We start from the raw sequence: 144,179 nt of genomic DNA, 5'->3' as shown, positions 1-144,179 counted from the left end.
GTGTAATAAGAATATTGAATCAAATCATATTGTTATTTATATGGTAATAGTAACATATATGGTATATGATATAAATTTCTAATGACATTATATGATTTGAATAAGATTCGGTAATATTTCATTTTATTTGGTAATGATGTATTATTTTATATGTTAATAGTAAAATATTAGTAAATAATATGGATTTAGATGTAATAATGTGAAATAAATTTAATGATTTAAACATATTTTTTTGTAAATATATTTTAATAATTTTTATCATTTTTTGAACTTTTCAATTATCAAATTTTAAGTTGTGGTGACATAAAAACTGATATACCTCAAAACCCTTTGACTTATTGATCAAGACCACAACTTTAAAATAATTTGTCACGCCTTAAAAATGTCCCCCACCATCCCAACCCCGCCCCGTTTATTAAAAATAATTTTCATCCTCGTCCTGTTTAAAAAATTAAACGAGGTGGGGCGGGGCGGGCGTTTAGATTTTTTTTTTTTTTTTTTTTTAAATTACTTTTATTTTTTTTAATTACATTAAAATAAATATATTTTATAAATAATAAAATTATTATATTTTTTATAACTTATTTTATTAAATTTTTTATTATTATCTATATATTAAAAATAGTAAAATTAAATTTTAAATTAAATTAAATTTTAAATTTTAAATTTTAAATTTAATTTAATTTTATATGTAAACGGGGCGGGGCAGGGCAGGATGGGGCAATACCCGAACCCACCCCGGGTTTAAAAAAAAAAAATCTCATACCCATTTAAAACTCGTTTATTAAATTTAAACCCCGTCTCATTAAGGGCAGGGCAGGGCGGGGCGGGTACCCGAAAAAACCCACCCCGTTGCCATCCCTACCCCACCACATCTCTCTGGGGACATTGAATGTATTTCCATCATTTATAATTATTTAAAAATTAAAAAATGATGGAATTATTTTAAATTTGAATGAAATCTAAATCTAAAAATTATTTATATTTATAAAATCAAATTAATTGAAAAAAACACTCAATTTTTTAAAAAAAAAAACTTACAAACAAGTTTTTTTTTTTTTTTTACTTATTTCAGTAACTCAATCCAACATATTTAAAAAAAAATAGAAAATTGTTTTTTTTTTGGAATTCAACATCCAAAAGCAATTTTATTTCTGAAAACAGTAAAGACTATTTTTAAAAAATATTCTTGAAAAATTATTTTTTCTTAGAGTTAAGCAAAAAAAAATAATATATTTTTCTATAAAGAATTTACATACCTTTTAATTTGTATGGGTTTTAACATTTGAGCCGGTTCAACCGGAGAGTCCGGTTTAAGATTTGAACCGCTTCCATGGGGGAGGTCGGTTCGTTGCTGCCGAAAATACAGTAAATGACTAAAATGCCCTTAGGATTAGGGTTTTGAGAATCTGGAGCCCTAGCCCTATAAATACCAAAGAAGGGGCGTCTGGTAGCTACATTCAGAAATAGGCCTGCTGAGTCAAAGAGCGAGTCACCATGAGAGCTAAGGTAAACAACCTCTCCTTTTTTCTTTTGTGGTTTTTTCAGTAACTGTATTTCTTCGCTCTCAAATAGCGAAAAGCTTTCTGTGCTTATTGTAATCCTTGTATTATCTTCTTTAAAATGAATCATTTGGGTTAGATCTGGAGGCTCATATTAGGTTTCGTAACAATGGCTGTGGGCGTTTCAGTTGTTGCTTGAAATTTTCTAGCCTTTAGACCTGCTTGGATACTGAGAAAATTAAGCGGAAAAGGGGTTTTTGGATATTGTTAATTTTTAATGAAAATATGCTGAAATCTTTTTTCTTTCGCGTTATTTTCTCTGTAACCAAACAGAGTATTAAGGTCTTGTATTTTTGGAGCAACCAAATGCCGATGGCTTTGCTGCCAGCTCCGGTGCTCGAATTGGCTCGGATGCTGGAACTTTGAGCTCCAACTATTTGAACTATTTGGTTTAGATCTGAAGCCCATTTTTAGGTTTTCTGCTTGTGATTTTATTTTTTAGTATTATAGGATCCTAGGATTACTGAAGAAAAAGTAGAAGTTGGGAATGTCAATTGTTTGGGTTTTTCCAGCCTTTGGACCCAGTTTAGGTTCTAAGGAAACCGAAAACAAATTGATTTTTGGGCGTTATCTTTTATCTTTTAGTTTTTTCAGTCACCTAGGTGGTCGGAGCTATTTGTATGGTGAAAATTTGATATTATATTCGCCCTCCTTGGACTGGAGGTCTATTTTAGGTTTTTAAATGGTAATTGTTTTTAGTATTATGTTAGTCTGGGATTTCTCAAGAAGAAGCTGGTATCTTGGTTTCTCTTGGCTTGAGATGTCCCAGATTCTGGAGCACTGTTTGGTTGCTGGGAAAATTGAAAGAACAAAACGTTTTGTATGTAGTCTTTTGTCTTTTACTTTTGTGAGGCTCACTTGTGTAGTGGGGTATTATTTATTTCAAAATGTAATCTAAGATTGAAAATGTTGGATTCCTTTTTTCCTCCTTCCTTTCCCAGTACCCAAGCAGAGAATTAAGATTTATATTGAATGATATTAGAAAACCAAGAAAAAATCATATTGATTTTTTTTCAATGGTTTTATTTTTGAAGATTGTGTTATGTATAATATTGATCAGATAATCAATATCCTTTTTAAAGGATTTGCGCCTTTGTTGTGATTTTGGTTAAACTTTGTATGGGTATCATTGATCAAATCAAGAGCATTGTTTCTTCAATTTCCTAATTCTTTCTTTCAGTACTTCCTATTGAAAAGATGATTGAATTGGGTTGCTTCTAGACACCTTACTGAAGTGATTTCTCAATGCCTACTAAAAGTCCATTTTGGCAGTGATTCTAGGAAACTCTTCTAACATTTCTAGCACTTGAAATTTTTATCCTTTCAAGCCTTAGAAAAGGCTAGAAACATTTTCTAGAATCATTGCAAAACAGGCTCTAACTTCACAATCCTGATTTTGCATTATGAATTAAGTGATTACTGACTTTGCACTCATGTCTAGGAGATAACATGCAAAAGAAGTAAAAGGGGATTAGCATTTCATCTTAAGAGTTTAATGTTTTGTTTGGCTCCTGGTGAATAGTGTTGAATGGGAATCCATTCTTGTGTCCTTTGAACTTAATTTGGTTGTTCAGAAACTTGTTCAGGAATTCAGAATCTCGGAAAATGAGATCAAGTAAGATGGGAAAAAAATTATGTAAGCAAAAGCATCTTTTGGAAGCTGCTTAATTTATGGTAAAATTTGTAAGAGATGAAATTCCAACTTCTCCATGACCCACTGTAGCATAAAAGATTGAGGAAGTCATAGGTTGTCATTTCTAGCAGGAAAATGGATATCAAATAAGTGGTTCTGCACCTTCCTCTGATATCCACACTTCCTTCTACTTTTCCTGTTGATCAACCAAGCTTTGGGGAAATCTGAGTGTTGGATTTTCTGAATTTGGTTGATCAATTAGTTGGGTCCTATTCAAATGAAACGCATAGAACTGCCATTGGTATTTGCAAGGATTTTACTGAAATGTTTCATGCTAAACTCTTCCCTGACCATCATGTGTCCCCTCTTTGTTGCTGAATTTGTTCTTGTTAGATTGAATCCTTTCTTCAGCACTCAACTGAGTCACCAATGACACCATTGATGTTGTTATTGTAAAACTATTTCAGCCGTTTGTGAAAGCTTTAAATAAGAAGTTGCTCTAGGGAATCTTTATATATTTATTTTCTAAAAATGCACTGTTATTTTTTGCCTGAAGTTTTTCGATTAATGTTAACTTGGAAGTAATGTTTATCTGTTTGCCTATCTTCATTCAAAGAATTCCTTGGTGAGCAATGTACTTGAATTTATTGATTTTATTAGATGAAAACTAAGGCAATTGCATATTTGCTTGCCATTACAGTGGAAGAAGAAGCGCATGAGGAGGCTGAAGAGGAAGCGCCGAAAGATGAGGCAGAGATCAAAGTAGAGGTTTACAAGGACAAGAAGATAGACCTTCCCTGATATGCCTTTTTGTCTTCATAACCTGCATTTGTGACCATGCGGGCTTGTGAGGATCGGAAGACTGATGGAGATGGATTGTTCTTTTTCTATCTTATTGGAACCTTGTTCTATGAGATGCCAATGGAGTTTTGGCTTTTAGGCTTTAGAGTATTATTGATGCTTCGGATGATAACGTTGAGACAGTCATTTAGTTTTGTTTATTCTAATATGCTTTCAAAAGGTTTATGAAACTTGAAGAAGATTGAACTCTTGGATGGATCATTAAAAATGAATCTCTGATCTGAACATCTTAGAAATATCTTTTATGTGCTGCAAATGGTGCAAGGATTTTTCATTAAATCTTAACAAGCGGGTGGATGATTGATGCTTGTGAGCTTTCGGGAAAATGATTTGACTGTTAATAAGGTGCAGTGCTGATTTCTGCTTAAAGTGGAGATAAGTTTTTTATTAGAAGGCATTTTGCATTATTAATTTACTTCAATCAAGATCCATAGATGTGTTGGATTCTCCCTCTTGTTTTCAAAAGCAAAATTATATCCAGTTCTGAAGAGAATTTGATATGAAGGGGAACATTCATCCATGTGGGAAATGTTCAGAGTTTGGGTTGATAAATGTTAAGAGACTATACAAAATTTGGCCCCATGCCCTGGAATAGGTGTCACACGCAAGTCTGGGTCTCAAGTTTTGGCGCCGCACACGGTTTGAGGGGCTGACAGTAGGCCTCTCAAAGGTATACATGGGAACAGGTTCTATCTTGGAGTGTACTTCTAAAGCTAATTTGATTAGCAACTGGCCGAGTCATCCGTACCCAAATTAGCAGGGAAGCACCACCCTGCAAATTCAAATTTGAGCTCATTTACCAAGGGCATTTGGCCATATACAAGCTAAGGTCACCCTTTAAAGGATATAGAAAGTAGAAACTGAAAAGGTGTATTTGCTTGAAGTTGAGGTTTGCAGAAGTTTAAAAGAGCAGTTTTAATGATAGAAAAAATGCATTGTATACACATCTAATTATATCATATACATTTTTTCTACCTAATTCATTGAAAGAGGTTACAAACACATGGGATTGACATACAAATCTCAATTATATATCAAAATGATAGATCTTGCTTGCTTGCATACACGAGGTTAGCTTATTTATGATGTACCATCGGGTATCATGCCCATATCTCCTTCGGATATTATAAAACCAAAAATAAAATTGTCATTGTTTCAATCTTTCTTTCTTTACCTAAAATTACCACACAGGGTCGTAAAGATATAAAGTCTGTTTGACTATTGTTTTTTAAAACAGTTTTATATACTCTAAAACAAAATAATAAAAAAAACCCATATGCAAACCTAAAAACAGAAAACATTTTTTTATTATGAAAAATAGAAAATATGATGTTTTGACTTGTTTTCTAAGGATATTTTGTTTAAATAACTACATAAATATGGAGAATGATTAAACATAAAATACTATATATATAAGTTATTTGTTAAACATATTTAAAAACATAAAAAACAGGCTTAAAAAATTTTAAATTTTTAAATAGATTTTTGTTGTATAAAACAAGGCTTCTCAAGGATATTGAAGTTTACAGGTCACTAATCCCATCTATAAGTACAGGCAAACTGTACCCGAAGATCTTTAAACTAATTCGTGATCATAGATAGAATTGGTCACTACCAAATACCTGAAGAAAGTTTATATAGACCCAATAAGCCAATATCTCTACTCCAAATCCTTAAAAGCTTAAACAGTAGTTCAATCAATATAGATAATCAAACAAGATAATGTAGAGTTAAGCAACAATAGTTATGGAAAGTTTCTTGCTTCAGCCAAAAAAATGATAAGGTGCCATCTTCTCTGATTATCCATCCTTCTGCTAGCTTAGAAGGTGAGCAGATTGTACATGCAAAAACTCTGAAGGTTCCACCCAGAAAGCCGACTCAAACAAGCAATTGGAATGAATAAGAACCTTTCTAAGTTTCCAAATAGACTTTTGTTCTAGAAAATATTAGAAAATTATTTTTGAAAATGTTCCCAAATAAACCCTAAAGCTTTCTCTTGAACTCAAACCATTTAGTCCGAAATAACAATAATTAAAATGAATCAAATAAGTATGAGAAATCCTTGAAATGATTACCAAAAGGTTACAAAAGAAGCAAGCAATATCACTGCTATAATACCCGAAAACCCCATGACATGAGTTAAGAGGCTACAACTCAATGCGGCATAAAATTCTCCACCAAGGACTCGTAACTTCGAGGTACCCACTTAGCCAATTGATTTGAACAACCCAATCCTCTAACAATATCAATAACTTTGAGCAACCAAACATCGAACTTCCATGGAGGTCTTCCTCTGTTGACACCCAGAATATAACAAGTGGCTAAATCTCCTTCCATCAGGAGATTGTTCTACCCAATGATCTCCAGGATCAGATCTCTTGCTCTAGGAGCATTCCCGCTCAAGCAGGTTCAGATAAGGCTCTTAACATATTATATCATACTGTAGTATGAAAGAGCTAAAGTAAGACATTTTATTAAGTAATATTAACTAATTTAGGGTTCTAAGTACGAATTTTGTTGGTCGTGTTTCCAGTTCTTATATTGTCTTCATATATTTAAAGCATAGCCCAAAATAATATAGCGCACTAAGAAGTGTATTTGAGAAGAGAAAATTTACCTTTCAAACCATAGAATATACAATACTCACCTAAGTATTTGCCATTTCATATTATGACAAGACCAATTAATGGACAATGTGGGCAACAAGCAGTTAATACAATAGGAAGAGGTAGGTAAAAGGGAACTGATTCTTACAAAAATGATGTTTGAGGAAGGACTCGACCGATCAAAAGTCGCTAAATCCCCCATTAGATTAAATGAAAGATTGACAGATACAACTCCTTTACACGATTAGAAGTTCCAATTGAAAATCACAGATAGAAGCTGGAAAAAAGAAAAGAAAAAGATACTGCATACCGATCAATTTCATGGTTGAACTTGCCGCTTTCCAACTTGCTAAAACTTCAAATACCGTATCAAATGTTTCATCTGTCAATATACATATCAAAGATTCATTACTGCTCCTGATCCCACAATCTGTTGAACCTAATTTGCATCAGACACCAATCTATGGTCTTGTTTGGTCCTCTCTGTATTCAGGGATTTTTTTTTTTTTTTTGAACTTCTTAAATTGGTAATCCCTCAAGGTCATATTGCATAACAAGCCTTTCTAAGGTACTTCTGCCCACAGCTTGTCTTAGATACAACTCTTTTAGAACAGCTGCTGCCAGCTCCATTTCTTCTTGGTGGGCAATCCCTTCCACGATGATGGTATAAGTTGTTTCATTAGGCATATAGCCCTTCTTGACCATCATCTCAAAAACCATCAATGACAAATCTGTTTTTCGACATTTGCATAACCCAAGTATTAGCGCATTAAAATTGTCAACATCAGGCCTGCAGTAATTTTCTTCCATTATACTGAATATCTCCATGGCTTCATCCAGCATTCCTTCTGAACATAAACCTCTGATCAGAGATGAATAAGTGTAGGAGTCTGGAACAAATCCATACTTTGTCATTTCATACAAAAGCTGAAATGCTGGGTATGTGTTCCCTTTGCGACACAAGCTTGAGATAACACCTTTGTAGAAGTCATGCGTGGAGGAATTTTGTTTATTACCTAAGCTCTGAATTATAGAAAATGCCTCTTGCACCTTTCCCTCCTCACAAAGCACAGCAATTGCATTGTATGTACCCTCATTAGGATTACAGCGTCGATACATCATTTGGTCAAGACACTTAACCACAAGATCCACCTTCCCCTCTTTGCAAAGACGAGCAATTATTGGGTTGTAGCTTGCAGCAGTGGCCTTGAACCGTGCCCTCGACATATCATCTAAAACCTCAAGAGCCTGATCAGTTTGTCCATGAAGGGCAAACGAACCAATCAATATGTTGAATGTAACTATGGAAGGGGAACGTTCCCCGCCATCCATCTCAGCCAGAAGCTCCTTTGCCTTTTCCCATCGCCCCTCATAGCACAAACTCCTTAACAAAATATTATAGCTCACAACATTCGGACTGAACCCCTTAGATGGCAAATCCCTAAAGAACTGCATTGCCTCTTCTGTTCTGCCTTCCTTGCACAATCCAGTTAACAAAACATTGTAGCTAACCAGATTAGGCTTCCCACCCTTAGCAACTATCTCATCCAAGAGCCTTATGGCTTCATCAGCCCCTCTCTCCTTATACGCAGCTTCAAGCAAGAATGAGTATGTGAAGACGTTTGGAACCAACCCCTTCTTCATAAATTTATCCAAAATTTGCAAGCTCTGACTCAAGTTTCCATGCATACAAAGCCCCCTAACAAGAGAATTATAGGTAACAGTATTGGTTGGATATCCATATTCCTCCATTTTTTCAACTAATTGCATTGCATACCCAACATTCCCTCTTTTACACAGATTATTCACCAAGAAGGTACAAGAAGCAGGATCTGGAGTGGTACCTGAACTGATCATCAATTCCATCACCTTAGTAGCTTTCCTCATCTTATTTGATTTGCAGAGCTCATACATGAGCTGAGTAGCTTGTCCTCCATCGGGCTTGTGTCCCTTCCCTATCATATACTCCAAATACAAAAAAGCATCATTGAGCCTGAGGTCTCTAGTTCTTGGGTCGTTCTTTCCAGACCTCCAATTGGGGAGTGTGAAAACATTGTCCTTAGGAGAAATGGTGATCTGGGTAGATGCCAAAACCCTAGAAAAACCCTTGTTCAGTGAAAGGGTATGGAGATTAGGAACCTGGGAAAAGAATCCACAAACCTTTCTTGCATTTTCTGGAGATGGGCTTGTAATTGGAGACATTGCATTCACCAGGATTGCCATGGCTGGAGACAACTGTACAGTTATTGAAGCCACGAACTATACAAACGGTTCTACTTTTTTTCCCTTTAAAATCAAATCGAATGAAGGAAAAACAAATAAATGAAGAACACCAAGAAGGCTTGAGTTGTTACTTGTGAAAATAAATTGTTGTGAAGAAGAGGGGTTGGAGTTGGTGCTGAATTTCCCACATCCTGCAAGCAGTGGTGGAGTGTTTGGTTGGCAGGGAAGTTATTGTGGCTCCTCACCACCAATCCCGTCTGGAGCACTCCCTCCCTTTGTTATCCAAGTGTTTGAGGATAGTATCATATCACTCGCTGCTGAGGCGCGTGTTCATCCCTCTATATAATGATGATGGTCACCCACTGCCGAATCCTATATGGTCTAAGGTTGCAATTCATGGAACCCAAACCCATATTAAGAAACATTCAATTTTAGTTCAACCCAATCCCACCTCAAATTTGAGGTACTAAGTTCAAGTTAACCTAATTTTTCTGAACTTCAATTGAATTTGGATTGATCTTGTTACACTTGGGTTGGTCAGGTTACATAATCTAAAATCCATCTACAATACTCTTTTTTAAAAAATTGTATAGATTTAGATCAAAATTTCAAAATAGCAACAAAAAGTATAAATAAATTTATATATCCTTTTAGAAAATGAAAAATATAAAATATTATATCTTGCATTTACATAATCAATTGTGATTTTGATTTTTTTGAATAAGATTAACTCATGTCACTTGTTCCATGAAGGTAATACAATATATGTTTAATCTCATTTTGATGTCTTCTAATTATGACAGAATTGAATTTTATTAGTAAATTGACAAAAAAGACTATGTTTGGTCTAGTAAAACTTGCAAAATACATCAATGCACTAATTATACTAAGATATGATTCTTTTGAACCAAATAATTTTTCAGTTTCTTCTTTAGAACAAAACAAGTTTTTGTTCACTTCAAGGGAACGGACAATCATAGGAGAATTGAGTGAATGTGATTTATCCATATAAAGTGACTTAATACTTTCTCTATATATGCCAATTGATGGACTAAAAGATCATTTGAACAATGCTCAATCCACAAGCTGAGACAATATTTTGTTTTTTCAAATTCCATTTTTAAATAATTGATTGTTTTGTTAAGCTCTTCAGAAGTTCCTATAAGATTCAAATCATCCACATATACTACAATTATTATAATCTTGATTGTCGATTTCTTAATGAAAATGCATGGACATATAGGATTATTCACATACCCTTTTTTTTAGAACATTTTCACTAAGGGAATGTGCCACATATGTTCAAATTGTTTCAATCCATATAAGGATCGTTGTAACTTGATCGAGTACATGTCATAAGGTTTTAAATAATTTGCTTTAAACATTTTAAATTCTTCAATAATTTCACACATCTGATATTCTAATTTATTTCCTTCAGGCATTCAAAATCCTTCATGGATTTTCATGTATATATCCCTTGATCTATGTAAATAATTTGTAACTACACTTAGAAAGTGTGTATTAAGTCCTTTTGGGACTACTACTACATAATTGAGTCATTACGAGAGCTAATACATGATTTCTTCTGAAAACTTCATGTTATAAGCAAGGATGAAAATATTGGGATATATAAGAGAAGGTGGATACGATATATAGGTAAGATATATCATCTGATGGAAATATCGATAAATATCGGTAATATATCGGCGATATATCGGTAATCACAGATATATCAGTGGTAAAAGTAAAATATTGGCTCTAAATGGGAAAAAATCGCTTAAATTTCGAAGATATATCGGTGAAAAATCAATAAAAAATTAAATTATCGTAAATAAGTTAATTTTAATTATTTTATAATTTATTTTGTATACTAATTAAATATAAAACAAATGTAAAATCATAAATAAAATTATCAATATTTTTAAATAAAAATATTTTGTATCAAAATGTACCAATATTTTTAAATAAAAATCATAAATATATTTAAATAACATAATTAGTACATTTGCAATAATTTAGTTTTAAATTAATAATTTTATTTTATTTTGATATTCAAGTTTAATAATAGTATATTGAGAATAAATTAACTTATTACATTTTTAAATTAGTATAACATTGAATTTAAATTAATACATTTTTATAGTTAATTAATATATTTTCAATAGAGGTAAGTAAATTAACTTAACATAATAATATATTTAAGTCACATAATTAGTATATCTGTAATAATTTAACTTCATAATGAGTCTACACTTACAAAATTCACACTTCTTATCCGCCGACACTATATAATTAAATTTAATATCACAAATCATATCATACATATATTAATTTCTTCAACAAAATAACTTTAAAATGTCTATTATACTTGTAATTTCATTTTTAAGAGTTTTTTCTTACATTTTCATAAGTTTTGATGAATTTTTTATCTATTGATATTTTGTATCAAAATATCCTCTAATTTATCTCCGATATATCCATAAAATCCAAGTACCGATATATCCATAACTACCGACATTTTCATCTTTGGTTATAAGTAATGTTTAATGTCTAATGATCTCATTTTTCATAATACTCTAATATAAATGCTCATTTTATCCAATAGGATTTAGGCTTTAGTTCTCTTATTTTTACTTTTGTATTGGACTTCAAGTCATGATATTTCTCGTTTTGTTAATTAGTTTAGATCTATTTAGATTACTTCTTTCCACTTTAACTAATGGTTTTGTACCTTTTTTTTTGCAATTGGGATCCTCATTATTTTTTAATGATGTTGAGTCACTTTGGAAAGAAGACATTATTTTTATCCCATTTTATTTGACCTATGGAGATCTCACAATTTTTAGGTACCTATGCCTCTTTAGGAGTTATTGCCTTTTTAGGAATTATCTTCCTCTTCAAGGGATGTTGTAAACTATTTTTATAAAAACAACTTGCCAAATATCCTTATTTTTATAAAACATTAAAAAAAAAAAAGGTTCTTTAACTTAAAAACAATTTCTAAAAACAAGTCAAACAAGAAATTTAAAATTTTAATAAAAATGAATATTAAAATTATTTTTATCTTTTAGTAATTTTTGTTTCACTAGAATAAAAAAATTAATAAAAAAAATTTCATAATTAAAAGAAATAATTATCTTTAACTCATACATAATTGTAGATTTAATTTTTATTTTTTAATAAGACTTAACTTGAATTTGATTTCATACTATTATAAATTAAATTTATAAAATAAAAGTAAGACATTGTTTTTAAAAACAATACAAATTCTTCTATCCAAACAAATTTTTTGTTTTTTATTTTAAAAAACCATTTTTTAAAACATCTTGCCAAACACTCTTTTTTTTTTTAATAATAATAAAAAAAAAAAAAAACTGTTTTTTGTTCTCTATTTTGAAGACAATTATTAAAAACAAATTTTAAAAAACACCACCAAACAAGCCCTAAACTTTTACAAGACAACAATTTAGATTTTAAAATTTCTCTTGGAAAGTTCTACAAAGAATGAACCTATCTTATTCTTAGTTTTCAGAGTTTTTAATCCTCAATTAAGTTTCTCTCACTTTGACAATATAAACATACAAAATTAGTTAATTTATAAACATATATAGTCTAAACATTTGCTCCTCTTACTTTTTGATTTAAATTGCCATGACATTTGATTCTTCTCTTACTTTATAATTAAACTTGATTACAGGTCACGTTAGGTTAAATGAAGGGTTGTTTGCTTTACTTTGCTATAAATAGAAAAAAGTTATATCCTTTTTAAGATCCTTGGAGGTTCCTTGAGAGGTTTTTGGAGAGTTTGGAGGATTCCCCTTTGCTCTATATACTTTTAGTTTTTATCTCCTATTAAGACATTGAGTCTTATTTATGTTTGTTGGCAATTTTGTTCCTATTCATCCCGATTTAGGAAACTTTTTAGATAGTGATTCACTCTCCACCGAAGATTCAAGGTTGTTGTTGGTTCAATCCGAAAGTCATAAGTAAATCTAAAAAGATTTGTTTAGTGACAAGTTAGTGATTGAAGGGTTAAAGTGGATTGATATTTTTTTTCTATGAACTAAAATGCTTAAATTGATGTTTTAGAATAACAAGGGATGCTTGAACGATGGAACCAACACTCACGCATTGGAACCGGTCAAGCACTTATCCAACTCTCAAGTACTTGAGGCACTCGAGCAGTTGTTAAGTGTGCTTGAGCGATCGTCCAGAATATGACAAAATTCGTTTTTTTTTTTTTTAAATTCATGGGTATTCTTTTTGGTAAATTCTAGATACTGATTTCTTAGGTCTGTCAACCTATATAAACTCTCTCTTAACCCATTTTAGGGGTGGACACTTTGAGAGAATCAACCAATTTACCCTATCATTCCCAATCTCTCAAGAAAGAATTCATAGGATTGAAATCTGGGTTGTTGGAAGGACTTGCATCCCTTTAGAACCTAAGTGGAATCCATTGGAGCATTGGAGGTGTTGCATCACATACATGGATCAAGGTATAAATATTGGACAGTAAGTCTTTAGGGTAAAATAGCTATTTAAATTTGTGTGCTTTGAACTCAGTGGATTCTAGATTAGAGGTCTTAGACTCCGTGGTTTCTTATCTCCATAGTTAGTGTGGGGGTATTCCATGTAAAAAATTATTATATCCCTTGCTTAATCTTTGATTACTTTGATAATTCCTAATATCTTTAGGTATTAATTTGAGTAAATTTATTCAACTCTTATATTGTAATCTTTAAACACACCCATTCACCCACTCTCACCCAAGATGTTACCCTACCAGATAAAAGGTTTTTCAATTGGTATTAAAGTGGATCTTTAAAATCATATTTTTATCGATCATGCAAGTCCAATATGGAACAACTGAGATCTAAAGTTCCTCTAAATAGTCCACCTTATTTTGATGAGAGTAACTATCCCATCTAGAAGGCCCAAATGGATTTTTTTTCTTCTTCTGAAAATGTAAGGAGAAAGGATTTGGAATATAGTGGAAAAAGGATGGGGAGCCCCATTGAAACTAGATGTGACTGGGAGATCTACTAGTGAATTAAAACCCAAACAAAAATGAGATAAATTAGATAAAATTGAGACTAATACTCAAACTCTTTTTAGCATATTCAATGGGGTGAATCCTGACGAGTTTAATAGGATAGCCACTTGTAAACATGCTAAGAAAGCCTGGAACATTCTCCAAAGTAACTCATGAAGGCACTTCAACAGTGAAGTTGTCTAACTTACAAATGTTGACCTCTAGGTTTGAAAGCGTTGGGATGCAAGAGAATCAAACTTCCTCTACATTCTATGTTGAATCAATTGACATTGTGAACTCTTCCTTTAACCTAGGAGAACTAATCCCTAACTCAAAAATAATTATAAAAATCTTGAGATCCCTTCCTAAAAGATTTAGGCCTAAGGTCACTACTAGAGGAAAGTAAGGACATTGACTCTATGAGGGTTGATGAACTTGGTGTTTCTCTTTAGACCTATGAAATGACTATGGACACATTTTTCACATGCAATCCCACTCAATGGCAAGACTCACTTTTTAATGAATACTGATTTTTATAAAAATTAAAGTTGCTACTTATTTTATTTTATTTTTAAGGGAAAACAAAATAAGAAATAAAATCCTAAGAGTGACTCCTTTTGGAAGGAAAAGTATGTCTTTGAAAAATGAGTCCAAGTCTAGGGGTCAGGTTACCTATCGGGAAGGTACCATAAGGTAACATCACTTTAAGCCCTAAATAAAGGTTTCTACTAATCAAGTTAAGATAATTATGATAATTAATCGGTAAATCATGGATACCAAAGAGCAAAAATAGGGTAAAGGTGATAATAACAAAAATTTTAGCAAAATACCACTCACACAAAACATGATATCAAATGAAATCAAACATATAAGAAAATGAAAGGAACGTATCTCAATTGCAATCCAAAGTACTTTCGTAAAATAATAGGGTTAGTTCAACAAGTATAACATAACAAATGTCCTATAGTACACACGATATGCATTCCACTAAAATCAATAATCAAAGTAGTGATCAAGGCATAACAAGATGTAACAAAGCATGAGAATATATAAAAACAAGACATATTTTCATGGAATTAAGTAAATAAGTGATAGAAGAAACATACCTTGATAGCATATAAAGAGTTTTCATAAGACCAAATGGATTGGCTTAATGAATGAAATAACGGATGCAATATCATAGGCAAGAACTCATATTATATACAATCAAATCCAAAATAAAGAGCAAATAAGTGAAATAAGGTAAAATAATACACAACAATCAGGTTGAAGAATTCAACATATATTGAATCATAAAATAATTTCAAATAACATGTCAAGAGAGGGATATGAATATGAAAGAGAACTCATATAGTATATACAATACATCTACAATTTATAACCAACTCGACTGCCAAATACTCCACCCCTCCTTGACAAAAACCTCCTCCAGCCAAACCTATTCCCCCTTTTTCTATCTTGTCCCTCAAGCCATTACCAGCTCTCCTATTCATCCCTCAGCAAGCATGGTGCCTTCAACCACCAGCATGGGCGGGCAGCTGATGGATCACCACGCGTCCTGTGCTGCTCGTGTCTCCAGAAAGAGGTTCCCCCCTATTTCAAAAAATGAAGGAAGAATTCCACTCTCTCGGGTGTTCCCCCCAAACAAAAGAAAGGTCCCCCCCTGTTTTTTAAAAGGGGTCTACAATAAGTCAATTTAGTGCTCTTATGATTGTACCCTCTTTAACAAGACTAACTGTAGTCTCTTCATTAGTAACCAATATCCAATATTGTGTTTTTCTTTATGTCAGTCTCTTCTAGAGGAATATATATATATCATGTTTCAAACTTTGAATATAGATCTATCATGTTTTAAGATTTTGAATATACAGATCTATCATGCTTTAGGCATATCTTAGATTCATTTGCCACTATAGTGGTCGATTGTCGTACTAGGACATCAATTTATCACACTATAGTGAGTTTTTTTATTTATTTGTTGTAGTATTAGTTAATTATCCTTTAGGGACATTAACTCATACTCAAAATTTCATATCATTCTTTTGAAATCAGCTTATCTCCACCCTAATGATAGGAAAATTGCCTCGTTAAATTAGAAATTTCCATAACATATAATTATACCCTTCAAGGGCTCAAATATATCAATCACTAGTTAAAGAAACTTTTGGTTCTTTAATGGATGTCCAAATGACATTTTAAAGAATTGATGCATCATTGTTTACCGGACCAAGTTGGTCATCTTTGATTCTTCTAGATTTGATAGAATGCAAAGTGTCATTAATATGGATTCGTGTGCCACTAATGACATAGTATGAACTCATTTGAAGCTTTCAACCAAGTTTTCATAACTTGATATATATGGTAATGACATCAATTATTGCCCATGTCATTATACAAGAGAAACATCTTATTATATATTTATTAAGCAATTGATATTATGTATAAATAAAATATTGACATGCATTAGCAAATATGATATGTAATATACTAAATAAAAATACACAACATAAGAAAACAAATATCCTAGGTGAGAATTTAATAATAAATATTTTTCATCACTAATCAATCAATCAATTTTACTATTAGGATTTTCAAAGAATGTTATAATAATTTAGGTTAAATATGTTGACCTTCCATCTACTAATCTTTTTATTCTAATTCTGGTAATATAGAATGAAATGTTTGATTGTACAATTAGTACACATAAAATATTGTTACATGTTTAACCCTTATCAATCGTTTTCTTATCACATATGGTAGGTTTATTCTTCAAACTTGTTTTATTTTTTATTTTATTTTATTTTTTATTATTATTTTTACCATGTTACCACTTTTCGTGGTAAGGTGTGAACTTCGTTTTAGAAAATAATGACCATCATAAGTTAAAAAGTTATTAAATAGATTTAGATCACATCCTAGTCTATGATCATATAATAAGTCAAACAAATATTATATTTTGATTATATTAAAATTATATACAATAACAAGCTAAACAAAGAATTAAAAATATTTAAGTAAATGTATAAATGTGAAACACTTGTAACTACACATTTTCATGAAACATGAACACTATTTTAAAAAATAAATATTATTTACCTAGTGTTGTTATTGCTTCATTTTCAAAAGTGATTTAATTTCTTCAAAGCATAAAATTTATAGTTCTAAATATTTCAATCTTTATATCCAATAGAAAGAATATTAATGATACAAATAATCCAAATCAAAGAAAATAAATCAATAATTCAATTCTTAAAAAAAAAAATCATATTTCATAATTTCAAGCTATGAAAATATATAGACTATGTTTGGTAACTGTTTTTAAAAACAGTTTTTGAGAACAATTTTCTCAGATGTTTTGTAGAACAAAAGTCTATTTATAAACTTGAAAATTTTTTAACATATTTTTAATATTTTAAAATAATTCTTAATCATTTTTAATCATTCTACATGTTTGTATAATTATTTTTTAAAATAACCCTTAAAAAACAAGTGAAAACAACTTAAAACGTGTAAAAGATATTATCTAAAAACACCTTATTTTATGTTTTTAAGAACATAAAATAGAAAACAATTTCCTAATTATCAAATGTGTTTTCCTATTTTTTTATTTTAAAAAATAGAAAATTGTTCAAAAACAATTACCAATATAAACCCATAAAATTCTTGTAACTATAGGTATAAGTGAAACAATAATTTTATATCATAATATTTACAAAAAAATTTGTTACACATAATATATATATATATATATATATATATATATATATGGCTTTATGTCATAAATTTTCTATATGGCTTCTAGCCATGGTTCTTAGCTCTGAGAAATTATATTATATATATAAAATAATAAACTTTATAGTTTCCATTTATAGGAAATATATATTTGCTTTCATAAAGCTTCAAACTATGAAAATATTTTACATTTCTTTTTCAAGATAGAAGAATATATAAAAAAAATTCCACATACTTTTAGGCTATAAGAATATGTAAATAAATTATTTTATAGATTTAGATTATAATAATATACAAATTATTTTTCATATTGCTTGAAACAACTAAAATAATTGTTATATAACTTTTAATGATAAGAATATATAAAAACATATACTTACCTTCTCTACATAACTAAAAGTGATGTAGTATAATAAAATAACTTTATATTTTTTTTCTACATAAGTTGATCATGAGCAACAATATTTTCATATTATCATAAAGTAAAATATTTACTATAAACTCAAGAAACTAACATAATAATTAGGTAACATTAAAATAAATAAATAAAAAGAAGTGAAAGAATAAATTTGTCATAACTTCTAGATATGGATAATTTGTTACGATAAAATGAAAATTTTGCATATCATTAAGTTATGAAATATTCTCTATATAGTTTCTAGTTATAAAATTTTATAAAATTGTTGATTGACAATTTAGTTTTATATAACTTTTATACCATAGTTAGAAATTCTCTATATAACTTTGGGATATAAAATTTTTTATTAACAATTTTACTTTATATAACTTCTATTTAAGCAAAAAAAAAAAAAAATAGAAATTGTTTACATTGGTTCTACTATGAAATAATTACCAATATAAATTTTTTTTTTTAGTTTTTTTTTTAGTTTCTAATAGCAGGAAATCCTCCACTGATGATAGGAAGATATCTTCTACTGGAATCAATAATAATTCCTCCATTGAAATCAGCAAGAAATCCTCCACCAAAATCTCCATTTGACATTCAAATGTATATTCCACCTATGCATTTATCTCTCCTTATATTCTGCATTGATCCTTGTCAATATTCTCTCCATTTTGTTCCATTTTTGTAGACTTAACAAAGGCTGCTCTCTTGTATATATTCATTGTCAATGAAATATAATATGCAGATTCTTTGAAATATCAAAACCATTTTTAGTTTAAGAAAATTTCCATATAGCTTCTAGCGGTACCAAATTAAAATATTAACATTTTCAAATTTCTAGTTCAAGCATAGAAAATATGCCTTACATAGCTTTTGGCTATGCAAAAAAAATTTATATAGTTTTTAGCTATACATTATGTTTTATATATTTTAATATAACAAAAATATACAAATATATATATAACTTCATGTTATGAAATATTCATCATAAATGTTTTAGTTATATAATTTTGTTTTGTATAACTTTCAATTATATGATATAATTAAAAGGAATTAGGAATTATATGCATAACTTCTGTTGATGTCTTTGTAACTTTGTAATTTCCCAAATAATTTTTGGAAATGGGGATTTTAGATATTTTTCATAATTTTTTACTATAAATATTTTCTACATTATATTTGCACATATTTTTGTATTTAAATAAGATAAATGAATATAAAATAAAAATAAAAGTAAAATTTTATCATGTACCTTTTAAACGACAAAAAATAGATTTTTTAATTATAGGTTTATCCTTTCATTGTTTCAATCTTCTACAAATACTATTTCAATGTTTCAATCTTCCACCAAGGAGGCAAATGTCGGGATACATCGGTGATATATCGCCGATATATCGTGTATTGGGAGGGGTCAACATGATATTTTGTAGAGAAAAATCGGAGGGGAAAAATTTCTACAAAAATCATCAAAAAATCTCCTATATATCGGCTCTAGGTGATAAATCGTTGATATAATGGGAAAATGGCAAAAAAAAAAAATGAAAATCACCGATATTTCTGCAAAAAATATATTTTGGCGATTTTTCGATCAGTCAATGCGAGTCAACGCGCTACAATGCACCACTACAACCACCAAGGCAAGCTTGCCCTTTGTTAAATAGACTGCGCTTAAAATATATATTCAAAGTCATCATGTAAAAAAAATTTTAAAAGAATATTTTAGAAAGCAAATTAAATATAATTATTTTATAATTAAATACAAAAATTTCTTTTAATTGATTACCAAAAATATAAAAACTATCATAATAATTTTCTTCATAGTGTTTTCAATATCATTAATGAATTAATTAAATATTAAAAAAAGTGTACATATGTCATAATTTATTTTATATTATTTAATACAATTGAATTAAATGGATCCTAATTTTAATATTAATATATATTTTTAAGTTAGACATATTATAATCAAATATCATAATATTATTATGAAATAATATTTGATATAATTTAATAATAAATGTATACTTATAAAATTTATATTTTTATCGATGCATACGATATTATTATCAAATATGATAAATCATAATATACATATATTAAATTCTTTAATAAAACAACTTTAAAATATCTATTATATTTCTAATTACATTTTTATGAAGGTTTTCTTATATTTTTATAAATTTTAATCAATTTTAGGCTTATCGATATTTTTTTTCCAAAATATCCGTCGATATATCTCCAATATATCCATAAAATCGAAGTACCGATATATCCATAATTATCGATATTTTCATCCTTGTCTTCCACAAACACTTTTCTACAAAAGTTTATAGAAGTTTTCTTTTATAGAGATTTTCATGCTGGTAATCTGTTAGAAATAAAAGGAGTAATGAAGAAAAGAAATAGAGAAGAAATAAAGTTATATAAAAACTCTAAGATCTAATTTTCATTGATCCATATGTCCTAGGAGTTAGAATCAAATATAATATTTAATTCTTTACTAGAAATAACAAAAGTTTTTATGGGTAACTGTGTGGTCATTCACAATTATTAGTGTATAATTATAATATATATTAAAATTTAAATAGTAAATAAGACAATATTTTAAGATAATAATAAAAAAAAGTAAAAATAAATTTATATATCTTTTAAAAAAATAAAAAAGTATATAATAATATAATTTGATTATTTTTATTAAATATCTAAAAAAATGAATATAATTATATAACATAATATACATTATAAAAACATTAATTCAAGCTTAGATTAGACTCAAGTAGTTCGAACCTTGGTCTCATCCCAATTAAAATTAAGTTCGGGTTGAAAAATTTTAACCCAAGTTCAACTTAAGTATTGAAAATATTTGTCTAAGGCTACTCAAATGTTGTGTTGGGTCTATTAGAATTAAAATACTCTAATTCTATTTTACAAAAATGACAGTAAATGAATGTGAAAAATTGAAGTGCAAGAACATATGAGATTTATAGTGGTTTACTTTTGATATGAGAGTTACGTCCACTTGCAGCTATTGCAGATTTTCACTATGATGAAATGGAGATTACTTGAGAATCATAAAACACCTCTCACCCTCTAGATTACTGGAAATTTGCTTTTTATATAATTTTTTTATCTCTCTCAATATACTAATCTAACCAAGACAATTACCCTAAACATAATATAATTAAGGTAACCAAATTACATATGTAAAATCCCCAAAATACCTGAACAATTGTCTAGTATGCACCCTTCAACCCCCAAGAAGGGAGAGGGGGGCCTTCCAACCCCCACGTCAACCTTACTGTGAAGGTCGATCCTCGTGTTGTCTCTGTGTAGGGTTAATCTACATTAGGATGATCATTGTCAGGATAATAATTAGGCTCCAAACACCTTAAGACGGTTAACCAATCCAAATTACACCTTAACAATAGAGATGAGAAATTGTTTTCTTATTTTCAACTTTTTGAAAATATTTCTTTCAAAAACAAATAATTTTAAAAATATTTGTAAAAATACACTGCTTTGTGCTATAGAAGCCATTGAAAGTGACTTGACAAGGAGAATTGAATGGGTGAAATAATGTATTTAAAATATTTTGTATTTATAAATAATATATTTAAAGAAAATGATAAGTGCTTTTATATATATATATATATATGATTTATTGATTGAAATTAATTAATTTTTTGTAACATATGTGTTTATAATGATTTTCTTATATTTTAAAAATAATATTATCTTCTTCACCTTATGGATTTGATTTATTTGCAAACTTCTTACAATAATTTAATTTTTTCATTATTATGGTTTTATGACATCACAAAATTGTTCGATGCATGTAGAACATGCAATTGCATTTAGAAATGGATTGTATGAATTTGTTTTAAAATTTTGTTTTTTAGGTTTTGTTAGCCCAAGGTGTCCCTACTTGAGTTTTAAGGATAATAAAATAAGATCAATGATATTAATGGTTCAATCAAGTTAATTGTTTAAGGTTTTCAAGAAATTAAGGCCAATTCAAATCAAATCAATAGATAACCTTATTTAATAAAGATTTGATCACGTTGAAGACCTTTGATAGAGACAATTGTAATATTGATTTTGTTGGTGTACTTGATTCAATTAAAGTCTTTTTAATGCACTTAACGATTTCAAAATCATCCTTTATGCATTTTAAAATGATGATTTGATGTTTTTTTTAATAAACTATGGCTCAAATTCTTTCAAAAATATATTTAAAAGGTTTATGTGGTTTGAAAATGATGATTTGATGTTTTTTAATAAACTATGACTCAAATTCTTTTAAAAATATATTTAAAAGGTTTATGTGGTTTGAAAGTCGTCCAACAAGTTATCGACCTCAATTCGGTCTCAAACTTGCAAAAACAGTAGGATCAACCGGTTAGATAAACTGTCCTTATGAATATTTTAAACACCAAACAAAGGAAGTTCAAGAAAAGAAATGGAAATAGCAAGCCAAGGGCAAGCATATTTGTTTTGGCAAGCTAAACCACAAAAGGATTGCTCGGAAGTGATTCCTTTATGGTAAATAAGATCACTAGAAAAGGAGCGTACAAACTACGAACCAAAAGAAAATTACATTTCATGTTCTATTTCTTTCCATTTATCATCTATTTTTTCTTTTCTTGGCATTTTTAGGAAGAGACATAGCCTAAAGGAAAAAAAATGACATCTAAACTTGTTAATGGTATGCAATTTGATGGATTCATTGTCCACATCTCCAAAAAGCTTCGAAAGATAAAAGTGCTTACTTTTTCACTTATGTCATCGTAGTAATAAATGATGATTTACTAATCCATTGTTTCAAAATATACACTTCTCTTCAAATTTTACGAGGGTTACTAGTAGATGGAATAAAGAAATTTCGAAGGGGATGGAATGAGAGGTGAGTGTAAAAGGAACTTCTCATATCTTGCAAATCATCCCCAAGTTTGAAAATAATTTTCTTTTCCTGAATTTTTTCTTCACGGTACTTCTTTGGTAGACTTGATTCCATGCAGTGTGGTTTCTTTTCTTCCTAGGTTTATAAAATTAGAGTAAGTCATATCATTAGTTTGGTTAAGGATGGAAGTTGAAAAACTCACATCCCTTGTATGAATTTCCCTTTCATTTTAATATTATAATGAAGCTTTACTTGAAGTTAGATATGGTGGTAAATAATTTTATGGTTTTTGGTGTAAGAAATAATAAATATTATTTATATTTGAAAAATATCTTTGTATCCCCTAAGGGTCGTTATCTTTCACATATCATCTTGACAAGGAAATTTTGTAGATTATTTTTGTCACAAATAAATTTTTTAAAAAAAAATCAAAAGTCAAATGATAGATTTTGACATGACGCTTAACTAATTTTGTTGTTGGACTAAAAATTTCATTTCCAAAAAATATCAAAATTAGTTTAAATATATAAGTTGGATCAAAATAAGTCAAACATCCCATTAATTTCAATTCCACATCATGTTAGGGTTTTACATATAGAGCCCAAGTACCCATCAATTTCTATCTCGATTCTATTTACCCAATTACCCCTCGTTACAAGTTTTATCTCACTCACTCAATGAAGATTTTTGAATAAAGATGAAAATGTCGGTGGTTTTGACATATACATCGATAACTTAATTTTATGGATATGGATATATCATAATATATTAAAAAACATCCATAAATATTTTAATATAAAATATCAATAAAACGAAAATTGATTAAAATTTATAAAAATATTAAAAAACTGCTTACAAATGATATAAGAAGTAATGATACATGTATTATATGTTATAATTGATATATGAAAAAAATTAATATATAAATTATATAATTTGTAACATTTTACAATAGGTGGTATTTGAAAATTGATTTAATATGGAATTTGAAAATAAATTTAATATTAAAAGGATTAATTTATCTACTTTATATATATATATATATATATATATATAATTATTATATTAGTATTTAATTCATGATTTTTATGCTTTTAATAATAAATAAATAAAATTTGAAAAATAATAATTAAAATCAATATATTTATTAAAAATTTATTTTTTAAAATATACACAAAATGTAAGTGTAAACATAAATACATGTGTAAATGTAAAATACTTATGATATATAAAATTTAGGTCAAAACATAAAGTATATAGAATGTAGGCCACAATGATAAACAAGGGCATGGTTGGCCCATTGGTGTACGGATTGCTTTTTGAAGCATGGATAGCCAAGTTCAAAGATAAAAAAAATTGATGATATATGACAAAAAGTTTTGAAATACCGGGTATCGGATATATTTACACATATTTTGTATTAAAACCTAACCCGCCGATATTCAAAAAATTGAAGGTATATCGATGATACATCATAAAATTTTAGACCATGTTTATAACTTGATGACACTCTCTCAATTAAGATTTATTGTCATGCAACTTAACTATTCCGAAACCTATGCATATCTTAGATATTATTTTCAAGCTGTTATTTTCCCGATAATGATATATTGCATAATTTACAAATCAAAATAATTTAGCATTTCACATTTGATATTTGAGTTAAAAATTGTTTAAATAGTTTCATTTTGGGCATCGTAGGTGATATTATGATGAGGTTGAGAAATGTTAATTGGATCGACCATGCTCTATTGATCATAACTTAATTGAGAATTGTCGACACCGACATAATATATTAGAATTTAATTAAAATCATATTTAAAAATCAATTTAATCCCCATAATGTATTTGACATTTGGAATGTAGGTTTAATGCTACAAATACGTGGAATATGGACAGACAGATGATATAAAAAAACCAGAACCACTTTAATTATAAACATTGATTAAACAAAATGGAAGTTGAGTGCATTGCAAGCTTGTTAAGGGTAAAGCAGAGATGGTAGATGCTCATTCTCTTTTTGAATGAAAAAACATGTTGGCGTTCATGTCATCTCATCTCACCCATGTGGGACTGCCAGGTTGGCATGCAACTCTACACCAAGTCACCAACTAACCCCGTACCAGGACCAGGAGAAGGTCGTCCAATTTAATAACATCCGTGGTGGGTCCCGAACATTCATCATTACCATGCCAACTTCCTCCTACTATCACTAACCCACACAAAAGGAGCAAATAAAATATACCCATTTTATGCCGTGTTATCAGAACTTTTAGCAACTTGCTTTTGGTGAACTTCTGTTGCTTTTCCACAAGCATCGTCTTGGAATGCTTGGGAGAGGCCTAAGTCCGTGACAATTAGCTGAAAAAGTAAGCTAGGGTTTGTTTCTTCAGATTTGGCTGAGGTGTGTTCTGTGTGGAATCCATTAAAGCCAAACTTTCTTTTCTGCTCCTTTGTCGGTGTTCTGGTCTAGGGTTTTTTTGACCTAAATCCTTGTTGGGATTCAAAGAAATGGACACTGGAAAAAGGCGGTGAGCTGAGACTTACTTGTGAAGCAATGTCCTGTTTTTTTTAGGTTTTTGCAAACGACGTCGTTTTTCTCTGGTTTGATCTTTTTTTTCTCTCTGCTGAGTGGTGTGAACATGGAAGCTTCTGGATTGCAGGCGCTCTGATTTCTCCATGCGTTTCCTGAAACGGTGTCGTTTTGTTGTCTCGATCCTTCTTCGAATGACGCCTGTGGCAGTGTGAAAATGGCGGCTTCTGCTTCCGAAGCGCAGAACCCACTGCTAGCTCTGGCGGTGTGAAAATGGAAGCTTCAGGACTCTGGAACCTCTGAACGGACTCAATTACTGGTTTGAAGTTTGAATCAGTGTATTTTTCAATGCAATTTTGGGGGTTTTGATGATATGGAAGATATAGGGTTGTTCAAACAATGGTGGAAATGGGTTCAGTCGAAGAGCAACAATTACTCTGCTGTGAAAACAGCTGCAGGCGGTTTTCGGGACAAAATTGGGAAATTTATGGAGCGGCATTGGCCGATGGTGTGCAGCGGGTGCACGAAATTCTGGCGATTAGTGTTATTGGTATTGCGGAAGTGGAAAGATAGCACTGTTCGGGGTTTCCGATCTATTATAGAACTGGGTTCGGCAGCTTTGCTTATTATAATGTGGAGTTGCTTTCTTAGTTTAACTTCAATGACTTGTCTAGTTTATGTACTGCTTAGTATGGTATGCTACATCTTCCCTTTTTTGTTGCATATTTAGCCTTTAATGTCTAGTTTTTATTGTCAGCTGCATGTGGAAAGTAGTAATTGAGTTCTATTAAGTGTAGTGTTTGCTTTCATTTGCAATAATATCCGTTGCTTGAATTTGTTGTGGCATATTCATTTTCTTTAATGACATTAATGGGTAGATGGATATCATCTGCTGGTTAGATACCATTGGCCATGTAATAAATTGGGGAGGAATTGGGAGGGTTTGGTTCGGGCTTTTAAATGAAGTTCCAAGCTGTTTTTTATGCAAGTTTTGATTTTAGGGCATAAATCTGTTGGGGCCTCATGATTAATTGTGGGGTCTCACCACCAACTTAACCTCCATCTTGAGGAGAGAAGACGAACAGGGCTCAGTGGGTCAGGTTCTGCTCTGATTTCTCCAGTTTTTAAAAAATTCACTGTGCTCTTATTTTGAGGATGCACATTCTCTTCCTTAAATAGAGATCAAGACCTGTGTAGTATTCTCTTTTGTCTAGTTTCCATTCACATTAGAGTAGTTCCTTATGCTTAAATATAGGCTGTGACCTTTGTAGTTCTGTTTTCTCTTTAGTGGAGTTCAATTTCACATTAGAGTTCTGTGTCTCATTAGTTATTTATTTATTGGATGAGAAACTCCTTGCTTTCCCACAATGGATAAAAAGATGGTTAGCAAATTCTTCTTACATTTGCTCAGACAAGAACACTTTGCAAGAGGTTGTCCTTTTCTTCTTTTGAATTGATCCAAAAGTCAAAATTTGACAATATATGCGATCTATTTATGTACATTAAGGCATGAGCTGGATAGGGAGCGTCAAATGAAAATATGTGGTCTGATGGTTTTTGGATTCTATAATTGAATAAGCAGTGGGCATAGTAAACCACTTTTGAGCACCTCCTAGACTTGGGAATGTGAAGCTCTTATCAAGAAGCAATGGACATAAGATTTGGGTTCTATATGAATAATGCATACATAAAAGGTCCTTATCAGCTCTCTCTTTCTCTCTTTTTTTTTTTTGGTTTGTTTTACACCCCAATAGCTCATATTCAGCCATGCTTGGTCATAATAGGAGGACAACAACAAATGTTATTAGCATAGCAAAATTGTATATCCCATCATTAGTATGTTTGCTTGTGGTAATTATGGTCTTTTAGGAGAATTCATGACTGCATCTTTGATGCATTGCTTGGACTAGTATATCTGAGTATGCTTAATTGGCTAGCTGTAGATAGCCTCAGGACTATAGAACGAAGGAAAGTATTGATGGTGATTCTAGCATATTGCAGTACAAAAGTGTGAGACAATGGGATAGAATTCAATTAAACAAAGACGATCTTTTTCCTAAGTCCTCGAATTTTATGATTGGGGAATTTCATAGATTTGAAAATTGGATTCAAACCCATGTCCAAACCCATGTAGCATATGATTACCATGAAAGACATTTCAAAATTTCATTTAAATTTTATTTTAGTAGCTTCTTGAAAATGTGGAGTCATTTCCAAGTGAATTTGATAGTCTTCATTATCAAATTATCATTAGTTACCTTAGGCACACAAATATGGTTGTAACACACCATTTAGAGAGGCTTATTGTTGCCCTCAGGAAGCCAACATCATATCTTTCCTTTGTCATTTACTTTACATACGAAGTTGCTTGGACATCTAATTTATGTCTGAAGTTGTTCTGGGATCCAATGTCAAATGTTGGAATTAATCTCTTCCCAACTCTGTCAGTTCCACTTTTGGATCTGGATAGTACCAATTTTGTGAGATATTTCAATGTCTCAGAAGTCAGAAATGTTATAATTTTAGTTTCATTGAGATACTCTATCCCAGTTTAAATTTCTTAATCCTTTCATGATTTTTGAACTTGGGTCCTTCTCTGTAGTGAATGTTCTCTTGCTAATTTTCCTTCATCTCACTCTAGTTTGATATTCCCAAGTGACAAGGATGTTGTAAACATACCGTTGATGCCTGTAAAAAAAAGATTAAAATTAAGAAAAAGAACAATTACTTAGGGTTCATCATGCGGGAAATGGGCCTGCCTTGTATTCACATGAGAGATATCAAAACAAATAGATTATGATTGGGTGATTTGTTTTTAAGTCGTAAAAAAATAAGTGTGATGTTTAAAATGTTTGTCAAATAAAATGTAACTATATTATAAGACATTAGTAGTTTAATAAGCTAAATAGGTCAAATAAATATCAATAACTGAATTCTGTGCCTTAGTGAGTTAAAGATGTAGAAAGTCACACTCTTGACTGAGCCATAGGCAACTTTCTTTTTTTTTTTTTAATTTTTAATTTTTTGGTTGTTATTATTTTGATAAGTAGAAAGAAGGATGACAAATGCTTCTGACAAGTACACAATCTGTTCCGTTAAGTCTGATCAAAGAAGGAAAATAGATGTATAATTCATACAAAAATGCAAATCTATCTGCACAGCACAAAAATAAAAAATAAAAAAAATTGAAAAACAAATCATAGAAGTAAACAATCTTCTAAAAGGAAACCAATTTTTTGCTCCAGATCTGATATGTCTTGTAAGGAAAATTACTTTGTTATTTCTAAAGGTGCAAGGCATTTTTTAACGGCCTTTTATTGGTACCCTTACTTTGTTCTAAGATCAGTAACTCAATAACTGTGAGGGCTTTGTTGAAGAACATTAGAGAACAATGTAGAGTGTCCTTTGGCTTTGCAACTGAAGTAAGTTGCGCTAGGCCTCACTATTAGAGATATTTATATATATTTACTGTTATTTTATGTTTCTAGTTTCTTGGCATTATCTCTTTCATGTCTTATGTCTTTTTAGTTCATTGTTTGCATTTATTTCTGTTTGCTACTACTATGGATAAACAAACTTTGGTATGGAAGCAAAATGGTGGACATTTGGTAACTTAAAGATGTGATTTATTGGTATACTGCCTTTTTGGGATGAAGGTCAAATGAATGGGTGGAGGATATAACATATAGATATAGCACCTATAAAAAAATTATAACATATAGATATAGCATCTCACTTGCACTAGTATCTTGAGTGATGTGGTTGATCGAACAAAATTAAATAACAAAGGTCAGTGCTTGCAAGTCATGTTATCTATCTTTCTGGATACTGTTGAACTTGGCTTAATGTTCTGATTATTTCTACATAGGCTTGCTAAAAGTTTCTCCTTGATTTGCTAAAGGGATATTTCATTGTTGACTATTTTCTACATGAGGTGCTAAAATAAAGAGTTGGATAGTATTAATTTGATTGGATTTCTTAAATTTTTTCTTAAATGAATTTAAGAATAGCCTCTAAGAGTTGGATCCATATTATTTCAGGGAGCTGCTGGAACTGCTATTCAGTACTTGGGCTATACTCCTGGGCTTTTTATTGTAGGGCTGTTTGCTATACTGATTTTATGGATGTATGCCAACTTTTGGATAACTGGGACATTGTTTGTGGTTGGAGGTATGAAATGGCTTTCTCCCAAGTAGTTTGAATTTAAATGTAAGAGACATGACATATTATGAGTACATCCATTTCATCATCTTTCTTTTTTCTTTTTTGGTTAAATATATTGTTTTCATGAGAGGATAAAACTCTAAGAATCTGGTAGATCATGGGCTTCTCTATATGATGCATAAAACACATTCAAGGGTTATGCCACTCCAAAGTTGTTGAATAGTGTAAATCTCAATAAGGCTTTTCTTTGTAAATGGAATTTGCGTTTCACAAATGAGAGAGAAGCCCTATGGAATCAAGTGATCAGAGGGAAGTATGGGGAAGAAAGAGGGGGATGGTGTTCTCGGGAAGTGAGAGAGGCGCATAGTGTTGGGCTATGGAAAGGGATAAGGATGGACTGGGACTTTGTGGGTTCTAGGATTTCCTTCCTTGTAGGTAATGGGTGGAGGGTGAGATTTTGGAGGGATAGATGGTGCAGGGATTCTCCTTTGTGTGTGTCCTTCCCTTCCTTGTTTGCTTTAACCGATGATAAGGAAGCGTGGGTGGCGGATATTTGGGACTCCTTGGTTGAGGGGAGTGGGGGTGGGGGGTTTCTCAAGAGCCTTCAATGATTGGGAGGTGGAGGAGGCGGAAAGCTTATTGGAGCGGTTGCATGGGAAGAGAGTGTGTGGAGATGTGGAAGACATGGTGTTTTGGACCGAAACAAAGAGTGGAAAGTTCTCGGTTAAATCCCTCTACCTTGCTCTAGAGGCGGGCAACCCTTCTTTTTTTTCCTTCAAGTTGCATTTGGAACGTGTGGGTGCAACCTAGGATTAGCTTCTTTGCTTGGGAGGCTATGTGGGGCAAAGCTTTAACCTTGGATTTAATTCAGAAAAGAGGATGGGCCTTGGCAAATAGATGTTTTTTGTGCCATGAGAAGGAAGAGACTATAGACCATCTTCTTCTTCATTGTACAAAAACAAGGGTCTTATGGGATTTGCTCTTTACTTTGTTTGGGGTGTCATGGGTGCTGCCTTCCTCAGTTAAAGAGACTTTCCTTAGTTGACATGGTTCTATTGTGGGAAAAAAGCGCAAGAAGGTGTGGAGAGCAACTCCTCTTTACATATTTTGGATGGTTTGGAAGATGAGAAATAGATTGACCTTCAATGCTGGTGTACTGTCAATCCAGAGACTCAATTACTTTTTTGTTTTTTCTCTTTGGTTAGAGGCCAAGTTGTTTATGGTTGATCATCCTCTAACTTTAGTTAGTTTTATTAATTGGTTGGGCTCTAGTTAAGGTTGTTTTTTGGCCCAGTTGGGTGCTTGTTTATTTGTTCTTTTTTGGTTGGTTTGGTAGTGGGTGTACATGTATTGTATACCTTGAGTCGCTCGTTTGGTGCCTCTTTTTTATAGATCTTTTATTACCTATCAAAAAAAAAAAAAAAAAGTTGCCGAATAGTGTAATAAAAGGTGATCTATTGATTCCCACTGCTTTGTACACAGAGTGCAACAATTTGGACTAAGGGTTTTGAATTGTTTTTTCACTTAAAGCAAGTCATTGATGTTAACCTTCTTGTTGATTACTAACTAAGCAAATGCCTTAACCTTTGATAGGACGTTTGATTCCATATGAAATTAGCAAGAGAGAAGAAAATCAAAGTTGATTGATTTAGATCTAGGAAGAAAGATTTGACTGAAAATAAGTTGGAAGATGAGAATGACCAAGCTCTCACATCTAGGGATGATGGTGATAGATTAATACTATTGAGAATGAATATGAGTCTTTCAAGATCCTCTGTCTCTGAATCGGTGAGTTTTTGCTTGAAGTTAAAGTTCTAAGTAAGACAAGAAGAGGGTCTCAAGATAGATGAAATAAGAGAATTTGGAATTGATGAAACTTTGTTAAGACTTGGAAGTTGTGTAGCCAAAGGTTGATTTCCCCACCACATGTCTTCCTAGAAGTAGATTTTTTCCCATTTCCCACTAAAAACTGGGTATGACTAGAGAAATCATGGAAATCTTGAAAAAATGACCTTCCAAGTGCATTAGCGTCCTAACCTTCGATGCATTTGATAGATGCTTAAAATAACCTCGTGCCATAGAGTACAGTACACTCCTTAAGAAACCTCTATAGCCACTTCCTTAAGAGGACCCTATTTCTTAAAAAATTGCTCCCGAACCCTAACCCTCCTTCCTCCTTAGGCTTGCACACTTGGAACTAGCTAATAGGATGATCTCTCTTTCCCTTCCTAAACCTTGACCGGAGAAAATTCCTTTGCATTTTCTCAATCTTTCTTGTCACTAAGGATGAAATCTTGTATAATAAAAGGAAATAGTTTGGAATATGAGATAAACAAGATTGAATTAGAGTTGCTCTTCAGCCTAAAGATGAAAAGGGTTTTTTCCATCCAATCTCCTTGAAATTTTATCTATGATCGGGTCTCAAGAGACTTTAGCCTTGGGATTCCCCCATAATGGAAGACCCAAATAGGTTAAAGGCCTAATCTAATCGCTTTTACCAAATCATATTGATTCTTGATAGAGTGCTTTTGTCTAGATTGATCTTAAAGTCTTGAAATGCGGCCAAAAATCAATAAAATGATCTTAAGATTTTGCAACTCTTTCTCGATTTAGGAAGGTGGAAGATGGAGCTGTTTGGGTGTTCACGGGAGTGTATGGCCCGTTCACCAAAAATGAAAGGGAATGTCTGTGGGATGAGATTGGAGCGATTAGAGGATTATGGGAAGAACCCTGGTGTGTAGGGGGCGATTTCAACATTATCCTTTCTCAAAGAGAAAGGAATAGGCAAGGGAGAATAACTGCAGCGATGAGGAGATTTGCTTAGGTTATAGATGAGTTAGGCCTGGTTGATCTTCCTTTGCAAGGGGGAGGGTATACTTGGAGTGGGGGGCCTAATAATCAGTCATGGGCTAGGTTGGACAGATTTTTGGTTACTTCCAGTTGGTTAGATCAATTCAGTAGTGTGATTCAAAAAAGGCTGTCTAGGCCTGTTTCTGACCACTTTCCTGTGTTGCTAGAGGGTGGAGCTATAAGGAGAGGTCCCTCCCCTTTCAGATTCGAAAACATGTGGCTTAAAGTTGAAGGGTTTAAAGAGCTAATTCATAGCTGGTGGCAGGGAATAGAGGTTAGAGGCAATGCTAGCTATAGGTTGGCTACAAAAATGAAAGAGATCAAACAAAAGCTTAAAGTGTGGAATAGGGAAGTGTTTGGGAGATTGGAAGACAATAAAGCTGCTGCTCTCCAATTAGTGGACCACTGGGACTTGGTGGAAAGTGAGAGAAGATTATCAGAGGAGGAAACAATTTCAAAAAAGGAAGCTAAGGAAAGTTATGCTAAGTGGGCTTCTTTGGAAGAAACTCATTGGAGGCAGTATTCAAGGGAATTATGGTTAAGGGAAGGGGACAGAAATACAGGCTATTTTCATCGAATGGCGGCTGCCCATCGTAGAATCAATCATATGGACAGAATTAAGATAAACGGGGTGTGGCTGACTGAGGAAAAGGATGTGAGAGAAGGGGTAGTTAATGCTTTTCAATACTTACTCACAGAAAATTCAGATTGGAAGGCGGATATAGAAAGGCTGCAGTTGGAGCAAATTAGTCAGCAAGAGGCGAATAATTTGGAGCACCCTTTCTCTGAGGATGAAATTCATAGTGCCCTGATGGAGATGAATGGGGACAAAGCCCCAGGACCGGACGGATTTACTATGGCATTTTGGCAAAGCTGCTGGGCTCTAGTTAAAGAGGAGGTCTTGGATTTGTTTAAGGAGTTCTATGAGCAAAGTGCCTTCATCAAGAGCATCAACAATACGTTTCTGATATTGTTACCCAAGAAGAGAGAGAGGAGGGGGGGGGGGGGGGGGGGGGGGAGGATCTTGGGGATTTTAGGTCAATCAGTCTTTTGGGGGGGTTGTACAAACTATTGGCCAAGGTGTTGGCCAATAGACTCAAGAAAGTGATAGGGAAAGTGGTCTCCATAGATCAGAATGCATTTGTAATGGACAGGCAGATCCTTAATGCCTCTTTAATTGCAAATGAGGTGATTGATGCTTGGCAAAAAAAGGAAGAGAAAGGTTTCATCTGTAAGCTGGATATAGAGAAAGCCTACGATAGTTTAAATTGGCAGTTTTTGATGAAAGTCATGAGAAAAATGGGGTTTGGATCAAAGTGGTTGGGTTGGATGTGGAGTTGCATATCCACAGCCAAATTTTCGGTGTTGGTGAATGGAGTGCCAGCTGGTTTCTTCCCAAGTTCTAAGGGGTTGCGGCAAGGAGATCCTCTTTCTCCTTACCTCTTTGTAATGGGAATGGAAGTTTTGAGCACTCTCATTAGGAGGCCTGTTGAAGGGGGATTTCTGTCATGGTGTAGGATCCGAGGAGGAGGAAGACAGCCGGTGCATATATCCCAACTGTTATTTGCTGATGATACAATAGTTTTCTGTGAGGCTAGGAAAGAGCATCTAACTCATCTGAGTTGGATCTTGTTTTGGTTTGAAGCCGCGTCAGGGTTAAGGATCAATTTGGATAAAAGTGAAATAATCCCAGTTGGCGAGGTGGAAGAGATGGAGGAGATGGCAGCGGAATTGGGCTGCAAGGTGGGTTCTATGCCTTCTGTGTATTTGGGGTTGCCCTTGGGGGCTCCTAATAAGACTACCTCCATGTGGGATGGGGTGGAAGAGAAGGTGAGGAGAAGACTTGCGCTTTGGAGACGCCAATATATCTCCAAAGGCGGGAGACTCATTCTCATAAAGAGCACGATGGCTAGTATACCATTGTATCAAATGTCCCTTTTCCGTATGCCCAAGTCTGTTGCGTAGAGGTTAGAAAAATTGCAAAGGGACTTTCTTTGGGGAGGAGGAAATTTGGAAAGGAAAGTGCACTTAGTTAATTGGGAGGTTGTTTGTACGGAGAAGGAAAAGGGGGGGTTGGGCTTAAGGAAGCTAGGCCCGTTGAACAAAGCCTTGGTGGGTAAATGGATATGGAAGTTTGCTTGTGAAAAGGAAAATCTGTGGAAGCAAGTGCTTTTGGCGAAATATGGGCAAGAGGGTTTTGGTTGGAAGACCAAAAAGGTTAATGGGACGTTTGGAAGGAGATTTTGAAGGAAAAAGATTGGTGCTGGGAAAATATGGCTTTTAGTATTGGAAATGGTACCAAAATCAGATTTTGGACTGATCTTTGGTGCGGTTGTACAGTGCTGTCCCAAAGGTTTCCTCACCTTTATGGCATGGCTGCTCATAGAAACGGCACGGTAGAAGAAATGTGGGATCAGAATGTCGGCCAAGGAGGTTGGGATTTAAGGTTTGTGAGAGATTTCAATGATTGGGAGTTGGATATGGTAGGTAATTTGCTTCATGTTTTGAGGGGCTATAAACCTACCTCAGAAGAAGATGCAGTTTATTGAAAAGGGGGAAGAAACGGACAGTTTAAAGTCAAGGAAGCTTACAACTTGGTGGTTAATACCGTGGCTAACAACTTTCCGAAAAGTAACATTTGGGTGGATAAAGTTCCAACTAAAATTTTGTTTTTTGCTTGGGAGGCCACTTGGGGGAAGGTGCTTACGTTAGATAGGCTTCAGAAAAGAGGGTGACAACTCCCGAACCGTTGTTTCTTGTGTGGCTGCGAAGAGGAATCTGTAAATCACATTCTCATACACTGTATAGTGGCAAAAGTCCTGTGGGATATGATCTTTACTTTGTTTGGTGTTTAGTGGGTCTTTCCAGAAACTATAAAGGAGGTCTTATTGAGCTAGAGGGGCCCTTTTGTAGGGGAAAAAAGGAGAAAGATATGGAGGTCTATCCCGTTGTACATTTTTTGGACTCTTTGGAAGGAAATAAATAGACTAGCTTTTAGGGGGGGAGTGATAGCAATTCACAAATTAAAAAATTCTTTTGTCTGTAATTTGTGGTGTTGGGTGAGATTGTATAGTGGAGAGAGTTCGCTGTCTCTTATAGGCTTCTTGGAGTGGATAGCCTCCAGATAAGGGTTGGTAGGTTTTTTTTGCTTTCCTTTTGGTTGTGAGGCTTAGCTAGTTTGTATACTCCCTGTATACTTCGTGGTTTTTTGGCCTCTTTTCAATATATTCAGCGCTTATCTATCAAAAAAAAGATTTTGCAACTCTTTCGCTTTGAAATTAGAAAAAAATTAGTGTCATCTGCAAATTTCAAATAATACACCCTAGTTTTGCTTCTCCCCACTAGGAAGCTTTGTTATCAACATCCTACATAAAACAATTGCTACAATGGTGAAAAGGAAAGGAGAAAAAGGGTCTCCTTGCTTTAAGCCTCTGGTTGCTTTAAACCATCCTTGTAAAACCACAAAAGTAGTGAGGACAAACATCCCCTGATCCATGATCTCCATCTAGTACTAAACTCCCTGTCAAGTGCATGGTCTAAAACCCCCCCATCCGCATGGTCATAGGCCTTTTAGAATTAATTTTGAAAACTGTTCCTTCCTCCCTCGATCTTCTTTTCTCATCCACCATTTCATTGGTTATCAATACTACATCTAGGATTTGTCTCCCCTTTACAAAAGTTCCTTGGAAAATGTGGATAGTTTCATGAAGTACTCATCAGATGCAATTTAAAAGAACTTTAGTTATAATCTTATACAAGCTTGTGACCAAGCTGATAAGCCTAAAATATGATATTTTGATTGTTGGACTCATTTTTCAGCATTAGAGCAATAAAGATGGCATTGGTGCTCTAGTTAATTACCCCTACTAATATGAAACTAAACACATTTCATTTTTTTATTTTTTATTAATGGATTCTCCTTTATCACATCCCAATACTATTGAAAACATTACTATAGAGAAACCATCAGGCCCCAGGTTCTTTTCCTTGTCTAATTGAAACATAGCTTTATGAACTTCCCCTTTTGTAAAGGGTCAGTCCAGCAAATTTTAGGAATCACTTCCCTACATCATAATTATAATAACCCTAAGATATAATTATTATTATTATTACCCCGAGATCTTGAATTCTTACCTCGAGCTTTTCTTTTAATAAATAAATCTCTGATATGTTTTGAAACAAAATCACATGACTTGATTGTCTTGGCCCACATTTTTTTCCTTTGATAACATGGAAACCCACTAGCCTTGCTTCGCAGGAATGGATGGATACATGATCCCTCCTCTTGGATGGTATATTTGGTAAGACTAGGACTTGAAACTAGGACCTAACATTTCGAAGGAGGACCTCCCCGTTTGAGCTGCCCATGGGGAGTATTGTTGCGGCTTACATATGGGAACCCTTTGCAAAATTTCAGCATAAAATTCTAGTGTATTTGGTTTGATGTGTAGGTTAGCATAGATCTGTGTCTTCTAATAAAGTTCTTCTATCTTAACTCTAACATCTGAACAATAACTTGGTATCTCGTCAAACATGATATAGCAATGTGGATTAGAGAAACAGTTTCTGTTTACTTTTGTATTTTGGTCATCTTTACCTATTTGACATGAGTACCTCCTATCGATGATAAGCACTATAAAATGGCTATGTTTAAGATCTTTACTCCACTGCTGCATTTCTTTAGATCTAAAATACTCTAATTCTCTACCGTGAAAATGCAGGTTATTTGTTCTCCCGAAATCATGCCCGGGTTGTGGTGCTGGTGGCAACTCTATATGCTATCTATTGTGTCAAAGTTCGAGTTGGATGGTTTGGAGTATTGCTCTCGATAAACCTTTCATTCATCTCAAATGATATATTCAATTACTTGCTCCCCTTGTGTGACAATGTGAGTGAAAGCCAACACTTTGAAGAGCAAAAAGAATCGGAATCAGAATCAATTACAGAAGATGATATATCTGGAAAATGTGACTTCTCTGTTCCTACCGAGGAAGCTGAAAAACTGCAGTCATGTAAATCAAGCAGCAAAGCAGCTGCTACTACGACTGTTATTAGTAAGCTGAAAGAGTCTTCCACTAGCCAGATTGTTAAGGAAGATGCAAGTTCAGTGGATGAGATGAACAGGATATTATGTAGTGTAGATCATTATGATGCGTTGGGATTTCAACGCCACAAGAAAATTGATGCTGCTAGTTTAAAGAAGGAATACCGGAAGAAGGTCTATGCTTTTTTCCTTTTCCTTTTTTGGGTTTTATGCTTGCACATTCTTTCTTCTACAATTTCTCTTTCACCAAATGTAAGCTGGATTAGGCTAACGTAAGTGTCAGTTCACTGATAATGTTGATGTAAGCTTCTGAAGGGGACTTAGCTGCTTACTCAGGTGGAGGGTGGGGTTTGAAGTTTCTGATGCATAATCTCAGTTTCCTTGTGTGCTTGGCTTCTTCTTTGTGTAGATCGTTTTTCAATATTCCAACGTACATGTGTGTGCACACGTGTGTGTGTGTGCATATTTCATTTTAGTGTCTGGAAACAAGGAAGAGGAGGAGAGGTGCTCAATGTAGGACTATAAAATGGAAGTAGCATCTGATATGCTGCATCATTGTTGCATTGCACCTTGTGAGGTGATTGTAAGTTTATGCAAGTGGTGTGGTATGCTTACTGTTTCCTTTATATGTGTGGGTGTAGGCCATGCTTGTGCATCCTGATAAAAATATGGGAAGTCTACAGGCAAGCGATTCATTTAAAAAACTTCAATGTGCATATGAGGTAATTATCTTTTGCTGAAATTACTTCTATTTATTTTATTTGTTCTTTTGTGCTACTTAAAATATATGTAAGAAATGGAAATGGAAATGGAAATTGCACTTTTAATACATTCTCTTATTTATCAAACACACATATATGTGTGTGTGTGTGTGTGTGTGTGTCAAAAGGAAGTTGTGGTTTGGCTCTTTATTTTTATTTTTATTTCTGGAAAATTACAGAGGTATAGAACTTTCAGGCTATTTTTGCTAATCATAGTGGCATAAGTCTTTTTCAGGTTCTTTCTGATTCTACAAAGAAGCGAGATTATGATGAGCAGCTGAGAAAGGAAGAATCCAAAAGTGTATGTCAGAAGTCGCATGGAAGTTCACATCAGGTATCAGTTGTGATGTTGACATGGTTGTGGATGTTATTATCAATTAGTGTGGAGATCTTACTTAGTTAAAGTTTTATCTCTTTGAACCAAATTTTAACTAACATGGAGTTGTCACTATCTCGAAGAGAGTGAGTTAACAGTTTACTGTTGAACTATAACCTCATTTGTAGGATTGAACTTAATAATAGCTTTATCATAAGCAGGGTAATCCAGATTATTGCTCTGAAGAATCAAGGCGTATACAATGCACGAAGTGTGGCAATTCACATATATGGGTGTGCACCAATAGGACGAAGGCCAAGGCAAGATGGTGTCAGGTCTGGCCTTTTCGAATTTGTTTGTGAATTTCTCTTACTCATTCAATCACTTACTCATCTCTGCATCATGACTGGTCTTTGGCATCAGGATTGCTGTCAATATCATCCAGCCAGGGATGGAGACGGATGGGTTGAATATAGAGGCTCATTAGTCTTTGATAGGCCTCAAAAGGTAATTTTCTTCCAAGTAGAGGACCAACTTGTTAAAATTTTTTGGGTGTGGAAACTGACCTAAAATTGTGTGTGGTTTTTGACTTCTGATAAGTTGGTAACTGTTATTTAATCTTAGTTGGTCTATTTTCTGATTTCTGAATGATATCTATATGGATTCAGATCTGACAACCACTTAAATTGGGAGTGTTTGGCAGAAAGTTCTATTTTCCAAAAAACAGTATTATTCTCAATACTGTTAAAGGAACAGTCTGATTACCATCATGTTTACTAATGTAGAGAAGTGTTTATAAAAGCTCTCTGTTGGTGGGCAAAGCCTATGAAAGGCTATATTTTGGGGGTTTTAAAGATGGAAGACTGTTAGGTTTCAAAAGTAGTGTCATTGAAATTCTTGAAAGCATGTTGTTGAAACTTTTGGATGTCAAAATATTGTGTGAATGACCGAATACCTTGGCCTTGAGTTTTGTATATTATATATAGACTTTACAAGGATGCTTTACATGGAAAGCAAATAAAATCAAATAATTCCAGCATGATTCTAGCCCTATACATGTAAACTATAATCTGTCAAATAATATATGCTAACTGTACAGAATAATAAATGGAGAAATAAGGAAACAATTGTGGGCTAAAATAAGGAAAGAAGTGTGGACAGCAAGTGTGGGCTAAATAAGGAAGGAAGTGTGGACAGCAAAGCTGTCCTTTGACAGCCCCCCTCAAATTGATGCAGGTTGATCAACAAGCATCAATTTGCTACTTAGCAAGCAATGTTGATGACGAGGGAGAGCCTTGGTGAAGATATCAGCAATTTGTAAGTCGGTGGAAATATGTGGAAGAGTGATAACACGAGCTTCAAATGCTTTACGGATAGAGTGACAGTCCACTTCAATATGCTTTGTGCGCTCATGATAGACAGGATTGGCCGTGATCTGAATAGCGCTTGTATTATCGGCATATAAAGGTGTAGGATCGGTCTCAGAAAAATCTAACTCCGCAAGCAAACCTCGAAGCCAAATGATTTCAAAACAAGCAAGAGACATCGCCCGGTACTCAGATTCCGTAGATGACTTAGAGACTCTGTCTTGCTTCTTACTTTTCCAAGATATCAATGCATCACCTAATAACACACACCAACCAGTGATGGAGCGACGGGTATCCGCACAAGCAGCCCAATCAGCATCACTATAAGCAGCAAGGCGAGTAGAATTGCCTGTAGGGAAGAACAAACCACGAGTAGAAGTGCCTTGAACATAGCGTATGATCCTACGAACAGCAGCCAAATGAAGATGACGAGGAGTCTGAAGGAACTGGCTGACTTGCTGTACAACAAAAGAAATGTCCGGTCTAGTAATGGTGAGATAAACAAGGCTACCCACCAACTTCCTGTATAAACTGGGATCAGCAAGTAAGTTGCCCTCCTCTTTGCGAAGCTTGACATTTAATTCCATGGGAGTATCAACAGAAGTAGCCCCTTGTAGACCAACTGTAGCCACCAAGTCACTCGCATACTTATGTTGATTGAGGGAAATACCAGAGGGACTATGATGCACCTCAAGACCAAGAAAATATGTGAGAGACCCAAGATCTTTCATATGAAAGGACTCGGAGAAATGAGTTTTGAGCTGACCAAGTAAAGTAGAATCGGAACCAGTGATCACAATGTCATCAACATAAACCAAAAGAACAACAATACCCATGTCTGATTTCCGAAGAAACAAGGAAGTGTCATACTTGCTCTGCCTGAATGAAAATTGTAATAAAGTGGTGCGGAATTTATCAAACCAGGCCCTTGGAGCCTGTTTGAGACCATAAAGAGAGCGACGAAGCTTACACACATGTGAAGTAGGAGAGGGAAACAATCCCGGGGGTGGCTTCATATAAATACACTCTTTAAGATCCCCATGAAGAAAAACATTTTTACATCCATCTGATGTAGTGGCCAATCACTGGAAGCAGCAAGAGCTAGAATCGTACGAACAGTAGTCATTTTAGCCACAGGAGCAAAGGTCTCTTCATAATTGACACCATATTCCTGATTATTCCCAAGTGCAACAAGCCGAGCTTTGTAACGATCCAAACTTCCATCAGATCGGACCTTGACTGAGTAAACCCATTTGCAACCCAGAGGAACAATAGTGGGAGGACAGGGCTCAATGTCCCAAGTGTGATTGGCCTCTAGAGCGGCAATTTCTTCCTGCATAGCTTGTCTCCAACAATCATGCTTAGCAACATGTGAGTAGCATGTGGGAATATCAAATTTGGACAATGCAGCAGTAAGGGCTGAAATAGAATTGCCAGAACTGGAAGAGGGAAATCCATACCTATTCGGAGGTACAGACACTCGAGAAGAGCGACGTACTGAAGGTGCTGCAACTGACTGCATCTGGAGCGTGGTAGGATCAGATATCGGGTGAGCCACTGAAAGAGACTGTGGGCGGGAGCGTCTTGTATACACAATACCTGGTTGAAAGCGAGAACTGATTGGATGAAGATCTGAGAATTGTTGCTCAAAGGATGGATGAAGATCTGAGAACTATTGCTCAAAGGATGGATGAAGATCTGAGAATTGTTGCTCAAAGGAGGGAAGGACCACAGTAGAAGAGGATGACACAGTAGAAGAGGATACAGGAAAGAAATGTTGATTTTCAAAGAAAATAACATTCCTAGAAATACGTGTACGATGTAATGTAGGATCATAACAAACAAATCCCTTTTGACACATATTATATCCCAAGAAAGCACATCGAATAGATTGAGCAGATAATTTATGTCGCTCATGAGGAGGTAAATGAACAAAGCATACACAACCAAAAATACGAAGGTGATCATAACTAGGTTGCTTAGCAAATAACCGGAAATAGGGAGACTCCATATGTAGGACTTGAGAAGGTAAACGATTAATCAAGTGAGTAGCAGTTTTTAGAGCCTCTACCCAAAACATGGATGGAACAGAAGATTCTAACAAGAGAGTACGTACCACATCTAAAAGATGACGATTTTTGCGTTCGGCAACTCCATTTTGTTGAGGAGTAGAGGGACATGAACGTTGATGAATAATACCTTAGAAGCCAAGAATGCTTGAAACTCAGTAGACAAATACTCACCACCGGAATCTGTGCGTAATGTCTTAATAGAAGTAGAAAATTGATTGTCAACATACGTTAAAACTCAGTGAAAGTACGAAAGACCTCAGATTTAGAGCGAAGAAAGTAGACCCAAGTAAATCTGCTATGATCATCAATGAAAGTCACATAATATTTAAATTTCTCATGTGAACTAACCGGGGAAGGTCCCCAAACATCACTATGGATAAGATCAAAGCAGTGAGATGCTCTACTTGCATGCAAAGGGAAGGGAAGAGTTTTACTTTTACCAAGTTTGCAAGAATCACACTCAAGAGATAAAGAATAATGATCCTTATTACCAGGTAAACCAGAGTTCAATACATGAGATAAGATCTGAGTATTGGGATGGCCTAAACGACGATGCCACACCATACTAAGATCTGAAACATTATTACAAGCAAAAGACTTAATAGAAGAACGTAGAGAAAAATCTGGAACAGGTAAAAATAGTGGAAACAAGCGCCCCACTTTAGGTCCCTTCGCGATCGGCTTCCCCGTTACTTGGTCCTGCACAACACAACCATTACCAGAAAAATTAACAGCACAATTGTTATCAACTAAATGGCCAATAGAAATAAGATTCGTGGAAAGCTGAGGAGCAAGAAACACATCAGTGAACTTAGAAGAGGCATCGCCGATAGCAGCTATGGGCAAAGAGCTGCCATTGGCAGTCTGAATGGAAGATTGACCAACGTAGGGCCGAACATGACACAAAGCGGTGGGATTATTAGTCATGTGATTAGAGGCCCCCGAGTCCATGTACCAGAGTTTAGTAGAATTGTTACCTTGAAACCCCATTGCTGATAATGTTGAAATTAACATCCGTTGTACCATTTCTGAGGTGCAGTAATCTGGTGTAGGAGGTGCAGGAACAGAGCATGCAGCTGAAGGAGAGTCGTGTGTGGCTACAGGAGGGACAATAACTGAAGTTTGAAATGCTTGGGCCTGACGATTCTGGGGGCGAATATGACATTCTTTGATAATGTGACCCTTCTTCTTGCAATAAGAACAAAACTTCTTAGGGCAAGTGGCAGCAATATGCCCATATTCCTTGCAGCAAAAACACTGCAAGTTTTTAGAATGCATAGGTGGTCTGCGTCCTTGGGCAGCATAAGCTACAGTTGTCGTCCTGGAACTGCCATGAGATTGCTCCAAAATAGCTTGAGTACTAAGGCGTTGCTCTTCGCGAAGTAACTCACCAAAACAAATATCAAGAGAGGGAACAGGAGATCTATTCAGTAAAGAGGAGCGGACAGATTCATATTCCGGACGTAGTTTCATAAGAAACTGATCACGCCGGGTAGTCGCGTGAATAGTTTGAATAGTTAAGAGAGCGGCAATAGGAACATCTGCTGTAACCAAATCAGCATATTCATGCCAAAGAGTTAGAAATGCCGAGTAGTAGTCCTGGATGGAAAGACTACCATGTTGAAACATGGCAATCGCATGTTCTAATTGAAAGCGACGAGCATCGTTATCCTGATGATAAACTTTCTTCAAATAAGCCCACATAGATTGAGCGGAGCGATGGGGCTGCAAGTGGGTGACAATATGAGGCTCCACTGAACCAGAAGCCAAGACATGATGCGTGCATCAAGCACACCCATGAAGGAGAAGACCCAACATCCTGAGATTTGTCAAAAGTGGATGGTGTTTCAACATCCGTGCCATCAATATGACTCCAAAGGTCTTTTCCCTTAAGAAAAAGTTCAAACTGAAATGCCCAGGTAGAATAATTTGTGCCTGTAAACTTAACACACAAAGGTGCGGAATTCATAGAAAATAAATAGAACTCGAGACAAAAGGATGGACCAAAAAAAATCCTAGAAGAAAACTGACCCACGACAGCCACAGAAATACTGAGAAAAATAGTTGTGGTTGGGTGCAGCACGGATCAACACAGACTTGACCGAAAGACACGAGAGACACCTCCGAAACCGAAAAGACAAAAGAATTTGAGGGAAGAAAAATTAGCAACCTTGCTCTGATACCATGTCAAAATATTGTGTGATTTGATCGAATACCTTGGCCTTGAGTTTTGTATATTATATATAGACTTTACAAGGATGCTTTACATGGAAAGCAAATAAAATCAAATAATTCCAGCATGATTCTAGCTCTATACATGTAAACTATAATCTGTCAAATAATATATGCTAACTGTACAGAATAATAAATGGAGAATAAGGAAACAATTGTGGGCTAAAATAAGGAAAGAAGGGTGGGCTAATTTAAGGAAAGAAGTGTGGACAACAAGTGTGGGCTAAATAAGGAAGGAAGTGTGGACAGCAAAGCTGTCCTTTGACATTGGATAGCAGACAATCCATGGTTTTGGGCAGATAGTCTGAAGGTAGAAAGAAATTGAGGGTTAAAAAATAGGACCTAGGTTAGAGAAAATAGAAAAAAAAATGACAGGTCTGATGGGGCTAGAAAATATAGCAATGGCCCCTCATCAACTACAACTTTCATATTTTTTTTTTGATCGATAATCACAAATATATTAAAGGGCAAAGGCCACAAAGCATACAGGGAGTATACAAATTAGCCTAAAACAAGAACACAAAAAATAAGCACCCTCACCCACCCTTAAGTGGCCGCTAGCCACTCCAAAAAGCCTAAGAGCGAAGAGGGCTCCTCTCCAATATACACCCTAGCCCAACTCCACAAGGTACATACAAAAGAATTTTTGAGTTTCTGTATATCTAAAACACCTCCCCTAAAAGCTAATCTATTCATCTCCTTCCATACCGTCCAAAAAATACACAACGGGATGGAATTCCAAATCTTTTTCCTTTTTTTCCCCACAAAAGAGCCCCTCCAACTGAATAATGCCTCTTTAACTAACTCTGGGAACACCCACTGAACCCCAACAAGGGCAAGGACGATCTCCCATAGGGCCCTTACCACTATACAATGTAAAAGATCAACTATAACTTTCATATTTTCATCAATCAAATTCAAATTTCATTTTACACCGAATGACTATCTATACTCTAGAAACCTTACTAGGCTAGTGAATATTGTCTAAACAAAGCTTTCTAATACAGGGACCAAATAGGATTTAATATATAAAATATGAAATTTTGAACATCGAATTCCTGGTTTGAGATCCCTGTGAAAGAAGGCAGAAAGATGGGTAATTGTGCCTCAACATCCACTTAAACTTTATACCGCCATTTCTACTCTCAAGAGCTTTCTAGAACCAAAGCTTTGATATTTTCATAAATCAAACTCTAAATTTCATTTGACACCAAATGATCATATTAATTATTGAACTTCATTTCACACCAAATGGGTAATCCTACTCTTGAGAACTTTCTAGGCTAGTGAAAATCTTCTAAAAACAAGACTTGCCAATATGTTAACCCAATAGAATTCATTATCTGAAGAGATTTCTGAACACATTATGGCTAGTTGTGATCCAATAGAAGACTGAAGCAAATAGGAACTTTTAGAACATAAAAAAATTTAATGAAAATTGAAACTTAGGACTTCCTGCTAGAACTTTTGAATCAACAATACCCAAGCAAGAAATATACCCATAACCAAGCTACTGGTAAGCCTGTACCAGAAAACTGTAACTAATAAAATTTCAAAAATGCCCTTGGCAAAACTAAAACTCACTATAATGTTTATAATGATAAACAAAGAAACTATTGAATCAAACATCTATAACTGGCACATGCCTATGCACAAAAATGTTTCTGAACTTATGTGCATCCCAAAACTTTGAGATTAAACTTCCAAAGAGGATACATCTTCTCCAACAAAGCAACCAATAGCATGATATGATCTGGGTAAGGTAACTGTATTTGATTAATTTTATCGCTTATTATTTAGTTGAATGGATAGCAGTTATATGGTTCAGTTAATTGTTACTCTTAAAAGGTAAAATATCTTGGCTTAGTATGGGTTTCTTATGAGTTGAATAGCTTGAATGTAGAGGGGTACTTAGCAAGACAGTTTGTCTTCACTGTCCTCTTCCACTTGGAGCTAAAACCTAAAAATGATACAGCCAAAAGCACGTGGAGGATTTACTTAAAATGAGTGCTGCTAGTGTGCAAGGGTTCAAATACCAGAATCTATTCCTTTTTATATCCCCATACCTGTCATTTTGTTTCTCATTGCTATATCAGTAGGGAAACATTTTCTTTGTTAAGCTGCATCTTTATCGAATACTACTGTCTATTTCTTTCTCATTTACTGTGCTTTGACAGAAATTATTTATTTTTTGTAATGGTTTGATTGGTTTTTCCCCCCATTTCCAGGTAGAAATACCTCGTGCTTTTGTTTGTGCTGAGAGCAAGATCTTTGATGTGTCAGAATGGGCTATTTGTCAGGTTAGTAGTTTGTTTTTTATGTGTATTTATTCAAACAATTTATCATGTATTTGAAGTTAAAAAGAAATTCATCAAAAAAAAAAAAAAAATGTATTTTAAGATAAAAAGAATGTGGAAAGCCTTATGGGTCAATATCAAATTAGCTGCCAAGAATGGAGAGAACAGAACAACCTAAGGGGAGAGGCAGGGCAAGAGCTTATATGTTTCCTGCATCAGTTCATGCCAACGAAGAAGATAACATGTGTGAAAACATCATGATTCATGTTAGATTAATTGAGTCTCCCTTCTACTGTGCTACCCATGATGAGTCATGCACATGGCCTATTGATGCAATGACATCCATGGGCCATCCCAAATGATTGTGATAATTCAGGAATTCCAGTCACCCTGTTTGATGTTATGCAGTGAATTGATGTCTTATAAGTAAACCATGCTCCTCTTCCCCTATGCCCACAATGGAAAAAAAAGGACAGGAGATAAGATTTAGTTTGTTTGATGTGTTACTACAAATTGGATGGTTTAGATGTTATTGAATATCATTTTGCATGAAGCACCATCCTTTGGATCCATCAACATCTATGCAGAAGATGGGAAACAGGTATGATGAGGCTTTTTGAATGCGTGGACAGCTCCTTCATCCTTTGGCTGTGTTCTAGTGTTGGTTTTTGTAGCTTTAATTTGTACTCCGCTGACTACTCGATTCCCTTCTTAGTATTTTATGGTTTGAAATTGCTCCATACAGGGAATGGCATGCAGACCCAACACCCATCGTCCGAGCTTCCATGTCAACATGGTTGGTTTGGAGAAGACACAGAGATCCAAGTCAAGTAGATTCCCATGGGACTTGGGTGCTGAAATGATGGATGAAGATGATGAATTCGAGCTGTGGTTTCAGCAGGCTCTGGCGTCAGGGCTCTTCTGTGAGCCCTCCAAACGTAGAAAGAGCTGGAGTCCATTCAAGATGCATCAGAAGAAAGGGAAACAGCAATGGCGAAGATGGTCCTGAATGACCCAAGTAAAGGTGGTCACAAGAAAACTTACTGTCCACCTGAAATGGAAGATGAAAAGGTTGCCCATACCATTATCATCAATGCCCGATTGATGAAGCAAGAAGAGGCTGGATTTGATCATAAAGGAGAGGGACAACTACCAACCGTTCTCACCTGCTCCTTGTGCCTGTAAATAGATTCAGGTATTTTAAGGGAGCCCTTTCATCTTGAAAGTATCATTTTTGTTGTGGTACCTTCTGGAGAATGTTGGTGTTGGAATTATTAGAGAAAAACCATAAAGATCCCAACCAAACCGGGTGAATGCCTCCTCTTTGTACATTGTTGATACAGCTGAAACTCCTGTCTTACATTACTATGCAGTTGTAATAAGACCAAAAAAAAGAAGAAAAAAATCTGGGCAACATGTTAGCGATTCTTATAATTTACCCCATTTTCTAGCCAATTTCTTCTGATTTTCCTGGAGCTTTGAAGAGTCGAAGGATGTCAACAATTTATTAAAAAAAAAATAGCTGAAATAAAAAATCTATATCTTTTCAAAAGCTATAAATTTTCAATTATTATTATTTTTATAAAACTGCTTTTAAAAATAATTTTAAGACAAATTATATTTTCAGAAAAAAGAATATATTAGGGTCCATTTAACAACTGGTTTTAAGAACAGTTTTTTGTTCTTCACAACAGAATAAGAAAATAAGAAAATATGTTTGGTAATTAGAAACTGTTCTTAAAAAGAGAAACTGAGATGTTTTCGGGAATGATTTTTAGTTGTTTTATTTTATTTTACTTGTTTTTTAAGGATTGTTTTAGAAAATAATTATATAAGAATGCAGAATGATTAAAATTAAAGCATTTGGATGTAAGAGTTATCTTTAAAGCATATTAAAAAATAGGTTGAAAATATTTTAACTTCCCAAACGGGGTTTTACTTTCTAAAATATCATAAAATTCTCAAAAAAATATTTTTTAAAATTATTTTCGAAAATTACAAAATAAGGTTTTAATTTTTCTATCGTTGTTATTCTTCGATGGTATGGTGTACATTGAATATTTTTTATTTATAGAAAAAATACAATTCCTATAGAAATTATTATATAAATAGTGAAGACCAATGATTTGAATATTGGAAATATTGATGGTTGGGTTTTATAAAAATATCGAAAAATATAAAAAATTATGGGGCAGTAAAAAAAAACAATAAAAATATTAGAAAAAACTTCAAATAATGATAAAACAAATAATAGTACATATTGAAGTTAAAATTCAAAAATATATTTTATGCTAAAATAATAAATTATATGAAAAAATTTGATATAAGTATAATTGTTTTTTATTTAAAAATTATTTGTAATTATATTTTAAAATCAATATTTATTTATTTTATTTTTTTATTTTTCATAATAATTTAAATGAAATTTGAAAATTATAGCAGGAGATTATACCATATAATTACAAGCTATTTAAAATAATAATAATCATCATGATTTGAAATTTAAAGCATTTATAATTGTTTTTATTTAAAATTATTTGCAATTATATATATATATATATATATATATATATATATTTATTTATTTTATTTTTTTTTCATAATAATTTAAATGACATTTGAAAATTATAGCAGGAGATTATAACATTTAATCACAAGCTATTTAAAATAATAATAATCATGATTTGAAATTTAAAACATTTATAATTGTTTTTTATTTAAAATTATTTGCTATTATATTTAAAAATATATATTTATTTTTATTTTATTATTATTTTTATTTTTCATAATAATTTAAATGAAATTTGAAAATTATAGATAGAGACTATTTATATCATATAATTGCAAGCTATTTAAAAAATAATAATTATTATTTGAAATTTAAAAAAATTTAAGATAGTTTTAAAAATGTAGGATAAAGTGATTTTTTTTTTGTATGACACTTATTTTTTATATAGATATAAAAAGTTATTATTATTTATTATTAAACAATTTCTTATTTTTTTTTATTTATTAAAAAAGGACAAAGGGTGTTTTATTGGATCGGGGTCAACCCGACGATGCCCCATTTAAAATGGGCCAAGATTGAGCCCGGCCCATTGCATTCACCTGACTGCCACTTCTCTGTTTTCCCGCCATTTCGCTTCTGCTCAGAAGTCTCAGACAACCAACGGTCTAATGAAATTACCATACAACCCTTCCACCATTAGAAGTGAGACAGTTAAAAGGAGAGGAAAGAAAAAACTAAAAAAGAATCGTTATTTTTCTGTCTTCTGTTTGGTACCCGAGAAAATGCAAGAAAACTAAAGAAGACGAAGATTGTTAATACAAGTGAAGAACTCAACTGAAGTAAGCCAAATAGGGGTGATGGTGGTTGATGGCGGGATTTTCTTTTCTGAGATTTTCTCAGCAACCAAACAGAGTGTTAACAGGAAGTGTTATTCCATGATTTGCTCTATTGCAGATAAAACTGAATTGAACATGGAAATAGCGAGACTTCAGGATCGGATCGATTAGCTTGTGACGGAGATGCTTGTTGAGACGAGTTTTTCCATCTCTTTTTTTCATCCTTCTTGGAAGTTTTGGTTTATTTTCATTAGATTTAGGTTTGAATTTTGTTTCTTGGATGTTGTTCAAATAATGAAAATAGATAAAATTTTACGTAATTTTGAGCATTTTCTCTGTTGTGTAAGTGATTTATTGCCCACTTTCAAGGTTTTGTTTGGATATTGGGAAGAGCAATGGGAAAGGAAAGGAGAACGTTGAAAAATAGCTTGAGAAAAGAATCAATTTTGGAGTAATTTTCATAATTTTTTATTTCTTCTTCCCAAAATCCAAACGAAGCCTTAGTGTATTTGTTAATTATTTCAGTTTGAGTTTGTCACTTATGGCAATTGGGAGATTGATTATCTTTCTTTGCTTAAATTTTGAAGGGTCATCCCGCTTCCATCCCTATAGACATTGTTTGTTCTCACTCAAACATTCAAACATACTTTCACAACTTTAAAATGTGTTTACAAGATTATAAAAAACTCATATATATATATATATATATATATATATATATATATAGCGTTAAAAACTTTTTTCCCTATTCGATATGGGATATCACAATGAGATTGTGAGATTAAACATACAAACATCCTTTGCATATATATATATATATATATATATATATATATATAGTCTTATGAACTTTTTCTCTTATCCCATGTGGATCTCTTGGGCCTAGAGTGGACAATAGTTATATGGTTGAGAGTAGGTTATTACAAATGGTATCAGAGCCGATCCTCGCCCTTGATGTGAGAGTTTGTTTGACCTTACAACATGTGAGACATGATGAAGATGTTATATCTATGTAGGGGCTGATTGTGATATTCCACATTGGATAGAGAAAAAAGTTCCTAACACTATAAATGTATGAGTTTCTCTTAACCTTGTAATTACGTTTAGCTATGAGGGCATATTGGACACAGAGAGGAAATATCTACATGATTGGGAGTGGGTCGTTGCGGTTATAATATATCATTTAAGAATGAAAGAGGTTTTTTTCCATGCCTTTCTTGATTGTTTATTTCTGGTTTTTGATATTATTCCTTAAAGGGACCTTTGCAGGACCAATTCCTAGCAAATCAAGAATTGCAAGCAGCAGGTAGTCCTCGGTTACTTGGGATAAAGATCCACTAATACTGCACTGAAATGGAGAATTACTTGATAGGGTTTGCCAACTATCTGTATTTCCCAATCTGATGTCTTTTTTATATCTAAGTTTTAAGTATTTGTTTCATGATTTAGTGTATTAAACTTTTGTCGTCTAATATGTGCAGGATACAACCTAATGTTGATTATGCAAAAGTGTCAGGTTGTGCTGCCAGCCTACAATTATGTAGTTTTGAGTAAGTTAGCCATCTCTTTCTTCAAATTGATAAATTGTAGTTTTTTCAATTCATTCTTTCATTTGTTCATGTACAGAGTATATATAGAGGGTAATCACCATTCTAAGAATGAGAAAGAATGATACAAGGAAATAATGATATAAAGAAATAACAACTAATATCCTAATATCTCAACTTTCCTAATATCTCAATATTCCTAATATCTCAACTTTCCTAATATCTAAACATTCCTAATATCTCAACACTAAATGATATAAGGAAAAAAGGATATAAGAAAAACATTCCTAATATCTCAACACTCCCCCTCAAGTTAGTGCATAGATATCACACATGCCCAACTTGTCTAAAAATTTTGAGAACACTTCACTTGAGACAGCTTTGGTGAGAATATCGGCCAATTGATCTTCTGATCGAATCTTAGGCAATTCCACAATCTTAGCATCCAACTTTTCCTTAATGAAGAATCTATCTACCTTGACATGCTTTGTACGATCATGTTGTACTGGATTATGAGCAATGTCACATGCGGCTTTATTGTCACAAAACAATCGGATTGGTTGCCTAGATAGGTAACCTAAATCCTATAAGAGGAGTCTTAGCCATAATGCCTCACAAAGTCCTAGAGCCATACCTCTAAATTCCACTTTTGCACTTGAACGAGCGATGACATTCTGCTTCTTACTTTTCCATGTCACAAGATTACCACCTACAAAGGTAAAGTAACCAGATATAGATCATCTATCATCCACTGCACCGGCCCAATCAACATCAGTATATACTTCTATGCTCTGATGATCAACATTTTTAGCGAACAAAATTCTCTTCCCAAGAGCATTCTTCAAATACCTCAAAATACGCATGACTACATTCATATGTTGCTCTCTAGGATTATGCATGTATTGATTCACTACACTCAATGCATAAGCAAGATCTGGTCTTGTATGAGCTAAGTACATTAATCTCCCCACAAGTCTTTGGTATCTTCCCTTATCGGTTGATACATGATTAGGCTCAACACACAATTTCAGACCTTCTTCTATTGGTATATTAACAGGTTGACATCCCGACATTCTAGTTCTTGTAAAAGATCTAAAACATACTTTCTTTAAGACAGAAAAATTCCTTCACTTGATCGAGAAACTTCAATCCTAAGAAAGTATTTCAGAGGAACTAGATCTTTCATTTCAAATTCTCTAGATAAATAATTTTGCAGAGCTTTTATTTCTTCAGGATCATTTCCTATAACTACCATGTCATCCACATATACGATGAGTGCCGTAATCTTACCATGTTGCTTTTATGAAAATTTTGAAACAACAAGTTCACTTCATCTTTGGTCTTCATCAAGCATAACCATGTCATTCTGGTACAATCATCAATAAAAGTAACAAATCAACGTGAGCCACTCAAAGTTGGGACTTTGGATGGGTCCCAAACATCATAATGTATAACCATAAAAGGAAACAGACTTTTATTCAAAATTAATGGAAACAAAGCATGATGACTTTTAGCCAATTCACAAATATCACAACGGAAACCAGAAATATCACTCTTTGCAAACAAACTAGGAAATAATTTTTTTAAATAACCAAAGGAAGCATGTCCCAGATGTCGATGCCACAACCAAGTTTCAGACTTTTTCTTCTCCCCCTTAGATCCATCTGCCATCAAGGCTTGTTGCAACTTATTTGAATCCTTTGACTGCAAGTCCAAGTAATAGAGTTTTCCCCGCTTAATACCACAACCAATCGTCTGTCTTATTTGGATGTCCTTAATCACACAAAATTCAGGCCAAAAAATGACAATACAAGATAAGACTGTAGTGATTTGAGAAACTAACAAAAGATTGTAATCTAAAAATGGGACAACTAAAATAGAATCCAAATCCAAAGTATCAGTAAGAGTTAAGGATCCTTCCCCAATGGCTGGGGTTGTGTTACCATTGGCTGTGGAAACAATTTTTTGTGAGGAAGGTCTAAGGGGTGAAACCTGTCTAGAATCAAAAGTCATATGATCTGTAGCACCATAATCAATTATCCATGCACTATTAATAACAGGTGTAAAATTATTTAAAAACTTACCACCATGATCTGTAGCAGCTACCAATGCAGAGGCTTTCTCAGCAACATTAGCCTCTATTTTTATTTTGGCAACAATTGCAGTCGAGGTTTTCTTGGAATCTTTCTTCCGTTGATCACGATTATTATCATTAATAACAAAGTGTTGATAGCCTAAACATGATCTAAAGGTCCATGGTTCAAACCCTTGGTTCCTCATTGTTTTCTTGGTCATACCAAGAGTCGTTGCTTTGAAATTGTGGGATATCCAGATTGGTGGGATCAGTTTTATTGTAGTGAGTGCATTTGAAGGTTGACTTATCAATATTAGGGCTTGTCTTAGGATGGTTGATCGTTGTCGGACTACCATAAAGACAAAATATCCAGGATTTCAGTTCCATGGCTCTGATACCATCTTCAAATTGATAAATTGTAGTTTTTTTCATTCATTCTTTCATTCGTTCATGTATAGAGTATATATAGAGGGTAATCACCATTCTAAGAATAGGAAAGAATGATACAAGGAAAGAATGATATAAGAAAATAACAACTAATATCCTAATATCTCAATATTCCTAATATCTTAACTTTCCTAATATCTAAACATTCCTAATATCTCAACACTAAATGATATAAGGAAAGAATGATATAAGGAAAGCATTCCTAATATCTCAACACTCTTTGCTAATGCATTAGAGGGCTTGATATATATTTTAAATGGTCAGCAAAAGCTAGTGCTTTACTTGAAGTTTGCCTGCTACACTTATACATGCCTTACATGTAGTGCACCAAAAGAAGGATTGTAAGTGATACTTTTCACAATCCTTTTGCTGGTTCAAGCTTTTCGATTATTTATTTATTATTTATTTTTTGATTTGCATTTCTTCTCTTCATATTTTCTTTTTTTGATCATCTTCAACCACTTGAAAGGTTCTTTTATTAAAAGAACTGGCTTTTTTAAAAAAAGGGTCTTATACAAACAGATAGAAAACCATCTTAGTGAACAATTTTATTGAAAGGACTCATCAGTTTTTCTGTGACCTACCTTTTATCAATTATTTCAGGGACATATTAATCTTTCTTGATATAGAGAGTGGATTCCCTCTTGAGAATGTGTTCCCAAAGTTCCAGTGTAGATTTCCAAAATACCAAGATTTTGATCCAATATGACCTACCAAAGAAACAAAGATGGATGTATTGGACACATTTTCTAAGATTCAACCTAATTGAAGATTCAAATAAATCATGCTATCACATAGTTCTCTTGGTTTATTTATTTCACCATTGTTGCCTGTTGATTTAGGTGTTTTTTTTTTTTTTTTTGCTGTTATATCATATTAGATGTGAAATTTTGGAGCTCTATTTTGTGTAGTTTGAAATAAAAGTTTGCATTCTTGTTTTGTTTGTTGGTGCAGTGTTGGAGATCAATCCATAGAACATGCTTGCCCTCTCTTAATGCAAGCCTGGTCACATAGATCTAAGGAACAGTAAGAAAGACATTGCCACATGCATTAGTTTTCTACTACTGATGGTTGAAATTTGTAGATCTAAGGAAGTAATTCAAGTCATAAGTGAACTTCAGAGTGGTTTGTTCTATTGCTGTCATTTCTTTTTCTCTCTTCTATTATTGACAAAACCTAAAACCATGTACATTTCATCTCCACCATCTTGGTACCAGAGCCAATTGCTACATTCAGTTGTAAGGTTGTTGATGATGGCTGATGATGTCAGATGAACTAGTTTCTTTCCCTTCTGATACAAAAAGGAGCTATTAAATTAACATAGAAAAAAAGTATAAAAAGTAGGGTAAGATATGTTTCATTAATGGAAGTACCAAAATCAAAGTCCATGTGCAAACAAAGGAGAAGGCTGTGGAGCCAAAATTAGCCCACCCACTCCTTGAAATGGTTGGACGGGCGACATTCCCAGTAACTCAAACTGACACACTCCCTGCTAATGGAAACCTTAAGGGAGGTCAAAAAAGGTATATATGATCTCCATCTATCCTGTAAACTTCTAGTGTTACCCTCAATCCAAATCACTATAGTGTAGCAAGTAATGCAAAATACCCAAAAACATGTGTTATAGGTAAATTTAGCATGTAAAAAGTGCAATAAAGTTAGCAAACCTACTTCAGAAGAGTATGCAAGAAATGTCCAGACCTATTAAGTATGGTTATTGGTAAAAGACTAAAAGCTTACAAATTATGTTTATATGGGAGAGTAGGAAAATTCACTAAAATTAAGTATGGGTTTTCAAAATTTATAGAGGGTACTCAACCTAATCCAAGTTTATAAATTTCTAAATTCATGTCATTAATGCATTTGCATTTGAGTGCAATACTTGGGTGCTTGATTTTCAAAATTAGTTATAAAACACTCTTAAGTTATTTGCAAAAACTTCTTTTACAATTTTGATTACAATAAAATAGGTATAAATTTACCTTAATACTTAAATTAAAGAGCAAATAAACGATATTTATTATTAATATAAAAAAAATTCAAAACTTATAGCAGAACTTTTAAACTATCATAAATGACTCATTTAAATGAAAAAACATTTATCTCATAGAGTTTTACGTAGATTTAGTTAACTTTTCTTTTTCTTTTTTTAATAAAAGAAAGTACTTCAAAAGCATTTTTTGATGTTTATATGCATAACAAAATTGTTCTTTTTGGAAAAAAAAGTTCCGTTACTCATTAATCTAAAAGTCACTAGATAATTTTTTGAATTTTTTTAAACTTTGTCAAATATCCCATTTTTATAAGAAGTATATTTTTAATATTGTAAAATACTTTTAATCTTCTAATAAAAATTTTATTTGAAACTTTGAGAGTATTCTTTTCAAAGAAGTACCATTTAAAAACTAATAAAAAGATTAAAAAAAATGAATAATAGTCCATGGCCTATAATTATGTATATAATGTTTTTGGGTGACCCGAGATTGGTCTCGATGAACTAGTTTTATTATCCACAATTACGTGATGATAACATTAAAAACAAAAACAAATGAAAGGAAAAAAAGTATATTGTAAAAATAAATCTTAATTTTATCGAAAAGTTTGGAAAAAATATCTTATTTAACAATATAGTTCTTTTCCATTTTTTTCATGACCAATCAAATAAAAAATTACAATTTTATTTTATATTATTTATGTCCTTATATTTTTCTCTCTCTACTTTCTTTGCCAAGCAAACACATCCGAAAGTAGGTTTCACTCCATGACTAAAATAGCTTGATTTGCAAATAAAAGCACCCAAAATATGAAAATTAAGATAAAATGTTATACACCAATCCATAAAAGATAAAATGGCAAAGCGCCAATGAGCCATGACATCTATTTTTACAAAAACCTTACCCCAAATAGAGACTGATAGAAAACTTTCAATCCAAACAGAACCATATGAATGAAATCTAGAAAAGAAAAGTTCTCCTTCCTAAGGAGTCCCCTTAGACTAAGAATCTTAAATCCAACAGCTCCCCCCTTCAAAGAATTTCTTCTAACTTTCCTTCCAAGTGCACCAAAACAAGCTCAGTGTTGTAGCTTTCTGAACTTTCCTTCTCATTTTCTGGTGCATATTATTCTACCTTTGTGGTGTGATGATCAAACAACACAAATCATGTGCCATGGGATGTTAACGGGGATTAGCCACTCTAGGAGTATTCAAGAAAAAGAGGAAAAGGGGAAAAAGGGGGAGGATTTTAGAATTTGGGAAGGTTTAGAATTTTCTATTCTTTAATCTCTCTCTCTCTCATATGTATGTATGTATATATTAAATTTTAAGTTTCCATTACAGTTGTTTTTACAATTTGAAAATTTTCATTGTGACAAACTCTTATTATAAGAAGTTTCCATAGAGTTAAAGTTTCTAATTCTAAACACTTTCTTTCAATGGTAGTTTTGAGGAAAGGAACAAGAGTCCTAATAAACTATTACTTTGGTCAAGTTTCTATTTTCCTGATTTTATTCAATTTTTTAGGCTTTGGAAAGACTAAATTAGGCTAATTGATGAAAGTTGGATTAGTGATTGATGATGAATAATATTAGGTTTTTATTTATTTATTTTTATTTATTTTCTATTTTTTTTTTTTTTACTTCTATTTGCTGCCAAAATTTTTATTTCACGTTCCTCTCCTTAAATCTTATAAGATTGAAGCTTTGTCTAGCTTACTTGATTGTGTACAACTATCCTAGAGTTGCCCTACATCAATTTGGGTATCGGAGTGAAAATTCTTGTCTTGAAGGTGTATGCAACTAAGGAGTGGAGCAATTTACCCAATCATGAGTTCCGAGAGTGCTGCCAATTTCAAGATGTTGCTTCAATATAGTAAGAGTAAATTTAACAGTCTAAACAAGAGGCCATTATGGAACTAACAATAGGCTAAATGAGATAGTGCAATTATTAGAAAGAAATCAAGAAAAGTAATCTATTGAAAAAGATGGTGGGAGCTAGCACACTTGGACCAAAATCCCAATAGAGTATGTGAGACAAACTTTGACAAAAATCATGATGTGACATAAAAGGTATGCATTGAAGTTGCTGAGTTTTTGGGAAAATTGAATTCTACGGATTTTCTTGATTGGCTTTTGTTTATGGTAGATTACCTGGATTGGTATGCTATGCCCGAGAATATCAAGGTTCATTTGGTGAAGGCAAATTATGTTTGTAGTTGGAGAGAACTTTGGATAAACTCTAGCTAATTATCAAATTATTTTATTAGAGGACTTTTTTTTTTTTTTTTTCAAATAAAGATATGTAACCCCTTAGTTTTTAGCTTTCTGTTTCTTAGGTTCTTAGAATATTTTATTTTTGGTAATTATCTTCCTAAATAGATTGCCTATATATTTAAGGCTTGCAATCTCAATCAAATATGACAAAGAGTTGCATTTTTCCTCTCTGATTTCATGGTATCAGAGTCGCAGCACATCTGGGCCTAATTCAATGTCATGGCAAAGACTTCCATGGCTAGAGGACGTTGTGGAAATGAGTCTTCAATGACTACTTTAGGTCCTATACAACAGATGTTTCAAACTACGTCTGCTTCCTTGTTATACAAAGGAGACAATACCTTTCTACAATTTCCTAGATGGAAATTGAATGGAAAAAATTGGTTGTAATGGTTGATTAAAGGAAGAGGAAAATTAGGGCACTTGACAGGAGCCACAAAGAAACCTCCTGAAGATGATCCAACCTTTTAAAATTGGGACTTAGAAGATTTCATTGTTATTGCATGATTGATTAATTCAATGGAGCTTAAGATTGGTCAAATGTACCTACTTTTGCCTTCAACAAAGGAAGTGTGGGATGTAATAAAGAGGACTTATTCATATATCAGAAACTTAGCCCAAGTTTTTGAAATTAGGTGCAAATTGAAGGAAATCAAACAAGGTAATCATTGTGTAACTCAATATTACACTGATCTTCAAGCTTTATGGCAAGAGTTAGATTTATTTATAGAGGCTAATTGTTGCCTTGAGTGTACTGAAAAACAGAGAAGGTCAATAGAGAAGGAAAGAATGTTTCATTTTTTGGCTGGTCCTGATGAAGACCTAGATGAGGTGGATGAAGGATTCTTGGAAAGGAACCGATGCCGCCTCTTGATGAAGTGTTTGCTGAAGTCAGAAGGGAAGAGAGTCGAAGAAAGGTGAAGTTGGGAGAAGAGAATGATTCAAAAATACCCCGATGGAAGGCTCTGCCCTGGCTTTAAAAACGGGTGAGAATGGATACCATGGAAAACAGAGAACTAGAAAAAGAGTGCATTGTGATCATTATAGCAGACTCGGCCACACCAAAGACAAATGTTGGTTGTTGCACGGAAAACCTGCGAATGAGAGGCTTAGATAGAGTGTTGGAAGGGGCTTTCAAGTTGCAGCAGATGCAAGAACAACCTTTAAAAGGGAAGAATCTGCAACCACTCAAATATCACTTAGCAAAGAACAAATGGACTTGCTGTATAGACTTCTGAATCAATCACAACAACCCAACACCAATTTCGGATCTTGAAATCTTTGTCAAACCGGTAATTTCTCAACAGTTGTTAGTGTCACAAAAAATTCAAAAGCACCTTGGATCATAGATTCTAGTGCTTTGAACCATATGACAAGTAATTTCAATTGTTTTTCTGATAATCTAAGGGTTGAGATAACTGATGGGTCCTTGACAATTGTTTCAAGAAAAGGCTCAATTAAAATCACTGAAAATATTACTCTAACTTCAGTCCTTTATGTTCCAAATTAATCATGTAACCTACTATCTATAAGTAAGCTTACCAAAGATTTCAATTGCATAGCTAAATTTTCCTCATCTTGTGAATTTAAGGAGTTATACTCAAGGAAGAAGATTGGCAGTGCTAAGGGTTGTATTTCTTTGGGGATGAGGACTCTAGGACTAGACAAGCTCTTGTTTTTGGATTTGAATCTATTTCTATTTTATTTATTTAATTTTTTATGATAAAATAATGTTGTGGCATCATAGATTAGGCCACCCTAGTTTTCCTAACCTAAAAAACTTGTTTTTGGATTTGAATTTATTTATGGTTTTTTATGATAAAATAATGTTGTGGCATCATAGATTAGGCCACCCTAGTTTTCCTTACCTAAAAAACTTGTTTCCATATTTATTTAAAAATAAAGACCCTTGTTCCTTTCAATGTGAAAATTTTCAAATTGCCAAACATACTTGAGTTCCTTTTTTCCATCATCCATAGTGATATTTGGTGACTGTCTAGGGTAACTAATATTTTAGGCACTAAATGGTTCATAACTTTTATTGATGACCACACAAGGTTGTATTGGGTATACCTTCTAAAAGAAAAATCTGAAACTTGCAAAATATTTCAAACCTTTCATTCAATGATTAAAACCCAATTTCAAGTACAAATCCAAGTCTTTAGGACTAACAATGGTCAAGAATATTTCTATTTTATTTTGGGAGGTTACCTAGTGTAATTTTGGGAAGAAAAGTAATTGTTCTTCTTAAATTTCATACAGTATGAGTACATAGATATATAACAGAAACTACTTACTAGCCCTATAACCAATTCAACTATAAAATAGGAAAATGTAACTACTGCATAAAAATAGAAACCCCTTAACTACAATCTAAATTACTGATTTCAGATTTTATTTAACAAATATATATATATATATATATAATATATATATATATATATATATATATATATATATATATATATATATATATATCCTAACTACTTTCTAAAACTTCGATAACCCTCCTTCTCTCTCTCTCTCTCTCTCTTTCTCCCCTCTCCCCCACCCCCCTCTCTTCTCCTCCTCAAGTTGGCGCATAGATATCAATCATGCTTAACTTGCCGACAAGAAGTTTGAAGTTAGGGTTGAACAATCCTTTGGTTAGGATATCAACTATTTGTTACATTGTTGGAACAAATGGCATACAAATAGCTTCATTGTCGATTTTCTCTTTTATGAAGTGTCTATCAATTTCAACATGCTTTGTGTGATCATGTTGCACTAGGTTCTGTGCAATACTGATGGCGGCATTGTTTTTAAAGTACAACTTAATTGGTATGTTAATTTGCATATTCAACTCTTCTAATACCCTTTTTAGCCATAACATCTCATAGGCTCCATGAGCCATAGCTCGATATTCTGCTTCGACATTGCTTCTTGCAACCACGTTTTGTTTATTACTTTGCCATGTGACCAAGTTACCCCAAATATATGTGTAATATTATGATGTAGATCTCATATCAATAATTGAACTTGTAGTAGACTTTACCCCAAACATTTTGATGTGTAGTCTTTTGGAAGTGTAGTAGACCTTTGCCTGGTGTACTTTTTAAATACCTCGAGATTCGATATACTGCCTCAAGGTGTTTCTCATTGGGCAAGTGCATGAATTGACTTACCATTCTCATGGAAAATGCAATATCTGGTCATGTATGTGATAAGTAAATCAACTTCCCTACTAGTCCTTGATATCGAGATGTATCCACTAGATTGCCTTCTTTGTAATCTCCAAGTTTTTTGTTAGGGTTAATTGGAATGTCTACTAGCCTGCAACCACTCATTCCAGTTTCTTTAAGGAGATCAAGAACATCATTTCGTTGTGAGACAACTATTCCTTTCTTTGACCGAGCAACCTCCATTCCAAGAAAATATCTCAAGGATCCCAAATCCTTTATCTCAAATTCTGATGAGAGAGACTGCTTCAACTGGTTCTTCTCAAGCGAGTCATTCCTGATGAGAATTATGTCATCTACATACACAATTAACACAACTATCTTCCCATCTTGTGAGTGTCTTACAAACATAGTATGATCAACTTGTCCCTAAGTGTACGCTTGACTTTTAACAAAATGAGTGAACTTCTTGAACCAAGCCCTTGGTGACTGTTTCAACATCTATAAAGATTTATTCAATTTACATACCTTTGAACCAAACCTTTCATCAAAGCTCGGGGGTGCATCCATATATACCTCTTCCTCCAAGTCTCCATTAAGGAAAGCATTTTTTCACATCTAATTGTTGTAGAGGCCAATTGAGATTTGCTGTAAGTGATAAGAGAACTCTCATAGTATTTGACTTTGCTACAGGTGTAAAGGTCTCTAGGTAGTTAATGTCGTATGTTTGAGTGAATCCTTTAGTGACCAACCTAGCTTTATACCTTTCAAGCGATCCATCTGACCCATATTTAATTGTAAATACCCATTTACACCCCACAGTTGTCTCTAGGAAAATCCATCATCTCCCATGTCTTGTTTTTTTCAAGAGCTTTCATCTTCTAAAAAAAAGCCCTTTTCCACTTGGGAATCTTTAGAGCATCCTGCACACTTTTTGGAATCTCCATACAAGACACTTGTGAAGTAAAAACACGAAAATTGGGTGAGAGATTTTTGTATGACACATAGTTAGACAATGGGTGTTTGGTACCTGACCTTACACCTTTGCGGACAACAATGAGAATATCAGAATTGGTAGACTCACTAGACTCAAACCTAGGACTCGTGAACTTGGGATTAAGACCTAAAGTAGATTGAATAGGTCATGTAGGCTCAAGAAAAGTGTTACTTAGAGGATCTATGGACTCATGGCAGTGCAAGAGATCAACCGACTCTTTCTTTTGAGTTGTATTCCTTTGTGAGTAAACAATGTCAGGTATTAACCCTATGTTCTTGGTACCTTTTTTTTTTCCATTCGTTATGTTGGAGTCGTGATCTTTATGAGACAACACCAAGGATGGATATGCATTTTCATTATTTAAAGAACTTGATTCGCTCAAATATGGTACAATAATATTTGGACTCTCAAATTGAACTAAGGGTGTGGGAGAATAAACAACTGGTGAGTCCTCAAGTTGAAAATATTCTAATTGATCTGAATCTTCATTTTTTCTTCTTTCCTGAAGATCAATAGTGAAAAATGGTGTTAATTCGAAAAATGTGACATCCATGGTGACAAACATTTTTTTAGAAATCGGGTCAAAACATTTGTATCCTTTTTTATTAGAGGCATAACCAACAAACACACCTTTTTGAGCTTGGGGTTCAAGTTTTCCTCGATTGTGATCATTAATGTGAACAAAAGCGGTACACCCAAATATTTTTAAAGGCAAAGTTGATGAAATAAAACTTATGAAAAATATTTAAAGGAGTCTCAAAGTTTAAAACCTTACTAGGCATTCGATTTAAAAGATATGTTGCAGTAAGGATGGCTTCGCCTTAAAGATATTTAGGTACCTTAGTTGTAAAAAGTAACACCCGAGCTACTTCTAATAGGTGTTTGTTTTTTCTTTTAGCTAACCCATTTTTTTGAGGAGTATCATTGCAAAAGCTTTGATGAACAATACCTTTTTCCAAGAAAAAACTTTCCAAAATTTTGTTAAAATACTCTTTGCCATTATCACTCCTAAAAATTTGAATTTTCTCGTGAAACTCTGTGTTTGCACCATGGTGTAAAAAAATTTGAAAATTTTTTCCACCTCATATTTTTCTTTCTTCAAATAAACCCAAGTTAACCGAGTATGATCATCAATAAATGTAACAAACCATATTTTTTCAAAACTTGTAGAAACCCGACAAGGTCCTCAAACATCACTATGAATCATAGTGAATGGTTTAGAGGCCTTGTAAGGTTGTGGAGAAAAAGATGCACGATGATGTTTAGCTAATTGACAAATCTCGCATTAAAAGAAAGATGGACTTTTATTTTGAAAAAAATTTGGAAACAAGTACTTCAAATACTGAAAACTTGGATGACCTAGCCTATAATGCCATACCATTATTTCACTATCCTAAAAAATTGAAATAGAAATAGAATTGAAACGGGTACGTTGGTTTTGTCTACTTGAGTTGGTTCCATATTAAAAAAAAGTAGAGTTTGACACACTCTCTAGCACTGCCAATCATCCTCTCCGAACTCAATTCTTGAAACTCACAATATGAAGGATAAAAATTAGCATGAAACCTATGATCAAGAGTTATTTTACTGATGGATAGTAAATTGCAAGATAGGTTAGGAAAATGAAGCACATTATGAAGAATTAAGAGAGAAGAGAGTTGGATTGATTTAGTTTCGGCTATGACAGAAAGGGAACCGTCTACAATTTTGACATTTTTATTGCCTACACAAGGATTGTAAGAGGAAAATAGTTTTGAGTAACCTATCATGTGATCAGTCACTCCAAAATTGATGATCTAAGGATTTACTGAATTTAGGATGACACTAAGAGAGGTAATTGTGAAATAATTACCTTTTTGAGCCAACGAATAAAACGTGTTTACATACAATTTTGGAGATGAAAAAGTTTGTGTAAGTGCTTTAATTGCTCCTTCATGAAATAAACTATTTCTGAATTAATTTGGTGCTCTAGAGACTCCTCGATTGTGGCTTGAAAAGCACGTCCATCTCCACCAAATTTTCTCTTCCAATTTGGTGGTTTACCATGAAGTTTCTAGCAAGTCTCCTTTATATGCCATGGTTTTTTACAGTGCTCATACCATGGCTTCTTCCGCTTATCTGCCTTAGAGTTAAACCCTTGATTTTGCAGCATAATTCTCCTCCGAGGCTCCTCACGCCTAACTTTAGAGAAAACTTCATGAATGGATGGCAGTGGTTTTTAGCCCAAAATTTGTCCCCTAACTTCATCTAGATTTCGATTAAGATTAGCGAGGAACATGTAGATTGGATCATTCTCTTCACTCTTCTTATGGCAAGCACAACCATTGGAATTTTCCCAAACATCATCATAACACTAGTCTAGTTCTTGCAATAAAGTCACCATCTCATTGTAATAGGTAGTAACGTCACATTTGCCCTGTTTGGATTGCCAAAGTTTGGTCTTCAAATCAAAGATTTGAGACAAATTTCTCTAAATCAGAATAACAGTTTCGCACAGCCTCCCAAACATCCTTGGATGTTGGTAAAAAAAAAGACGAGGCTTCCTAATCCTCGGCTCTATAGAATTGATGAGCCACACAATGACAAGGGAATTTTCATAATGCCATTTTTTCAAGGATGAATCATTTGCTACAGGTTGTGTCACTTAACCTGTCGGATGCCCTAATTTTCCTCTTCCATCAATCGCCAATTTCTTTAATTGTGCCCATTTGAGATAGTTCTTCCCATTGAGCCTGTGAACCGTGAGTTGCAGGTCGAAATTTTGGGAGAAAGAGTCGTCATTCGATGTCGAAGCAGCAGATTGGATGCTCTAAGATGAATTTGTAGAAATTGTAGAGTTTCTTGTTGCACCGGTCATCACCGTTTTTTTCATGAGAAAAAATGGATCAAGAGTACGAGGCTCTGATACCATGTAATTTTTTAGAAGAAAAGTAATTATTCTTCTTAAATTTCATAAAGTATGAATACATAGATATATAGTAGAAAGTGCTCATTAGCCCTATAACCAATTCAATTATAAAATAGGAAAATGTGACTACTGCATAAAAATAGAAACCCCCTAACTACAATCTAAATTACTGATTTCAGATTTTGTTTAGTAGAAAAATAAAATATCCTAACTACTTCCTAAAACTTTGACACACTTAGAACAAAATGACGTAATTCATTAGAGTTCTTGTGTCAATATACCTTAGCAAAATGACCTTGTTGAGAGAAAAAACCGTCACCTCTTAGAAGTTGCTCGAGCCCTTATACTTACCATGGGTGTATGCAAATACCCGTGAGCATAAGTTGTCATCACTTCTCGAATCGTGTCCTTTAATATCGTACACCTATGTTTATCCTCATTGAGTCTTATCTTAGGTTTTGATCACTCAATTCCTTATCCTTGAAAATGTTTGGTTGTTTGTCCTTTGTCCATGTCCATTACCAAAACAAAAGCAAACTTGATCCATGAGCCATCAAGTGTGTGTTCTTAAGATACTCTCTAGCCCAAAATGGGTACAAGTGTTTTTCTCCAACCATAAAGAAATCGTATCCCAAGATTTTTTTATTTTTTTAGTCTTGACCATACTTTCCTGTGAACACTCTTCTGAGTGAGAATCTTAAGAGTGAAGAATGTTTCTAGGAAACAAACACACAGTCTGTCAGTGTCCTATCTACCCCTGAGCAACCTGACTCTAGAAATCTGCTTGAATCCAAATCCATAGACCTAATCTCAATCCAATTGAGCCTACTACGTTACCAACTTAACATATTTTGGAAACATGGGAGATCTAGAGAGACAAGAACTCCATTTCTATAGTAGAAGAATTAAACCTCAAAGGAAGCTGCCTATTGTGGAATTACACTGTCAAGATCCTAAACCAAATGTGGTAGCTTTGCAAAACAATCTAGGTATTTTAGATTATGCCTAGAAAAATCCAAGTCAAGTTGTCTTTGAAAATCTAGATTTGCCTATAGCCCTTAGGAAAGGTTTAAGATCTTGCACCATGCGCCCCATATCCCACTTTGTGTTGTATAAAGGTTTATCTTCTTCTTTTTTAACCTTTACTACTAACATTTCTTGTGTTGAGATTTTGAGGTCTATACAAGAGGCTCTAACTATCCCTGAGTGGAAAAATGTGGTATTGGAGGAAATGAAAGCACTGAAAAAAAAATACCTAGTAACTTGTTCAATTGCCAAATGAGAAAAATACAGTGGGTTGTAAATGGGTGTTCACTGTCAAATACAAATCAGATGGGACAGTTGAGAGGTATAAAACGCATTTAGTTTCTAAAAGGTTCACTCAAATGTATGGGATAGATTACCAAGAGACATTTGCACCTGTTGCTAAATTAAGCACCATACAAGTCCTCTTGTTATTGGTAGCCAACTTAGATTGGCCTCGTCAATAGTTGGATGTCAAGAACGCATTCCTAAACGGAGAACTAGATGAGGAAGTTTATATGAACTTGCTATCGGGATTTGAAGACAATGGAAGAAATAATCTTCTTTGTAAGTTGAAACAGTCCCTTTATAGTTTGAAACAATTCCCTAGGGCATGGTTCGAAAGATTCACTAGAACAGTAAAAGGTCACGACTTTACACAAGGGCAAACTGATCATACCCTATTCTTCAAGCACTCGTCAAATGGTAAGATCACCATCCTTATAGTGTATGTTGATGATATAATTCTCATAGGGAATGACCTTGAAGAAATGGAAAGGCTCAAAGGCGTTATAGCTAGAGAATTTGAAATTAAGGATCTCAGACCCTAAGGTACTTTCTTGGAATGGAAGTGACAAGGATTAAAAAGAGTATTGTGGTCTCTTAAAGAAAGTATACTCTTGATTTATTGAAGGAAACATATATGCTTGATTGCAAACCTGTTGATTCACCAATGGATCGTGCCCACTGAGCTGCCCATGGGGAGTATTGTCATGGCTTACATATGGGAATCATTTGCAAAATTTCAGCAAAAAATGCTAGCGTATTTGGTTTGATGTGTAGGTTAGCATGCATTTGTGTCTTCTAATAAAGTTCAGCTATTTAACTTTGACATTTAAATAATATCTAGGTATCTTGTCAAACATGATATATTTGGAAAATGTGACTTTTCTGTTCCTACTAGTGAGGCTTAAAAAACCAGAGTCATGTAAATCAAGCAACAACTATTTTCTAATCGCAATGGCTTTTGGCACAAAGTTTTCTTTGCTAAGCTGCATTTGTATCAAATAATACTCTCTATTTCTTTCTTATTTACAAGTGTTTTGATAGAAATTATTTAGTTTTCATAATGGTTTGGTTGGTTTCTCCCCTCATTTCTAGGTAGAAATACCTCATGCTTTTGTTTGTGCTGAGAGCAAGATCTCTAATGTGTTAGAATGAACTATTTGTCAAGTTAGTAGTTTATTTTTACGTGTATTTATTCAAGCCATTTATCATGTATTTTAAGATAAAAAGAATGTGGAAATCCTTATCGATCAATATCAAATTAGCCACCAAGAATAGAGAAAAAAACAAAAGGGTTCTAAAAGCTCATTGTTATGTTTGGTTTCTAAAAGTACTATGGAAATGAAAAATGATTTTCTTATGTTTGATTTTACCATGAAAAATATAAAAGAAAATTAAATATAATTAAAACTAATTAAAAATTTATATATTTTCAAATTTTTTAATCTTTATATTGAAGAGTTAAAATAAGTAAAATAAATTTGAAGTAGCATAAACAAATAATTTATTAACTTTAAGTCTATTTTTTATTTTCCTTCACTTTTCCTCTATTTCTGTTTTTCCTTTCTATTTTTTTCCCTTACATTTTACCTCAAATTTTACGAGAATCAAACATAGCCTATATGTTTCTTACATCAACCCATGCCAACAAAATGGATAATGTATGTGAAAACACCATGATTCATGTTAGATTAATTGAGTCTCCTTTCTCTTGTGCTACCCATGATGAGTCATGCGTATGGCCTATTAGTGTAATGACATCCATAGGCCATCCCAAGTGATTGTGATAATTTAGGAATTCTAGCCATTATGTTTGATGTTATGTAGTTAATTGATGTCTTATGAGTAAACCATTCTCTTCTTCCCCTATGCCCACATGCAACATCTGTACCCTTAATTTAAGAATATTTATGTATTTTAAAAGGACCTACCTTGAACTTGAATTTAGGGATATTTATGTTTTTTTTTTAAATAACTGAGATATTTTTATACCTTTAATCACCCACTATCTTTTTCTTGTTATGGTTTCTCCATAATATCAAAAAATGAAAAAGACAAAATAGGGAGAGAAAAAAACGTCTCTAGAGAACTTTGATTTGAAGAGTTAAAAAGAAGAAAGTTTTAATATTACTTCGTTCTTCAATTTAAATGTGTGGATTACTTCTTTTAAGAATTTATGTGACTTTTTGGGGTGAAGATTAATAGTATAGTAAGTAATTTTATAATTTTTTATAATATTTTTATTTGTTTTCATCCACTTGCAAATGATCAAAATATTTCAATTCCTGAAAGTGGGTCAATTAATATTTTATAAAATATTTCTATTTTATCTCTTAATTTATAAAATAAATTGGGAATATCATATGATTTGTTCGATTGTTATGCAAGTGAATTTTATCGTTTCAATTAATTAAAATAATTTTGGAAACTCTAGTTTTCAATTACCCTAGTTAACAAGGGATAAGTTGTTGACCTTCATTACCCTTGGTGAGACAGTGATTTAGTGTAACCCTAGCCAATAAGAGTGTTATTGACATTTGTTATACTATTGACACTTTGTGGGCATAGAGTTATTGTGAATGGATCATAGTGAAATATTTGCTTATAAATTTCTTTTAAATATGATCTGATTATGCATAGTATGTTATGTTATGTTATTTTTAAATTGAAAGTGTTAAAATTTTCAAATAAAATAAATTAAATTATTGAATTAAATAAACTTATTTGTTAATTGACTTATATATATATATATATATATATATATAAATGATATCTCCTAGGATTGAATTTTTTGTACTACACTTAATTTTTCTTATTGAACTATTTTTTCCTTATTGAGTTGTCAAGTTCACTTTTTTATATTATTTCCATTTTTCTAATACAAAGTGACACCTATGAGGAAAGATCGGGATAGGAAGGGTGCTTCTATTAGAAATTATTTTAAATATGATTATTTAGGATTCCTGACTTAAGACTCAATTTCAATTATAATTTCTAGATTTTTTTCTATCTAAGTGTTAGGGATTTTATTTAGCTTTAGTTTCGATATGTGAAATGATTGTGGTGCTGAGTCTAGGGTGTCACGGAATTCAGTGACATTAAATAAAATTGCAACGATACAAAGAAGATTAGCGTGAACCTTACGCAAGGATAATATGCACAAATCGAAACATGATCCAAATTTTTTATGATGTCATTTTGTAATGACTTGCTCTAAATCATGTAGATATTTTTAGTTCTAAACCTAAAGGGCTCTCACGGCTATAAAACACATCTTCAAAGTTAAAAAAGTTGATATATATATATATATATATATATATATATATATATATATATATATATATATATCTAACTCTAAAAACTTTTTCCCTTATCAAATGTGAGATATCTATGGACCCCGCATTTCCGCTCATGCGCTTCCACTCGATGGCGAACTCGCTTTTTATTTGAAAATGATTCATTTTTTTTTTAGAAAATGACTTGGAGTCGCCACTTATTATTTTTTTTTAAAGGGTAAACAAAATAAGAAAGAAAACCCTAAGTGTGACTCCTTATTTGGAAAATGTGGTTTGTGAAAAAAACCAAATATAGGCTTGGGGTCAGATTATTTATCGAGAAGGTATGATAAAGACCGTAGCACCCATCTAAGTCCCTAAAAACGGGTTTCTACTGATGAGATGAAACAAGTATGGAATTTGATTGATCAAATATGGATACTGAATGAATATCAATCAAAACAAAATAATCGAATGAACAAGAGAAACAAAGAGTGTACCTGAGTGATAAGTTGATTTGCTTCATGACAACAAAGGTTAGTAAACAAACACAAAATAATCGCATGCGTGTCATAGAATGGAATAAGCCAATCATGTATAGCAATCAATCAATCAATCAATCATACATTCTATTTACTTTTTGCATTAATCACATATTTTGGGCCCCCACCAAAACTCAATTTATTTTGCATGAATCAATTCTATAAATTCCATCATTTGGAATTACAGAATTGAATTTATGCTTATTTTAAAACATTTTAAAAATCAAGGAAAATGTGAAAATTGCTTGCCGAAGAAAATAGTAGAAAATTTTATTAAAAAAAGGATTTTTGAGACCTAATAAGAAAATTTAAGGATGAAAATTTGAAAAGTTAGGATTATTTAAAAAACTAAAATCCAAAAATTTATTTGAAGAAAAGGATTTGGAAAACTATTTTCAAAAATAAAAAAAAAATGATGAAGAAATGGAAGAAATAACAAGAGATGACACATGGTCACCAAGATTGCATGCCAAATGTGGCCATGCATAACCATGCAGGAGTGGGCTCGGGATGGAGTGATGTTGGCAGGTATGTGGGCTTATACTCTTGAGTCTAGTCTTTCCTCTTATCTCATCTGCCTTTGTCACAACTACAGTCACCAAACCATGGGCCTTTTGGTCAAGGGGTGACCCCACTACTGATGAAAATTTGGAAGACAACTTGATGGGTCTTTAAAGAAATATCCTCATGAGTAGCTTTCTCAGTTTTCGGTCCTGATTATTCCTTCAATTTCCCATTCTCGATGTCCAGAATGAAAGAGAATCAATCACAATGGTAGTCATTAGGGGTTTGAGCCGATTAGGAAGCTCTCCAACTAAGGCTTGCAAGTCCCGTACCCTTGCCACGAACCTACCATTCCTTTAGACCTGGATTGGAAACAAGTTGAGGGAACTTACAAGAGGCATCAACCAGTTCAACAGGCTCTCCACACCTCCATAAAATCTCAGCAATCGCGGCCTCATTTTTTACTGGATTCAATGAGCAAGTGGAGTAAACCATTCTACCACCAACTTTAAGCAAAAATATATCTCAATGGTTATTTGAACTTATAGACGGTAGGTCCCTTTGCCCATTCTTACATTCCATTTCCTTTCACTTTCCACTGAGTCACTCCCAAGAATCATATTCCCTCTCCCCAAATCATGACAATAATTGGGCCAAAAATGATGTACTCAACCGACCCATTGAAACATGGCTTTGGCAACAAGTCCTCATGGTGTTTCTAAGTAAAACCACATTCCACTCTCAAAAGCTTCAATCCTTTCAAAGAGAAACCCTTTCTCTCAAATCTGCCAATTATCTCCACACTACTCTTCTCATACTTGTGAACCAAGACTTTGAACTTTTGTGTTATTGTTGATTGAATTTAGGCTTCTTGCGCATAGACTCTTACCGAACTAAGAAGATCGGTTCTTCACCGAGAACAAGGATGTTGGAATATCCAAAATCTGATAGATGAATTAGAGTTAAAATCACAAATAGCCAAACAGAATTCATCTAACTAATGTCAATTAAATTAGTTATATTAGTTGTCAATACTTAACAACTTTATTAATCCATTTCAAGTGTATAAATAGACCTCATCTGTACCTTTTTAGATCATTTGAATGTAAGGAGAATTTCAGTTTCAGTGCTCCTCTGTTTCTCCTCTGTTTTCTCCTCTGTTTCACTTGTAATTCTGCATATCTTCACATGGTATCAGAGCTTCATATTTCCTGCTGTTCTTGATCTTTCTTGATCTTTCTTGATTCTTCTTCATCTTTCTTGGTTGATTGTTACTTCACAATGATTGAGGAAGAACATGCTTCTATGGCTAACTCTCATTCATCAAATGGACCTGTACAGAATCTTTCAGACGATTCATCCAGCTGCTATTACTTACATCCATCTGATAATCCTGGTGCACTTCTGGTTTCCGAGATATTCATTGGTGAGAATTATATTGCATGGAGTCGATCTATGTCAATTGCTCTAACAGTGAAAAATAAAATTGCATTTGTTGATGGTTCTTTGGTTCAACCAATCACTAATGATCCTCATCTTCGTGTTGCTTGGCTAAGAGCAAATAATCTTGTCTTGTCTTGGCTAATGAATTCAATTGCCAAAGAAATCCGTGGTAGTCTTCTCTATTTCACAAATGCTTTTGATATCTGGGAGGAACTGAAAATCAGATATCTCAGAAGTGATGGACCAAGGGTTTTCTCCCTGGAAAAATCCTTAAGTTCCATTTCTCAAAATTCCAAATCTATCATTGAATATTTTAGTGAATTCAAGGCTTTATGGGATGAATACATTAGCTACCGTCCTATTCCCAGTTGCAGATGTGGGAACCTTAATCGTTGTTCTTGCAATATTTTGAAGGACTTGACTGATAGACAACAATCAGACTATGTAATGAAATTTCTTGTGGGCTTCACGATTCTTATTCAGCAATTAGAAGTCAATTGCTACTGCAATCTCCTTTACCATCTATGAGCAGAGTTTTCTCCTTACTTTTACAAGAAGAGAGTCAAAGATCATTAACTAATGCAGTTGGCATTTCCATTGATTCACAAGCAATGGCTGTTGAACAATCATCAAGAATCATTTCAACAAGCAATACTCAATTCACAAAGCAGAAAGGAAAGTCTGATGCAATCTGCTCTCATTGTGGTTATTCGGGTCACTTAGTTGATAAATGTTTTCAGCTAATTGGATATCCTCCTGGATGGAAAGGACCAAGAGGAAAAAGATTCAACTCTACACCAACTGTAGCCAAAAATTTTCAAAGATTGCCCACTGCAAATAATACTAATGTTTTGGAGCAAAATTCAAGTAATTCCAACATGATTTTTTCTCAAGAACAAATCCAAAATCTGCTCACTCTAGCAAACAGCCTTTCCAGCTCAAACACAAATTCTAATGCAACTGCCAATGTTGCATCCATCTCAGGTAATCCCTTTTTCTGCAATACCGTTTCCTCATCAAAGAATCAGTTTACTTGGATTCTTGATACAGGAGCAACAGATCATATGATATGTTCTCCCCTTCTATTTGACTCGATTGTTTTACCTAAAACATCTTCCAAAGTTCATTTACCAAATGGACAAACAGTTCCAATTATCTTCACTGGATCTGTAAAATTCTCACCTGATATTACTTTACACAATGCTCTTTATGTTCCATCTTTCAATATCAATCTTGTTTCTGCATCAAGATTAACTAAAGATAATTCAATTGGATTATTTTTTCTTCAATCCAAATGTATCTTGCAGGATCTCAGCAAATGGAGGATGATTGGGCTTGCTGAAGTTCAATCTGGTTTATACCATCTTCAACAATTATCTGCTCAAACAAATAAAGAAATGCTTTCTAGTTCAATTGGTTTACCTTCTAGTTCTTTAGTTGAGTCTTGTACTGTTAATTCTGATCTATGGCATTTTCGTTTAGGCCATATTCCAAATGCAAAAATACAACTCATAAATAGTTCTGATTCTTCTGTAAAGGCTATTCATAACAAAGTTTGTGAGATCTGTCCATTAGCTAAGCAGAAAAAGCTACCATTTCCTATATCAAATAGTCAATCAAATAAAGCTTTTCAATTGGTTCACACTGACATTTGGGGGCCTTTTTCCATTCCTTCATATTCTAGTTATAGATTCTTTCTAACTATTGTTGATGATTTCACAAGATTCACTTGGTTATTCTTAATGAAAACCAAAACAGAAACTCGAGCTATACTTACCAACTTCCTAGCTTATGTTCACACTCATTTCAACACTAATATTCAAACTCTTAGATCAGATAATGGTCAAGAATTTAATATGCCTACTTTCTATCAAGAACATGGCATTATTCATCAATTATCATGTGTTGAAACACCTGAACAAAATGGAAGGGTTGAAAGAAAACATCAACACCTATTGAATGTAGCTAGATCTCTCATGTTTCAGTCAAAATTATCCTTGTCCTATTGGACAGATTGTGTATTAATAGCCACACATCTGATAAATCGTACTCCATCATACATTCTAAATAATCAAACACCATATCAGTTATTGTTTCAAAAGCCACCTAACTACAATTACTTCAAAGTCTTCGGTTGTTTATGCTTTGCTAGTACAATCACAAACAATCGAGGCAAATTCCAGCCAAGAGCAACAAAATGTATTTTTCTTGGTTATCCACCAAACATTAAAGGATACAAAGTTCTTGACTTAACAACTCTCAAAACTTTTGTTTCTCGGAATGTACTCTTTCATGAATCTACATTTCCCTCTATTCCGGACACAATTCACAAACCTTTTGTTTTTCCAGATTTTCCCCAAATATATGAATCCAAATCCTACAAACCAAACAACTCAGTTTCTATAACTTCTGGTTCTACAAATTCTACTGATCCAACCTCTGTTATTGAATCTTCAATTCCTGAAAATACAATTCATGCAAACAATGATGCTAATAGTCTTAGAAGGTCTGAAAGAACTAAGCTTTTACCTAAATACTTGCAGAATTACTATTGTGGTAATATGACTAAGATTGATTCAGCAACTCAAGCACCTTCAAGCTGCTCCTCATCTGGTAAGCCCTACTGCATATTCTCCTTTTTATCTGATTCCAGATTATCTTCCAAACACAAAGCCTTCATTTCTGTTATTTCATCCACTTTTAAACCAAAAACTTACAAACAGGCTGTCTCAATTCCTCATTGGCAAACTGCCATGACTGATGAAATAAAAGCTCTTGAGCATAATAAAACTTGGGATCTTGCAATTTTACCTCCAAACAAAACTGCTATAGGTTGTAAGTGGGTATATCGAGTGAAATTTAAGGCGGATGGAAGTGTAGAAAGGTACAAAGCCAGGCTTGTAGCCAAGGGCTACACTCAACAAGAGGGGCTTGATTTTTTTGACACATACTCTCCTGTTGCAAAGATGACAACAGTTAGAGTGCTTCTTGCTATTGCAGCAGCTAAACAATGGTATTTGCATCAACTTGATGTAAATAATGCCTTCTTACATGGAGACTTAAATGAGGAGGTCTACATGCAATTGCCACCAGGTTTTTCAACACCAAATGACCCTCGGGTTTGTAAACTCAAAAAGAGTTTATATGGTTTGAGACAAGCTTCAAGGCAGTGGTACTCAAAGTTGTCTTCATCTTTACTCAAGTTTGGTTTCAGTCAAGCAAAGACAGATTCAAGCCTTTTTGTCAGACAAACATCAACTAGTTTCATTGCTCTATTAATCTATGTTGATGATGTTATAATAGCTTCAAATGATCTCAAGGAAATAGATGGTGTGAAAAAGTTTCTCCATGAATCTTTTACTATAAAAGATTTAGGTGAACTGAAATATTTTTTAGGCATTGAAGTAGCCAGATCAGCAAAAGGTATTGTGTTGTCTCAACGAAAGTATGCTTTGGATATATTGAAAGATAGTGGTTTCTCTGGCTCTAAACCAGTTGGTTTTCCTATGGAATCAAGTTTAAAACTTACTGCCAATGATTCAAGTCCTTTATTGTCTGATCCTGCATCATATAGAAGACTCATTGGTAGACTTCTTTACTTAATAATCACTAGACCCGACTTGGCATATGCAGTACAAGCTCTCAGCCAGTTTATGTCTAATCCTCATTCAACACATTTACAAGCTGCAGAAAGAGTTCTTCGATACATTAAGGCAACACCAGGTCAAGGTTTATTCCTAAAGGCTTCATCTGATCTACATTTAAAGGCATATTCTGATAGTGATTGGGGTGGCTGCATTGACACTAGGCGAAGTGTTACTGGTTTCACAGTTTTCATGGGAGACTCTCTCATATCTTGGAAATCAAAGAAGCAACCTACTGTAAGTAGGTCCTCGGCAGAAGCTGAATACAGGGCTTTAGCCACTACAACTTGTGAGCTTCAATGGTTGGTTTATTTGTTGGCTAATTTGAATGTTAAGCATCCTCAACCAGCACTGCTATATACTGACAGCAAACCTGCTTCAGAAATAGCTTCCAACCCAGTACACCACGAACGAACAAAACATATACAGCTCGATTGCCATCTAGTTAGAGAGAAATTGCAAGAGGGTTTGATCAAAATAATCCACATTCCTTCCAAGCATTAACTGGCGGATATATTGACCAAACCTCTCGGATGTCTCAATTTTCATCATCTTATCAGCAAGATGGGAATGATAAACATTCATTCTCATCTTGAGGGGGGGTGTTGGAATATCCAAAATCTGATAGATGAATTAGAGTTAAAATCACAAATAGCCAAACAGAATTCATCTAACTAATGTCAGTTAAATTAGTTATATTAGTTATCAATACTTAACAGCTTTATTAATCCATTTCAAGTGTATAAATAGACCTCATCTGTACCTTTTTAGATCATCTGAATGTAAGGAGAATTTCAGTTTCAGTGCTCCTCTGTTTCTCCTCTGTTTTCTCCTCTGTTTCACTTGCAATTCTGCATATCTTCACAAAGGATTCAACGAAGATATGATAGGCACCAAGCAAAAAAAGTCGGAGATGGAGCTGCTCGACAACGATGACAAATCTAAGGGGAACGGAGATCTTGGAAGCTTCACAGAGTTATAGGTGAGACCAAGAGCCTTGATCTACGCGACGCTCCGTGGACTTGAGAGTGAGCTAATGTTTGACAGAGTAGTGAGTGAAGCCACCATTGATGGAGATGTGAATGGAGTGGAGTTATCGATTCCTAATCAGTTGCAATAAGTTGTGCCGAACCTGCTATTTTGGCTCCACGTTGTTATAGAAATCTAAGGGGTATGATATAAGATGAGAAAAAAAATGATGGATATGGGAGGAATAGGTTTGGTGGGTTAGTAAAGGTGGAATGGGTAATGAAGGGTGATGAGGATGTGGGAAAATGAGAATGGCCATGTGCATAGGGTAGATTAGAGTGAGGTCAGCTATTAGTGGTGGGTAAGATGGGTATGAGGATGTGGGCATGGTGATGGGTATAATGGGATATGAGGGATGGAATAGAATGGTAGAAACGTTTGCAAAGGTTTGTGTGGCTATGCATGGCCATGCAAAAGTGGGGGGAATGGGTTTAATGGGTATGAAGGGCATACGGTGTAGAAAGAAGGGCATGGTGGGTATGATGCTTAAAAATGGAGCGAGATGAAGGCGTCCATGTGCATGGGACTAGGAGAACGGGTTTGAATGGATGAGATGGTGAAACGAGCTGCTGCAATGGGTATGATTAATGGAGAAAATTGGTATGATGAGTAGGAGGTGTGAGAGAAATGAGGATGGCCATGCATAGGGGGATTGGTGTTAAGTAGAGCCACGGGTAGTGAGAGAAAGTGAGGAAAATAGGCTAGTGATCTTGTTCATGGGTGGAATGGATGATGAGGGGTAGTGTGAGAAATGGGTTTGGTGGGTATTGGAAGATTGAGGATTTGAATGAGGATGGGTGTGTTGGGGTATGAAGAATGGGTTAGGCTAATGAAAGTGAATATGTATGAGGTTGAAGGTGCGAATGTGGTGATAGCTTTGATAGATGAGTCCTATGGGTATGTAGGATGGAAAAGTAAAGGTGGCCATGCACATGGAACTTCCTATAACTTGGATAAGCGAGATTGGATAGAGCCAACAAATTGACCTTATTGCTCCATTGTATCTGTAATAGCATCTTCATCACTGGCAGACATTGTTTCCTTTTCAGTAGATAGAGTATATGTTATTGCATCAAATAGGAGCATGTTAGATGTAGAAACAGTCCCCATAAAAATTATTGGATATATGTCCCTCATAAGTAGGAGATCTTTCTCTCTTCTCCCAGTTAGTAATAAGCGAACGGGTTCTTCCTCCTTTTTGAACTTCAATAGAGCATGCATCTATGTCTACTCTATGCACCCATGTGTCATAATTTTCATGCTGGCAATTAGGAGGTGGCTCCATCATTGAATTAATTTCTTGTCTGCCAAATCTAGTACACCTATCATCTTTCACATTTCTTTCAGCTGCAGAAATTCCTAGAGTTGAGCACTTAACTGCGGGAAAAACATTCCTATCTGTAATTGCACTAAGATCAACAGCTTTGGAACCTACATTTTCAGATTGGATGGAAACAATTAATATTTCTAATTCATGCACAAATGAAGTATGCTTTACAGGCACCTCCAATGCAGTTGTAGTTTCACAGACGATTTGCTGCATTGTCATCCCAGTGAGATTCCCTAAAGGCGACAACTTACTGGCCTGCATTGAGAACATTTTTTATTCCAGTTGATGACAAATGCTGTGATACTGTCATAATATCAACACCCAATTTTGCAGGTAATACAACTGGAACAGAAGCCTTGCATAATCAAGCTCTCATCATTCTTTACATTTCTGAAAACTGAAGAGTGAAAAGAATGCAAAAAGCCCCCATCCTTCATCTGCCATTCTCAGGGAACATAGTATCCATTTATGTAGTCACTAAGACTTCTAGGAAAAGAGAAGATGTCTCAAATCCTCATTCTCATTTTCACTACCAACATGTATCTTATCAGACCCAGATGGCAAAGCAAACCCGAACACAAAACTCTAATGCAATTCCATGGCCACCATTTTGAACCAATAGATTGAAGCACAGATACAATCACTGAACTCCTTCGTTGAGTTCATTTCACCTCATGACCACACTCATTGAATCCCAATAACTTGGTTATTGAAGACATCACTCTACCCTCAACAAGAAACCGAGCAATAACCAGGGAAGAATGAAAACGTAATAAAAACAGAGTATGAGTTTAGCTTTATGCCCTGGACCGTCAAAGAGCTCTGAACAGGTGGAATTAAGAGGAAATAAGAGCATGGTCTTGATACATCAAGTTATGGGAAGGAACAAAGCATAAGATATTTTCAAGAGAAGTCAAAAACATCCAAAATAAATCTAAAACAAAGCATGCATACCCAAAGTCCCACAAAAAAAAAAAAAAAAAAAAAAAAAGGAGTGCCTTATAATATCCACACCAATCAACAAACCAAATACTCAGAAAAAATACTGAAAATGAGAGTTAATCAAGGTGGAAATGAAAAATAAGGAGCTCACGAATAATCATACCTGGAATGCTCCTTTCAAGCAAAGAGTGGGCTAGCTTCTAGCTACGCTTTTGCTCCTCTTGCAACTCTCTATTTTTCTGGTCCTCTCTCCATCTCGCTTCCCCTCAAGCTTTCTTTCCCAAGTTTTCTCCTCTCAAACCTTCCTCTCCCTTAAATGGTCTTCTCCCCCATTGTCTTCTCTCCTAAGCTACCCAAAAATCTCTCTGTCTGTCACCCAAAATATCTCCTCCCTATCAACAATAGAATACACTCCTCCAAATCCTCCCAAAACCAACCAAGAATATTCTATAACACGTGTCGCCCTCCCATTGCTTCTAACCACTAACATGATTCTTCCACAGTCTCTCTTGAGGCAACACATGGCTCCTTGAGAGCCCTTCCCCTGGTAAGAATGAGCTGCACAAAATGCAAGAAAAAAATGAGCCCCAAAATTGGGGTCTACAATATCACATATCACAATTGTGTCCCATGGGGTTGGGGATTAATTTTAATACCATTTTATATTGACTTAGTTTAAAATTATTTATAATTATTTATAAATTTATTTTTATTTTCATTTAATTAAGTTTATAATTTTCATAATAATTCAAATTAAATTTGAAAATTATAAATAGAGGTCATATCATATATTTACAAGCTATTTAAAAATAATGATAATTTTAAAAACTTATTATAAAATTTCTTAATTTAAAATTTTGTTTTTTTTAATTAAAAAGGAAAAAAGGGAGTTTAAATTGGATCGGGCTCAACCCGACCATGCCCCATTAAAAATGGGCCAAGATTTGAGCCCGGCCCATTACTTCCACAAGACTTCTCACTTCTCTGTTTTCCCGCCATCTCGCTTCTGATCAGACAATCAACCGTCTAATGAAATTACCATACAACCCTTCCACCATTAGAAGATTTAATAACTGCAAGTTAAAAGAAAGGAAAGAAAAACTAAAAAGAATCGTTATTTTTCTGTCTATTGTTTGGTGTCCGAGAAAATCCAAGAAAACTGAAAAAGAAGAAGATTGTTGATACTAGTGAAGAGCTCAACTGAAGTAAGCTAAATATGGGTGATGTCAGTTGATGGCGGGATTTTCTTTTCTGAGATTTTCCCAGCAACCAAACAGAGTGTTAACAGGAAGTGTTATTCCATGATTTTCTCTATTGCAGATAAAACTGAATTGAACATGGACATAGCGAGACGTCAGGCTCGGATCAATCAGCTTGTGAGGGAGATGCTTGTTGAGGCGAGTGATTCCATTTCTTTTTTTCATCCTTCTTGGAAGTTTTGGTTTATTTTCATCAGATTTGGGTTTGAACTTTGTTTCTTGGATGTTGTTGAAATAATGTAAATAGATAAAATTTTACGTAATTTTGGGCAGTTTCTCTGTTTCGTAAGTGATTGATTGCTCACTTTTTAAGGTGTAAGCGATTTATTGCCCACTTTTAAAGGTTTTGTTTGGATATTGGACAAAGCAATGAGAAAGGAAAGGAAAATTTGAAAATAGCTTGAGAAAATAATCAATTTGTGAGTAATTTTCATCCTTTTTTTTATTCCTTCTACTCCTTCCCATAATCCAAACGAAGGCTTAATGTATTTGTTAATTATTCCAGATTGAGTTTGTTACTTATAGAAATTAGGAGATTTATCATCTTTCTTTGCTTGAATTTTGAAGGGTTATAATATATCACTTAAGAATGAATGATGTTTTCTTCAACTACTTTCTTGATTGTTTATTTCTTATTTTTAATATTATTCCCTGCAGGGACTTTTGAATGATCATTTCCAACTAGTTCAAGCAATACGAGTGGCCGGTGATTTTCAGTTTGTTGCAAAAATGATCCTCCTTTACTGCACTCAAATTAGGACGAACATCAGAGCTATTGCCAACTATCTGTACTTCCCAATCTGATGTATTTTTATACCTAAGTTTTAAGTAGTTGTTTCATGATTTAGGTATTAAATTTCTGAGTTTAATTTGTACAGGACAGAACCTAACATTGACTATGCAGGAGCGGCTGTTTGTGCTGGCCACCTTGGAATATGTAGTTGTGGGTAATTTAGCCATCTCTTTGCCAATGCATTAGAGGGCCTGATAAATTTTTTATATGGTCATTAAAAGCAAGTTCTTCACTTGAAGCTTGAGTGCTAGACTTATACATGCCTTACATGTAGTGTACTAAAAGAAGGATTGTAAGTGATACTTTTAACAATCCTAAGCTTTTTGAATTTTTATTTTTATTTTATTTTTTATTAGTTTTTATTTTTTTGCATTTTCTTCTCTTCATCTTTCTTTTACATTGATTGGATTAGATATGGCAATTGTTTTGCAGGCTTTATTTTCTTTTTTAGTCTATGGCATGTGTGTTACGAGAGTTTCTGTCATCATGATTGCATACGTGAGGAATCATGCCTGGCAATCATATAAAGCTGATAGAGTTTGGATTACATTTCATTAAGGAAACCTTTTGATACATATTTATCTCTTGGGGCCTTGGTTGAGCCGTTGTGGAGAAAAAACTGATGTAGCTGATAGAGTTCCAATGTGGATTTCCAAAATATCAAGATTTTGGTCCAATATGACCTCACACTTTACTAGACCAAAGAAGCCAAGATTGATGCATTGGACTGCCTGCTCTCACACAATTAAGAATGACACCATTAGTTGACAGTGTCAATGTGTTATTATGATGGTCCATTTCTATGATTTCAATTACATCTACACAAAATTTGAAGATTCAAATAAATCATGCTATCACATAGTTCTCTTGGTATATTTATTGCACCATAATACCATTTTTGTCTATTAATTTAGGTTTCTTGCATAGCACTTGACTTTCTTAATTGTAAGTTTCTTTCCTCTAAAAGAGAGATTGTGGACAATATTATTTGAAGTTCAAATGCTTTTCCACATCATTAGCAGTGACAGGTGTTTTTTGCTTTAATCTCATATTAGCTTTGAAATCTTGGAGCTCTATTCTTTGCAGTTTGAAATAAAAGTTCACATTCTTGTTATGTTTGTTGGTGCAGTATTGGAGCCCAATCCATACAACATGCTTGTCGTCTCTTTATGCAGGCCTGTGCACATAGATCTAGGGATCAGTAAGAAACGCATTGCAACATGCATTAGTTTTCTGCTACTAATGGTTGTAACTTGTAGAAGTTCCAGTAATCTTTTATTCCCTTTGTGCATCACATAAATTGAGATCAGTTTTTAATATTACTAACTTCTAGTGTTTGTTTCTTGCATAAATTATTTGCTCTTGACATCTTATGTTCATAGGTGATGGTTATTTGCTTTTATGCATAACATGTGTTTCAATTGAATTAGTAGTGGGTTAACATTTTCTCCATAAATAATGCCAATTTTTATTGCTATGTTATTCAAAATTGTGTAAAAGCTTGTGGAATGAGAGCTTTTCTCCCCCATCTACATGCACTGAAACAAAAGGAGACATATATGAATAATACTTACCTTGATAAAATTGAGAAGTTTATTTGAGGAAGTAATTCGGGTCATGAGTGAACCTCAGAGTGGTTTGTGTCAGGAATATTTGGATATCTTAATTCCCCTCCTTGGACCATTAGGGTGCATGCTAAATCTCCCTAGGGCCCTCTAGATCTATGCACAATTGAAGCAATAGGCATTAAAAACTTTATAGATCTCGATATATGTGCTTTACCTCAAATCTGGATGTTCCCAAATTGATTCCTATTGGTAAAGATGTGCTGAAATGGAGATGCTAAGTCTTCATTTTCTCAATTAAGTCTCTTTGCTTCTCTTTATCATGCGGTAAAATGGAGATGTTCCCTTATAGTATAATTTGGAATCTTTGGATACCATCAATAATGGACTTTTTCGCTTGGGAAGCTACATAGGGTAGGATAATGAATTGGATTAGCTTAAAAGGAGAGGATGGATGATATACCGAATAGATCTATCTATGAAAAAGAGAAAAAAAAAAAAAAATAGTTGATCATATTCTCCTTCATTGCTTGAAAGTAACTAGTTTGTGGTAGTTCATTTTCTTTCTTTTTTTTTTTTTTTGGAATGAAGTAGGTGATGCACTCCTTAGTAAGAAAACCATTTTCAGCTAGCATGCAACTTTTTTTAGAAATAGGATGAAAAAGGCTTAAAGAGTTGCTTCTAGTTAAGAATTAGGAGATTCTGGAGCTTTGAAAGACTTTGCAATTATCAGTATATTAAACTTTACTTGAGTGGTTTTACAGAATATATAGAACTTATGATAACAGATAAGAATAAAGGGGAGAGGCTATCATAACTAACAGATAAGGATGAGAAATGGGCTTCTCAGAGAGAGAAAGAGCTCGGATTGAGTCTGAGTCCTGTGGGAATCTGTAACTAATTCTGATAAGATAGGTTATTTTCTACGTATGAATAACTCTTCAACATGCTCCCTCAAGCGAGGCAGTGGGGATTGAACAACAACAAGCTTGCCTTTGAGAAAGTGGAATTGAGAGATGGATAACAGCTTTGTCAAGATATCAACAATTGATCTTGAGTTCTTTGGTAATAACCCTATTAAAAGCGAGACTCTGGGCACATGTTTTATCTCCAGTTTTTTGGTAATAACCTTATCTCTAATAAAATGAACATCAATCTCAATGTGTTTTGTTCTTGAGTGGAAGACTGGGTTAGAAGCAAGTTGTTTAGCTCCTATATTGTCACACCAGAGTGTAGGGCAATCATTTATCTCAATTCCAAATTTGAGAGAATAGAGATTGTAACCAAACAAGTTCTGTTACATCTTGAGCATGGGCACAATATTCTGATTCAGTGCTTGAGTGAGATATTACCTTTTGTTTTGTGGAGTTCCATACAACTAAGTTTCCACCAAGATAAATACAATAACCTGTAGTGGATTTTCTATCATCCAAGGAACTAGCCCAATCTGCATCAACATGCCCTTCTAGTGTCATTTCTGTTGTTGGTGAGAAAAGAAGCCCATAGTCAAGAGTGCCATTTAAGTATCTTAGTATACGTTTGCAAGCTTTCTAGTGATTAATTGTTGTTGCCTGCAAATATTGATTCAATTTGTTTACAAAAAATGATATGTCTCACCTGGTTAGAGTTAGGTATTACAAAGCTCCAATGATGGTCCGATATAGGGTTGGTTGTTCAAATAAATCACTATCAGCAAGGTGAATTTTTATTCCTTAGCACATAGGCGTTGGGTTGCTTTTATCATTCAACATGTTAGCCTTGGATAATAGATCAGTCATATATTTCTTCTGAATTAGATAGATTCCAGACTTTGTTCGATGAGCTTCAAAACCTAGGAAATAGCTCTGTGATATTAAATTCTTCAAGGTGAACTGTGCATTCAAGCTTTCAATAATCTTTTTCATCTTCACTGGATCATTCCCAGTTATTAGGATATCATCAATGTATACCAACAATATAAGAATTGTTTTTCCAGACCTGAACACAAATAAAGAGCTACTGATTTGGAGTTCACAAAATCAAGACTAATTAATACTACCTTAAGCTTGTCAAACCAGGCTCGAGGTGCCTGTTTTAATCCATAGAGAGCCTTTGTGAGTTTACAAAAAATTCTGCTTTTAATGGATTGATATAGCCTGTCGGTTGGTGCACATACAGTTCCTCTTATAGTTCTCCATTCAGAAAAGCGTTATTTACATCAAGTTGTTGTATATCCCAGTTATTTGTTACTACCAAAGTCAAAACGACCCTGATTGTTGAAGCCTTCACTACTGGAATGAATGTTTCAAAGTAGTCAACTCCTGGTGTTTGCTAAAAACCCATGGCAACTAGTTGGGCTTTATATCTTTGAATTGTACCATCTGAATTTCTCTTCACCCTAAATACCCACTTATTGTCAACAATGTTCATGGCAACCTTATATGGTAGCAAAACCCAAGTGTTATTTTTCATGAAGGCCTCATATTCCTAATCCATAGCTTGCTTCCAATCCTTGTTTTGCAAGGCTTGGTCAATGCTAATTGGCTCTAAGTTCTCAATTAAAACAGATGCTGATATGGCTTTTGTGTTGATAAGGTAGAACTTGGGTTTAGAAATGTCTGATTTGGATTTAGTGGTCATAGGGTGAATTGAGGTTTGACAAGGTTTAGGAATGCTTTTGGTATTAGGATGGAAAATGTCAGGTTGTTTTTGTATGTGATCTTGATGTTGCTCAATAGGTTTAAAAGAGAGGTCTTCAAACAAATTAATGGAAGGAGTTTCAATATTATTGGTGAGGGAAGGACCAGAATTGTTACCTTGATTATTCTTTTGACCTGAACTAGAATAGGTTGGTGAGGATGCAGTGGATTTTATGCTCTGAACTGCACTAGAACTTGTCATGCCAATATCAATTGGACATGGACAATCAAACTTGGGAATCCACTGATGATAAGGAGAAAAGGAACTTTTAGTAGAAGAATAATCTAGATGTGAGCTAGAACATGGTAAACCAGATAAAAAGGGAAAATCATTTTCATCAAAGGAGACACTATGAGCAATATAAATTCTTCTACAGGGATGTAGACACTTGTAACCTTTGTAACGAGCACTATAACCTAAATATACACACTTAGAGGTTCTAAATTGCAGCTTGCTATTATTATATGGGCTTAATTTTGTCTTCAGTGAAGGAAACTCTTCTTGGGTGACATGGAGCTTTTGTGGGGAAAACTCGTAAAAAGGCTTGGCAAATGGCCCCCTTATGTATTTTTTGGTCAGTTTGGAAGGAAAGGAACTTGTTAGCTTTTGGGAATGAGGAGCTTTCACTTCATAGACTGAAATATTCTTTTGTATGTAATCTTTGGTCTTGGGCTACTTTTGTATACTCCCTGTATACTTTGAGGGCACTGTTTTAGGTGCTTCCTCTTTCAGTTGAATACATTTCCTTTTATCTATCACAAAAAAAAAAAAAAAAAAAAAAAGTGAGGATAGCAAGCACAACCGAAAGTTTTTAAAAATTGAAAATTTGGTTTTTGATGGAAGAAGGCTTCAATTGGAGAAAGATAGGAAAGGGTAGGAGTTGGTAGGTGGTTTATGAAAGGTTGTTGTGCTAAAGGCTTCCCACCAGAAAGATAAGGGCATAGCAGCTTGGGCCAACAAAGTTAAGCACATTTCAACTATGTGTTTGTGTTTTCTTTCTACCTTACCATTTTGTTAGTGTGTGTATGGGCATGGATGTCAGAATTGTATGCCTATTTGATCAAGAAATGGTTTAAGATTGCAGTATTCACCCCCTCAGTCAGTTTGTGGTATTTTGACTTTCCTATCAAAGTGTCTTTCAACTAGGATTTGGAATTTTTGAAAAATGGTTTTGGCTTCTAATTTTAAATGTAGAGGATAGATCCAAGTGTATTTCGAGTAGTCATCTATGGAATTTACGTAATATTTGTATCCTTCCTTAGAGCTAATGGATGTTGAACCCCATATGTCTGAGTGAATTAGTTCAATAGGATAAGATGATACATTTGTTGAGTTTTGAAAAGAAATTTTGTGAGACTTTCCAAGTTGACAAGCAGTGCAAAAATCAAATTCAAAATTATTTGAAATACCAATTGTATTCATAACATTTTTTAGAATTGGTACACATGGATGGCCAAGTCTCCTATGCCAAATACTGAATTTCTTTGACTGATTATTTTGGAACGGACTCAAAGATTGACTCATTGTTGGACTCTTGGACTTTGTAACTGACTCAACAGCACAAGGCTGATTATTGGACTTAAAATCTGCAAAATAGGCTGAAGGAAGACTGGTAGAGGAGTTGTTGTGAGCCATGACCATCCGGTATAATCCATCGCTAAGTTTCCCTTGTAGTAATACCCTCCTTGTAATTTTTTCCTTGATCAAACAACAATTAGAGTAAAATTCAGCAATGATGTTATTGTCTTTAGTAAACTGTGAGACACTTAATAGGTTTTTGGTTATTTTTGGGACATGCAGAATGTGATTCATGAATAATAGTTTAAAATCAACATCTGAATTAATTAAAGACTTTCCAATATGAGAAATGGGAAGTAGTTGACCATTACCTACAACCAGCTTCTCATTACCTTTGTACTCTGTCTTTTGAGAAAGCGTATTCAGATTAGTTGTGATGTGATTAGTGACTCCACTATCGATATACCAAGCTTGATCATTGATGGTTGCTGGTGAAGTGATGAATGTTGTATGTTGGTTGTTCTGTCCATGTTGATTTTGTTGTTGAGATCCTTGAAATGAGATGTCAAACCTATGATAGCAACGAATAGCAACATGACCTTGTCTTCCACACAATTAACAAGTTAGTCTATTAGAGCCTCAGCGGGCACCTGGACCACGGCTTCTGCCATGGTAATTATCGTTTAGAGCTCAGCTGAATTGGTAAAGGAGAGGTGCCAGCCTCTACACTTCACGATGAACTAGTGAATAAGCTTCCTCTAGGCTTGGTAAAGGAGAGGTGGCCAAAACGTGACCGCTAACTTGATCCAAACTGTGATCAAGACCTGTAAAAAATATATAAACCCAATTCTTGGCAGTACTCTTCCTTTATTTCTCAATATCAGTTACACAAGTTATATCATTGGGTTCGATAATCAAGCTCCATGAATATTGAGTTTAACCCATTGTAGTATTTTGTAAGTGGGTGACCACCTTGGCGTGATTGAAAGGATTTCTTTATTATTTCATATACTTGAGAAGAGTTAGGGACATCAAGATGGCTCCTTCTGACTGCATCAAACTTCCTTAGTTGTTCCACACTGCATAAAGCATGACATCAACCGGTCAGTCATGGAATTGATGAGCCAAGACTTGACTAAAGCGTCTTGAGCTTCTCATTCAGCATAGTTTGGGTCATCCTCTACAGATGCAACCTTCCTTCCTATGATTTATGCCTTCTTCTTTCTGCCAGCATTATGTATCTCCAAAATTTGAGACCAAACATGATAATTAGCTCCATCCAACTTAATAGAAATTGTTAAAGAGGTAATCTCATGAATGGTCACCATGGATGACTTTTCGCTATTAAAAATACTCACATCTGTTTTTGCAGACATGATATGGTAACGAAGAGGGTGAAAAAGAAGGGAAGAAGTGTTGGCTTGGCAGCAACGGAAATTCTCTACTTTTGCTCTAATAGTAACTTGATAAATCGCCGAATAAATATTTTCATATATCTCAAGGATATTTATATTGGGTTACATAAGACTAGTTTAGGATAGTCAATTATACAGAATAATAGACAACCATATAAAATAATATACAGTTGTATAAATCACAGTTATATAATCAATTACAGATGTAAATCACAACTGTAAATAATAAATCACAGCTGTGAATATATGCTGACTTAATATCTTAGTAGAGGGTTCTTCCAAAAATCAGTTTTGTTTTAAGACATTGCTAAAAACACCATGAAAAAACATATATAGATGTATTATCCAAACACGAAATGATTCTCCTTACAAGTGTTTTCTATTTAGCAAAATTACTCCAAAATGAGTAAGACACTTTTCTAAAGAACAAACTAAGAAAAACCATAAGTGAAAGCAATATCATGTTTAATAGTTACCAAATATTTTAGAATTGGCTCCAGAATCAATTACCCAAGATGAAGCTGATTGGGTTACACATGCAACATTATTTGAATTGGCTAAAGTAATAATAGAGAGAGGATGGAGTAGCAGTTCACAATGTTTGGATGGGATTGCTAAGTTGAGTAGTGAGTGCATCACAAGAACTAGAGTCAGAAATTGCTTGGACAAATGAAGCAAAAGCTTTTAGTGGTTGCATAGTACCATCAGTAACTTGTTGCACATAACTAGTTTACCATATTTTATCTAATAGTAATGTTCAGTATGGCCAGTTTCACCAGAATGATCACACTTCCTAACACCATGTCAACCATTCTGGCCATCCCCACAAAAACCATGTCCTCTATGACTACTACAAAAGCCACCACAAGAACCACTATGACTTCGTTTATCAGATTCATGGCTAAGGCTTATTGTGTTCTTCATGTCAGATATTTTGATATTTTCTATATCCTGTTTCTCTATGACCTGATATTTTTTTCTATTGGATAATTTTTCTTGTTCAAATAGTAAAACATAAGATGCTTCCTTTACTGATTCTAAACAGTCATAGTATATCTCAGCTGCCCTGTAGCCTCAAAGTATCTGCCTTCCCAGGCAGATACCATTTTTCCCTAACTGGATGCCTCTTATATATCACTATAAGATTGTCTCTCTTTTCTTTTCCTTCTTTCTTTCTCCCTCTTTTTTGTACCTTCTAATTTGAGAATCATTTTCTTTCCTCCAGATGTGTGGGAGTGTTCTACATGTTGCATGGTGAATGTTCTCGTCTTCTCCCCAAATTCATGGAAGTCCTCCAGGTAACCAGATTATGCATGAATATTGGAAATTGTGATAAAATTCATACCTATTGAAACTTATTGTTTGAGAACTGCATCAGAAAATTCAGCATCAAAGATACAAAGACAAATACAATATACTTGTGTTTTAAGAATGCACAAATTGACCTTTTATTTTCCAATTCTGTGCAGTAGATTATCATGTATTATGTTTGAACTCAGGGCTTTGAATTTGCTTGTGTGATTGCAATACTTGGCCTAACTATGTACTTGTGAAGAAACTAGAACCACCAGCTAGACATGGGGATGAGATTGCAATGCTTTGTGACAAATGGAACCAAAAATATACGATGGCAAGGAACTGATAGTTAATAACATCTTTGTCCTTTAATGATTTTATCCATGCCTTCAAGGCTGTCTGGATGGATCTCAGCAGTATAACTTCTCTGCATTCCCACCAGTATGAGTAGCTGTGCACTTTGCTTGATCCTTTGACTTTATGTAATATTCTAGATATCACAAACAGGAGTCCATATAGGTTGTTTTCTATTCCTCTCTACCAAATTTTCATGGGAAAGGGCATATATGCACCCACAACTAATTGCTAACATTTGGTATTGCCAGCAAGCTGGAGCAGGAGAATCTCATGGGACTTGATCCTATAACCTGCCATTATTGGGAGTAGTGATGATACTATGGGATAACAAGACATATAATGTAAAAAATGTCAGCCTGTTATACATTCCAGCCCATATCCTAACAGTTTAAGCTTTTAGGTGTGTTGGTTGTTCAATCCTAACAATTTCTCCTACCATTCACCTCCTCCATTCTTTCTTCTCATGTGGGTTTGGAGTATCGCGTAAGGGAGGATGTTACCCTGGAATAAACTTGTTTTATTTTCCTTATGTTACAGTTTCTGGATTTGGAGATTGCAAAAATCATTTTAGTCTAATTCTTGCGAAATTGAAGGAATGTAGCTAAAAGTGTCTTATTCTTCTGAAGGTCCTAATGCCTCACCTACTACTGCTAGCTTTTTGGTAATCTTGATAAAACATCGAGTTGCGGTGAAAAGGAAGCAATTAAATAAATTACATAGGTCCAAATGACTTCCAATGTGGACTGCAGTTACATAGGGGTGCTATGGTTGCAGAAATTTTAAAACCTTGTGGGAATGCCTTTGGAATCAAGTGTTGAAAACTGTTGGAGCATGGAAAATAAGCACATTGAAAATAATTAGGGCAAGATCTCAAGTCTTGCAATCCAACTGAAGATATTGCAATTTATTTCTTCTTCTTTTCTGTAGATCCAGGAAAAAAGGGACATTTTTATTGTTCAAAACAAATGTGTAGGCAGAATTTTTGTGCATATACTTGGTTGAGTGACATCTTCAATTGATATGTTAGTATAGTCTGCTGCTTTATGTCCTTTCAATATTTTCAAGACCTTCATTTTCTTACTTTTCCATTTATGGGGTGGATTTGATCCAATGACTCCATTATTGGCATCATGTGCATGCAGAATCTTTTGAGAATGAGTTCCAAGGATGTTTATAGTGCATCATTTCCTGTGGCATCTTCATTGTTACAAGTACTGTACCAAGCAGTGGCACCTAGATATGATACAAAGTAGTTGTAGTTCCTTGAGAATTCCTTTGATACAGAATTTTTTTGGCTCAAAACAAACTATGATATCTTATTCAGTATCATTTTTAAAGTTAACTTCAAATTTCATTAAGACTAGAGCAGTAGCAATTTCTCGGCAGTGACAAAATGGAAGTGATAACTGTCTTAACTTATTTCTTATTTATGTTTTGATTTACAGCTGGAGATGCAAATATTGTATCTTAGACGGCAGATCTAGCATTTTGCATGTTCATTGAAGCCTCAACCGAGTCTCTAAGGTGCTGGATTTAACACTAATGAGGCCCACAACTCTCGTACCAATTCTGGAGAATATGACTTCTAACTGGCCGAATTGTCCAATGAATAGCAGACCTTCTGTTCAGAATATAATTCATACTAACATCAACCGCTGCCGAGCCTTCTCTTAGATGATCCTTTCTTGTTCTTTTGATCCTTTTCTTATTACTCCTGCTGCCATTGATACTAGCCACCACAATATTTTTAATGAAATCTTTGATCTTTCCCTGGACATTTTGACGTGTTCAGGATCCTGAACTCAAGTGCCCCAGATATAAGTACAGTTTCATTGGCTTTTGAAGATCACCCAGCAGGTACATATGCATTCCTTTTAAGAACAGTGGATTCAATGGTTCATACTCACATGCCTTACAGCTTTGTGCAGCCCATTGAATTTGTTGTTTTGCTACCATTTTGTATATCAATCCCTGGAGAGAACTAGATCATATGCAAGCTAATGTGTTTCTTGTGAAAGTGAAATAGAAAAATTATACTGTTTCAAATTTTAGAGAAGTAGACTATTTGCATGTGCCTTGACATCATCTCATCCATAGTAGTTGTAAATTTATTTTCTTGCCATATATTAAACTTGGATATGGACTTAGGATAAGGAAAGAAACATACTAAAGGTAATATGTGTTTTTCATTTGAAAATTATGGCGAATTTCCCTGGTGGAAATCACTATAGCAATGGTATATTATGTTTTTCATTAATGAGAAGATGTGTACTTCAAAGCTTAAATCATTTTTCGAAGTAAATCATTTGACATATTTATATATTTTATAATTCGGTTGATGCATAGTCATATTGGATTTATGTATTAAATTTTGTTTTTAGTGATGGCGTATTTATTAATAAGTGATTGGGCCAACTTAGTGGGTATTTGATAAATCAATTTACTAACTTAAAGTGACTTAATAACTTAAATTAAGTCATTAAGTAAATTAAGTATGTTTAGTGAAATAATTTAATAGTATGACTTAAAATAAAGAAACAACTTTAAGTAATAAATAAAAATGATTAACTTATTTTAGTGATGGCGTATTTATTAATAAGTGGTTGGGCCAACTTAGTAGGTATTTAATAAATCAATTTACTAACTTAAAGTGACTTAATAACTTAATTTAAGTCATTAAGTAAATTAAGTATGTTTAGTGAAATAATTTAATAGTATGACTTAAAATAAAGAAACAACTTTAAGTAATAAATAAAAATGATTAACTTATTTTAATGATGGCGTATTTATTAATAAGTGGTTGGGCCAACTTAGTAGGTATTTAATAAATTAATTTACTAACTTAAAGTGACTTAATAACTTAATTTAAGTCATTAAGTAAATTAAGTATGTTTAGTGAAATAATTTAATAGTATGACTTAAAATAAAGAAACAACTTTAAGTAATAAATAAAAATGATTAACTTATTTTTAAGTTCACGTCTTCATTTTATATTTTTATCGTCTTAATTACCTTTATGATTTTTTTGTTATTCCATGACCTTTATTGTTACTCGATCTCTTTTACCCTATTTATAATTTATGATGATTAATATGTTAATTTGATGATTTAGAATAAATTTTAAGTTAATTTTATCAAATAACCTAAAATAAGAACTGATTAGTAAATTTTAAGTTTAAAACTTAAGTATAATTTAACTTAAAATCAATTTAAGTCATTAAGTAATAAGTATAATTACTTGGAATGTACTCACTGTCTAACTAAACAACATTTCCCAATGGAATTATGATTGGTTGAAACCGTAAATCCATGGAAAATAACTCATTATAACTGGAGCATTATCACATTAACCACTTCATTGTCAAAATTAAATTCAATTAGTACAATAATCCACTTTATAGTTATTTGAAAATGTCTTAATTGAAATTAAGAAGAAAGGGGATTAGAAATATTCCAAAAGATTATTATGGGCACCACATGGTATGATAGTCTTTTTTTTTTAAAGGAAAAATTATGTTTCGAAAAAGCATGGTAGGATCATATATATATTATATAAGCTTATCAAAATAAGATTCTATCGAAATTAATTAAAAAATGACTTTCTCCCAATTTTTATTTTTTAAAATATCATAACTACCTTATGTAAAAATATCTTCTATTTTTAATAATGAAATTTCATTTATTGAAATCTCCTTATAAATTCATTTACATTGAAGAAGAGGAAGTAAGTCCTATCACACCCAAAATTCTAAAATTATGATTTAATTATAATATAAAATAGTTAACTTATAATTCTAGGGTTTGAAATGTGAATTAAAAGATAATAATATAATATTTGTAATAAGTGTGTTAATAGTTATTTTCATATTTAGACATTTTAATTCTAATGTACAAACGACAACCACATTTTTTTATTAAATATATATTTTCAAATAATAGCAACATCATGACATTTTATTTCACAATTTGTAAATTTAAAATTTTATTTCTTTTAAAAGTTGAAATAAGATGGTCTAATAGAAAGTTTTTAAATATGTCATGTATATTGCCTTAGTTGTGCATAAACTTTACTAAGTTTAGAAAACATATCATTTTTAAAAGCTTCAAAATTAAAAATTAAAAATGGCAAATTTATACTTTTCATGTTAGTGCTACTCAAAATAATTTTTTTTAGATTTTTATCTTTGATCATTTTTCTTAGGCAAAATTTTTCAAAGAAATTTGGTACAAGTTGTCAATTTATAAATAAAATTGAAAAATCAGATTTTGATTTACCTAAAATTAGGTTGTGAAGGTATTTTTATTGGATTCAAATAAGAGTATTATGTTATTTACATTGTAAAGTAAATGAAGATATAAATGACAAAATAATAAATGAGAACCTTAGCCCAACTTGCCCACCACTCAAAATTGTGACTACTAGCACACCACTTGAATTGTATACCTCTAGCTTACCACTTAAATTGTGCACCTCCTCCCTTTAACACATGCCTGCTTTTTGAATTGTGCACTTCTTTCTTCCACATTATCAATTCAAATTGTACCTTAATTCAAATCATGCACATCTCATTTTTAAACCGTTCTATGTTCCTGCAACTCAAATTATGCACCCCCTAGCTTACAACTTTTGGGCACTACAACTTGTGCACCTCTTCTCCTTTAATTTAACTAGCACACCACAATTGTACTTCTCCTTAACTCAAAACACAATGCACACCACCAACTATACATCTTTTCTTTTTATTTAGGATATGTGGACCAATATCTCATAGCACTTGCACAATCTTTCTTCTCATGTTATTAATTTAGGAATTTTTAACATTTATTTAAATTTTGCAAATGGTCATGTTGCTTCTTTGGAGGGACTTTTAAACACCTTAAATCTTCATGTTGTACGGATCATGGAACAACCATAAAATTCAACTAATAATAAAATCCAAACAACATCAACCTTCTCAACCCAAAATATTTGAATTTTGCATTTTATTTACTTCATCAAACCATTGTACATACTATTCAAGTTACTTATATAGAAATATAACTATTATACATAGCTTTACTTCTCAGTTTATTATTATTACAAAACTTTCCAACATTTAAAATACATATACTACAAAAACATAGCTTCCCAAATCCCTTAGTTGTAACACCATAACTTAACTCTTTTTTCCTTCTTGCTCCCCTATATCTTAGTTTGTAGAAAATAATTTTACATAAAAGAGATGAGCTACAACTCAATGGAAAAGAGTTTATTTTTCACAAAAGAGTGTGTAAAATGGTTATGTCGGTTTTATAATTTAAAACAAAAATCCGAAATTAATTTTAGGAATAAAGTTTTATAGGAACAAAACTTTAAATCAAAGTAGTTGTTGTCACTCTTAGTTCTTGAACCAAATAAATAAATAAATAAAAACACTAACAGATGTATAGTGATTAGGTCATCTCCATAGGGAACTTAGGATTAACAATACTAGGGGCAGGAATTTTAGGTGTGAGTATAGGGAAAGAAACATATTTTTGGTAATTTTTTGGGAGGGATAGGAAACTTAGAAACTAAAAAGAAAACAAATACAAGCTTCTGGAAATGAAAGTCACTTAAATTACCTCTCTTAAACTCAATTCACATGCTTGGTCCCAATCCAGTGCTTGCAACTTATTGATCAAGCAAGGGGTTTACACTAATAGCAGGGCACCAATTGATAGGAGAATTAACCATTTCAAAAAAGGCTCAACTCAATCCAATTGCTCATTTTGGTCATTGCAATCAAATGATTTGGATGGGTTTATTCTCATGTCAAAAAACATGTTTCTAGTATATTAGACTCATGACCATGGTTACTTCATTTAGTCCTCATAACCACTAACTCTGGCCTTTGAAGGTTCTTTTTGGTCCTCATGACCACAAACCTCGATAAGGTCTTTTCCAACCATAGATAGCTAAACCATGGTGGGTCAAACTAAAACAAGAGACCTCAACCCCCTTCACAAACTCAGAAGTGAAAACATATAAATAGAAAGAAAGAAGAACAAATAGAAAAACAAAAACATAAAAACTGAAATGTAAAAAATTGTTGAAATTAAAAACGAATTACAAAAAATGAAGAGAATGAAAAAACAAAAAAATAAACTTTCTTATTTTCCTAACATCTATGCTCTAGAAGAAGATAATGGACCTCTCCTCTAAGAGACAAATTGTCCTATCTAAGATAGCCCTTCGGGGAAAAGGAAACTCTACTATTTACAACTCTTGTATTTATAAGCAATAAAATCTCTCTCTACATCATTGCCCTTAAAGTTATCCTAGCTAGCTCCACTACCTACTCATACTAAGTTATAGTGTTAATGCAGCCATTAGTCAAGAAATGTCGTCGTGAAGTACTTGGCTACAATCGTCTTTTTACTATAATAATATGGAGGTGAAGATTAGTTAAAGTCCTAAGGGCATTTGCCTTACTGAGATGAGTACGCAATGATTGAAATATGAAGCTTATGCATAAGGTGGAGCGACTAAAGAAATGACTCAAATGGGAGCTACTTGGGATGATCTTCATAATAAATGAGAGAAAATGTTTTATTAAGAAGGGTAGTGCATTTGCTAAATGAATAGTGCACTTATGAGTTGTTGGTCTTATGAGCACTATGCAAGTTGGAATGAAGAGCATTTCCTTCTGAGTGTGATTGATTGGTGTGCAATTTGATGGAGGTTCCTTTAGTACACAATAGGATATGTGCTATGTAGCTTAGCTTCTAAGTATGCAATCCAAACCACTACTCAAAGGTGCACACTCTAAAAGCACTTCTCCAAGTGTGTAATGTAGATTGATGTTTTTAGGGTGCACAATCTACAAAGAGTTCTCCTATAATGGGTGTGCCATTGTTGGAGTGTCTAATGAAGGTGTGTTATCAGACCATACTGTAATGTGATAAGAGTCTTTTAAGTGTGTAATACGGCAGTGGCCTCCTTGAGAGCTCAATCCACACTACCACTTAAAGTTGTGTTATCAAAGTGTTTCTCTAAGTGCGCAATGTGGCTTGCTTTCCTTAGGACACACTATTCTCATTAAACTCAACTTAGTGCTTAATATAAGGCTCTTGCTCAATGTATTATTAGTGATAGCGCCCCTTACTTATCTACTCTTTGTTCATGAAATATTGGAAGCGTGCAAAAACATCCTTAGTCTTACAAAATCCTCACAAAACACATCAAACTGAATTTTTTTAAGGCATTAGCAACAAATTAAAAGAATGAGTTTGTCATGATTTGATAGTTCTCCCGGTGTATAATTTGAATTCTCATCATAAAACTATTGTATAAAATAAACAATAATGCATAAAAATCATAGAATTTTACTTTACATATATAGTTATAACACACTCAATAGTAGTTCTCACACCATACCTTTCTTAAACAAAGCTCTTTCCACAACCTATAATAGTTGTAGTAGTACAAAAAATATTCTATGACTCTCACCTAAGGAAATGTGTTAATGTATCTTATTAATCCTTGCATGGATCTTCTTGTTTTAGGTTCTTTCACCCAAATGTACTTTATCTTGCTTCCTTTAGAGACTCTCACCTAAGGATCATTCCTATCATTGCTTTTTATCTTTCTTTCAGGCCACTTATCATAGTGCCTTACAACAAGATATACCAATGCTTTAACTATCTTCATGTTTTTCATGCTACATCAATAAATTAGTCCCAAACAAATAAAGTATGTCTCATTACAACATAATATATCTTATTCATGAATAAGAAGTTTCAATCCTAATTTCTCATACTTAAGTGTTATGCACAACTGGAATTCTTATAACTTCACATCTTAGTTTTATTTTAAACATTTTATATAACAAATATGTTTGCTCAACTTTATATAAATAATTGAAACAATTTTTTTACACAAAACTTCCTTAGTTATTACAACAACTTAACTATCTTTAACTTTCATTTTTTTTTACTATTAGGTTCTCTTCAATTAGGTCTCTAGTTTTTTTTTTTTTTTCAAAACAAGCTTTGCTATATATTCCTTTCAACTTTTCTCACAAACAGAGAGATCAAAGCTAACAACCGATTATCCTCAAGAAGTTGCTGCTAGATGTTCAATTTTAAAAGCCATTATTTTGATTTCCAATCATATGAGGCCGACTTAAGGTGAATGGAGTGCCTAAGATGCAATTCATGAGGTGAGAAAAATAAAATCTCAAAGTAAAAGTATGTGATTTTGAAATTGGGGTAATTTTGAAATAGATTTCAAAATCAGAAGTTGAATTTTTTAAATCACCATTTCAAATTCAAAAGGTTCTTTAACTTTGCCTAGTTGCCTTCAAATAAACGTAACTTCTTTGTTTAAGCTTTGATTCACGCACCATTTGAAAAATTGGACCCTGACTTCCTAAGACCCTCCATTTTGTCCCCTTAGCACATGCCCTGATTAAGTGTTCTTTCAACACTCCAAAGTAGTTTTTGGTGGCCCATCGATACTCATATAACTTACTTTTTTAAGCCACTTTGGATATTGGGTACACTTTTATGATAGCTTGGTTAGACATATTTAGGCCCATTAAGTTTACCCAGGCACTCGGACACATTTTCGATCACCTTATGTCCTAATAATAATAATAATAATAATAATAATTATTATTATTATTATTATTATTATTATTACTATTACTATTACTATTACTATTACTATTACTATTATTATTATTATTATTATTATTATTATTATTACTATTACTATTACTATTACTATTATTATTATTATTATTACTATTACTATTACTATTACTATTATTGCATGAATTAATTCTTAGGTTTTTCTCATATATGAATGTATCAATATTTTCTATTTCTCTTCTCCAAATTGGCATGATTTTTATCTTTTTCTATTATAAGGTTTTTAATTTGTATCTCTTTTAGTTTATTTATTTATTTTTGCATGGGAATTCGATAACTCTCAAAATAAAAGACAAGGGTTGCCACCTTTCCAAAAGAAGGACACGTATGTGAGCATATGGAAAGGGGATTAGTGGGGATTTTGGAAAGTTGCATTTTGATTGATATGTGGACTTGATGCATTGGAAAGATGGACTACATCTTTTGGAAGGTCTTCATAGCACGCATTGAGAAACGAATAAGAGAGTCGGTCATGTTAAGGGTTGGTTTTTTTTATTTATTTAATGGGAAAAAAGAGTTTTAAAAAAAAAAACAGAGGCTAGGGGTTTTCCGAAATGAGAAATACTTTTTTATTGGAGGTGACGATGAGAAAAAGAAAAAGAAAAGCAGAAGCAGAAAAGAAAACCCGATTGGGAGACCTTGTCTTCGGCATCCCTCTTCTTACGATTAAGGTAACGACTTCAGGCATGACCAGCTTCCATAGTGTGACGAGTGGTTTGTACAAGGCTTGGGAACAAGTTCACCATCGTATGGCTGACCGGCGATTACTAGCGATTCCGGCTTCATGCAGGCGAGTTGCAGCCTGCAATCCGAACTGAGGACTGGTTTTTGGATTTAACTCACCCTCGTGGGATCACGACCCTTTGTCTCGGCCATTGTAGCACGTGTGTCGCCCAGGGCATAAGGGGCATGATGACTTGACGTCATCCTCACCTTCCTCTGGCTTATTTGTTTTATTTTTTAGAGGAAAGAAGACAAAGACGAGAAGCTTAGCAAATCTTGCTAGAGGGAAGCACTTCCAGGTACGTTTGTTAAGAGTTATATTGTCACTTTGTTTTTCATTCCCTCTAATTGTTTTTATCACAGTTTGATTGTCTAGGTATGGATGTGATATTGCTATGTTTTTTTCATTTTTCATTTTTATTTTCATTTGAGGATAAACTTGGATATAGTTTCAATTATACCATTGATCTTGGAGCCCATTGATTTTAGCATGAAATGGGTTTCCACTCACGGAATTTCTTGTTTGTTTGTTCTTTTGATCATGCTTCGTTTCGAGCTATTCATCTACGTATTGGATATCAAATCTGTGTCAATATTTTTGGATCATATCTTCTGGTTTGTGCTCTGATATGCTTGATGTGAGGGACTGACCAGAGGAAAGAAAGGCTAGAGGGAAAATAGGAAAGAAAAATTCAAAATTTTAAGTGGGAAATATTGGAAGATGATGATGAGATTTCTCTTGGTGGAGAACAGTTAGAATTTCATCTTTGAAAATTGAAGAACATGGATTTTTATGGTGGAAATATCAGATGAATATTGGGAGGATTAGCACACATGGTTTTTGTTTTAGGGAGAACGAGTCCACTACACTATCACTTTGGAGGGACATGATAGGGAAAAATGAAAAATGATTCCCTTTGGAGAGCCGAACACTTGAGGAGATTTTACACAACATCTAGAGATTTTTTTAGAGAAAGGTTGCCACTTTTTAGGTTAAAAATATAAAGATTACGCAATTAATTTGGTAAAAATATCCAATAATGTTTTGCATTACAACACCTCTTTATATAATACAAGACTACGACTACTTAAGGAATATACAACCATAAACAGGGCTACAATTATTTAAGGAATATACAACTAAAAAAACAGAGTTGCTATACAAAGATATTGACAAAAAGGAAATCACGAATGAACGTGATTTATGTGGATTCCAAATCACGGATGAGCGTGATTTATGTGGATTCCCTTATACGACCCCTCAAAATGGGCATTCCATCAGCAACATTGATTTTTCCACGTAACAAGTTGAAGTGAGACCGAGTGAGAGGCTTTGTCAGTAAATCAGCGAGCTGGTCATCCGTGTGAACATGAGAAGCACACAATTTTCCATGATGAACAAACTCAAAACAAAGTGAAGATCGATGACGATATGTTTCATCATGGAATGCATAACAGGATTGAGATTGAGCTGGGTTGCACCAACGTTATCATAGAGGATGAGCGGTGGTTCATGTAACATGAGACCAAGTTCATCAAGAAGAGACTTTATCCCAATAATATCTAAAGTTGCAGTGGCTAGTGCCTGATATTCTACTTTTGTAAATGAGTGAGCCACGACCTTTTGCTTCCTAGTGCGCCAGCTGATAGGATTATTGCCTAGAAAAATTATATAAGTCGTGGTAGACTTTTGATCATCAAGATCACCACCCCAGTCAGTATTGGAGAAGCCCCTAAGGACTAAGTTTGATTGACGACGCAGTAAGAGACTTAAGTGAATGGTCTATTTGACATAGCACAAGAGCCGTTTAACATGTTGTCAATGTGTGACTATCGATTTGTGCATGAACTGAGTAAGATGATTAATTGCGAAACCGAGGTCTGGGTGAGTGAGGGAGAGGTATTGGAGAAAGCCAATGGTGTGTCTGTATTCAGTAGCATCACAACTAGCTAAACCATCATCATGCATGAGCTTAGTAGACACAAACATGGGTGTTTGAACTTCCTTAATACCAACCATCTTCAACCTAGTAAGGAGATTGAGAACGTAATAGTTCTGAGAAAGAAACAAACCTTGTTGAACTGGAATAACTTCCACCTTGAGAAAATAATGCAAATCACTAAGTTCCTTCAGGGAAAATCTTTCACCTAAATTGACTGTTATTGCTGATGAGGATTAAATCATCAATGTGCACCTACACATATAGTAGAATTCCACCTCGATTGAATATGAATAAGGATCTATCATATTTCGAATCAAAGAAAGCCAACTTAAGAGAGCGTAATGCATTGTACCAAGATCTAGGCATCTGCTTAAGACCATAAATGGATTTCTGAAGAGAACAAACATGATGAGGATGAGACTGATCAATGAAGCCTACAGGTTACTCCATAAACACTTGCTCATTTAATTGACCATGAAGAAACGCGTTATTGACGTCGATTTGCTTGAGAGGCCAATTGTTTGACAAGGCCATTGAGAGGATACGCCGAATGGTGGTCGGTTTTATAATGAGATCGAAAGTCTCAGTATAATCGACACCCGAGTGCTGATTAAACCCCTTAGGTTGGTTCCAATGGTGGTGCAAGAGGGTGCTTGGTAGTAACCGATAGCTACTTAGGACAAAAAATATTATTCTGAGCCCAAGTGACCATGGGATTAGTGCAGGTAGGAGGTACAGGTGCTATGGGCAAAGACAACTCAAAGAATGATGGATTACTAATAGGAGAAGAGGAATTCATACCTAGTGTAGGAGACCGATTCAAGATTGTCATAACATTAGGCGTTATAGGTGTGATTGAGATATCATCCGATGGAACCATGCAAACCGGAGGAACAGGAGAATGAGAGGAAAGAGTAGGACACGGTGTAGTAGCAGCCGTAGGAGCATAAGTAGTTGCCTTTGTGAAGGGAAAAATATTTTCATCAAAGGTGACATGACGAGAGAGATAAAGTTTACCCGTGTGAAGGTCCAAACATTGAAAAACATGTTGAGTTAGGGAGTAACCAAGAAAAACACAAGGTTGGGACTTGAGTTGAAATTTATTAGCATGATAAGGAACTAGCCAAGGGTAGCATTGACAACCAAATATGCGCAACTTATGATAGTAGGGAACCTGTCCAAATAACACTTCAAAGGGACTTTGACATTAATGTAAGAGAGTAGGAAGATGATTAATAAGATAAACTGTCGTGGCCAAAGTATATGACTAATAAGTAGAAAGAGTTAAGACATGATGTAAAAGGGTCATACCCGTTTCGACGATATGTTGATGACGACATTTGACAGTGCCATTTTGTCGGGGAGTATGCGGGACAGTGGTAAAATGGCTAATGCCACGTTCAGTTAGAAGCTAAGTTTGATGAACTTGTGAAATTCAGCATTCACAGTAATTGGTCCTGTCAGTACTAGTGCGCATAGTGTGCCAGAACAGAGGTAGAATAATTCGCAGCAAGTTTAGGAGAACACCTAAGAGTGTCGTCCAAATATTTCATTAGATCATATCCAATGAGGATGGTGAGAAAGTTGCATGCCATGAAGGATAATTTGAGAATGTGAGTTTGTAGGGCAATTGGCTGGAAGTGTTGATAGTAACGAGAGGAAATGGAGATGTAGAGTTGGAGCCAGTGGGCTCTAGAAGAGGAGTAAAGTCAACACTGGACGACATGGAGTTGGAAGACGTTTCTAATCTCGTGGGAAAAGAACTCTCTGATACCATATAAGGATTACGAAAGTAATTTGGTAAAAATCTCCAAATGTTTTGGATTATAGTATTTCTTTTATATAATACAAGACTACGACTATTTAAGGAATATACAACCATAAACAGGGCTACAACTATTTAAGGAATATATAACCAAAAAAAGAGTTGCTATACAGAGATATTGACAGAAAGGAAATCACAGATGAAAGTGATTTATGTGGATTCCAAATCACGAATGAGTGTGATTTAGGTGGATTCCCTTATAGAAGAGAGATGAACACGACTGCAGCCCGAAGGGGATCCTTTATCTTAAATGCGAATTTGGTGGAGAGTTATGAAAAATCATGTGGCCATAGAATTCAGTGGAGCTTATTTGAATTTCTCCTTAATGATAATGCAACCATAAAATTCGGTGGCTTTTCCATGGAAATTAGAAGAGTGAATTTTTTATGATGAAATAATGGAATAAAGTTGATTTCCATGGAGAATAGAAGATTGAATTTGTTATGGTGAAATAATGGAATAAAGTGGCTTTCCATGGATATTAGAAGGTTGAATTTTTTATGGTGAAATAATGGAATAAAGTGGTTGTGCGTGGAGTTTTGAAGGTTGATTTTTATATGGTGAAATAATGGAGTAAAGTGGTTGTGAGGGAAGTCTTGGAGACTAATTTTTTATGGTGAGATAATGGAAATAAGGGACTATGCAAAATGGGTCACTTCGAAAGCAATAGAGGCGATTGCACCTCGTGAAAAGACACCACACAACCATCCATATTTAACAACCCATAGCCACCATTCATATAAATCTCCATGCATTCTCCAAGGATCACACAACAGCCTTTAAAGAGATTCTACAGTTGCACCATTGAAGTTCTCCATAGACACAATATTGAGGAATTTACACAACCTCCACGCATTGACTCTTCTCCACACGCTTTGATGGAATTTGAAGGGCAACCACACCATAGAAAGTAGATGACAGAAAGCTGCCACTTTGAAGATGTCTTAGGATTTTCTTTTAGAACATACAGCCCATATAAAGCATCAAATTGGAAATATTAAGAGCATCCTAATATCAACCCATTTTATACGGTTAAAGGTATGCTCTCTATCCTCCCATTTCAAAGTTCCATGAATATGTATGTCATTAAGAACTATATCCTCGTTTGATATTGACTTTGGGTGCTTTGATGTTCATTTGATTTTCTTTGATAAATTGCATGTTGAGTGATATAATACCCGAACTACTTTGGTGTTTTGTGATAGTATTTAAATTACAAATCTAGGTACACATATTATCATTTTTTTATGATAGTGGTTTGAATCCTTGTTTGGCATGTTAGAATTAGTAGAGTTTTTGAAATTACATTAACCTATCTAGGTATTCATAATCAACTGATTAATTATCATATTTCCCCCAACTAAACTAGTAGAGACCTTATTAGGGCTTAGAGGGGTGCTACCTCGTTGGAGGTATCTTCCCGATAGGTAACCTGATCTCCGGACCCAGACTCGGGTTTTTCGCAGATAACTTTTTCAAAAATTAGAAGTCCTTTTGGGGGTTTTGTTCTTACTTCATTTCCCCTTTAAAAATAAATAAAAGTAAATGGCAACTCCAACTTTTTATAAAAATAAGTTTTTCACTTTAATCAAAAGCGAGTCTCCCCAATTGAGTGGAAATGCATTGTGAAAAATGTGGGTCCACATTGAGCCTTTATATTGTACAATTTATTCCCTATATATGCCCTTAGAGCACAGATTATGGCTCTAATCATCCCTTTCAACTTGAACTTTGCTAGTATCTTTGTATTTCTTTCATGTCATACTATTAAAATCAATTAAGACAAATGATTTGCCATAGAACTTTGACCTCAACAATGTTCCCCAACCTCTTAAAAGAAATGGTCAACATGTCATTGACACTTCTAAGAGGAACCTAATCTAAGTGGTCTTGTCTAAATGGCTTATTCCAAAACTCCAAAGTCATTAGATGGTGTAAAAAGAAGGAATATGTTGATTCTCCATTGCCTATGCATATGGTGCAATAATTTAGACTAAGGGGTTTGAAATGTCTTCACACTTGAAGCAAGTCATCAGTGTTAACCTTTTTGTTAGCCAGTAACTAAGAAAATGTCTTGATCATTGATGGCGCTTTTGATTTCGATATGAAACTAGCTGGAGAAAAGAAAACTAAAGTTGGTTAATAGATGAGACTAAGAAGAAAGATTCAATTCTTATCTCGAGTTTTTCTATTAATCAATAAATCTCTAACATGTTTTGCAACAAAATCACATGACTTGATTGTCATGACACACGTTTTTTTGCCTTTGATAACATGGATACCCACTAGCCTTGCCTTGCAAGAATGGATGGATACACGATCCCTCCTTTAAGAATGGTATATTTAGTAAGACTAAAACCTGAAACTAGGACCTAACATTTTTTAAGGACCAAGAACCTGCCCATTGAGCTGTCTATGGGGAGTATTGTCATGGCTTACATATATATTGGAATCCTTTGCAAAATTTTAGCATAAAATTCTAGTGTATTTGGTTTGATGTGTAAGTTAGCATGCATTTGTGTCCTCTAATAAAGTTTATCTATTTAACTTTGACATTTGAATAATATCTAGGTATCTCGTCAAACATGATATATTTGGAAAATGTGACTTTTATATTCCTACTAGTGAGGCTAAAAAACTATAGTCATGTAAATCAAGTAGCAACTATTTTCTAATCGTATTGGTTTTTGATAAGTTGTTGAAAGTTATTTAATCTTAGCATATTTGACAAACACTTAAATTGAAAGTGTTTGCCACAAAGTTTTCCTTGTTAAGCTGCATTTATATCAAATAATAATCTCTATTTTTTTCTCATTTACAGTGCTTTGATAGAAATTATTTAGTTTTCATAATGGTTTGGTTGGTTTCCCCCCTCATTTCTAGGTAGAAATACCTCATGCTTTTGTTTGTGTTGAGAGCAAGATCTCTAATATGTTAGAATGAGCTATTTGTCAAGTTAGTAGTTTATTTTTACGTGTATTTATTCACCATTTACCATGTATTTTAAGATAAAAATAATGTGGAAAGTCTTATGGATCAATATCAAATTGGCCGCCAAGAATAGAGAAAAAAAACAAAAGAATTCTAAAAGCTCATTGTTATGTTTGGTTTCTAAAAAGTACTATGGAAAGAAAAAAAATTATAAAAAATGATTTTTTTTTTTTTTTTTTATGATTGATTGTACCATGAAAAACATAAAAGAAAATCAAGTATAATTAAAACTAATTAGAAATTTGTATCTTTTCAAATTATTTAATCTTTATATTGAAGAGTTAAAATAAGTAAAATGAATTTGAAGTAGCATAAACAAATAATTTATTGACTTTAAATCCATTTATTATTTTCCTTCACTTTTCCTTTGCTTCTACTTTTCCTTTCTATTTTTTCCCTTATATTTTCCCTCAAATTTTATGAGAACCAAACATAGTCTATATGTTTCTTACATCAACCCATGCCAACAAAATGGATAATGTATGTGAAAACATCATGATTCATGTTAAATTAATTGAGTCTTCTTTTTCCTGTGCTACCCATGATGAGCATGTGTATGGCCTATTAGTGTAATGACATCCATAGACCTACCCAATTCCACTCATCTTAATCCAATTGAGCTTACTATGTCACCAACTCAACACATTTTGGAAACATGGGAGATCTAAAGAGACAAGAACTCCATTTCTATAGCAGAAGAATTAAACCTCAAAGGAAGCTACATATTATGGAACCACACTGTTAAGAGCCTAAAACAAATGTGGTAGCTTGCAAAATGATCTAAGTATTTTAGATTATGCCTAGAAAAATCCAAGTCAAGTTGCCTTTAAAAATCTAGATTTGCCTATAGCCCTTAGGTAAGGTTTAAGATCTTGCACCATGCACCCCATATCCCACTTTGTGTTGTATAAAGGTTTATCTTCTTCTTTTTGAACCTTTACTACTAGCATTTCTTGTGTTGAGATTTTGAGGTCTATACAAGAGGCTCTAACTATCCCTAAGTGAAAAAATGTGGTATTGAAGGAAATGAAAGCATTGAAAGAAAAATAAAAATAATACCTAGTAACTTATTCAATTGCCAAAAGAGAAAAATACAGTGGGTTGTAAATGAGTGTTCACTATCAAATACAAATTAGATGGGATAGTTGAGAGGTATAAAACACATTTAGTTGCTAAAGGATTCACTCAAACGTACGGGACAGATTACCAAGAGATATTTGCACTTGTTGCTAAATTAAGCACCATACAAGTCCTCTTGTCATTGGCAGCCAACCTAGATAGGCCTCTTCAATAGTTGGATGTCAAGAATGCATTCCTAAATGGAGAACTGGACGAGGAAGTTTATATGGACTTGCTATCACGATTTGAAGACAATGAAAGAAAAAATCTTGTTAGTAAGTTGAAATGGTCCCTTTATAATCTGAAACAATTTCCTAGGGCATGGTTTGAAAGATTCACTAAAATACTAAAAGGTCATGACTTTACACAGGGGCAAATTGATCATACCCTATTCTTCAGGCACTCATCGAATGGTAAGATGACCATCCTTATAGTGTATGTTGATGATATAATTCTCACAGGGAATGACCTTGAGGAAATGGAAAGGCTGAAAGGCGTTATGGCTAGAGAATTTGAAATTAAGGATCTTAGACCCCTAAGGTACTTTCTTGGAATGGAAGTGGCAAGGAGTAAAAGGAGTATTGTGGTCTCTCAAAGAAAGTATACTCTTGATTTATTGAAGGAAATAGATATGCTCGACTGCAAACTTGTTGATACACCAATGGATCATGCCCATTGAGCTGTCCATGGGGAGTATTGTCATGGCTTACATATGGGAATCTTTTGCAAAATTTCAGCAAAAAATGCTGGTGTATTTGTTTTGATGTGTAGGTTAGCATGCATTCGTGTCCTCTAATAAAGTTCATCTATTTAACTTTGACATTTGAATAATATCTAGGTATCTTGTCAAACATGATATATTTGGAAAATGTGACTTTCCTGTTCCTACTGGTAAGACTTAAAAATCTAGTCATGTAATCAAGCAACAACTATTTTCTAATCTTAGTGGCTTTTGGCACAAAGTTTTCTTAGTTAAGCTGCATCTGTATCAAATAATACTATATATTTCCTTCTCATTTACTGTGCTTTGATAGAAATTATTTAGTTTTCATAATGGTTTGGTTGGTTTCTCCCCTCATTTCTAGGTAGAAATACCTCGTGCTTTTGTTTGTGCTAAGAGCAAGATCACTAATGTGTTAGAATGAGCTATTTGTCAAGTTAGTGGTTTATTTTTACGTGTATTTCTTCAAACCATTTATCATGTATTTTAAGATAAAAATAATGTGGAAAGTCTTATGGATCAATATCAAATTAGCTGCCAAGAATAGAGAAAAAAACAAAAGGGTTCTAAAAGCTCATTATTATGTTTGGTTTCTAAAAAGTACTATGAAAAGGAAAATATATATATATATATAATGATTTTCTTATGATTGATTGTTCTATGAAAAATATAAAAGAAATCAAATATAATTAAAACTAATTAGAAATTTATGTCTTTTCAAATTATTTAATCTTCATATTGAAGTGTTAAAATAAGTAAGTGAATTTGAAGTAGCATAAACAAATAATTTATTGACTTTTAGTCTATTTTTTATTTTCCTTCACTTTTCCTTTACTTCTGTTTTTCCTTTCTATTTTTTTCCCTTATATTTTCCCTCAAATTTTACGAGAACCAAACATAGCCTATATGTTTCTTACATCAATCCATGCCAACAAAATGGATAATGTAAGTGAAAACATCATGATTCATGTTACATTAATTGAGTCTTCTTTCTCCTGTGCTACCCATGATGAGTCATGCGTATGGCCTATTAGTGTAATGACATCCATGGGCCATCCCAAGTGATTGTGATAATTTAGGAATTCTAGCCATCCTGTATGATGTTATGTAGTTAAATGATGTCTTATGAGTAAACCATACTCTTCTTCCCCTATGCCCACATGTAACATCCATACCCTTGATTTAAGAATATTTATGTATTTTAAAAGGACCTACCTTGAACTTGAATTTAAGGATATTTATGTTTTTTTTTAAATAACTGAGATATTTTTATACCTTTAACCACCCACTATCTTTATCTTGTTATGGTTTCTCCATAATATCAAAAAATGAAAAAGACAAAATAGGGAGGGAAGAAAAAAAAGTCTCCAGAGAACTTTGATTCGAAGAGTTAAAAAGAAGAAAGTTTTAGTATTTACTTCACTCTTCAATTTAAATGTGTGGATTACTTCTTTTAAGAATTTATGTGACTTCTTTGGGGTAAAAATTAATAGTATAGTAAGTAATTTTATAATTTTTTTAAATTTTTTATTTGTTTTCATCCGCTTGCAAATGATCAAAATATTTCAATTCCCGAAAGTGGATCAAGTAATATTTTATAAAATATTTCTATTTTATCTCTTGATTTATAAAATACATTGGGAATATCATATGATTTGTTTGATTGTTATGCAAGTGAATTTTATCATTTCAATTAATTAAAATAATTTTGGAAACTCTAGTTTTCAATTACCCTAGTCAACAAGGGATAAGTTGTTGACCTTCATTACCCTTGGTGAGATAGTGATTTAGTGTAACCCTAGCCAATAAGAGTGTTATTGACATTTGTTATACTATTGACACTTTGTGGGCATAGAGTTATTGTGAATGGATCATAGTGAAATATTTGCTTATAAATTTCTTTTAAATATGATCTGATTATGCATAGTATGTTATGTTATGTTATTTTTAAATTGAAAGTGTTAAAATTTTCAAAGAAAATAAATTAAATTATTGAATTAAATAAAATTATTTGTTAATTGACTTATATATATATAAAATGATATCTCCTAGGATTTAATTTTTTACTACACTTAATTTTTCTTATTGAACTATTTTTTCCTTATTGAGTTCTCAAGTCCACTCTTTTATATTATTCCCCTTTTTCTAATACAAAGTGACACCTCTGAGGAAAGATCGAGATATGAAGGGTGCTTCTATTAGAAATTATTATAAATATGATTATTTAGGATTCCTGACTTAAAACTCAATTTCAATTATAATTTCTAGAATTTTTCTATCTAAGTGTACTTGGGATTTTATTTAGCTTTGGTTTTGATATGTGAAATGATTGTGGCGCTGAGTCTGGGGTGTCACACAATTCAGAGACATCAAATAAAATTGCAATGATACAAAGAAGATTAACGTGACCCTTACACAAGGATAATATGCACAAATTGGAAAATGATCCAAATTTTTTATGATATCATTTTGTAATGACTTGCTCTAAATCATGTAGATATTTTTAGTTCTAAACTTAAAGGGCTCTCATGGCTATAAAACACATCTACAAAGTTAAAAAAGTTGATATATATATATATATAACTCTAAAAGCTTTTTTCCTTATCAAATGTGAGATATCACATATCACAATTGTGTCCCATGGGGTTGGGGATTAATTTTAATACCATTTTATATTTTCTTAATTTAAAATTATTTATAAATTTATATTTATTTTTATTTAATTAAGTTTATAATTTTCATAATAATTCAAATTAAATTTGAAAAATATAAATAGAGGTCATATCATATATTTATAAGCTATTTAAAAATAATTATTTATTATTTGAAAATTAAAAAAAATAATGATAGTTTTAAAAACTTATAATAAAATTTCTTAATTTAAATTTTTTTTTTAATTAAAAAGGAAAAAGGGAGTTTAAATTGGATCGGGCTCAACCCGACCATGCCCCATGAAAAATGGGCCAAGATTTGAGCCCAGCCCATTGCTTCCACCAGACTTCTCGCTTCTCTGTTTTCCCGCCATCTCGCTTCTGATCAGACAATCAACCGTCTAATGAAATTACCATACAACCCTTCCACCATTAGAAGATTTAATAACTGCAAGTTAAAAGAGAGGAAAGAAAAACTAAAAAGAATCGTTATTTTTCTGTCTATTGTTTGGTGTCCGAGAAAATCCAAGAAAACTGAAAAAGAAGAAGATTGTTGATACAAGTGAAGAGCTCAACTAAAGTAAGCGAAATATGGGTGATGTCAGTTGATGGCGGGATTTTCTTTTCTGAGATTTTCCCAGCAACCAAACAGAGTATTAACAGGAAGTGTTATTCCATGATTTTCTCTATTGCAGATAAAACTGAATTGAACATGGATATAGCGAGACATCAGGCTCGGATCAATCAGCTTGTGAGGGAGATGCTTGTTGAGGCGAGTCATTCCATGTCTTTTTTTCATCCTTCTTGGAAGTTTTGGTTTATTTTCATCAGATTTGGGTTTGAACTTTGTTTCTTGGATGTTGTTGAAATAATGAAAATAGATAAAATTTTACGTAATTTTGGGCATTTTCTCTGTTTCGTAAGTGATTGATTGCTCACTTTTAAAGGTTTTGTTTGGATATTGGACAAAGCAATGGGAAAGGAAAGGAAAGGAAAATGTTGAAAATAGCTTGAGAAAAGAATCAATTTGTGAGTAATTTTCATCCTTTTTTTTTATTCCTTCCACTCCTTCCCATAATCCAAACGAAGGCTTAATGTATTTGTTAATTATTCCAGATTGAGTTTGTTACTTATAGAAATTAGGAGATTGATCATCTTTCTTCGCTTGAATTTTGAAGGGTTGTATAATATATCATTTAAGAATAAATGAGGTTTTCTTCAACTACTTTCTTGATTGTTTATTTCTTGTTTTTGATATTATTCCCTGCAGGGACTTTTGAATGGCCAATTCCAACTAGTTCAAACAATACGAGCAGCCAGTGATTGTCAGTTAGTTGCGAAAATGATCCTCGTTTACTGCACTCTAATCGGGAAGAACATCAGAGCAATTGCCAACTATCTGTATTTCCCAATCTGATGTATTTTTATACCTAAGTTTTAAGTAGTTGTTTCATGATCTAGGTATTAAATTTCTGAGTTTAATTTGTACAGGACAAAACCTAACGTTAACTATGCAGGAGCAGCTGTTCATGCTGGCCACCTTGGAATACGTAGTTGTAGGTAATTTAACCACCTCTTTGGCAATGCATTAGAGGGCCTGATAAATTTTTTATATGGTCATTAAAGGCAAGTTCTTCACTTGAAGTTTGAGTGCTAGACTTATACATGCCTTACTCGTAGTGTACTAAAAGAAGGATTGTAAGTGATACTTTTAACAATCCTAAGCTTGTTGAATTTTTATTTTTATTTTATTTTTTATCAGTTTTTATTTTTTTTGCATTTTCTTCTCTTCATCTTTCTTTTCTATTAATTGGATTGGATATGACAATTGTTTTGCAGCTTTTTATTTTCTTTTTTAGTCTATGGCATGTGCGTTAGGAGAGTGTCTGTCATTATGATTGCATATGTGAGGAATCATGCCTGGCAATCATATAAAGCTGATAGAGTTTGTATAACATTTCATTAAGGAAACCTTTTGATACATATTTATCTCTTGGGGCCTGGGTTGAGCCGTTGTGAAGAAAAACTAATGTAGCATTGTGTGCCTGAAAGATCATTACAACAAAATCATTTTGCTGGCCTAAATATTTACAGTTATACCCATTTACCACTAATATCAAGATGTTGCAATTAAAAAAGAAACTACACTGGCCCACAAGATAATCTCTTCCTTTTTCTAATCCTCGAATCGCCAACTCATCCCTCTTCAGTCACTTGAAAGGTTCTTTTATAAGGACTGGCTTTAAAAATAAATAGGTCTTAACAAATAAATGGAAAACCATCTTAGTGAACAATTTTGTTGAAAGGGCTTATTAGTTTTCTGTGACCTACCTTTTATCAATTATTAATAGGACATATTAAGTTTTCTTGACATAGATAGTGGATTCCCTCTTGAGAATGTGTTCCCAGAGTTCCAGTGTGGATTCCAAAATATCAAGATTTTGGTCCAATATGACCTCACTCTTTTCTAGACCAAAGAAGCCAAGATTGATGCATTGGACTGCCTGTTCTCACATGATTAAGAATGACACCATTAGTTGACAGTGTCAATGTGTTATTATGATGATCCATTTCTATGATTTCAATTACATCTACACAGAATTTGAAGATTCAAATAAATCATGCTATCACATAGTTCCCTTGGTATATTTATTGCACCATAATACCATTGTTGCCTATTAATTTAGGTTTCTTGCATAGCACTCAACTTTTTTAATTGTAAGTTTCTTTCCTCTAAAAGAGAGATTGTGGACAATATTATTCAAAGTTCAAATGCTTTTCCACATCATTAGCAGTGACAAGTGTTTTTTGCTTTAATCTCATATTAGCTTTGAAATCTTGGAGCTCTATTCTTTGTAGTTTGAAATAAAAGTTCACATGCTTGTTATGTTTGTTGGTGCAGTATTGGAGCCCAATCCATACTACATGCTTGTTGTCTCTTTGTGCAGGCCTGTGCATATGGATCTAAGGAACGGTAAGAAAGGCATTGCCACATGCATTAGTTTTCTGCTACTAATGGTTGTAACTTGTAGATGTTCCAATAATCTTTTATTCCCTTTATGCATCACATAAATCAAGATCAATTTTTAATATTACTAACTTCTAGTGTTTCTTTCTTGCATAAATTATTTGCTCTTGACATCTTATATTCATAGGTGATGGTTATTTGCTTTCATGCATAACACATGTTTCAATTGAATTAGTGGCGGGTTAACATTTTCTCCATAAATAAAGCCAATGTTTACTGCTACGTTATTCAAAATTGTGGAATGAGAGCTTTTCTCCCCCATCTACATGCACAAAAAAAAAAAAAAAAAAAAAAAAAAAAAACCACATATATGGATAATACTTATCTTGATAAAATCCAAAACTTTATTTGAGGAAGTGATTTGAGTCATGAGTGAACCTTAGAGTGGTTTGTGTCGGGAATATTTGGATATCTTCATTCGCCTCCTTGGACCATTAGGGTGCACGCTAAAATTCCCTAGGGTGCTTTAGATCTATGCACAATTGAAGCAATAGGCATTAAAAACTTTATAGATCTGGATATATGTGCTTTACTTCAAATCTGAATGTTCCCAGATTGATTCCTATTGATAAAGATGAGCTGAAATGGAGATGCTAAGTCTTCATTTTCTCAATTAAGTCTCTTTGCTCCCCTTTATCATGTGGTTAAATGGAGATGTTCCCTTATAGTATAATTTGGAATCCTTGGATACCATCAATGGTTGGCTTTTTCACATGGGAAGCTACATTGGATAGGATAATGAATTGGATTAGCTTAAGAGGAGAGGATGGATGATACACAGAATAGATCTATCTATGAAAAAGAGAACAAAAAAAGAAATAGTTGATCATATTCTCCTTCATTGCTTGAAAGTAACTACTTTGTGATAGTTCATGTTCTTTTTTTTCTTTTTTTTTCTTGGTGAGAAAAATCATTTTGAGCTAGCATGGAACTTTTTTCAGAAATAGGATGAAAAAGGCTTAATTAAGAAATAGGAGATTCTAGAGCTTTGAAAAACTTTGCAATTCTTAGTATATTAAACTTTACTTGAGTGGTTTTACAGAATATATAGAACTTATGATAACAGATAAGAATAAAGGGGAGAGGATATCATAACTAACAGATAAGGATGAGAATGGGCCTTCTCAGAGAGAGAAAGAGTCTTAAGAAAGAGCTTGTATAGCGTCTGAGTCCTGAGGGAATTTGTAACTAATTCTGGTAAGATAGGTCATTTTCCACATACGAATAACTCTTCAACATGCTCCCTCAAGTGAGACTGTGGGAGATAGATAACGGCTTTGTCAAGATATCAACAATTGATCTTCTGTTGGCACATATTTTATCTCTAGTTCTTTGGTAATAACCTTATCTCTAATAAAATGAACATCAATCTCAATGTGTTTTGTTCTTGAGTGCAAGACTGGGTTAGAAGCAAGTTGTTTAGCTCCTATATTGTCACACCAGAGTGTAGGGCAATCATTTATCTCAATTCCCAATTCAGAGAATAGAGATTGTAACCAAACAAGTTCTGTTGCAACTTGAGTAAGGGCACAATATTTTGATTTAATGCTTGAGCGAGATATTACCTTTTGTTTTCTGGAGTTCCATACAACTAAGTTTCCACCAAGATAAATAAAATAGCCTGTTGTGGATTTCTATCATCCAAGGAACTAGCCCAATCTGCATCAACATACCCTTCTAGTGTCATTTCTGTTGTTGGTGAGAAGAGAAGCCCATAGTCAAGAGTTCCATTTAAGTATCTAAGTATACATTTGCAAGCTTTCTAGTGATTAATTGTTGTTGCCTGCAAATATTGACTCAATTTGTTTACAAAAAATGATGTCTGGCCTGGATAGAGTTAGGTATTACAAAGCTCCAATGATGGTCCGATACAGAGTTGGTTGTTCAAATAAATCATTATCAGCAAGGTGAATTTTTGTTCCTTGGCACATAGGCGTTGGGTTGCTCTTAGCATTCAACATGTTAGCCTTGGATAATAGATCGGTCATATATTTCTTCTGAATTAGATAGATTCCAGACTTTGTTCGATGAGCTTCAAAACCTAGGAAATAGCTTTGTGATATTAAATTCTTCAAGGTGAACTGTGCATTCAAGCTTTCAATAATCTTTTTCATCTTCACTGGATCATTCCCAGTTATTAGGATATCATCAATGTATACCAACAATATAAGAATTATTTTCCCAGACCTGAACACAAATAATGAGCTATCTGATTTGGAGTTCACAAAACCAAGACTAATTAATACTACCTTAAGCCTGTCAAACCAGGCTCGAGGTGCCTGTTTTAATCCATAGAGAGCCTTTGTGAGTTTACAAAAAATTCTGCTTTGAAAGGATTGTTATAGCCTGTCGATTGGTGCATATACAGTTCCTCTTATAGTTCTCCATTCAGAAAAGCATTATTTACATCAAGTTGTTGTATATCCCAGTTATTTGTTACTACCAAAGTCAAAACAACCCTGATTGTTGAAGCCTTCACTACTGGAATGAATGTTTCAAAGTAGTCAACTCCTGGTGTTTGCTAAAAGCCCATGGCAACTAGTCGGGCTTTATATCTTTGAATTGTACCATCTGAATTTCTCTTCACCCTGAATACCCACTTATTGTCAACAATGTTCATGGCAACCTTATATGGTAGCAAAACCCAAGTGTTATTTTTCATGAAGGCCTCATATTCCTAATCCATAGCTTGCTTCCAATCCTTGTTTTGCAAGGCTTGGTCAATGCTAATTGGTTCTAAGTTCTCAATTAAAACAGATGCTGATTTGGGTTTTGTGTTGATAAGGTAGAGCTTGGGTTTAGAAATGTCTGATTTGTATCTAGTGGTCATAGGGTGAATTGAGGTTTGACAAGGTTTAAGAATGCTATTGGTATTAGGATAGATGATGTCAGGTTGTTTTTGTATGTGATCTTGATGTTGCTCAATAGGTTTAAAAGAGAGGTCTTCAAACAAATTAATGGAAGGAATTTCAATATTATTGGTGAGGGAAGGACCAGAATTGTTACCTTGATTATTCTTTTGACCTGAACTAGAAGAGCTTGGTAAGGATGCAATGGATTTTATGCTCTGAACTGCACTAGAACCTGTCATGCCAATTTCAATTGGACGTGGACAATCAAACTTGGGAATCCACTGATGATAAGGAGAAATGGAACTTTGAGTAGAAGAATTATCTAGATGTGAGCTGGAACATGCAAAACCAAGTAAAAAGGGAAAATCATTTTCATCAAAGGAGACACTACTAGCAATGTAAATTCTTCTACAAGGATGTAGACACTTGTAACCTTTGTAATGAGCACTATAACCTAAAAATACACATTGAAGGATCTAAATTGCAGCTTGCTATTATTATATGGTCTTAAGTGAGGATAGCAAGCACGATCGAAAGTTTTTAAAAATTGGAAATTTTGTTTTTGATGGAATAAGGCTTCAATTGGAGAAAGATAGGCAAGGGTAGGAGTTGGTAGGTGGTTTATGAGAAAGGTTTCTGTGCTAAAGGCTTCCCACCAGAAAGACAAGGGCATAGCAGCTTGGGACAACAAAGTTAAGCCCATTTCAACCATGTGTTTGTGTTTCCTTTCTACCTTACCATTTTGTTAGTGTGTGTATGGGCATGGATGTCTGAATTGTTTGCCTATTTGATCAAGAAATGGTTTAAGGTTGCAGTATTCACCCCCTCAATCAGTTTTTAGTGTTTTGATTTTCCTATCAAAGTGTCTTTGAACTAGGATTTGGAATTTTTGAAAAATGGTTTTAGCTTCTGGTTTCAAATGTAGAGGATAGATCCAAGTGTATTTTGAGTAGTCATCTATGGAATGTATGTAATATTTGTATCCTTCCTTTGAGTTGATCGGTGTTGAACCCCATATGTCTGAGTTAATCAGTTCAACAGGATAAGATGATACATTTGTTGAGTTTTGAAAAGAAATTTTGTGTTGACTTTCCAAATTGACAAGCAGTGCAAAAATCAAATTCAAAATTATTTGAAATACCAATTGTATTCATAACATTCTTTAGAATTGGTACACATGGGTGGCCAAGTCTCCTATGCCAAATACTGAATTTATTTGATTGATTATTTTGGAACGGACTCAAAGATTGACCCATTGTTGGACTCTTGGACTTTGTAACTGACTCAACAGCACAAGGCTGATTATTGGACTTAAAATTTACAAAATAAGTTGAAGGAAGACTGGTGGAGGAGTTGTTGTGAGGCATGACCGTCCGATACAATCCATCGCTAAGTTGTGAGGCATGGTACTCAGCAGTACCCTCCTTGTAATTTTGTCCTTGATCAAACAACAATTAGAGTAAAATTCAGCATTGACGTTATTGTCTGTAGTAAACTATGAGACGCTTAATAAGTTTTTGGTTATTTTTGGGACATGCAATGTAATGGTTATTCATGATTCATGAATAATGGTTTAAAATCAGCATCTGAATTAATTAAAGACTTTCCAATATGAGAAATGGGAAGTAGTTGACCATTACCTACAACCAGCTTCTCATTACCTTTGTACTTTGTCTTTTGAGAAAGTGTATTCAGATTAGTTGTGATGTGATTAGTGACTCCACTATCGATATACCAAGCTTGATCATTGATGGTTGCTGGTGAAGCGATGAATGTTGTATGTTGGTTGTTTTGTCCATGTTGATTTTGTTGTCGAGATCCTTGAAATGAGATGTCAAACCTATGATAGCAACGAATGGCAACATGACCTTCTCTTCCACACAAATGACAAGTTGGTCTATTAGAGTCTCTATGGGCACCTTGACCACGTTAATTATTGTTTGGACCTCAGCCAAATGGGTAAAGGAGAGGTGTCTGCCTCTACAATTCACGAAAAACTAGTGAATGAGCTTCCTCTATACTGGGTAAAGTAGAGGTGGCCAAAACGTGACCACTAACTTGATCCAAACTGTGATCAAGACCTGTAAAAAATATATAAACCCGATTCTTAGCAGTACACTTCCTTTATTTCTCAATATCACTTACACAAATTATATCATTGGGTTTGATAATCAAGCTCCATGAATATTGAGTTTAACCCATTGTAGTATTCTGCAAGAGGGTGACTACCTTGGTGTGATTGAAAGGATTTCTTTATTATTTCATATACTTGAGAAGAGTTAGGGACATGAAGATAGCTCCTCTTGACTGCATGACAAACTTCCTTAGTTGTTCTACACTGCATAAAGTATGACATCAGCCAATCAATCATGGAATTGATAAGTTAAGACTTGACTAAAGCGTCTTGAGCTTCCCATTCATCATAGTGTGGGTCATCTTCTACAGGTGCAACCTTCCTTCTTGTGATTTATCTGTTCTTCTTTCTGTAAGCAATATGTATCTCCAAAATCTGAGACCAAACACAATAATTAGCTTCATCCAACTTAATAGAAATTGTTAAAGAGGTAATCTTATAAATGGTCACCATGGATGACTTTTCACTATAAAAAATACCCACATCTGTTTTTGCAGACATGATATGGTAACGAAGAGGGTGAAAAGGAAGGGAAGAAGTGTTGGCTTGGCAGCAACGGAAATTTCTGCTTTTTGCTCTAATAACAACTTGATAAATTGTCAAATAAATATTTTCATATATCTCAAGGATATTTATACAGGGTACATAAGACTATTTTATGATAGTCAGCTATACAGAATAATAGACAACCATATAAAATAATATACAGTTGTATAAATCACAGCCATATAATCAATTACAAATGTAAATCACAACTAACTTAATAAATCACAGTTGTGAATACATGCTGACTTAATATCTTAGTAGAGGGTTCTTCCAAAATCACTTTTGTTAAAATACATTGCTAAAAACACTATCAAAAAACATATATCTATATATATATGTATTATCCAAACACTAAATGATTCTCCTTACAAGTGTTTTCTATTTACCAAAATTACTCCAAAATACTCCAAAATGAGCTCTTAGTAGAGTGTAAGACACTTTTCTAAAGAACAAACTAAGAAAAATCATAAGCGAAAACAATATGATGTTTAATAGTTGCGAAATTAGAAAAGATAGACGAGTACCAAATATTTTAGAATTGGCTCCAGAATCAATTACCCAAGATGAAGCTGATTGGGTTACACATGCAACATTATTTGAACTGGCTAAAGTAATAGTAGAGAGGATGGAGTAGCAGTTCGCAATGTTTGGATGGGATTGCTAAGTTGAGTAGTGAGTGCATCACAAGAACTAGAGTCAGAAATTGCTTGGATAGATGAAGCAAAAGCTTTTAGTAGTTGCTTAGTACCATCAGTAACTTGATGCACATAACTAGTTTACCATATTTTACCTAATAGTAAGGTTCAGTATGGTCAGTTTCACCAGAATGATCACACTTCCTAACACCATGTCAACCATTCTGGCCATCTCCACAAAAACCATGTCCACTATGACTACTACAAAAGCCACCATGAGAACCACTAGTACTTCCACTACTAGAGATGATGGTTATGATCAGATTCATGGATAAGGCTTATTTTGTTCTTCATGTCAGATATTTTGATATTTTCTATATCCTGTTTCTTTATGATCTGATATTTTTTTCTATTGGATAATTTTTCTTGTTCAAACAGTAAAACATAAAATGCTTCCTTTAGTGATTCTAAACAGTCATAGCATATCTCAGCTGCCCCGTAGCCTAAAAGTATCTGCCTTCCTAGGCAGATACCATTTTTCCCTAACTGGATGCCTCTTACATATCACTATAGGGTTCTCTCTCTTTTCTTTTTCTTCTTTCTTTCTCCCCCTTTTCTGCACCTGCTAATTTTAGAATCATTTTCTTTCCTTCAGCTGTGTGGGAGCGTTGAACATGTTGTATAATGAATATTCTCGTCTTCTCCCTAAATTCATGGAAGTCCTCCAGGTAACCAGATTATGCATATTGCATCATGAATATTGGAAATTGTGATAAAATTCATACCTATTGAAACTTATTGTTTGATAATTGCATCTGAAAACTCAGCATCAAAGATACAAAGACAAATACAATATATTTGTGTTTAAAGAATGCATAAATTGACCTTTTATGTTCCAATTCTGTGTGGGAGATTATCCTATATTATGTTTGAACTCGGAGCTATGGATTTGCTTGTGTGATTGCAATACTTGGGCTAACTATGTAATTTTGAAGAAACTAGAACCACCAGCTAGACATGGGGATGAGTTTGCAATTCTTTGTGACAAATGGAACCAAAAATATACGATGGCAAGGAACTGATAGTTAATAGCATCTTTGTCCTTTAATGATTTTATCGATGCATTCCAGGCGGTCTGGATGGATCTCAGCAGTATAGCTTCTTTGCATTCCCACCAGTTTGAGCAGCTATGCACTTTGCTCGATCCTTTAACATGATTAGTGCAAGAAGATTTCAGGCTTGCAGCCATTCATGCAGGCATGTATTGCAAGCCAGAATGAGGTTCAAAAGGATGGCATTTTTTTAAATTTAAAATAAAGAAAGATTAAATAGATTGTTTTTCTATGGTTTATATTTTGTTGACTAACTTCATCCCTGAATTTCAACAGCTTACGTTTGTTAGCAAAAGTTACACACACTCACCCACATACACATGAACATTAACATCAGGTAAATGCAACATTAAACACTATGCAAAGCCTAGAACCCTGGGATGAAATCTTGCATAAAAAGGTATAAAGAGACAGTTGCATTTTCTAGACAATATAATTTCTTCTATCTATATGGAAAATAAAATATAAAAAAATGAAAATGGAAAAAAAAAAACTCTTGATGATTGCATTGGACTCTGTGTTTGTCAGATAATCCAAGTAGTGACATAATATTAGTTGAATCATATTATTTTTATTAAAGAGACATATAATAACTTTGTGGGTTATATATAGTTTAGTGTTTTAAATAACCAATAAAATTTGTCTATGGAAAATCTAATTTCCATTGCCCTTTGACTTTATGTAATATCCTAGATATCACAAATAGGAGTCCATATAGGTAGTTTTCTAGTCCTCTCTACCAAATTTTCATGGGAAAGGGCATACATGCACCCAAAACTAATTGCTAACATTTGGTATCGCCAGCTAGCTGGAGCGGGAGAATCTCATGGGACTTGATCCTATAACCTGCCATTATTGGGAGTAGTGGTGATACTATGGGATAACAAGACCTATAATGTCAAAAATGTCAGCCTGTTATACATTACAGTCCATATCCTAACAGTTTAAGCTTTTAGGTGTGTTGGTTGTTCAATCCTAACAATTTCTCTTACCATTCACTCCTCCATTGTTTCTTCTCATGAGGGTATGGAGTATCGCGTAAGGGAGGATGTTACCCTGGTATAAACTTGTTTTATTTTCCTTATGTTACAGTTTCTGGATTTGGAGATTGCAAAAATCGTTTTAGTCTAATTCTCGTGAAAGTGAAGGAATGTAGCTAAAAGTGTCTTATTCTTCTGAAGGTCCTAATGCCTCACCTACTACTGCTAGCTTTTTGGTAATCTTGATAAAAACATCGAGTTGCGGTGAAAAGGAAGCAATTAAATAAATTACACAGGTCCAAATGACTTCCAATGTGGACTGCAGTTACATGGGATGCTATGGTTGCAGAAATTTTAAAACCTTGTGGGAATGCTTTTGGAATCAAGTGTTGAAAACTGTTGGAGCATGGCAAATAAGCACATTGAAAATAATTAGGGCAAGATCTCTTGCAATCCAACTGAAGATATTGCAATTTATTTCATCTTCTTTTCTGTAGATCCAGGAAAAAAGGGACATTTTTATTGTTCAAAACAAATGTGTAGGCAGAATTTTTGTGCATATACTTGGTTGAGTGACATCTTCAATTGATATGTTAGTATAGTCTGCTGCTTTATGACCTTTCGATATTTTCAAGATCTTCATTTTCTTACTTTTTCATTTATGGGGTGGATTTGATCCAATGACTCCATTGTTGGCATCATGTGCCTGCAGAATCTTTTGAGAATGAGTTCCAAGGATGTTTATCGTGCACATTTCCTGTGGCATCTTCATTGTTACAAGTACTGTACCAAGCAGTGGCACCTAGATATGATACAATATAGTTAGTTCCTTGAGAATTCCTTTGATACAGATCTTTATGGCTCAAAACTAACTGTGATAATTCAGTATCATTTTTAAAGTTACTTCAAATTTCATTAAGACTAGAGCCATAGCAATTTCTCGGCAGTGACAAAATGGAAGTGATAACTATCCTAACTAATTTCTTATTTATGTTTTGATTTACAGCTGGAGGTGCAAATATTGTATCTTAGACGGCAGATCTAGCAGTTTGCATGTTCATTGAAGCCTCAACCGAGTCTCTAAGGTGCTGGATTTTACACTAATGAGGCCCACAACTCTCGTCCCACTTCTGAAGATTATGACTTCTAACTGGCCGAATTGTCCAATGAATAGCAGACCTTCTGTTCAGTATACAATTCATAGTAACATCAACTGCTGCCGAGCCTTCTCTTATACGATCCTTTCTTCTTCTTTTGTTCCTTTTCATATTACTCCTGCTGCCATTGATACTAGCCACTACAATATTTCAATGAAATCCTTGATCTTTCCCTGGACATTTGATGTGTTCAGGCTCCTGAACCCAAGTGCCCCAGATATTAGTACAGTTTCATTGGCTTTTGAAGAAGATCACCCAACAGGTACATATGCATTCCTTTTAAGAACAGTGGATTCAATGGTTCATACTCATATGCCTTGCAGCTTTGTGCAGCCCATTGAATTTGTTGTTTTTCTACCATTTTGTACATCAATCCCTGGAGAGAACTAGATCATATGCAAGCTTATATGTTTCTTCTGAAAGTGAAATCGAAAAATTATACTGTTTCAAGTTTCAGAGAAGTAGACTATTTTTTAAGTTATGTTTAAGGTGATGATGGATTATTTTAAAATTAGGTTCTGAAGGCATTTTTATTAGATTCAAATGAGAGTATTTTGTTATTGACATTGTAAACTTAAAGTAAAAGAAGATATAAATGACAAAATAATAAATGAGGACCTCAGCACAACTTGTGCGCTTTCTGGGCAACCAAACAGTATACAACTTGAGACATATTTCTGTTATCCCTGTTGGGAAAATTTTAAATAATAATAAATATTGAGATTAACTTTTTTAAGAAAATAATTTATGCATAATAAAATCTATATTCAATAATGGCTTGTACAACTTGAAAATACATTTTATGTTAAAATAATAAATTATATACAAAAAAATAATGATATAATATAATTATTTTTATTTGAAATTATTTGTAATTATTTACAAAATTTATATTTATTTTTATTTAATTAATTTTTATGCTTTTCATAATAATTTAAATGAAATTTGAAAATTATAGATAGAGGTTATATCATATAATTACAAGCTATTTTAAAAAATATTATTTATTATTTTAAAATTAAAAAATTTTAATGATAATTTTAAAAACTTATTATAAAATTTCTTAATTTAAATTTTTTTTTTAATTTAAAAGGAAAATGGGAGTTTAAATTGGATCGGGCTCAACCCGACCGTGCCCCATTGAAAATGGGCCAAGATTTGAGACTGGCCCATTACTTCCACCTGACTTCTCACTTCTCTGTTTCCCGCTATCTCGCTTCTGATCAGACAATCAATCGTCTAATGAAATTACCATACAACCCTTCCACCATTAGAAGCTCTAATAACTGTGAGTTAAAAAGACAGGAAAAAAAAACTAAAAAGAATCGTTGTTTTTCTGTCTATTGTTTGGTGTGCGAGAAAATCCAAGAAAACTAAAAAAGAAGATTGTCGATACAAGTGAAGTGCTCAACTAAAGTAAGCTAAATAGGGGTGGTGTCAGTTGATGGCGAGATTTTCTCAGCAACCAAACAGAGTGTTAACAGGAAGTGTTATTCCATTATTTTCTCTATTGCAGATAAAACTGAATTGAACATGGAAATAACGAGACGTCAGGCTCGGGTCGATCAGCTTGTGAGGGAGATGCTTGATTGGGCGAGTGATTCCATGTCTATTTTTTCGTCCTTCTTGGAAGTTTTGGTTATTTTCATCAGATTTAGGTTTGAATTTTGTTTCTTGGATGTTGTTGAAATAATGAAAATAGATAAGATTTTACGTAATTTTGGGCAGTTTCTCTGTTGCATAAGTGATTTATTGCCCACTTTTAAAGGTTTTGTTTGGATATTGGACAAAGCAATGGGAAAGGAAAGGAAAATGTTGAAAATAGCCTGAGAAAAGAATCAATTTTTGTGTAATTTTCATCCTTTTTTTTATTCCTTCCATTCCTTCCACTCCTTCCCATAATCCAAACGAAGGCTTAATGTATTTGTTAATTATTCCAGATTGAGTTTGTTACTTATAGAAATTAGGAGATTGATCATCCTTCTTCGCTTGAATTTTGAAGCGTTATAATATATCATTGAAGAATGAATGAGGTTTTCTTCAATTACGTTCTTGATTATTTATTTCTGGTTTTTGATATTATTCCCTGCAGAGATTTTTGAATGACCAATTCCAACCAGTTCAAGCAACACGAGCGGCCGGTAATCTTCAGTTAGTTACTGCACTGAAATTGAGACGGACCTCATAGTGATTACCAACTATCTGTATTTCCCAATCTGATGTTTTTTTATACCTAAGTTTTTAAGTAGTTGTTTCATGATTTAGGTATTAAATTTCTGAGTTTAATTTGTACAGGACAAAACATAACGTTGACTATGCAAGAGTGGCTGTTCGTGCTGGCCAGCTAGGATTATGTAGTTGTAGGTAATTTAGCCATCTCTTTGCCAATGCATTAAAGGGCCTGATAAATTTTTTATATGGTCATTAAAAGCAAGTGCTTCACTTGAAGTTTGAGTGCTAGACTTATACATGCCTTACATGTAGTGTACTAAAACAAGGATTGTAAGTGATACTTTTAACAATCCTAAGCTTGTTGAATTTTTATTTTTATTTTAGTTTTTATCAGTTTTTATTTTTTTGCATTTTCTTTTCTTCATCTTTCTTTTCTATTGATTGGATTGGATACGGCAATTGTTTTGCAGCTTTTTATTTTCTTTTTTAGTCTATGGCATGTGTGTTAGGAGAGTGTCTGTCATTATGATTGCATATGTGAGGAATCATGCCTGGCAATCATATAAAGCTGATAGAGTTTGTATAACATTTCATTAAGGAAACCTTTTGATACATATTTATCTCTTGGGGCCTGGGTTGAGCCGTTGTGAAGAAAAACTAATGTAGCATTGTGTGCCTGAAAGATCATTACAACAAAATCATTTTGCTGGCCTAAATATTTACAGTTATACCCATTTACCACTAATATCAAGATGTTGCAATTAAAAAAGAAACTACACTGGCCCACAAGATAATCTTTTCCTTTTTCTAATCCTCGAATCGCCAACTCATCCCTCTTCAGTCACTTGAAAGGTTCTTTTATAAGGAATGGCTTTAAAAATAAATAGGTCTTAACAAATAAATGGAAAACCATCTTAGTGAAAATTTTTGTTGAAAGGACTTATTAGTTTTCTGTGACCTACCTTTTATCAATTATTAATAGGACATATTAAGTTTTCTTGACATGGATAGTGGATTCCCTCTTGAGAATGTGTTCCCAGAGTTCCAGTGTGGATTCCAAAATATCAAGATTTTGGTCCAATATGACCTCACTCTTTTCTAGACCAAAGAAGCCAAGATTGATGCATTGGACTGCCTGTTCTCACATGATTAAGAATGACACCATTAGTTGACAGTGTCAATGTGTTATTATGATGATCCATTTCTATGATTTCAATTACATCTACACAGAATTTGAAGATTCAAATAAATCATGCTATCACATTGTTCTCTTGGTATATTTATTGCACCATAATACCATTGGTGTCTATTAATTTAGGTTTCTTGCATAGCACTCAACTTTCTTAATTGTAAGTTTCTTTCCTCTAAAAGAGAGATTGTGGACAATATTATTCAAAGTTCAATTGCTTTTCTACATCATTATTAGCTTTGAAATCTTGGAGCTCTATTCTTTGTAGTTTGAAATAAAAGTTCACATGCTTGTTATGTTTGTTGGTGCAGTATTGGAGCCCAATCCATACTATATGCTTGTCGTCTCTTTGTGCAGGCCTGTGCATATGGATCTAAGGAACAGTAAGAAAGGCATTGCCACATGAATTAGTTTTCTGCTACTAATGGTTGTGACTTGTAGATGTTCCAGTAATCTTTTATTCCCTTTGTGCATCACAGCAATATAGGCCAATTATTAATATTACTAACTTCTAGTGTTTGTTCGTTTGCATAAATTATTTGCTCTTGACATCTTATGTTCACAGGTGATGGTTATTTGCTTTCATGCATAACATGTGTTTCAACTGAATTAGTGGTGGGTTAACATTTTCTCCATAAATAAAGCCAATTTTTACTGCTATGTTATTCAAAATGGTGGAAAAAGCTTGTGGAATGAGAGCTTTTCTCCCCCATCTACATGCACCGAAAAAAAAAATGGCATATTTGAAGAATACTTATCTTGATATAATCCAGAACTTTATTTGAGTTCGGGTTATGAGTGAACCTTAGAGTGGTTTGTGTTGGGAATATTTGGATATCTTCATTCTCATCCTTGGACCATTAGGGTGCATGCTAAATCTCCCTAGGACTCTCTAGATTTATGCGCAATTGAAGCAATAGCCATTAAAAACTTTATAGATCTGGATATATGTGCTTTACCTCAAATCTGGATGTTCCTAGATTGATTCCTATCTGTAAAGATGTGCTGAAATGGAGATGCTAAGTCTCCATTTTCTCAATCAAGTCTATTTGTTCCTCTTTATCATGTGGTAAAATGGAGATGTTCCATTATAATATAATTTGGAATTGTCGGATACCATCAATAGTTGACTTTTTTGCATGGGAAACTACATAGGGTAGGATAATGACATTAGATTAGCTTAAAAGGAGAGGATGGACGATATACCGAATAGATTTATCAATGAAACGGAGAAAAAAAAAAATAGTTCATCATATTCCACTTCATTGCTCGAAAGTGACTACTTTGTGGTAGTTCATGTTTATTTTTATTTTTATTTTTATTTTTGGAATGAAGTGGGTGATGCACTTCTTAATAAGAAATACCATTTTGAGCTAGTATGGAACTTTTTTCAGAACTACGACGAAAAAGGCTTAAAGAGTTGCTTCTAGTTAAGAAATATGAGATTCTGGAGCTTTGAAAGACTTTGCAATTCTTAGTATATTAAACTTTACTTGAGTGGTTTTACAGAATATATAGAACTTATGTTAACAGATAAGAACAAGGGAGGGAGCCTATCATAACTAATAGATAAGGATGAGAATGGGGCTTCTTAGAGAGAGAAAGAGTCCTAAGAGAGAGCTCTGATAGAGTCTCAGTTCTGAGGGAGTCTATAACTAATTCTAATAAGATAGGTCATTTTCCACATATGGACCTCAAGCGAGACTTTGGGGATTGAACAACAAGAAGCTTGCATTTGAGAAAGTGGAATTGAGATATGGATCACGGCTTTGTCAAGATATCAACAATTGATCTTCTGTTGGCACATATTTCATCTCCAATTGTTTGGCAATAACCTTTTCTCGAATCAAATGAAAATCAATCTCGATGTCTTTTGTTCTTGAGTGGAAGACTAGGTTAGGAGCAAGTTGTTTAGCTCCTATATTGTCACACCAGAGTGTAGGGCAACCATTTATCTCAATTCCCAATTCAGAGAATAGAGATTGTAACCAAACAAATTCTGTTGCAGCTTGAGTAAGGGCACGATATTCTGATTCAGTGCATGAGCGAGGTATTACCTTTTGTTTTTTGGAGTTCCATACAACAAAGTTTCCACCAGGACAAATACAATAACCTATTGTGGATTTTCTATCATCCAAGGAACTAGCCCAATCTACATCAACATGCCCTTCTAGTGTCATTTCTGTTGTTGGTGAGAAGAGAAGCCCATAGTCAAAGTGTCATTTAAGTATCTTAGTATACATTTGCAAGCTTTCCAATGATTAACTGATGGTGCCTGCAAATATTGACTCAATTTGTTTACAGCAAATGATATGTTTGGCCTGGTTAGAGTTAGGAATTGCAAAGCTCCAATGAGTCCGATACAGAGTTGGTTGTTCAAATAAATCACTATCAGCAAGGTCAATTTTTGTCCCTTGGCACATAGGTGTTGGGTTGCTTTTAGCATTCAACATGTTATCCTTGGACAATAGATCAGTCATATATTTCTTCTGAGTTAGATAGATTCTAGACTTTGTTCGATGAGCTTGAAAACCTAGGAAATAGCTCAAAGATCCCAAATTCTTCAAGGCAAACTGTGCATTCAACCTTTCGATAATCTTTTTTCATCTTCACTTAATCACTCCCAGTTATTAGGATATCATCAATATATACCAACAATATGACAATTGTTTTTCCAGACCTTAACACAAATAAAGAGCTATCTGATTTGGAGTTCACAAAACCAAGACTAATTAATGCTACCTTAAGCTTGTCAAACCATGCTCGAGGTGCCTGTTTTAATCCATAGAGAGCCTTTGTGAGTTTACAAACAAATTCTGCTTTGAATGGATTGATATAGCCTGCCAATTGGTGCATATACAGTTCCTCTTATAGTTCTCCATTAAGAAAAGCATTATTTACATCAAGTTGTTGTATATCCCAGTTATTTGTTGCTACCAAAGTCAAAACAACCCTGATTGTTGAAGCTGCCACTTTGGACTGAATGTTTCAAAGTAGTTAACTCCTAGTGTTTGCTAAAAGCCCTTGGCAACTGTCGGGCTTTGTATCTTTGAATTGTACCATCTGAATTTCTCTTAACCCTGAGCACCCACTTATTGTCAACAATGTTCATGCCAGCCTCATATGGCACCAAAACCCAAGTGTCATTTTTCATTAAGGCCTCATATTCCTGATCCATAGCTTGCTTCCAATCCTTGTTTTGCAGGGCTTGGTCAATACTAATTGGTTCTAAGTTCTCAATTAAAACAGATGCTGATTTGGGTTTTGTGTTGGTAAGGTAGAGCTTGGGTTTAGAAATGCCTGATTTGGATCTAGTGGTCATAGAGTAAACTGAGGTTTGACGAGGTTTAGGAATGCTACTAGTATTAGGATGGACGATGTCAGGTTGCTTTTGTATGTGATCTTGATGGTTCTCAATAGGTTTAAAAGAGAGGTCTTCAGACAAATTAATGGAAGGAATTTCAATATTATTGGTGAGGGAAGGACCAGAATTGTTACCTTGATTGTTGTTCTGACCTGAACCAAAAGAGCTTGGTGAGGATGTAGTGGATTCTATGCTTTGAACTGCACTAGAACCTGTCATGCCAACATCAATTGGACTTAGACAATCAAACTTGGGAATCCACTGATGATATGGAGAAAAAGAACTTTCAGTAGAAGAATAATCTGGATGTGAGCTGGAACATGGAAAACCAGGTAAAAAGGGAAAATCATTTTCATTAAAGGAGACACTATGAGCAATGTAAATTCTTCTACAGGGATGTAGACACTTGAAACCTTTGTAATGAGCACTGTAACCTAAAAATACACACTTGGAGTATCTAAATTGCAGCTTGCTATTATTATATGGTCTGAAGTGAAGATAGCAAACACAACCAAAACTTTTTAAAAATTGGAAATCTGGTTTTGATGGAATAAGGCTTCAATTAGAGAAAGAGAGGCAAGGGTAGGAGTTGGTAGGTGGTTTATGAGAAAGGTTGCTATGCTAAAGGCTTTCCACCAGAAAGATAAGGGCATAACAGCTTGGGTCAACAAATTTAAGCCCATTTCAACTATGTGTATGTGTTTCCTTTCTACCCTACCATTTTGTTGGTGTGTGTATGGGCATTGATGTCTGAATTGTATGCCTATTTGATCAAGAAAAAATCAGTTTGTAGTATTTTTATTTCCTATTAAAGTGTCTTTCAACTAGGATTTGGAAGTTTTGAAAAATGGTTTTGGCTTCTGATCTCAAATGTAGGGGATCTATCCAAGTGTATTTTGTGTAGTCATCTATGAAATGTATGTAATATTTGTATTCTTTCTTTAAGCTGATGGGTGTTGGACCCCATATGTCTGAGTGAATTAGTTCAAGAGGATAAGATGATACATTTGTTGAGTTTTGAAAAGAAATTTGGTGAGACTTTCCAAGTTGAAAAGCAGTGCAAAAATCAAGTTCAAAATTATTTGAATTACCAATTGTATTCATAACATTCTTTAGAATTGGTACACATGGGTGGCCAAGTCTCCTATGCCAAATACTGAATTTCTGACTGATTATTTTGGAATGGACTCAAAGATTGACTCATGGTTGGACTTTGTAACTGACTCAACAGCACAAGGCTGATTATTGGACTTAAAATCTGCAAAATAAGTTGAAGGACGACTGGTGGAGGAGTTGTTGTGAGGCATGACCATCCCGTACAATCCATTGCTAAGTTTCCCTTGCAGCAATACCCTCCTTGTAATTTTGTCCTTGATCAAACAACAACCAGAGTAAAAATTCAGCAATGACATTATTGTCTTTAGTAAACTGTGAGATGCTTAATAGGTTTTTGGTTATTTTCAGGACATACAAAACATGATTCATGAATAATGGTTTAAAATCAGCATCTGAATTAATTAAAGACCTTCCAATATGAGAAATGTGAAGTAGTTGACCATTACCTACGACCAGCTTCTCATTTGTACTTTGTCTTTTGAGAAAGTGTATTCAGATTAGTTATGATGTGATTAATGGCTCCACTATTGATATACCAATCTTGATCATTGATGGTTGCTGATGAAGCAATGAATGTTGTATGTTGGTTGTTCTGTCCATGTTGATTTTGCTATTGAGATCCTTTAAATGAGATGTCAAACCTATGATAGCAACGAATGGCAACACGACCTTGTCTTCCACACAATTGACAAGTTGGTCAATTAGAGTCTTTACAGGCACCTCAACCGCAACTTCTACCACAGTAATTATTGTTTGGAGCTCGACTAAATTGGTTGTTGTTGCCTTGATAGTTGAAGCTAGGTTTGAAATTATGGTTGAAGTTAGCAGCATAAATTGGAGTTCTTGCGAAGTTACCTCATCACATTGAGGGGTGAGATTGATAACCACAGGATCATACTCCTAACTCCTCCAAGAATGTACAAAATTAGTTCCTCATCAGAAACTAATTGTCTTGCAGCAGACAAATTCTCGGCAATAGCTTTCATCTTTAGGATATAATCATTTACACTCATGAATCCCTTCTTAATTGACTGACGCTGAAAACGGAGTTGCAATGTGCATGCTTTTGACTGTGTAGTGAATAATTTTTCAAAGGTAGTTGAGACTCCATGTGAGCTAGTACAACACGAGGACTGCAAATATTCTTTCAATTCATGAGCACAAACTACAGGCAACACTTGCAAGCGCTAGGAGGTGTAGTTGTTTCTATCTAGTTTCAATGTTAGTGGAGCAAGGTTTTGAAATAGCGAAAGTTGAGATAGAGTAGAGACTTGTTGATTGCTTTGAAAGGAGGTAGCCATTGACCTGAGTGAACTAGCTCTGATACCAAGTTAAGAAATAAGAGATTATGGAGCTTTGAAAGACTTTGCAATTCTTAGTATATTAAACTTTACTTGAGTGGTTTTGTAGAATCTATTAAACTTGTGATAATAGATAAGAATAAGGGAGAGAGCCTATCATAACTAATAGATAGGATGAGAATGGGGCTTCTCAGAGAGAGAAAGAGTCCTAAGAGAGGACTGTAATTGAGTGTGAGTCCTAAGGGAGTTTGTAACTAATTTTGATAAGATATGTCATTTTCCATATGGATAACTCTTCAAAACTTCTTTATGCTTATTTTGGACCATTTAGAGGGAGAGAAATAGGAGAATGTTTGAGAACATTAAAAAAAATACACAAAGCAATTAAACAAAACTTTATGTGTAATTTTTTTGTGTGGGTTAAAGTGTATTTGGAGATTACTCCATATCCATGATGGAATTTGTGTTGGGAATCATTGGATTGTCAAGGTGCTTGCAAAAACTACCTAGGGGATTGCTAGATCTAACAAGTAGATCAATTGACCACATTCTTTTGCATTGTGGCAATGCAAGGGTGTCGTGGGAGGTATTGTTCTCTCTTTTCAATGTTTACTAGGTGATGCCCACTATTAGAAAGACACGATTCTTTTGTTGGAAGAAAGCGGAAAATTTTTTTGAGGGCAACACCTTTGTACCTTTTCTAGACAATTTGGAAAGAGAAAAATAGAAGATCTTTTGAGAATGTGGAACTCTCTATCCAAAGGTTGAAATTCTTGTTTTTGTGTAACTTGTTAACCTGGACCAAACTATTCATAGGTGAAAGATCAATGTCCATAGTTGATTTCATTTATTGGTTGGGGTCGGTTCGATTTGAGGAAGGAAGTAGATTTTTTTTTTTTTTTTTTTTTTTGGCGCTTTTGGATAGCCGCGTTGTATAGATTGTGTGTACTTTGGTGCATCCTTTTTGGCACTATTCAAAATTATTCTCATTTACCGATAAAAAATAAATAAATAAATAATCATATTAAAACTTAGATCTAGAGGTTATATAGTCATACCTGTGATCTGGATGTTCCCAGATTAGATCCAATCTGATGAAGAGGCATTGTAAATCTCAAAAAACCAAAGGTATTCCACTCGATGACTCTCTTTCTGAATCTTGACATGCCCTTATAGAATTCTCTCTAAAGAGATGGAGGTTATGGTTCTTCTTTCTCAAAGTTTGAATAGAAAGAATGTAAAAATTGGAGCCCTAAACCCTTAAGGTGGGTTTTATATAGGCTCCTTATGGGCTTAAGTAACTTGTGTCCATCTTGGGCTTAAGTGACTTGTGCCTGTCTTGGGCTTAAGTGACTTGTGCCTATCTTGGGCTTAAGTGACTTGCGTACATCTTGAGCTTAGGTAACTTAATTTGGCCCACTTAGCTCTTAATTAATTAACTAGCCTAATTGAGCTTCAATTAATTAATTAGTTTATTCTAGAAAAACCATTTTTAAGCTCTTATGCAATCTTGTGTATTACCAAAACACCCTTATGCACACATATGAATATAGAATCTATAAATCCTGAAAAAACTATGCCACCATGGATCATGAGCTCAAGTTAGGACTATTGCGACCCATAGAAAAATACTTGCTCCTTCATAATCCAATTCATAAATTGGCTTGACATCCTATTATAGAGAATCAATTGCACTCCAATATTATATGATATTACAACTAGATACAAACTTAGGTTTGTGTCCTACCATCCATTGTACGCGAGCTCCCTATAAACTAGTGTTTGTAATTAAACAAAGTGAATGTTATCATCCTTTTAAGATCACCTCTATAATTCTTAAGTTTCAGATTCTCCTATTATGTGATCAATTAACATATTCTAACTCACAAAGAATATATGTCAAATTTCAGTAAGGAAATACTATGGTCATAGATTTCCTGATCACATGTCCTTAAGATTACCTCAAAGAACACGTTGTCTCAAACTAATGAGATATCATGGTGTCTTTCTTAAGTATACCTATTGCCACTAGCCTCTATCAACAATGACCCAATCCATAGGAAATAAATGATGATCTTTGGGTCTTACCTATAAGTCAAAGTCATTGAACACTTCAGCACTAGCTTAATATTTTCTCAAGGTCGAGAGGTCATACAGTATAGTAGCTTGTGAGATCATAACTACTCAATAGCCAATGTCATGACTCACCATAAGTCCTATCCAATGTGTAACCATACACATTGGTGCACTCACCATGGGAACCTCATTATGATGATCAAGACAAATCATCCTTCCAATTAGGAGGTAGTGCACTACAACCTCAAATTTTTATCTAAGTCCATGAATCAACTATGAACAATTTCTTTCCTTTTAAGGAACCCATGACTTGGATTTTTTATGCAACTTCTAATACACCCAAGTTATGTAGAATACAAGAGATGTGAGGCCTGAATACTAAAAGAGTATAATGCATGGATAGGATAGATAAATCTGGAAAATTGGAATCATATTATAAAATTGGAATTAGGCCTAGTGTAGGTAATTGCCTTTTTATTCATCTTCTTCCATTCCAAGTCAAAAATATCCTTGTGTTTGGCTTCTTCAATCTTAGGAGTATCTGACAAATCTTTGATGGTAATTTCCTCACCATCATGGACTTCCACATAGCCCAATTTGAATTGTTAAGTTTTACCATGGAGGTTGAGTTCTCTTCTATTTCCATCCATTTGAAGAATACATATCCCCACAACCAAGCTCTAATACTACTTGTTGGTAAGTTAATGTGAATTATAGAGTATTCACCTGCACAAGTTAAAAGATTCCTCCATAATAATAGCAATCTCTCAACAATAATACAATCTAACAAGAAAGGACAATAATATTCTAAGAACATCCAACAAAGAAAAAAGGGCACCAAATATAACGTGAAAAACCTCCTTAGGGAGGTAAAAAAGTACAAAGAAAATTTCTTCCACTTTAATAAAAATGGAAACACAAATAAATCTTCACTAGTTTCTTCACCCTAATAACTAGTGGAAACATATATCAATGTTAAATGCTTAAGGTGGGAATCCATCACCTAGAAAACAATGAACAAGAAGAGAAATTATACAATAGAAGTTTCCTCAAAAGGTTGATGAAAGAACTTGTACCTTCACCTTTGAGCCCTAGAACAATGCTGAGGAAATAACCTTCTTTTCTTCTTCTCTTTTTCTCTACCACTTTTTACCAACATCCCAAAGCCCTAATGCCATTTATATTTGGGCTTAGAGAATTCCTAAAAAACATACCCAAATACATGGGCTTAAGAGACTTTTCATGAGCTAGATAAAAAAGCCCAACATTAAATAATTTCACATTCAAAATTAGATGCATGACTCAATTTAGGTATAACTAAATGCAACTTCGGCCATGATGGATACCCTAAACAAAAATGTCATTAAATAGGGGAAGGTAGCTCTCAATACCGATGGAGGTTCACTAAGATACAAATAACACAACCCATACTTCTCATGTCTCAAAGAAAAAGAAATGAATTGGGAGATATGGTTATGGAACAATTTCAGGCTTTAGTAAATTTACTCATAGAAAGCAAATTAAATGGAAAATTCGGAACATAAACACTAGAGGATAATGATAACAACTTAAGCCTATTTGGATTAGAAGTGCTTCCTAATGCTTGGAAAAGCTACTGTACAGAAATTGTGTATGTATGTATCCAAACACTAAATGATTCTCCTTATAAGTGTTTCTAATCAAAGTGCTATTGACAAAAGTATTATAGATTAAAAGTGCTTTTGCCAGTGCTTTTACCAAAATCAGTCCAAAACAAGCTCTTAGTAGAGTGTAAGACACTTTTCTGAAGAACAAACTGAGAAAAACCATCAGCTAGAACAATATAATGTTCAACAGTTTTGAAATTAGAAAAGATGGATGAGTTACCAAGTATTTTAGAATTGACTCCAGAATTAACAAGCCAAGATGAAGCTGATGGGATTACACATGCAACATTATTTGAATTGACTAAAGTAACAATAGAGAGGATGGAGTAGCAGTTCAGAATGTTTGAATGGGATTGCTAAGCTGAGTAGTGAGTGCAACACAAGAACTAGAGTCAGAAATTGTTTGTCCTGATGAAGAAAAAGATTTTAGTGGTTGTATATATGGTACCATCAGTAACTTGATGCATATAACTAGTTTATCATATTTTACCTAATAGCAAGGTTCAGTATAGTTGGTATCACCATGATGATCACACTTCCTAATGCTCTGTCAACCATTCTGGCCATCTCCACAAAAACTATGTCCACTATGATTACTACAAAAGTCACCACAAGAACCACTATGACATCCACTACTAGAGATAATGGTTATAATCAGATTCATGGATGACGCTTATTATGTTCTTCATGTCAGATATTTTGATATTTTCTGTATCCTGTAGCTCTACGACCTGATATTTTTTTCTACTGGATAACTTTTCTTGTTCAAACAATAAACAATAAAATGCCTCCTTTTGGTTCTAAGCAGTCATAGTATATCTCAGCCGTCCTGTAGTCTCGAAGTATCTGCCTTCCCAAGCAGATGCCATTTTTCCCTAACTGGATGCCTCTAATATAGCATTCTGACTATAGGGTTCTCCCTCTTTTCTTTTCCTTCTTTCTTTCTTGCCCTTCTGTACCTTCTAATTTGATGATCATTTTCTTTCCTCCAGACGTGTCAATCTGTTGTACAGGTTGTATCGTCAATATTCACATCTTCACACCAAATTCATGGAAGTCCTTCAGGTAACCATATCATGCATATTGAACCCCATTGGTTGACAACTGCATCTGAAAATTCAGCATATACAGAGAGAAATGCAGTATATTTGTGTTTAAAGAATGTGCAAATTGACTTAGTATGTTCCCATCCTGTGTGGTAGATTATCATATGTTAAAGTATGTTTGAACTCAGAGCTATGGTTTGCTTTTGTGATTGTAATACTTGGCCGAACTATGTAACTGTGAACAAACTAGAACCACAAGCTAGACATAGGGATGAGATTGCAATGCTTGTGACAAGTGGAACCAAACAATGGCAAGGAACAGATAGTTGATAATATCCTTGTCCTTAAATCAGTTTCTGGACTGACGTGTGGTGCGGGGATGCAGCGCTGTCCCAAAGGTTCCCGCATCTCTACATTTTGGCAGCCAACAGAAATGCGAAGGTTGAAGACTTGTGGGACCAGAATGTTGGGGAAGGAGGCTGAAATTTGTGTTTTATAAGGGATTTTAATGACTGGGAGGTGGAGTTGGTAGGTGAGTTGCTCCAAGCGTTGAGAGGAATTAGGTTAACTTGGGAGGATGACTCGGTGTTTTGGAAGGGAGGGGGAAGTGGGCAGTTTAGAGTGAAGGATGCGTACAGCTGGCTGGATAGATCTATGGATGTCAACTTTCCGAAAAATAAGATTTGGGTGGGAAGAGTCCCAACTAAAATCATGTTTTTTGCGTGGGAAGCGACTTGGGGAAAGATCTTGACTCTTGATAGGCTCCAAAAGAGAGGTTGGCAGCTCCCTAATAGGTGTTTTTTGTGTGCTTGCGAAGTGGAAAGTGTGGATCACTTACTTATTCATTGTACAGTGGCTAGAGTGCTTTGGGACTTAGTGTTGGGTTTAGTTGGGGTCAAGTGGGTGTTCCCTAATACTGTAAAGGAGGTTTTATATAGTTAGGGGGGCTCTTTTGTGGGGAAAAAAAGGAAAAAATTCTGGAATTCCATTCCGTTATTCATTTTTTGGATGGTTTGGAAGGAAAGGAATAGATTAGCCTTTAGGGGGGGGGGGTCTTAGCAATTCAGAGGTTTAAACATTCTTTTGTATATAATATCTGGGGTTGGGCTAAATTGTATATGGAAGAGGAGCCGCATTCCCTTTTAGATTTCCTGTAGTGGATTGCCTCCAGTTGAGGGGTGGTTTGTTTTTTGGCTTTTTGCTTGTTTGGCCTTTGTTGCCTGGTATACGCCCTGTATACGTTGGGGCTCTTTAGCCTCTTTAATGAATTGTGTTTGCTTATCAAAAAAAAAAAAAAAAAAGGCAGTCTGGATGGATCTCTACAGTATAAATTCTTTGCATTCTCACCAGTATGAGCAGCTATGCACTTTGCCTGATCCTTTAATATGATTAGTGCAAGAAGATTTCAGGCTTGCAGCCATTCACACTGGCATGTATTGCAAGTCAGAATAGGTTCAAATGGATGGCATTCTATTGAATTTAAAATAAAGAAAGAATAAATAGATTGTTTTTCTATGGGTTGTATTTTGTTGACTAACTTCATCCCTGAATCTCAACAGCTTACGATTGTTAGCAAAAGTTACACACTCACCCTCATAAACATGCACGTTGACACACAGTAAATGCAACATTAAACACTATGCAAAGCCTACAACCCGAAATCTTGCAGAACAAAGGTATAAAGAGACAACTGCATTTTCTAGACAATATAATTTCTTCTAACTATATGGAAAATAAAATTAAAAATGAAAATGAAAATGAAAAAGAAAAAAAAAAAAAAAAAACTCTTGATGATTGCATTGGACTTTGTGTTTGTCAAATAATACAAGTAGTTACATAATATCAGTTGAATCGGACTAGTGATGATACGATGTAATATCCGAAATATCACAAACAGTCCATATAAGTAGTTTTTTAGTCCTCTCTACCAAATTTTCATGGGAAAGGGCATATATGTACCCACAGCTATTTCCTAACATTTCGTGTCGCCAGCTAGCTGGAGTGGGAGAATCTCATGGGATTTGATCCTGTAACCTGCCATTATTGGGAGTAGTGATGATATGATGGGATAACAAGACCTATGGAGTAAAAAATGTTAGCCTGTTATACATTGCAGTCCATATTCGAAGAGTTTAAGTTTTTAGGTCTGTTGGTATCTTAATCCTAACACTTTCCCCTACCCATTCACTCCCCTGTCTATTTATCTATCATCAGTAACTGCTAATTTGTTTCTTCATATGTGGGTACGGAGTGTCACATGAGGGAGGATGTTACCCTAGTATAAACTTGTTTTATTTTCCTATCTTAGGCTACAAGGTTCTGGATTTGGAGACTGCAAAAACCATTTTAGTCTAATTCTTGTGAAAGTGATGGAATGTAGCTAAAAGTGTCTTGTTCTTCTAAAGGTCCTAGCCTCACCTACTACTGCTAGCTTTTTGGTAATCTTGATAATATAGGTCCATCGAGTTGCGGTGAAAAGGCAGCAACTAAATGGATTACATAGGTCCAAATGACTTCCAATGTGGATGACAATCAATTACATAGGGGTGCTATGATTGCAGAAATTTTGAAACCTTGTGGGAATGCTTTTGGAATCAAGTGTTGAAAATTGTTGGAGCATGGAAAATAATTTTCTAAAAAAATTGATGAGACCAACAAGCACGCACATTGAAAGTAATTAGGCCAAGATTTCATGTATTGCAATCCAACTGAAGATATTGAAATTTATTTCATCTTCTTTTCTGTAGATCCAGGAAAAAAGGAACATTTTTATCGTTCAAAACAACCATGTAGGCAGAATTTTCATGCATATACTTGGTTGAGTGACATCTTCAATTGATATGTTAGTCTGGTCTGTTTCTTTATGACCTTCCTTTGATATTTTTCAAGATCTTCATTTTCATACTTTTTCATTTATGGGGTGGATTTGATCCATGACTCCATTACTGGCATCATGTGCCTGCAGAATCTTTTGAAAAATGAGTTCCAATAATGTTTATAGTGCATCATTTGATGTGGCATCTTCATTGTTCCAAGTACTTATGATACAGAATCTTGTTTGGCTCAAAACAAACTGTGATAACCTATTCAGTATCATTTTTGTGGTCAAGTCCCCAAAGTTATTTCAAATTTCATTAAGACTAGAACAGTAGCAATTTCTAGGCAGTTACAGAATGAAGTGATTGCAGTGCTAACTTATTTCTTATTTATGTTTTGATTTGCAGCTGGAGGTGCAAATATTTCTTCATACACGGCAGAGCTAGCATTTTGCATGTTTGTTGAAGCCTCAACCGAGTCTCTAAGGTGCTGGATTTTACACTAATGAGTCCCACAACTTATTATACTATCCTTTCTCAGAAAGAAACTAGATGGTACTCTCATAGAGAGTTTTGTTAATATTGCTTCAAAACTTCCCCTTCTGTGGACTCTCATCCCACTTCTGAAGAATATGACTTCTAACTGGCTGAAGTATCCAATGAATAGCAGACATTCCGTTCAGTATATAACTCACAGTAACATCAACTGCTGCCAAGCCCTTCTCTTGTATGATCCTTTCTTCCTCTGTTTTTCCATGAAATCCTTGATCTTTCTCTGAACATTTGATGTGTTCAGGCTCCTGAACTCAAAGGGCCCAAATGCAAGTACAGTTTCACTAGCTTTTGAAGAAATTCACTGAGCAGGTACATATGCATTCCTTTTAGAACAGTGGATTCAATGGTTCATCCTCACATGCCTTACAGCTTTGTGCAGCCCATTTAATTTGTTGTTAATTTCCCTGGAGAAAACTAGATCAGAAGCAGGCTAAGAGATACTTCTTCTGAAAGTGAAATATAAAAATTACATTGTTTTAAATTTTAGAGATGCAGACTATTTGCATGTTCCTTGACATCATCTCACCCATAGTAGTTGTAAATTTAATTTCTTGCCACATTCAAGTGATTTGTATTCTATTTAAAGAGAATGTTCTGGTAATCCTTTGGCATTATGGGCCGTAATGGGCCTAGCGGGACCATAACCCAATGACGCTCTAGGCCTCAGGCCCAATGGGGGTGCTGGAGGATAAGAAAATTTTCAATTTCTACATAAAATACATTAAATAAAATTTGTTACAAGCAAAAAAAAAGAAGAAAAAATCATTAATTTATTTTAAAATTTTATATTATTGAAACCATAAATCCGTGAAAAACAACTAATTATGACCATAATACTACTCGAGAGATCATAACTGTCAGTGGTGACAAGGATTCACAATTTTTCCCTTGAAAAAGCTCTGGAAGCACCATGTTGATGAATGAAGGTTTCATTAACAAACTTGGAAATTTTGCACCACAATAGCTTGTGGTTTTATGTTGTCTCAAATACAAGCCTAAATTATGTAGCCACTTTGTCCAAAAAAAAATAGAGAAAGAATTACTTTTGCAAAAGGATTAATTGATTACAATGGATGAAAAAATCTCAAATTTGTAAAATTAACTTCTCCCATTTTTGAACTTGAAGGGTAACTCATTTTTTATATAAATATCCTTCCATATTTTTATTTTTATGTGTGTTTTAAAAGAAATTGTTATTTTTACAAGAAAAAAATGAAGGTATTTTTGTCTAAAATAGGTATTTTTTAGGTTGAAAAAAAAGTGAAAAGTTAGTTTTTCAAAATAGAGATAATTTCATCCCTTTTCAAACTTGTGAGTGTTGTCTTAAAAGATTATTCTATGAGAATTGTTAAAACTAAGTATAAATTATTTGCCTTTACCTAAATTCTTAAGTGAGAAAAAAAAAATTATGACTTGATGTCATGAATTTGACTTAAGAAAACCATTTAATAACTAAGAGATTGTTGATTTTTAATTACGACGATTAAGGTCCGGGAGTTTTCACAATCAAACTTCAAGAACAGAAATTAGAACACACAAGGACTTTTACATTATGGTGATCTTAGGGTTTTCAAAATATTTGGTTAATTGAGATAAACCCAAGTTTTGTAACTCAAGGTTCTATTTGAACCATAGTTTTCTCATTTTATTTCACATTTGAATTACCATCTTCGATTTCAAGTTTTAGTTTTTCAATCATTTCTACTTTGTGTAGTTTTATCTTATAATAGTTAACAATAGGGATAATTAAGATCATTAGTAATCAAGGTTTCGCACTCCAAATTCTAAAACTATAGCTTAATTATAAAATCAAGGGATTAACTCATAATTTTAAAATTTGAAATATAAATTAAAAGATAATAATATAATATTTGAAATATAAACTAACTATTTATTTTTAAACCCGGAATTTTAATTCTGATATTTAGATAACAACTACTATTTTTCTTTATAAAATATAACATTTCAAATAATAACATCATAACATTTTATTTTATAATTTCCAATTCCAGGTATGTCTTGTATGTTGCCAATTTTTATAAAATAAAAAATAAAAATAAAAAAAGTTGAGATAAAAAATGATGAATTTTGCTATTTTCATGTTGGTGATATTGAAAATAATTTTTTTAATTTTAACTTTTATTAATTTTCCTTAGGCAAACTTTTTTTCAAAAAAAATCAATAAAAATTGTGAATTTGTAATTAAAATTGGAAAATCATATTTTGATTTACCTCGAATAGGTTCTAAAAATATTTTTATTGAATTGAAATAAGGGGTATTTTGTTATTTACTTTATATCAATACAATGTTGCAAAGTAAATAAAACTATACTACCCAACTTGCCCAAACTCCTCTGTTTTTAGCTTCACTCAACTCTAACATCTTAACCCATTTATGCAAAAACCTTTTTCCTCCATTAAAGGACCTTCAATACCTTAAAGAATTCTAGTAAACACACCATAAAGCCACCAAAAAACGAACTAGAACTAAACTTAAGCCACAACAAAACCTTTCATTCCAAATTTATTTATTTACTTCATTATAACTTTATACAAGTTGTTCCATCATAAACAAAAGTATCATTTATATACAATTATACCACTTTGTTTTTCTATTAATATTACAAAACTTTAAAATTAGAAAACATATATTCTTCACTACACAACATTCACATTCATTTCCTTCTTAAATCCCTTCAACTCAATTTGAAAAATAAGTTTTAAATGGAAGAATGAGTTATGACTTAGTAGAGAAGGGTTTGGTTTTAACAATAAAATTTATAAAAATAAGTTCCAAAACATCTTGCACACCGTAAAGCAACCAATTCAATGTAACATCAACTTAACTTTACAAGAGCAAGTATAATAAATATAAACCAATAATTTCCACACCAAACATTTCCCTTGATTAGTTCATTTCCACAACCTGTAACGGTTATATTGATTGAAAAATATTTTGGGGCTCTTATGAGACATTCATCCATGCCCTCCATTAATCCACACATAGATCATCTTAGGGATGTTTTTGGTTCTTTCACTCTAGGGTACTTTATTCTTCTTCCTTTAGGAGCTCCCACCTAGAAACCGTTTCCTCTCATTGCTTTTTACCTTTCATTTAGGCTACCCTTACCGATGTCTTTTTCTTTTTAGAAGTTGTTCCAATGCTTTCAACATCTGTTTATGTTGCTCAATTACATCAACAAGTTAGTTTGTTAATATATTCAAACATGAGCAACAAATTTTACATAATAATTCTTATATTCAAATATCATGCAAAATTATAATTTCTACATGTTCATACACCATTCCACACACACAAAACAATTTTCAAAAACTAGATTTAATCAATACTTTTCATTCAAGATTTTCATGGATAACCGAAAAATCAAAGATTTCAAAACAACTTCTCTACCTATCCAACAATTGGATTAACCTTAACCTTAACCTTCAACTTCACTTACCTTTTAAGTTGTCTTTCAAGTTATTTCAAAAAACTTCTCACTCTACCTTCGTGTTTCAACTTTTATAGCCAAAATAGATACTGAACTTTAAATTATTGTTAGATGT

The 144,179-nt window shown here is 33.8% G+C and overlaps 5 protein-coding genes, 2 long non-coding RNA genes and 2 other non-coding genes across 19 annotated transcripts; 8 read left to right on the top strand and 1 right to left on the bottom strand.

Moving 5' to 3' along the window:
• The first annotated feature begins 1,417 nt into the window (after positions 1–1,417).
• LOC117909610 lies at positions 1,418–4,292 on the top strand. The gene is made up of 2 exons (XR_004650412.1): positions 1,418–1,509; positions 3,896–4,292. It is a non-coding gene; the product is annotated as an uncharacterized LOC117909610 (long non-coding RNA).
• A 2,397-nt stretch (positions 4,293–6,689) lies between these two features.
• On the bottom strand, positions 6,690–9,150 carry LOC117909592 (pentatricopeptide repeat-containing protein At1g79080, chloroplastic). Of its 3 annotated transcripts, none has more exons than XM_034823654.1 (2): positions 9,017–9,150; positions 6,690–8,757 (listed from the first exon to the last, which is right to left on the bottom strand). In XM_034823654.1, the coding sequence occupies exons 1-2, from the start codon at positions 9,073–9,075 to the stop codon at positions 7,182–7,184; spliced, it is 1,635 nt and encodes a 544-aa protein (XP_034679545.1). In that variant the 5' UTR covers positions 9,076–9,150; the 3' UTR covers positions 6,690–7,181. The 3 variants fall into 3 exon arrangements, with proteins under 3 accessions (XP_034679545.1, XP_034679546.1, XP_034679544.1); XM_034823655.1 differs by having other exon boundaries at positions 8,823–9,149; XM_034823653.1 differs by having other exon boundaries at positions 6,690–9,149.
• A 16,050-nt stretch (positions 9,151–25,200) lies between these two features.
• Positions 25,201–48,049, top strand: LOC117908772. 5 transcript variants are annotated; one of them, XM_034822497.1, is made up of 10 exons: positions 25,201–25,327; positions 25,622–26,185; positions 29,532–29,661; positions 37,227–37,723; positions 38,191–38,271; positions 38,546–38,644; positions 38,848–38,961; positions 39,050–39,133; positions 46,526–46,597; positions 47,340–48,049. In XM_034822497.1, exons 2-10 carry the CDS (start codon positions 25,865–25,867, stop codon positions 47,601–47,603), a joined length of 1,662 nt encoding a protein of 553 aa, XP_034678388.1. In that variant the 5' UTR covers positions 25,201–25,327; positions 25,622–25,864; the 3' UTR covers positions 47,604–48,049. The 5 variants fall into 5 exon arrangements, with proteins under 5 accessions (XP_034678388.1, XP_034678387.1, XP_034678386.1 ...); XM_034822496.1 differs by having other exon boundaries at positions 25,201–25,362; XM_034822495.1 differs by having other exon boundaries at positions 25,201–25,489.
• A 21,677-nt stretch (positions 48,050–69,726) lies between these two features.
• LOC117909705 lies at positions 69,727–69,833 on the top strand. The gene has a single exon (XR_004650435.1). It is a non-coding gene; the product is annotated as a U6 spliceosomal RNA (small nuclear RNA).
• A 2,416-nt stretch (positions 69,834–72,249) lies between these two features.
• On the top strand, positions 72,250–72,939 carry LOC117908299. Its single transcript, XM_034821908.1, has one exon. The coding sequence runs from the start codon at positions 72,250–72,252 to the stop codon at positions 72,937–72,939; it is 690 nt and encodes a 229-aa protein (XP_034677799.1).
• Positions 72,940–73,230: 291 nt separating this feature from the next.
• LOC117908682 lies at positions 73,231–74,079 on the top strand. Its single transcript, XR_004650235.1, has 2 exons — positions 73,231–73,395; positions 73,719–74,079. It is a non-coding gene; the product is annotated as an uncharacterized LOC117908682 (long non-coding RNA).
• Positions 74,080–80,476: 6,397 nt separating this feature from the next.
• On the top strand, positions 80,477–92,274 carry LOC117909566 (histidine-containing phosphotransfer protein 1-like). 4 transcript variants are annotated; one of them, XM_034823621.1, is made up of 7 exons: positions 80,477–80,561; positions 80,677–80,753; positions 81,273–81,403; positions 81,494–81,558; positions 82,538–82,609; positions 89,811–89,883; positions 91,684–92,274. In XM_034823621.1, exons 2-7 carry the CDS (start codon positions 80,694–80,696, stop codon positions 91,739–91,741), a joined length of 459 nt encoding a protein of 152 aa, XP_034679512.1. In that variant the 5' UTR covers positions 80,477–80,561; positions 80,677–80,693; the 3' UTR covers positions 91,742–92,274. The 4 variants fall into 4 exon arrangements, with proteins under 4 accessions (XP_034679512.1, XP_034679509.1, XP_034679510.1 ...); XM_034823618.1 differs by lacking the exon at positions 80,477–80,561 and having other exon boundaries at positions 80,575–80,753; XM_034823619.1 differs by lacking the exon at positions 80,477–80,561 and having other exon boundaries at positions 80,575–80,753; positions 81,494–81,562.
• Positions 92,275–110,586: 18,312 nt separating this feature from the next.
• Positions 110,587–110,693, top strand: LOC117909706. The gene has a single exon (XR_004650436.1). It is a non-coding gene; the product is annotated as a U6 spliceosomal RNA (small nuclear RNA).
• A 689-nt stretch (positions 110,694–111,382) lies between these two features.
• LOC117908729 (histidine-containing phosphotransfer protein 1-like) lies at positions 111,383–141,203 on the top strand. Of its 2 annotated transcripts, none has more exons than XM_034822418.1 (7): positions 111,383–111,467; positions 111,583–111,659; positions 112,158–112,288; positions 112,379–112,447; positions 113,790–113,861; positions 137,188–137,260; positions 140,466–141,203. In XM_034822418.1, exons 2-7 carry the CDS (start codon positions 111,600–111,602, stop codon positions 140,502–140,504), a joined length of 444 nt encoding a protein of 147 aa, XP_034678309.1. In that variant the 5' UTR covers positions 111,383–111,467; positions 111,583–111,599; the 3' UTR covers positions 140,505–141,203. The 2 variants fall into 2 exon arrangements, with proteins under 2 accessions (XP_034678309.1, XP_034678310.1); XM_034822419.1 differs by lacking the exons at positions 137,188–137,260; positions 140,466–141,203 and adding exons at positions 120,738–120,810; positions 123,181–123,787.
• The last annotated feature ends 2,976 nt before the right edge of the window (positions 141,204–144,179 follow it).

This window comes from Vitis riparia, chromosome 19, assembly GCF_004353265.1.
Source record: "Vitis riparia cultivar Riparia Gloire de Montpellier isolate 1030 chromosome 19, EGFV_Vit.rip_1.0, whole genome shotgun sequence".
Taxonomy (NCBI): Eukaryota; Viridiplantae; Streptophyta; class Magnoliopsida; order Vitales; family Vitaceae; genus Vitis; species Vitis riparia.
Note: the sequence above shows the minus strand (reverse complement) of the source record. Positions and strands in the feature narration are given on the sequence as shown.

Excerpts from the sequence above, each read along its gene's own strand:
- LOC117909592 (XM_034823653.1), bottom strand. The coding sequence starts at position 8,885 with ATGGCAATCCTGGTGAATGCAATGTCTCCAATTACAAGCCCATCTCCA.
- LOC117908772 (XM_034822497.1), top strand. The coding sequence starts at position 25,865 with ATGGAAGATATAGGGTTGTTCAAACAATGGTGGAAATGGGTTCAGTCG. Across the intron at positions 37,724-38,190 it reads AGAAGGAATACCGGAAGAAG|GCCATGCTTGTGCATCCTGA; the intron begins GTCTATGCTTTT and ends GTGTGGGTGTAG. Across the intron at positions 38,962-39,049 it reads CCAAGGCAAGATGGTGTCAG|GATTGCTGTCAATATCATCC; the intron begins GTCTGGCCTTTT and ends CTTTGGCATCAG.
- LOC117908299 (XM_034821908.1), top strand. The coding sequence starts at position 72,250 with ATGATTGAGGAAGAACATGCTTCTATGGCTAACTCTCATTCATCAAAT.
- LOC117909566 (XM_034823618.1), top strand. The coding sequence starts at position 80,580 with ATGTCAGTTGATGGCGGGATTTTCTTTTCTGAGATTTTCCCAGCAACC. Across the intron at positions 80,754-81,272 it reads TGAGGGAGATGCTTGTTGAG|GGACTTTTGAATGATCATTT; the intron begins GCGAGTGATTCC and ends TATTCCCTGCAG. Across the intron at positions 89,884-91,683 it reads AATTCATGGAAGTCCTCCAG|CTGGAGATGCAAATATTGTA; the intron begins GTAACCAGATTA and ends TTTGATTTACAG.
- LOC117908729 (XM_034822418.1), top strand. The coding sequence starts at position 111,600 with ATGGATATAGCGAGACATCAGGCTCGGATCAATCAGCTTGTGAGGGAG. Across the intron at positions 111,660-112,157 it reads TGAGGGAGATGCTTGTTGAG|GGACTTTTGAATGGCCAATT; the intron begins GCGAGTCATTCC and ends TATTCCCTGCAG. Across the intron at positions 113,862-137,187 it reads GCATATGGATCTAAGGAACG|ACGTGTCAATCTGTTGTACA; the intron begins GTAAGAAAGGCA and ends TCTTTCCTCCAG.